This window comes from Falco cherrug, chromosome 4 (genome assembly GCF_023634085.1).
Source record: "Falco cherrug isolate bFalChe1 chromosome 4, bFalChe1.pri, whole genome shotgun sequence".
Taxonomy (NCBI): Eukaryota; Metazoa; Chordata; class Aves; order Falconiformes; family Falconidae; genus Falco; species Falco cherrug.
The window spans coordinates 76,636,921-76,781,099 of NC_073700.1; the positions used below are offsets into that span (position 1 = coordinate 76,636,921).

The 144,179-nt window shown below is 41.1% G+C and overlaps 1 protein-coding gene across 1 annotated transcript; it reads right to left on the reverse strand.

Moving 5' to 3' along the window:
* Positions 1 to 22,465: 22,465 nt before the first annotated feature.
* CALCR (calcitonin receptor) lies at positions 22,466 to 100,377 on the reverse strand. The gene is made up of 12 exons (XM_005432175.3): positions 100,330 to 100,377; positions 91,670 to 91,823; positions 87,628 to 87,738; positions 79,065 to 79,177; positions 74,748 to 74,839; positions 68,234 to 68,360; positions 49,426 to 49,579; positions 43,762 to 43,822; positions 43,590 to 43,656; positions 40,806 to 41,024; positions 32,110 to 32,151; positions 22,466 to 25,604 (listed from the first exon to the last, which is right to left on the reverse strand). Exons 1-12 carry the CDS (start codon positions 100,375 to 100,377, stop codon positions 25,383 to 25,385), a joined length of 1,410 nt encoding a protein of 469 aa, XP_005432232.1. The 3' UTR covers positions 22,466 to 25,382.
* Between the last annotated feature and the right edge of the window lie 43,802 nt (positions 100,378 to 144,179).

Below are 144,179 nucleotides of genomic sequence, written 5' to 3' on the forward strand. Positions count from 1 at the left end.
TAATATTTTATAATTGATGCTTTTTTCTTACTCATAGTAATAATATTAATATATCCTGTACTTATTCCATATTTTATTATGCCTGAAGAAATGCTAATGTAGTGTCATTTTAGGACTTACAAGATGTGTTTACTTAGAACACTACATTGCTCACAGTTTTGCAGATACTGAGATTGTAAATACAAATGCTTCTGTCTTTGCATCAAAATTATTAAATGTAAATTTAATTAAATTTAATATATTAATTAATTTAATTTAATTTTAAAAAAAAATTAATATAATAATTAAAAATAAATTTAAATTAAATACAATAAAAATAATTGACAATTTTTATGAGTCATAAGATTCATAGTTTCTGTAAATGTTAATGAAAGAATAGAATGAAGAAAGTGCATGAGTGATAGAAGTCATAGTTTATACCAGACTTAATTTATGTATTCACTATAAACTCAGTCTTTTATGGATCCACAGGTTTTGCCTGCTCTGTTCTGTCACGCTTTTTCACATGTTAGCAATGTTGCAGCACTGCTGCTCCAAACACTACTGTCATTGTGGGCCCATTCTCTGTGGACATAAATTATTTTGGCTCAGATCTGAAGCCATTAGCAACTGATAAGCAAACTTAGAAGTCTAAGGGCTCATGCTGTCAGAGCTGAGGCTTCCCGTGAAATGAAAGCTGCATGGAGATTTGGTTTGTGTTGACACATTTGTGTGTCTTTTGAAGACTGTCTCATGCTATGAATATGGAACATGAAACAGTGAGGGCTTCAAGAAACATCTTGACAATGCAGCCAAATTTTGAATCAAATAACTGTCAAAAGCTCTTTGAGAGCACTGGCAGACTCGAATCTTTCTCATCATGGAGCTGAGAAGGACAGAGAAAATGAATGGGCCGTCTGGGTGAACTGACTAAAGGTGTGTCTGCTGTTCTCCAGGACACTTCCAGAGAAATTTTGCAGTTGCTGTCCATGTCCAGAAGCTGATAAAAGGAAAAATGTCCCCAGATCAAGAAAAAATGTTGTGGTGTCTGAAGTGAAATGGAAACATGGACATAATTTTCCTGTTGTGGAATGAAGGTTATTAACACAGACCCATACAGTACAATTCACGCATACCCTGTTTCTGACAGGAGTGAGTGCCACATCCTCACGTGGAGGAAGTGTCCCTGTGTGTATGTGAAGTAATGTTCACAGATTTGGTTTATTTTTCTTTGAAAATTACTTAACATTAACTACTGAAATTTGATATTGTATTATCTCTGTAAATGCACAAATGATTATTTTTTTCTTTTTTCCTAATTGCTGGCATCAGTGTAGCAAGGACTCCCAAAGTTTTGGTTAAGTACATACAAAAAAGTATTCTTTTGAATAAATTTGAATATGCTGCCTTTTGGTGCTCTTGCATCCTCAGCCAAGAATGGAAGCTCTGATTAAGTTTTTCTGTTGCTTAACCTCTTAAATATTTTCATTAGACATCATTTTAATGATCCCCTTTGAAACACCAGCATTTACAGAGTGTCTGTTGTTCTCAGAAGGGGGAATTAATTCTTGTTCTCTCAATTCCAGTGAGAAAGCTCAGGTCTTTAGGGTATTTCTTGCAAAAAGCAGAGCCAGGCTCAACTTCAGGACAGCCAGCCTACTCGGGTCAGGTCTACCTTCAGAAGGGATCCCACTATGAAGTTCCTTATGTGCCAAGACTAGTGTCTGTCATGGTGAGCAGCACTATTTCTCTGGTTTCCTGAACTCCACAGCTGCCTGTTCTTGTCTTTCTGCAGTGCCGAGAATGACAACTTCTCATACACAGAAGCATAACAGAAACAAATAACAGTATCTCTTATAAAATAATGGACCAGCAGTTAAAATAAAAGCATCTATCAAGGAAGCTGAGAGGAAAAAATGGAAGAGCTTGGCTGTTTGGCTTGATTCAGTAGCAACTGGACAGCACAGAGCAGAGGACAGACGTAACTTGGGAGTATTTATGGAAGGATGACTGTATGATGCACAGTTCAGAGATCTGTGCTTTGATGAGAGGATTGGCATCCCTCAGATTTTTCTGGGGGAAGGCAGGTTCCTAGGAATGTTGGGAGCCTTGTTGACTAAGTTCACTCTTTGTATACAGTCCTTTTGCTACTGCCTAGTCACCATTTCTGACTATAGACCTCACACTTGCACCTTGTGCAAGCATTTTTGTATGTAAACACTGCTGCAAGGCCACCTCTGCACCATGAGCAGAATTGTGCCCTACGGTCCCTTCACCATAGGTTCAGCGTAGAGGGAAAAAATGGGAGTGCTCCATGTCAAGCAGTGCGCTATAAGGCTGAGCTCAATCTGCATCATAGAATGGGAACTGCACATAGAAAAGAAAGATGTATGACTGAAAAGACGTGAATCAGATGTCTCATCACAGGGCTTTGTGTTACCCCAGAGACCCAACCTGTCTGAGATATCTGACTGGTACTGGCGGAGGGGACATGGAATGTGCAGAAAATCTATACCTTTCTGGAGGGGCAGCAGCCGGCCAGGGTATACCAGGGCATCTAACTTCGTGGAGATATCACTTGTGCAATGAACAACAGACTTGCTTTCTTTTTCTAGACCTCGGATCTGGGCTTTGAGCAAACAGGAGGTTTTACAAAGAATACAGTTCCTTCTGTGAAATTGCTTTAGCAATGAGGTTTTTAATCCATCAGTATCTGTAAATTGTTGTCATCTTTGATGACAGCTGTTTTCATGTGCCAATCACCAAAAGTCAATTTCAGTAGTATGTTCAGATTTTTAGCTGAATAAAATTTGTACAATACCGAACATAACATTCTATGTTTGTATGCCCAGCTAAAATGTAACATATGTTCACTATCACTTTTTGAGTCCCTCTATATCCTTCTGTATTTTGTTCAGAAACATTTTTTCTAAAACACTATTTTACTGTGGGATAATAATATAAACCACTTTCCTGAAGCTGCTGGATGTGACAAATGACTTCCAGGACAAACGATGGGACCATTAAATACCTCTTGGTTTAGCAATAGCTGTAGAAATGGGAAGCTTAGCTTCATGCAGGTTTAAGCAGGGGCTCAGGCAGCTGAGTGATTCCTCTAGGGACCTGACCGTGAATGTGAAGGTAGTTTGTATTTTGGTTTATTTTACTCTGTGTGTATCAGTGTGTTTACAGAAGTGACAGAAGCAGCAGGGAAAGGGCAAGAACGTCAAGATGACATCCAGAGCAGGTGCAATGATGGCAATCTGGAAGCAGATGAAAGACTGAGCGGTGTGAGTTGCTGTAACTATCTGGGATAAGATGTGGCTGAAGGACAGATAGAATTAGGAGGAAAGGATCTGCCTTGCTGTGACCATGGAAAGACAGGTAGGTGCATAGTCAGTAACCTTGCTTTATTAAAATCGAGTTATTTGAGAAACTAAAGGTCTGTGTACTATGATGAGATTGAGTAAAGTTCTTCTTAAACCACAGGACATAAATGGAGGCTGGTGTTTTTTAAAGGGAATGAGAGAATGAATGCTGATCTCCCCATAAATTTAGGAAAAAAAATTAAATATAAGAGCAAAGACGATATCCTCGAACTTAGCCATGTGAATTCAGGGGCCATGACTAACCTCTAGAAATATCTCTTCTCTCTCTTTCTTCACTTACCGTGAATGAAATTCAGACAGTTAACTTAGACTAGATACAAAATAAACATGATGCTAAAGTGAGGTGAAGATAAATCTCACATATGCCTTTTGCATATCTAGAAGGATGTAAATTGGTAAGATCCTCTGAGTGGAGGAGTTTTCTTGGCTCCAGCAAGGACCGATGGATTACTGTTCTGGGTAAAGGATCATCACTTTGAATTTTTTTTTTAAAATTTCACTGTTGTGTTTGAAATGTAATACATATAAATAAATCTATCAGACTAGACCCTGTCTGCTCTGCATTGACACACTTCATTTGGTTTTTGAGGGGCAAGCATTAGGGAAAAATGAGTAATGATGGTAAATCTGCAGGCTCTCTTCAACATTTTGAAAACATGCTTAGGAAAATGAATTTTTAAGAGCTGGTGGCCATCAGACTATATACACCACAAAAAGATGAGGGCAAAATTAAGCAATGACTTTCTGCTATCTATATGCTGTCCATGATGCTCTGACAGCTGTGGTAAATGCAACTACAAAAAAGCGAGCGTGGTGCTTGCCTGGGAGCTGTGGGGTACTGGCTGAGTGGGACGAGTGATAAGCCCTGAGTGCCACCTTCTCTGCCACGAAAGACTTCCCTGGATCACACATCGGTGAAAGGAGGACTGGCTTTGGGGAATTTTCAAGCCAGCATTTTTATTTGAATATGCTTTAAAACTGATAAAATGCTCAGCCACGTGGCCACGTGCAAGGCCATAGTTGCTGTGAGACTGCGACAGCCGCTTTGCGTACCAAGGGGTGACCCACAACCGGTGCCTTGGCAGTGCTGTGCATTTCCCAGGTCTTACAGTTACGTGCTTGGCAACCTGTCGACCTGTGCCCTGGAATGTGCTGCTTAATGTACAAAAGTAGGTGGCCAAATAAATGTCAGAGCAGGGGCAGCTGCTGGCAAGGAGTCTGCAGCACCTGAGCGATCAGGTGGAGTCACCCTTTGGTCGCAAACCCTTGCTGCCTTCACAAACAGGACTGCTGCTGAGTCAGGGGAGGCTCATTGGGAATAAGGGCACAAAATTTAACTTCATAGCTGAGGCAGGCACACGGGAAAGGCATCCTCTGTCAGCCCTGATAGGTAAGGAACAGGCCTAGACAGCTTCTTACTTTCTTCTGCCCACGTGCACGCACCGAAATGAGCTCGCTGCATTAGAGCAGTCCAGCCTAGAGTGGGTCTCCTGTTGAACGGCAACCTTCAGGAAGAAAGAGTTATAAACAAGTAATTATCATCTTTGGCATGTTCCCAGTTTAAGTGATGAAACTGATGAGAGGAAGTGAGACCTAACAGAGAAGCAGAAAATGCATTAGTTGGTCCTGACATAGAGGAAACAGTGAAAGATTTCTTCTAACAAATTAGAACCACCTGAGATTTCTTTTCCCCTCTTTTAAAATCAATTATTCCTCCCAAACCTTTCAAAATATGGTGAGAAAATGAAATTAGTAGATATTGCTTTTTACATCAAATTTCAACCTTTCAGCATATTTTTGTAAGAAAAATACTTGCTAGAGCAAGCAGTTCCGGAAGACAGTTGCATGGTTTATTTTTCCTTATTGTTATATAGCATTTCTGCTTTGCAGGTATGAGCTAGATTAAGTAAAATTGTCTCTCATTTCACTAAACAGCTTGTGACAACAGGATGATGAGAAAAAATACTTCACGAGGTTAAGATCACTATAAAAATGCTCTGTATTTTTAGCAGTCCCTCAAGATTTCCCAGAGGAGTTTTTGGACAATGCCAGAGGTCTTTCCTCTACCTGTTTATTAAATCTTTCTTCTGTTAACTGTAGGGAACATTTTGTGTGACCCGTAAGGACGACAGCCCGCGCCCAAAGGCCACACAACAGGCCACATCCTAAAAGTCCTGCTACAGGTGTCCTGAATGTAGTGTCACTGCTGAAGTCAGGGAGAACTTAGTCCCTCCTTGGATTAAGTAAAAACTTCAGGAGATGAACAGTGTCAGTTTCTTTCATTTGCCTCTAGGCAGGGAAAATAAGTACATGTTACAGTACAACCACTGGTTTTTAAGAAATAATAATTAGGGCCTCATCTCCTTGAAATGCTTGGGGAAGTGCTTAGCTAAACTTTAAACAGGAAAAAGAGTTTTTAATGTTTAATGGCCACTAAATTCTTTATCTGAACATAAGTTTTATTTTAATTCTTTTCAAATCAGCACCTTCTTTCAATGGCCAGATCAGTTTTCAATCCTGTGACTTCAGGTATATCGGACAAAGAACCGAATGGGGTGGGTGTTCAAAGGAGGAATTCAGGGTATTGGAGTCTTTTTCATCAGCTACCTTTTCTTGAGGTAAGTAAAATAAGTGTTATTTACCTTCGAGATTGTAGCTGTCATTTTCCCTTACAGTCCTGCTGCACCAAGGGAACAGCCTTCACAGGGTTTAACAGCTCAGGAAGCTGGAAGGTGTCCACTCGTGCTGTTTGTTGCTAGAGCCATCAATCTTGATCAGAGCTGGCAAACATACCAGGCTTTTGTACCACTGTCTGAAGTAATATTCTTTACTGATTGAGTAACAGAGCCATTTGGGAAAATTTCTCGGAGACAAAATCGTCAGCTTTTTCTCCTCGCCCCATTAATTAAAATTTCCACATTCTGCCTGTCAATATGTTCTTTGAAGGTGGTGGAAAAACAGAGAGCTGAGTTTTGCCTAAGGATGTATTAGTTCCAAAGGCAACGTCCTTCTGCACTCAGAGTGTTTCAGTCCTAAGGGTCTGTCCACTTGGCTGACTGAGGAGTCAGGAAACTGAAACATTTTTCCTGCACCTTGTCATCGAGTTTATCTATAAAAGATCCAGAGACAGTAAACTTTCCCTACTCTTGGTAACTCTTGTGAAGCATATCAAAATTGCGAAGCTTCAGGGAAAATCATAACTTGTCCTTAAAATGCCCCTCTGTTTTCATTTATCCTGTTGGTTACAGAATAGCTATTAAGGCTGCTTGTCCTGGTGTGGTGTGCTTCTCACATCGGCACCAGAAGATATGTTATTCTCTGCTGTAAGCTACAAAATTGTAAGAACGAAATAGGCAATTGAATATGAAGCTGAAGTAAAAAGGAATTTTATCCCCTTTCGCCAGGGTCCTCCCCACTTGGACCCTTCGTCCCACCCTACCCTGGTGCTCCTGCTCCTGCATCCCTTTTCTTATAGCAAAATCTGTAGTCCTGACTGTAACTGAGGGTGAAAATGGCCATATTCTATGCAAGCAGATCACAGGCCAGAAGAAAACAGCAGGGGATGCTGCCACCGAAGCAGCCAGACCAGGGACCACACTGCTTGTGTGTGCCTCGTGGTGTCTGGTGTTTTAGTAACAGTCACCGCTCTGGGAATGAAACAGCAAAGCAAGAGCTTCATTGAACCGGTTAGAGACCTCTCATTATCCTTGTTTTTTCTAACACTAAGTAACATTAATATCTGGTTACCCTATATATATATACTAGCTGAACCCAGTGGATTTTTGAAGGTTAAGGGTGTTGCAAGCAGAGAGTAATTCTACTTTGTGAGATACCTGCATTTGCACCACTCTTAAGTCCCCTCGGTGTCTGGCCAAATCAAACCTCCAAAAGTGTATCCTTCTCTTTGCCTAGCCATCCGCTTTTATTCTGTCATTCTTGAGGGATTACTTGTCCATTTGTCTTAAAGGCAGGTGAAAACCTGTCAAAATAATCTCAGAAGATTTTTTTACTGGTGCAGAGGTGCTGCTTCTCTTTGAAGAAAAAAAAGAAAATTAGATTATTATAAAAGTAGATTTAAACCGGTTCTGCTAAAGACAGGGTACCATATAATCTGCGGTGGCATTCACACATGGGTGTTCTTGTCGTGTTTGCAACAGAAGCCCATGCCGACAATTTGATCATCTCATCCATCTGGTTTTCTACTCACACAGTTGCACCAAATGCCCTCTGTGTCGCTGGCTCAAAAAACCCTGTCAGGTTCATGAGGAGATATTTGTCCAAGGTGTATCTGGGAGATCTCTGGAGATTTCATGAAAAAACACTGGGATCCTGTGAGGATGTTACACCTCACAGATGTCTCTTATCTACCCTCAGACAACAGATGGTATGTGTTTCTCATCTTAAATAAAGCTACAAAGAGCTGTGACAGCAGGATGAGATCTGAAGTATTAAGTATTGTTTTAGTGAATCCAGAGAGCTCATTACTTTTATTACTTGCTCCCTGAAACCTTAGATTTAATTACCTTTGCTGAGCTGATACAATGGGCTTCTAGACCTCACTAACTCTCTGGCAGAGACCTCCTTGTTCTGGACAGCTTCACAAGCCACAAGGTAAAAGATCAAATGGTTTCCTCCTTCTCTTCTGTCAGTCCCATCTCTGGAGCAGGAGATACCAGGGCCAAGGGAGAGGGTGCCAGGCTCTGCCTCCCTGCTCGTCTCAGCAGCAGCCACCAAAGTGCCATAGGCTGCAGGTGAGCTGGAGCCAAGGGCTGGGGGCTACCACCTTTATGTGCCCGTGTGGCGCAGTGCAGCTCCACTGCGGGAGTCAGGGCTCTACGTCTGAGCAAAGATGACTTAACTCGCTTTTCCTGCCCCTTCCTATCTGTCCCACTGAATTTTAGAGGTCCCCACTTCTGCCATGGGGACTAGCTGGAACTACACATGTATGTATGGGTCGGCGGGATGGGAACAGCTGCTGTCTTTCAAACTTTTTTTTGTAAATCACGAGCTGATCTGAGTTACCTTTGAGCCCAGAAGGCAGTTTTGATGGGTTGTGCAGCACTGTATGCAAACTGCTTTACCATGTGCCCCGATGGGATGTGTTTCCAGCTCTCAACCAGATCCTGCCAGATGTCTGTGCTCTACTATCTTTGGTGGTGTACATTAGTCCAGCCATCCTCCAGCTGATGGTGCTCCCTGCTTGCTCTAACATGTCAGGAATCGGCTCACTCTGCTTAGTTTTAATGACACTTTGAGTTCCTGTAAGATGTAACTTTCACCTTAGGTGCAGTGCTGTTACCCAAGCCTCTTCCCGCCCCCCACCCCCCCCCACCCCCCCCCCCCGCCTGTACTCAACATGTTGCAGTACAGCCGTGGAGCCTGGATCCTAATCTAACCATCTCCGGTAGTAGAATATGCACTTACCATATCCTTGATTGGATCATTGGGAACAGGAGTCCAGGTAAGGAAATTAATCTCCGAAGGCCCAGGTGGGTACAGGCAAAGGGAAGGCAGCTTGGATGCAATGCTCCTCTACATGTGTTTGAAGTAGATTTCTTTCCTATGAGCAATTTATCCCAGATTGTTTTACAATGTCTGCTTCCTGTTCTGCCAACTCATCACTTCGAGGCTATGCCCATGAAAAAAAACTTTTAAAAGACCTTAATTTTTGTGTGTATTGCATAATATGTGTATTTGTAATTTTTGTAATTACAAAAAAAAAATGTGTAATTTTTATATGTATTGCAAAAACTGCCATACAGATTTTCCCACCCCCAGCCCCCCCACCCCCAGCCCCTTTACTTTATCCTATCTCGCTCTCTCTTTGAGTATCTGTCTCCAAAGTGAAATACTTTCTGGAATTTGAAGGGCATTTTTTTCACTCCATTTGCAAAATGTTTGTCCAAAATCATATTATATATTATGCTATTATAATATACAATAACAGTTTATTAATATATAGTATTTGGCATGATACATTATATTATATTATATGGCTTCCTTGAGAGACCCTTTAGAGCAGATGTAAGCAACCCAGACACTGTTGACAATTTAAGCTGTGAAAACCGTATCTTCTTCAAAGGTAAATCCAAGTCTATGAATCCAATTTGTAGTAATTTAAAGCCACTAATAACTTATGGGGAAAAAAACCCTCCTGTTCTTTCCTTTATAAGACCTACACAAATATTTTTTCTTTATTTACACAAGGCAATCATACAAGAATTTTCATTTGGTTTTTGTTTGCATGCTAAGCACATATTTGTGATGGATATTGTGTGTTTTGTAAGCAGAGGTAAAATACTGTTTATTGGCTTCCTTTAAAAGATTTCTGAATAAAAATAGTTGCTACTGTTTATTTTCATGAAATGATGACATTTTTTTCCCCCCTTTGCAATTCTAGAGATTTGGAGCAGATAACCAAAATTATTATTGTATTAACCTTCTGGCATTGAATTAAGAGTTTTCCGGTTTGGTAAATAGATTGAAAAAAATGTTGACAGAATATGATTTTCTCTTACTATATACCAAGCGAAGTATATAAGTAGAAGTAGACTTTTGCTTCTAGACTTGCTTATTTTGTTCTATGTTATTGGCACTTCTGCCAAAATGACTCAAGGAAAAGCAGTTATACATCGCTTTGGTTTCTTTGAACCTCATTCGACAACAAATTCATAGAATATTATTTCATCCTCAGTATCACTTAAAACATTGGCAATTATTTTGGGGCCTGAAGGGTACTGTCCCTAAATCAAAGGCAGCAAAAGTCTTGCAGCTTAGCCTGAGACCTGAAATAGTGGTTTGTTTCAATGCTGACCAAAAAAAGGACATATTGCTGAATCAGCTGTGGGGGCAGCAACATGTGTGGCAGAATGAGGGCAGGCAACGTGGGAACAGTAATAATTGTTAGAGCCCTTCCACCAATCTCCTTGGTTTCAGTGTTTGAAGTGTTTCAGAAGAAGTCTGGCCTAAGAGGAAGGTGGGGTACATTGACACTCATCAGAATTAAATATCCAATATACCTGGAGCCCTAAGACAAAAACACTACGTTGTTCACTTCATTAAAGACTATACTCCCCTGGCTGAGGCACTGTGAAAAAAAAAATGATAGTGGAATTAATTAGAAAGCAAGAGATCTTAGAAAGTAAAAAAATAATACTTCCTTAAAGAAGAAGTGGAATTTGTTAATGAAGTGTTAAACTCTGCTGGCACTTTCATAAAACATATCATGTCAGGTGGAAAAACACTGAGCTGCGGGGTGGGGTAGAGAGTGGCTGTGAGCAAGGCTCTCCTCCTGCACACCGCAGGGGCTAAGATAATTAAGAACAGCCCCAAACACAACAACAACAACAAAGCCTTCCTAAGACAGTTATTTTCAGTTGAAAAGAGCTTCATTTCATCAAAATATAATTTTAGCCAATCCAAGCCACTTTGTTTATTCAGAGGGTACTTGGCTATGTGGCAGCCTAACTTGCCTCCTGGTTACTTTGCCTGCTCCAAACCAGGCAGGTCCCTGACATCCACTGCTGTTTGGGTGCATGTAGACAATAGCATACATGGGGCATCAATGAAGTTTGTCGAGGCGTTAAGAGGCACACGAACAGCTATATGTAAGTATATGCATATTTGTAAGAAAACATACTCTATTTTTTGACTTGCATTGCTCCTGCACTTTGCAGACTCTATTCCCAGTGTCCTTCCTCCCAGTATGAAGTGCTCTATGCCCAGGCATCAGCACTTCACTCACCTGCCCTGTGTAATTTCAGCATTGCTGTGTAGTGTGGTGAGTGAAAACAAGAGCCTCTGTGGGCAGACTCCTGAAGTCTTCATGGAGCAATCGCTCCTGTTGGCTTTGCCTTGATGCACCCAGCTAACAGCGCTCCTAGCCATTGCATAGGATCTTTTGGCAATGAGAATACTTAAATAAGAAATAATAATAACAGAGATTATAATTGCCTCAGTCATAGCTTAGACAGAGCCTGAAGGATAGCTATGAGCCATGAAGAACACTGATCCTCATGTTTGGGAGGAGTACAGCAAATTTCCTAATTTTCTGTTCTTACTGACCACCAGTAGAAAGACCAGAAACCAAGTAGTTAAATTGGGAGGCAATGTGAATAACCCTGCTAAAGAAGTTTGGATGCATAAAAGTGTTTTCTGGATTCTTCAGAGATACTCAAACAAAATAAAAACAGATCAACACAAGCTTTGTCAATGTATTTTCATACAGCCAAATTGTCTCCAGACAGCAGTGATGCTAGTGGGATTTGAAAGCTCTCAAGCCTGGCTTTTCGAATAGGAAACTGGCTCCATTTGGATCCCATGTGTTTTTAAAGGTAAATAAATTCAAAAGCGTTAACTCTATGTCCACTTACAGTTGGATTATCACAAAAAATTATGACCTTCCAAATCCCTCTATATCTGACTAGGTCAGTGAGACTTTCTCAGTTTTAAGCAAATTGCTTATGACTTCTGCATGGGTTGTACATAATTTAGTAAAGCGGTGTTGGTGCTCCTTTTATGAGTCCCTGCCAAGCCTAAAAAATGAAGTAACCTTGTAACATACAGTACATTGCCCCATTAGAGCTAGAAAAGCTAGAAAAATTATTTGTAGTAAGTTGTTTGAGTTTCATTCTTGTTTTGTGATGCTGTAATTAAAGGAGTGAACGCTATCTTCAGTGAGAAGAAGGTATGCTCATGTAACTCACATCTGGAGCTTTAACCATTGGCAGAAAACCTCCTCACAGCTCACAGGAATTTAACATACATCCCCAGCTTCCCTCCCCAGCCCACCTTTTTTTTCCCCATAATCACTCTAATCTATGTTCAGGCTTTGAGGGAACTGTTTTCCCCCTCTCATTGTGCCCCATGTTTGTGTAAGAGCAGAACCATCACCAGGGAAGAAATAACAAAAAAAACCCCAAACAAACCAACCCTCCCAAACCTCCCCTGAGGGCTGTGAGGACCTGGAACCAGAACTGAGTCACCAGGAAGACACAGTTCCTTCACTATCAATGCCTTCTTTCAATGTCAGTAAAAAAAAAATGAAGCTAATAAGAACATGCTCTTGGCAAGGAGTCCAAGAAGTGAGGTGACCCTACTCGTGTGCATAGTCCCAGGAAATGCTGACACTTCCAAAGCACATTTTGACAGAGTCAGTTGTAGCAGAGAATTAGGAAGACAATAACCATTTCCTGAGAGAGAGAGATGAAGAAAGGAAAAATTATGCTGTAAGAAAGGATGCCCAAAGTGTGATTCTAGTAGGAATTTTGCATTTTGAGTTCTATGCCCAAAAGCAACTAGAACACCTGTATTCTACCACCGTGGTCCATCATAGTCCACCATGGCTCCTCTTTAATCCCAGTTTCTTAGTACCAGTTGTAACATTGTATTTTGCTCAATGTAGTTTGTCTTGGAAATTAGGGTTTAATATTTCAGCTGATTCTAATTTGACCACACTGAAACTTGGCTTCACAATTTACTCAAACAGATAGGTTTCCCAAAGAATCCAATGAGCTGTTTTCTGAAGTGCAATAAAAATAGAAAAACTCTGTTGATTTCAGATATATTTTCCAAGGTGTTACATCCAACACAGCCTGGTTTTAAGAAAATAGAGATGTGCAAAAAAATTGCTTTTGGTCCTTGTCTATTCTGGATCACTCACAGCTGACACACCAATGGTGGAGACCAATTCCAAACGCAAAGCAAGCTGATGGAGATTAAGCAGGACTTTTACCTCTGTAGCTCTTGCCAGCGAAGGACTTTTAATCAGAAGAATGTCCTCAGTGAAATGAGCCTGAGAAAGGCAAAAAGGATGGAGCCTTTCCAGCATGAAGCATTTGGAATAATGCAAGGCTTTTGTGACAGGGAAGAGTTCGGGCTTTGAGGAGATACAAAGTGGCTGTTTGGGGGCAGTGGGCAATGGCTGTAGTCACAGTAGATGTATGGATCTATTAGGAATCCATCCTGTTATGGCAGATTATTTGAGGGGTGTTTTTAAGCTTAGACTTGCAGAGGTGTTCACTGCTTTGCTCCTACACTGTTAAGGATCAGTCTTGCTTTGGACATTATTACTCTGACGTAACGTTGATAATCTCTTTCATGCTGTGCCACATGGCATTGTGAAAATGTGAGATAATTTTCAGGATGAATAAGGATACAGGTATTTGACCTACCAGAGCCAGTGGGATAATTTTCTAAGCACACCATGACCCCATCCTCAAACGAATTTGGGAAATTCATGATACCAAAATAGCTCTGAAGAGCTAGGTTTTCTGTGTTGCTGTAGCACGTAGAAGACTTCATGGCCATCCTACACAGCTCTGCCACACAGTTTGAACAGAAACCACCCCTCTCCTATGATCTTGAAATCCATATGAGCAAAAATGTTTAGTGGTTTTTTGTTTTGGCATTACAGGATCCATTCACATTCAAAAGCCCTTTGTGAAAGTCATTAGTGTCTCATAATAGAGAAGAACCTCAGAGCAATGTCTGAAAACAGTGGAGAAACTTACACAACTCTGTGAGAAGCAGAATGGTTTTCAATCTGGAAATGTAAGAATCATCTCTGGTCCTTGCTTTTAAACTGCGTTGACACACACAATTATTCTGCATTTCAAATCAGAACTACTAGCAACTTTATGGACAAGTATCGGTAAGAACAAAGTCTATTTTGATGGGCAATGTTATAAATGCTTTGCTACCTACAACCCTCCAAAAGTCAAGTAAGTGTTTGAGGCTTGGAGGGGAGTTCCCCACTGAAAATGGGCTGTTGTTAACAAGCATTTATTTGTTATCACAATATTATCAAAGACAACTCTTTAGTCCATCTCTATCAGCTCTGAGTTTGTCTAACATCATTAAAATACCTTCCAAGATAGACAGTCAGGACTCTCTGGGGCCATCTGCTCCCCAAATGAGGAAAGACTTTCTGATTCTAAGACAGATAATGTGTAACAGCTAAATGAAACGCATTAGTCTTGTAATTTGTCCAAAGAATATGAAAAAAAGCTTTTCCCCCTTTTTCTTTGCAGATACTGTTTAGGCACGGAAGGCTTCATTAAATGAGAACAAGACATACTTGATGCCAAAAAAAACATTTATCTGTGCAGTACATTTGCCAGCCCAAGGAACCTGATGGGCAGCAATGCTCCTTCATCTCCTGAGCAGCTTTATAATTCACTGAGTAAAACAGCAAATGCAACTGTATTCAGGAAGTGCCACTGAAACATTTTGTCCCTTGGCTGAATAAAAATATTCTCATGATACATTTGAACACCACTGTGTCCCATGCATGTCTAATTGCCTGATGTTATTTGTGTATACTGCTCACTAGTGACGCTTCATCTAACGTGAAACATTTCTTAATAATATAAATTATTCTAGGCCAGAACATATTTTTCTGTTCCAATTTCTTCCTATGCTAGCTGACATCTGCAGCTCGGCTGCATTGCTTCAGAAGCAGCTCTCTTGGCAGATTGACAAACACCTCTGCCAAAACGATTTCTGCTGAAGAGCTGGTATTTTTGAATGTTAGAGAACCAGTCTGGGAAACAGCTTTTGGGCTTTGTCTTTCTGCAGACTGCTGACTTTCACACACAGGGTAGGGATGCCTTGCCTGTGTCTATCCTGCCCTTGTGCCAAGAGAGGTGTCATTCTGGTCATTGTGACACAAAGGAGATTTTAACTTTCTTGGTGACTTTGTCACTGATAGTACCCACAGTGATTTTCAGTGTTGTCTTGTTGCCCAGAAGGAGGCAATCTTATAGCAGAAGCTGAGAAAATAGATATTAAAAGGTTGCTAGCAAAGCATGCAGATAATACTGTATATATTGCATGCATTTGATGTGCTCATTGTTTGGTTTTTGTTTATATTTATATATATATAGATGGGCCTAGGTCATGGAGAAGGGTTCAGGTCTCTCAACCACAGGAGGCATCTAAAACACATGTGCCATTTAAACACGCCTTTCTGCACACCAGCCATGCTGCAGCCTTGTAGCTCTCTTTCAGCAAACCAGTTGCTGGAGCGCTACATACAGTGCAGGAGCCAAATCCCCCCCCCTGCCTGGCAACACTTGAAATTGCATCACTTGAACCCCAGCTGGATGGTTGGGACTATAGGTGTGGGGTCTACGTAGGTATTTTGATTACATATATATGTTTAAATATATATGTGTGTGTGTAGTCTCTACATCACAGCACACCAGAGGGCTCCCTGAGACAGGGGGTCTCTCAAACATTTTTCCTTCTAATACTTCAAAATGTTTTAAATGTTTTGGAAAATTCACTAACCAGAGGGAAGAAATTAGCTTATGGCTGAGCACTGTTGCAAAGAAAGAGATTTTGGTACAAAATTCCCCATCAGAGAGCAGCAAGCCAGGTCAATCAAGCAGGAATACATGGATTTGGGGGAAGGAAGAGACAGCTTTTCCCCACTGACTTTTGTGGAAACTTTGGTCAGGACTTGAAAGACTGTTTAGATGTGTCTACAATAAAATGGTCTGAAAGGTTGGGAGTTTTTACCAATGAAAACATGCTTGGAGGAAAAGTCTAAGTTTTGAGTGCAAGAGCCTAAATCTGTCGGTGGTAGTTTCACTGGATTCACTTTGCAATCATTTTCTCAGGACCACACAGTAACTCTGTGGCAGGGACATGACCCAAACATAGGTCTGCTGAGTCCAGGCAGTCCAGTGTCTTAACCGCAGGTTTTAGCTTGATTTTAATAGATACTTCTGTGACCTTTAATGTTACTGTGCTACTTGCTCATAGGTGGGCTTGTCAGAGACTTTAAGAAAGCTCTTGGTAGCGTGAGGGTTATTCAACTGCTTAAGAACCAGTGGTTTGGTATTCACTTATATCCAATTACTTTAAGAGAAGAAGACATTCCAACAGTTTAAAATTAGTCTGACTTTTGTTTAATTGCAAAAATAGAAGCCTGTCACAAAGCCAAACTTTCCCAAATGCTCAGGTCTACACCAAAGAAATTGCATATAAACCACTCCTGGGCAACACATAAAATAAAGAAAGGGCAACTGAGTGGCCCCCAGCTCAACATGGAACCCACCAGGCATTGCCTGATCCAAGGGCTAGAGCAGACCCAGGTTTCCAGGGTCTGCGAACCCCCTCTCCAGGGCTCTATCTTCCTCCGTCTGCTGCAATAGGAAATGCCAGAAAAAGCCTGAACTTCTGCATTGTCTCCTCCAACATTGCTCTCTGAGCAGCCTCCCCAGTCCCTTGGGAGAGTGACCTGAAAAGGTGACAGTAGCCCCCACGTTTGCAGCCCCTGTGTGGGACATGGATGTTGCAGGGGCAGTACCAAGCATCCACTCCCTGATCCTCCGTAGCCACTAACGTTGGTGAAACAGGAGCTGTAAAGGGTGAAATCCTGGTTCCCACAGAACTCAAGTTGCTGATGCTTTTGATTTCAGTAAGGTCGAGATTTCACTCACATTTTTAGTCAGTATTTCTTTGAGAAGGTTCTCTACATGTGGTGAATTATTTACAGCAAGGTTCAGCCTACATACAGCACACAATGCAACAGAACAATTGGTTTACAATCAGAAATATACATCTTCTGGTGTAAAAAACCATCAGGGTATTCTTATGGCATAAAAACACATTATGCAGTAAATGCTAAAGTAGAAAATTAATTTCCTGGCTTATATAAAACCAAAGGGATAATTCAATTAGAACTGTTTTCATTTATCAGTCATAAACAATGAATCTGAGACTTAGGACTGTCCTTCAGATCTGACAACAAGGGAAGTCTTCCTACATTTTCAAGCCTTTTCAATTTTGTGAACCATGCATTTCAAGCATAATCCAATAAAACTTGATTGCATACAACTTTCCTGTCATGAACATGCAGTAATATTTTATCTAGATATGAATTAAAAAAACCCAAGCAACTTTTTATATACATAGGGAATTGTTTAAAATATGTCCAGAATTTGTTGTATATGTTTTCATTCCTGACAGTCCATTGTTAATTCACAAAGATGGTATATCCTAAGCATAAAATATTTTTATTGTGTTTCTTTGTCCTGATAGCATTAATTTCTTTTGCTGAAGTGCATTGTTGGTAACTGATGCATCATTCTGCACTCAAGAGTGTTAGTACATGTATAATGTAATACAAATGGCTGAAAAGCAGAGACCATTATTCACAATATCCTGATCATAAGAAAAATCGATACCAAGTTACTCCTACATGGATGATAGCTAGAAAGGAAAACCATCCTCTGTTTCTTTTTTGGCATTTTCCTGAACTTGGCAAGTCATGACAAACTGTTAATCGCATATGTAGCAGTACCCGTATAGGTGGCAGCACATCTGGAGTGTCCTGTTTCCACATCCTCACTGACTCTGGCTTCCCAAGGAGTCTGCCATAAGGAAGAAATTTTACAGCAGAGTAATAAAATGAAAAATCCTTGTACTCTCCCCTTTTGAAAATGAAGGCTGCAGCATGGGTTGAATCTACCTTGTGTTATATATATATACACTTGCACTATAATTCTGGTGAAGGGTCTGAATTGCTGCCAGTCCAAAGCTACAGCGCCTGCCAGAGTGACACCTCCCTCCTGCTGCTGGAGAGCCAGCTGTGAGCAGGGTGGCTAAGTCCTTGGGAGCTAAATGTGTGCTATGTACCCAAAGACAATAAAAGAGCTCATAAAATAAAAAAGCCTGTAGTATAATATAATTCAATAAGCAACCCCTTTTCCCCCCACTATTTCCTGTTCATTTGTGGTGGGCCTGAACTTGATAAACCTGCCTACGCAATCTGTGGCAAGCAGATTTATAGAGCAACACTCACTATAGAGAGCTATTCTATACAACTCTCTTCCCTGTGGAAGCCTGCACTGGTGATACCATCTCTGAGCCAGAGGTATGGCCTCTTTTTTCATGGCTCTTACTTCAGATTATTTAAATTGCACAGAACTCTCTCCCAGCCTCTTCTTAGAGGAGATGTTCATTGTGATGGTATTTGTCCATAAAGGGCCTATTAATTAAAAACCTGCACACACACTGGGAGAAGTTCATCCCCTTGCAGTGGTTAGTGGGAAGATCTGTACATTCCTTTGTGTGCCAGTCACCTCCCAGACGCACCCATCTGTGTGACACACTGGTGATGAGCCCTGTGCCACCATGTACATTGAGATAGATTGACCTTGTTTGTTCAGAACTGAAGAAATACCTCACAGATAAGGGGGGATAGTACGGTACAAAGGGTTTCCACCTCTCAGGTTTTCCTGTGTGGTCAGCATGGACTGGGAGAGTCTTTTTCATTCTTTTCATTTTGATTTCTGGAAGCTGTTGTGCGTTAAGCATTCAGTATCAAACAACTATTTATCTCTTATCTATAAGAATGAAAAATACATATTAATGGCCAAGTAATTTGTGAATTTTGTCAAAGACACATAACATATACATAGTACTAATAGAGATGAAATATTTCACTACAAAAACTAGAAAAATATGAAAATAGTATCTTGTCACCTTAAACAGTCTATACATAGCATAATATTGATAAAGTGGTGTTACAGCACAAACAAACTAGTAGGCTGCAGCAAGGCTCAGTCAGTCAGTCAGTCAGTCAGTCAGTCAGTCAGTCAGTCAGTCAGTCAGTCAGTCAGTCAGTCAGTCAGTCAGTCAGTCAGTCAGTCAGTCAGTCAGTCAGTCAGTCAGTCAGTCAGTCAGTCAGTCAGTCAGTCAGTCAGTCAGTCAGTCAGTCAGTCAGTCAGTCAGTCAGTCAGTCAGTCAGTCAGTCAGTCAGTCAGTCAGTCAGTCAGTCAGTCAGTCAGTCAGTCAGTCAGTCAGTCAGTCAGTCAGTCAGTCAGTCAGTCAGTCAGTCAGTCAGTCAGTCAGTCAGTCAGTCAGTCAGTCAGTCAGTCAGTCAGTCAGTCAGTCAGTCAGTCAGTCAGTCAGTCAGTCAGTCAGTCAGTCAGTCAGTCAGTCAGTCAGTCAGTCAGTCAGTCAGTCAGTCAGTCAGTCAGTCAGTCAGTCAGTCAGTCAGTCAGTCAGTCAGTCAGTCAGTCAGTCAGTCAGTCAGTCAGTCAGTCAGTCAGTCAGTCAGTCAGTCAGTCAGTCAGTCAGTCCACACTGCTCCTCCCCCTGAGCTTCCTACACTCCTCAGGGCTATTTAACCACTTAGCAGGATGAGCTACAGCTGCACATCATCCATGTCAACCAACCCCCTGCCTCTCAGGCAAGGCCACAGCTGCATGTTATCAATGCTAATCAACCCACTGCCTCCATTCCTCTACAAAGTGGGATCTTTTATTTTAAATATGAAGATGAGACTGTATTTCACAACTGTTTTCAATGTTTCCTAGATATTTTAGATAACTTCTAAAATTCGAGAGGGGGAGATCCTGTCCTTAGCCATGCTGCTGAAGTCAGTGAGAATTGCTGCTGCGTTACACAGGCTACAGGGAGAGGAAAAGTTTTCCATACCAAGGAGTTGCCTGGTCTCAGGTCAGTCTTCTCCACAACACTGGGTCTTATGCTGGTGATACAAATGAGAATACCTGTTGGAGACCAGACATGCAACTGGGAAAGTGATTATTTTTGCTCACTTCCCAATCAGCCCCTTTCATCAGCGCAGTGTTGTTTTAGCAAGCTGAGAAACGCAGTGTAGCCAAAGTCTCTTGGCCTAGTCGTTGCCATTGTGAACCCATCTGGTGTGGGAGCAAGGAGGTGGGTCACTCTGGTTGTGTGTGCCCTATATGGGGTCCCCAGGAAGAATAAAGGTAGTTTAGGGAGGCTACAAGCCTCTCTGCCCCATAGTCCCTCCCACCCATGCTTTGTGCATTTTGGGAGGACTATGGGTCACTCTCTACCTGAACACCATTCTCAACATAATTCACTGTATATATATTTATATATATAATTTATATGTATGCGTGTATGTATGCTAGCTGGGATTTCCAGATATTTACTTTTTTTGTGCCTTTTAGCTAACATTCAACTTCTCAAGAGCTTTTTAGATGTGTTTTTTTGATGACAGGATTGCATTCTGTCAAAAAGAGAAAGGTAAAGTTATTCTGCTTCTAAATGTGTTTGATCTGTGTGCTCAGACTTTTATCCCTAATTTAGTTTTAATTCTGCACCTACCATTTCCATAATTCCAGTGTGTTTTGTTGTGGGTTTTTTTTTTAATGTGGGCCAGGCACCTGAATTCTATGAACCAGTCTGGATTAAAATGCACACTTTCCATTCCGACTTGTGGCAAGTACATCCTGGATCAACAGCAAGTCAACGTAAGGTGCAAACTGTAAAGGAGAAACATTACTCCTGAAAAATGTGTAGGATGGTCAGACTGGGGAGTAAACACTTCTTGTGGTGGCAATACATAAGTGGAGAGAAATGTAGGGCAGATGAGGGAAGGAGCTCCGTCTGCTTGACGATATTTTGCAAACTAACATCACCAGGACCTGGGAATGGAGGGGCTGCATCTGATCACAGCGCTGCACATGACACGTTACATGAAGCAACCTCCTGCGGTGACTTCTCAAAGTTGCATTTGCTTGCAGTGAGAGAAAAGGAACCAGATTCTTAAAATCAATGCAGAACTCTCAAGTCCTTTAAAAATTGACTAAAGATAGTTGTTTGTGTTGGTGGTTTTTTGGGTTTTTTGTGGTTTTTTAATTTATTTTTTTTTCTTTTTAAGACAGGCTTCTGAGATCCTGAAATTAGATTATGAAGAAAATCTCAGATGTCATATAATGCCAGTGCCCATCTCTGCTGCTATAAAATCATAGGAAATAAGCCTTGACAGGAGTTTGACAGGTCATCTAAATGGTGCCTCTGGCAAGGCAGATGAGCGAGGCCTAAATCATCATTAACACTGTCTGTGCCAACTTGTGTTTCATGATACCCACATACAACACCCTGGTGAATTATCTTACCGTGATGCTTTCTTTTCCTGCAGCAGTATGACATGCTCAGTAATGATAACCGCCTCATCAATCAGTTTTACTGGTTAAACCAGCTGTCCTTTATTAGGCTGAGAAGAACTTACTGATCTATACTTGAGCCACTGAGAAATTTTATTTTTTTTTATTTTCTTGATAATGCTCTGAGTACTGAATAAAGGGGTGCTTAAATCTAGATCTGTGATTCATCTGGAAGTACCTGCAAAATTCTGTGCTGCACAGAAACACCTGCAGGTCATGAAAAGGATAATTTGAACTTAAACCTTACAGGTACCTTACTTACTACAGTTGCCACAGAACTACAGGTGTCACAGCAGCACAATCCTGGCACCACCCTAAATCTTGGGGCTAGCTAGGATCTTAAATTTCACTAGAGAGTTGACTAAGAAGCTGATCGTGTTCTTCCTCCTGAGGTGGTATTTCAGGCTGGAGGTCTGACTTTCTTTCACTGCTGGCCAATGACGTTTGCCAGGTAGGACTCACCATTTCATTTTGTTAAGTCCTTCTGAAGTGGGTGTTCCTGAAGCAAGTATATTGCAATGACCCAACCACACCAGGAACTCAAAATTCCCAGTTTGCTACTATCACTACCTGCCCAGTTGTCCCCCCACCTTTTTTTCCCCCCTCCATGTGGTTAGCTCCAGGTCCAAACTGCACATGGTTGGGCTCAGGTCTCCTGTGCTGCCAGAGGGCAGAGAGGGCATGCTCACACACTGCAGAGTCTGTGTGACTTGGGATTTGCCTTGACCGGCTTGGGATAAACTATTGTTTAAATGCAAATGACTTCTGGGTTACAAATGCTCGTATTTTGGAGCAGAACTATGCATATTTAGCTTCATAAAACCACATCTGACTCTTAGAATTCCAAGCACTGGAAATGCAGATACCTTCACATTGTTAGTGTTTAGGATTTGCATCTTTGAAAAATGGCTCAGATTTTCTTTATTAAGGTTGGCAAAGGATGGGGGAGGATTTGGGAAAAGAGGACAGAAATTCACCACGTTTGCATGGTTGATTTTATCCCAAAGCAAAGTTATTTTGCTACATTATAAACACATGAGCACTCTGTAATGGCAATACTGGCAGATGTTTAATTAAGATAGCATTATTGCTAAGAATTTTAATACAGAGAAAATTGTCTGTTCTACCTTTGTTGCAATTTTTTTACAGCTAACACATATTTATTAAGTAAATAAAATAAAAAGCAAATCTTACTTTCGGCATCCCATGCCACAACAAGTCTTTTAATTTGCGCTGTGTTTCTGTACCTAGTAAAGAATAACAACCAGCATCTTCCTGATAGATTTAGTTGCTCAGACAAAGCAACTACACAAACCTGCTGCCAGAGTAAATGTTCGCTAAACTGGGTTTTCATGTGTTGGGTACGGTTTTTGAGAGGGAACAGATACTGCAGAGGTGATTAATGGAAGGTTGGTTTCCTCTTAAAATACACCTGGTATCCACTGATTCAAGTGTCAGCTGCTTTCCTGCTTTTTGTTACGTGGATACATTAATTATGCATTTCTGCTGTTCCTGTGAAATGTGTTAGACACAGAACACCATACTGCCAAGACATTGTAATTACTGAGGTCATATCGGCATTCCCAATATTACTATCACTAGTGTATGGTACTATTTATAAAGCAGAGAAGTGAAATATACCTACATTTCAAAACATCTTGAGATGAAGAAAAAGCATTTTCCATCAGGAAATATTTTGATCAGAAATTACTCAGTAAGTACCTCTAAAACACAGCCTTTCCTGACAACCCTAAACTCACTATGTATGTTAGATCCAATTTTCAGTGCCTTCAAATCATCATCCCTCCACTGAAACCAAAACTGCCACAAAGACTGACGTAACCACACAGTGTTTCCACCACCTGAAGCTCAAACTGAGATCCTAAACCCCAGATCCCAAATTGGCTTTCCAGAGCATTCTACCAAACGGAGCAAGAAAATATCATTAGTGAAGAAAACAACCACTATAATGGCAAAGCGTTTCCATTTTGTACATCCACATGAACACAAAAGACTGTGAAACGACTGGCACTTACATGTTGTAAACATGTACATTATTAAAACCAACATGTTCATTATTAAACTCTCCATATATATCATGCATGCTTCTTTTACAATCAGCTTATTTGTGCCTTTAGAAACTAGGAATGCCTTCAGGAGCACTCCTGGGAAGTGCAGCGTGCCCCAAAGCTATTCAGAAATACAGCATTCATAACAGAGCCACTTTATTGTCTCTAATAACTAAATCCTCAATTTCCCGTTGTTCATCAGTAAAAGTAGAAATAGCAATACACGAAATACTGTTGTCTGAAAAAATAACCACATTTGTATTCCTTGAAGTCTGAAAAATAGGTATTGTGGCTTGAACAAATGCACATGATCATATTTTCTTGTAAACATCCCGCTGGATTAACCATGTGATGATCTCCACCGTTGGTTGGTGGACAGTTTGTTCTTGTTCCCCAGCTCCTCTCTCGTTCCATGGCCGCAGCGCCAGCAGCTCGCCTCTCACATCGGAGAGGAAGCTTTGGAGGAGCACAGCGGCTGTATGCGCGTGCTGGTGGCACAAACGGAGCAAACCCCTTCCCTGCAAGGCATTGCCTCACACCTGGATACTGAGAATTCAGTCCCTTCCCTAGTGCTGTGGGTTTATGCCTATCCCTCACAAACTCACTCCTGGAAGGGGCTTTTCCAGTGAGGTGTTGACTCACGTAGGTGGACACGTACAGCAGCCTTTCGTTTAAAATTTACAAACGAAGGGTAAAGCTTAGGGTCTGGATATGTCAGGAAGGAAAAACTGAGCCTGGCCGAACACCGTATTTTAAAATGGTTTCAAATCGCTAAGGATGAAATTGTCTCCTGTTTCCAAAGTCTACACCAAACTGTATTGTGTAAGTCATCTCTGAACACTGAACAGTTGTTCACTGTTCATCTAAGTCAACATTGATTTGTCTGCTAATTTCAATAGAATCTGAAATAGATTATCACAGATTAAGGCAAGACTAATTTATGATTAGGGACTCAGAACAGCAACCAGATTCTATAAATATATACTTCCTGTGCTATGACATTAGTTTCTCATTCCTTAGCTGGGATCCTTTACTGATGTGGTCATAATTTCATAAGAGACAAGCATTCATCTAGCATTCATCTCAGAATGGCTATTAAAAAAAATAATAATTTCCAAAAAAATTTCACAGTTTATTCAGAGTGAAAGAATTGTGTCTCTGTGGTGAATTTCTGGGCAGAGTAATAGGGTGACAATTTTTCTTATAAATAAATATTCCTGAACTATGAGTATTGTTAAAAAAAACCAACCTATTTGAGATGGCTTCAGGACTTGTGTGATGTAGCCTAAAGAAGTGATCTGTTTCTCTGATGGTGTTTGAGATCTTGGTATGCGATGACTATTTCATCTTCATTTGCTTTATGCACCTGCTAATGGGATGATATTATTTTGGGGTATTCTTTGGGGACAGCAATATTCGGGGTGTCCTTGGGAGATCATCAAGATTTGAATATTTTGGAGTGACTTTTTATGTTCATCTGATTTGTCTCGCAATGTGCAAAATCTTTTAAGCAGTCATCCTGCTCATTGGAAGGGGAAGAATAAAGGACTCCAAGCTAGTTACATCTTGTGGAAGCTGATAGTTCAAAATCTGGTGTTAAAGAAAAGTACCAAAATCAAAAAGTGCTGAAAGTTTCCAATTGCCACATATTCATTCTTTCTTTCCTATTTGCTATGGGCTACCTGGCACTGTTACAACTGTCAGATGGTCACTTCATAGGGCTGGTATCAGGAGGTGTGGAGATTACATAGCCTGGCAGGCAGGTCCATGTTCACTCCCTGCTGCAGCACACAGGAAGAAATGCTATTCCCAGTCTGCGTCAGACCCCTCTGTGCCACTGCTGTCAGAGGCTGATGCGGTTTGAATATGATGTGTCCTTTCACCTGGTCTTGCTCTCTGACAGAGGCTTGGGTTTCCCCAAATCCATCCCTCTCCCCACTTTGTTCACAAGCAGAATGTGAAATTATGTGTTTGCGATGGCTGGTGCTGGGCTAGGTAGATGTCTCTCCAGATTTTAATGCGACGAGTTCAGAGTCCTCTATGTATCTTCCATTTAACTGTTCATTGTTGGAATCATGATGGTACAGGTAAACCGGGACCTCTGTGATTGATGTTGCAGTGTAGGAGGTAGATCGCATGGAACAGTGGTCTCGACGCCTTTGGCCCCACTGGGTTTTGTACTGTGTCCATTGCCTCTTCAGAGCTCCTTGCACCTGTTAAAGAAACACAGGGCAAGGGTGAGGCATAATCTAAACCCCTATAATTGTAGACATTTCAAAATATGCTGAAGAAAAGGAGAGGAGAGCGAAAAAGAGAAAGAGAGGGAGAGAAAGGTCCAGGACGAATTCTATCAGGTTCAATTTACCTCTCTCCCTGGCTCTGCTCCCAGCTCCAGAAGCACAAGCAGTTGCTCAGCTCTCAGCCTTGACTCCCTCCCTGCCTACCCTATGGCAGCAATTAGAGCTTCTGCAGTTGTTGCTGCTTGGGAAGAGAGGGTATAGGTTAGCTGTTCCCATAAGAGGTAAATGTGGAGCAGACCGCTGCACGGGAACGCAGTAGGGTGCTATGGCAGAAGAGGGAAGAGGATGGAGGGATGGGGATTAAAACCCATCTGATGCTGCTGCTGGATCCTTGCCCCTGAAATGGCTAATGCACTGTGATCCCTGAAGAAACTTAAAGATGAGAAAAACTGGCCACGAATAGCAAAGTGTAAGTAAAATTCAAGAGCTTGCCAGGGCTAATTTTATAGAGAGAAATAGTTAGAGGATTAGTACAGCTAAACAGATATTTTGTTCTGGTAATTTAAGAACAGTTTCTGTGCTGGCAAAAAACCAGTGTTGGTCATAGCCTTTTGCATAGCAGAGAATTTCAACCTTTGGACATTCACCTTCTAGGAATGAAACATTTTACTCAAAATTTACATTGAGTGATGTTATATATCACACTAGGATATGACTTAAGCTATTGACTCCTGCCAGGGAATAAGCAGCCCTTCTCCAGCTGCATGTTCAGGCATGCTGGCACTTGCTAGCTGCTTCCCAAAGGAAGCATTGAGACATGAGCAGGGAATGGGCAAACCCTAGCTCTGTTCATTTAGATCAGTGATTCCAGCCAGAAAAATGTGAGAATAGGAGCAGTTTGCCATAATTATCTGCTGTAAATGACCCCCTCTCTAGAGGAAGGCAGGTGCAGGTGAGGCACTGTGATGACAGGAGTGTCCCGGTGTTTCTGTGCTCCTACTGAGGTGGATGCTGCTTGTCATTTGGAGAATGTATTGCTATTCACCTTCTCCTAACACATAAAGCAAAGAAAACAAATGGCTGAGTTAGCTTAATTAGACGTCAAGCATGGAAATGGCATATGGTTACAATGGAACTTTACTGGGGCTGTGAGCAAAGCTTACTGTGCCAATATTGAGATTTAAAGTGGAATGGCTGTATGCAAGGATGTTTCATATCACACTGTTGAAAAAGGTTATTAGTGAGCAAGAATTACTGCATGAAAGAGTACTGCAGTTACAGCATGTGATACAGAAATATTACATGAGGTAAACCCTGTAAAGATGTCAGTCACTTTAAAATTACCTTTTGATGTAACTGTGAATATTATAGCTTAGTAAACCTAGAAGCTATGGGGAGGGAATGGAAGAAGAAATCTTCAGAAGGACTAAGTCAGTGTCTTTTCCCAATATCACACCGGGGCCACAGCTCCTGTAACCTAAGCCCAGACACAATGAGGACAATGCAGAAATCTTGGGTGTGCACAGCAGCTCTGCCCACTCACAGCCATCTCTCCAAAACCACCATCACGGTCACTAACACCTCTGGTGATTGCACATCTCTGGCCCTTGCCGCTTCCCCTAAATCTTGAGTGTTCGTTCCTTCAGGTTAATCGCAGTGTCTTTAGTGAAGGTGGCAAGAACATGCTCCTGCAGCCTTCCTGCTGCTCTCCTGTTGCCCCTCCCCTGCCCCCCTTGCATAGACTTCAAGGCTTTGATTGCTTTCGAACAGAGAGAGGAACTTGTGTTGAGCACCACCTTGCTGTGAAAGTGATGAGCTCCTGCTTGAGCAATTCAACTGCTCTCAGTTGAACTGGAGTCTGACAGGCCAACAGGGCAACCATAGGTCTAGAGATGATAACACGGTCAACTGAAGAGGGAAGAACAATGTTATGGAATCTTACAAAGCCTGCTGTGAGCAGCTTATGGTTTTCTTCTCAGAGAGGAGTGACACTTAAGTTGTTTGTATGGTCATAGAGAGAACAGACATATCCCTTCCAGTTCAGCCCATGGTTAGAAGTGCCATTATACAGGTTTAAAAGGCTCCACAGGGCGGTAACAGCATGAGGGCAAAGCAGCTATTTTTTTGTTCTCCGCTGAACTGCTGGCCTGTACAAGAATCTGGCCGCAAACGGATAATGGATAGTACAAACTGCTGCACTTGAGCAAAACAATATGTTGATCTAGATTTCTGCTCTGATTCCAAGGACCTCAGATGATCATAATTCAGCAACAACTAAAACTGTTCATGCATGGATTTTAAATGTGTAAGTGGAATTACTGAAAGTCACATGCATTGCCAGAACTTATTCACGACCAAGGAGGTTCCTGTGGACCAGGAGGGGCAGGGTGCCACCTGCCATGCTTTCTGCTGTGACAGCAGACTAAAGGAAGTGCTCTAAAGAAATGAAGAGCCTGAGTTTATTTACTTTGCTCTTCAAGACTTGAAAGATTTTTCTGTTCTCTATTCGCCATTCCTGACACTTTGGCCTAAGTTATATGGCTGATTTTTTTCCAAATAGACTTTCCATTTTGTTGGCCAGCCTTACAGTCTAGAAACAATCTCAAGCCTGGAAATACGGTCTGTTAAGCAGACTATTGCAGAGACCTTGTATCATCTGTACAACACTGTTGTTGTTGGACAGAGAAACTACAGTGCTGCTGGACACTGAGATTTTATATGAAAATGCACAAGAAGATCTATAATTTTAAAAGTCCAAAACAAATCCATTGTTTACATGTTCTTCCACATGAATGCAGCCATTGGTACAGCTTCTTATTACTATTTTTACATTTCTTTCTATAGACGGGTTTATGGTACTAAAGTGAGGTTGGGGAGGTAGTAGGTGGTGAATGTAATATAAAACACTGTCAGGTGGTACTGAGTTTAGCATTGTTTGTCCTGGCTAAACTTCATGTATTTCAGCCTTGAAGTTAAATATTCCAGTAGGAAAAAGTAAATCCCAGAGTATCCAGGCTCCTGTGATACTAAAATTAATCTCTTTGCCCCACACTGAATTTTCTCATGAGAAATAATTTTGAGCTCTATGATAGGAGATGTATATAGCAGCTTGGAAACAATCTCCTACCATGACTGAGGACCAGACTGTGGCTTTGGTCTATGTCCTACTGCGCACAGCAAGACTGGGGAAAGTTATCTTAGCTTAATTCTCTTGGGCAGCCAAACTCAGACCAGCATTCCCTTTGGAAGGACCTAATACCATCTTGGCATTAGTCTGTTGCTGCTCCTTTGTAAGTTTTGTGCCTTATATATCTATACCTTGTGTAACTGCAGGAATAACTGGGACTTGGAGGAAAGGGATTGCAATCCTTTCATCCTCTCTTCTGGCACAGCCCAACACAGCTACTCTAGTACATAAACTTGCCTGAGGTTGTCGGTAATGTGCTGATGCAAGTAGCACTAGACTGCCTCGAGCCTGTATTAAGAGAGGTGTCATCTTTGACTCTGCCCACCTTAATGGTAAATTCTAAAAACCCCTTTCTCTTATTGTCTAGTAAATAAAATTTCCTGTAAGAAAATAACAAGCAGGTTTCTCAGCATCCCTGCTATTGACCACTTTAGACAGTCTGCAAGTCAGAAGCAGCTACAATGATTTTGAAAATGGGTATAATGGTGAAAAGTACCCAAGCACAAACAAAAAACACTCTCAACACGCCTGGGAAACCTGAATCCCCACAGCTGTTTTTTCTTACTGAGTGACACCAGTGAATGTTTCTCATCAGCTGCTCCACCAAGGAGTCATTAATCCTACACTCAGTCTGGAGCTACCTGGACGTAGGTAAGCCATCCATGTGATTACTTGTGGGAGCAATAGAGTACAAACCTGGAAGCCACATTTCAATATCACATTCATTTTTATCTCATTTTGGGCATCAGCCCTTCCAGATGTGCCCCCTCAGTGACAGCTTGCTGACAATTCAAGTATCAAAGTGGGTATCCAGATAAGGGCCTTTCCCAAGGATGAGATCATTTTACTGCAGGCTGCCAGATGTTAAAAAAGGCTTTCAGAGGCAAATAGGGGTTTAGTGACTATTGTTGTTGTTCAGAATTTGGATCTAAATTGTGCATCTCCAGTCCATGACTGATTGCTATTGCTGCTTCTGAACAGCAGCTCAGTCAATGCAGAAGTCCACCAAGTGCAGCATGTCTCTGTGGTTGGACACCTGAATATCATGTATGAATACAGGGCATGTATTCTGAAATTAAATATAATTAAATTAAATATAATACAATACTTGATGAACAAAAAAGAGCTGTGTATTTATTTTAGATTTATTTTCATTCCTGGAATGTGGCTTTCAGTTTTCTGCCTTGCACACTATAGGTTAGTTCATATGACAGGTAAACTCAGCACTCTACAACCTAATTTTGAATTAAATTATATGTATGGTCTATCACAATGTTGGCAGGCAGATGCTCCAGATATATTCATTATTGCTAACTTGAAAATTGTATTCCTGGAATTTTAAAGGTGGATATGCTTTTCTGACACTGTGGCATTGACAAAAGTACTTTGGAATTTGAGCTCTCTGACAAAACATATCTAAGAAACAAACAGCCTTTAAGATACTTGATGTTTTCAGTGCATTTTCTTGCTGACTTTCCTCATTTTTAGCATTGCTACAGCCTTTAATCCAGGCACAAATCCATATGCTCTCAGTGGAGTTGGGGAATTACAGAGAAATCGACCTTTTACACTAAAGCTCTAAGACATTAAGCAAACTTGTTTTGCAAAATCTAATCTGAAAAAAATGGAAGGTGACACTGGAGATAATGAAGGAGGAAGGGGCAATGTTAAGATCAGGATTTTGGGGTAACACATTGTTTGGAAGCAAGTGAGGACACGCTGGAGCCCTGCCTCTACATAGCTATGCAGCCATTCCCCTGGGGAGAGGGTATTTCAGAAACTGCCTGGCTCATCTCTTCTTTCTCCACGCCAGGTCCTCCCTACCAGGGAGAATCGGGTCTTTCCGTGTTTTGAGTGCTTGGAGAATGGACTGTGCCAGAAAGCGATGACAGTAAGGGAGAAGGAGAGAGGTGGTTGTAGCCTGCAGATCCTGGGGACAGAAATGTGATGGGAAAAGACAGCTGTATGTGTCTCCAACTTTGTTTAATTGAACCATAAATGTGAAACCATAATCTTCTATAGCGTGATCTTTACAGCTACCACTTCATGTTGGGTTCTGGCCTCATCAGTTGCTCGCGTTTTGCCATTCTCTTTTATGTCTCCTGAGAAGCCATGCTACAGAATTACAGCGGGAGGCCTCTGATCTTTTCTGCTGTTGCATTTCTCTGTACATTTATGCCAGGAGCCAGCCAGAAGCAAACATATAACGATGTTGACAAGTGGTGGCAGAATTTAATATTCTCCACCACCCTGAAAGTAAGCAAAGCAGCCAATAGCCCCTTATTAATAACATAACTTGTTTCAAATCACTATCAAAACATCAGCGTGGTCACATCATTGCCTGTAATTTGCTACTTTCTAACAATCTACAGGGATAAACACAAGCAGGGATATCTCTTTAGGTTGACATAATGAGTGTTAGTATCACAAAGCTTGCTTTGCATCTAATGCAGCTACTCTGGATTCAAAATTAACTTTTTAAAGGACTTCCTAGCTTTGCTATGAGGCAGTTCATTTCACTACAGCTGAATGCTCCTGATGTATTTCAAAAGTGTTTTTCTGCTAACCGTCTTTGGAAAATGACTTACTGTAGGAATTTAAATGGTTCTTGGCATATTTTAACCTGCCATCTTTCTGTAAAAGAACAAGTAGCGAAGTGGACTTAAACCCAACTGTGGGTATATGAAATATTGATCCAGCTGTAAGAGAAAGGGAGACATCTTTGCCTCAAACATTTTTATTTCTCTGCATGCAAAATACTGACCTTAAAGAGCCCAGTGTCAATCCTCAAAGGACTGAAAGTAATTGCACCCCTCCAGGCTTCTCCGCTCTGACAGTGCTACCAGGGACGGCATCTGCCGCAGCTCCGGGGCTGAACACAGCACAGGGCTCTCCAGGACTGGCTGCCAAAGATCCCCACTGCTGCTTATGGGACACTGTGGTCGTGGTCCTTCCCACTATTGTAGGGCAGGAAGGGAAGTAAGGCAGTTTTCTCTTTTACTTAGACCTCTGTCTCAAAATTGCACACGGTAAGGGGAGAGTCTCGTGCCTGTACCTCAGCTGGTGCCATCTGCTTTGTAACGGTAACACTCCTGATTCATCTGCTCATAGATATTTAAGTCACGCTCCGCACAGAGCTTTCCGAAATGCACACTGCTGCTTGTACATGGAGAATAAAAAGCAACTTTGTGTGGTTTCAGAGTTTGCAGAGTGACATATTTAATTTTTGCATTCATGAACAACACTGATATTTTCCAATTTCTGTTCATTTGCTGTATTTCACGTGCTTACCTCACCATTGAAGAAGCAGAATATAGTTGCCACAAGTAAGCCCTAAGAGAAAGGAAAAGAAAAGAGTTTAGAGATCAAAATATAACTTCTTTAGACATTTTTTTGAAATTTGGACTCAATGGATACAAGTTAAAAACATTAGTCCACTTGCTTTTCATCACAGACACTTCACCTAACCTCCCCCTCTTTCACAGTTGTTTTATTGCATTGATTTTTGTCTTTTCAACATGTTTTATTATTTTCTTCTACATTACTAGCATTTATAGATTACCTATTTTGGCTCTGAAGTTACTTCTGTACGAGAGGTCTAGAGAAGGAAAATTAAATGGTATGTAAGGTAGATAGATACTCTGCTTACAGTGGAGTACCACAGTGCCGCTGACTTTGCTGAAGAGATGGCAGAGGAATTGTGTCCTGCATGGTGCCACTTGTCTGTCAGAGTGCAGTCACCCAATTACAAGTGTTGGCCAAGGGGAATCCAGCTGACCCAGGAAGGCTTTAAATTGCACCGTACGTCAGGATAAGTGAACTTGTATGTAGGGCGCCACGATGGATGGAAAGGGTGTGAAAAGAGTTGTAAGTGGTCAGAAAGAAAACAAATCAAACCCCCACAACAGGTGAGTGAGAAGGTAGAGGAGCAAAAAAAGCAGAGAAATTGCAGATCATAGCTTGGTCCTAAATGGCTTGAAATCAATTTAATTATTGCCACAGTTGTTCAGATAATATTTCACTACTGCTGAAAAATTAAACAGGGTCAAGGCAGGAACATGAGGTGAGAAAGAGGGAAATTATTAAGAAAGAAAATTCTTGCACACAGAGCCTGCCATTCAGAATCACGTAGTTCCACAGGTCCATGTCCTAACTGCACTCGCCCTTATTAAAATAGCAATACACAGCATCACTGGAAGCCAAATGCCTTGATTTTAAATTACCTAAAGTAGTTATTATAAACTAAACACATGGCAGTTTGTGAAACTGAGGGGAAAACTGCAACACAACAGCTTGTTTTCCCAAGGGCTGCTTTGAAGAGCTTTTTAGATGTATGTTTTTTATAAATCCTCATTTAACTGATTGAGTTAAATTGTAGCTAATGCTTTGTAAAATGTCTTGGACTCTCCAGTGTATATTTTGGACCACAAATGTAAGGTAAGAAATAACTGTTTTAACAAAACGCTTATATATTAGAGATACACAGGCTGGTTTGAAGAGGTGCTGACCACCTCAATTTTGGCAATTACTTTACTCCAATAAAGCTTCTTTAACACAGAATTTGTAAATTCACATGACTTCAAGTAGCAACACAGAAAAGCATGTATGAGGAGGAGGAAGGGTACCCATAATGAGAAAAGTAAAGTTTCTTTTGTGTTTTGGAAAAACGGTAAATTTTGTCAAAAAACTCAAATCCCAGTCCACAATATGCAATGCACAATAGTTTGTCCATAAGCTCTGGTTTGAGAAACACCACAAAGTCAACCAAAACTTTGCACCTCTAAAGCAGGACTTTGTCAGACCACAAATTCCTAAATCCAAAATTTATGCAAGGGGAGCAAATGTGTTACTTCCTAGCGGCCTGTATTGATTTTCTCCCATGCTGTGCACACTATGTTAGTTTGCAGTGTCTTGCAAAAATTTGCTATTGAACTACATGGTATGGGGTTGCAGCAGGGGTCTTGCTATCTTGCTAAAGTGTGTTTTTATTAACAGCCATCAGCCACGATGGCAAATGAGATGGATTTTGATCTCCTCTGGGAGTAGGGGAGCTCAATGGACAGTCCCCGAGGACAGCAGATACAAAGCTCAGCGGAAGGAGAGAAAGAAGCAGAGAAATTCCAAGTCTGTCCTTTGGTGAGAATGTTTAGAGGAAATTTGGGAACTGCGGTTCACCTAAAGGCAGAAATTGAACCTGAACAATTGAAGTAAAGCCATTTTTTCATTTCAGTTCCTATAGTATTAGAATTTCTCTATGTCCTGTAATTGCTCTGCTTTTCTTCTGTTGGAGAGTGTAGTTCCCTTAACTAGTGTTTTCTCCAGACAACTTCTGACAGAAAAGTGAAAGAGGAAGCTGTGGTGGTGCCTTGTATCCCCTGCAGTTGCTCTTCTGGTCTGGAAAGAGCTGAGAGCACATCTGGCTCCTTGTTATTTTGACACCATGTGTGTTGTACATCTGGCTGAAGAAATTATTTTTGCTAGTTTGTCCCATATGTGTCTAATTGCTCTTCTTCCACCTGCAACAGCCCTCTGGGCTCTGCCATCTATATTTCTATTTCTTCCATTTTATATGTAAAGTTTTGCCCACAGTTCAGAGTACTATTGTTATCTTCAGCTGTAAAGCTACAGAGATATCCACAGCAGACACCAGCTTTGACCCTTCAGAACCAGGAGGGCTTGAGATGATGATAATTCTACAGTGGATCTATTAAAACATGTGACAGACTGGATGTAAGTTAAATATTTCATGTAAGGCCCACAGGTTATTTCTCGTATCTCTTTGACATACATCTTCTATATTCTCTCTAACTGCTGCTGGTTTTTGCTCAGGGTGCAATTCTTGCTGAGGAAGAGATCTGTAGGTCAATGGTATCTCTCTGCCACTGTGTGGAGTTGTTTAACTGACCTGTGATATACTACCTGCTGCCAGCAGAATAACGTTGGCTGTGGTATTGAGGGCAGAAATGAAGAATACATTTATTTTGAAATTAAGGCCTTTAATGACTTATTCTGAAAATTCTTTATTTCTGGAACCGTGGGAAGACAGATGAATGTGGCTTTCAGCTGATTCACACCTTACGGATTGCCCAGAGTCAGCAGCTCTCAGATCTCAGTACCCGATTGATGCTGTACAGAGTCTCTCCCTGTGTCCAAGTGCCTATATTGGTCCAAGGACGTTCTTTGCTTGACAGGTATTTAATATGTATTTCACTCTCCTAGAAGATGTGAGTCTCTTGAAGATAAGTTTTGGTAATTTGCTCAAGTTAAAAAAGAAACAAACAAAAAATACCTATGCAGATACTGCAAATTTACATGGGTTTCTGATACCTCATTTTTTTATCTTCAGGTTTATGTCTCCATACAACCAGGAAAGCATATCTAGATATGCTTATTCCTCTTATTCCTAGCATGTCCATGGCCTTTGTTTCTGTCCTAATTACACACTGTGCTGCTGTTTAGGCTTTAGTGGGATGATATATTCATTATGGATGGTAGAAGATGATGGCACACGTAATTGTACAGATAGCCATAATACAGAAAATCAGTTTGTGATTCTTTGCATGGGCTTTGGGCCATGTCCATTCACTTCTCACTTCTGGATCCGAATGGACAGCCAAAAAAAAAAAAAAAAAGCAGCATGGCTAAGGTTCTTCATAGAAGTACTTCCCATTCCTACCTCTCTCATTTCAGCTAAGATAAAGAGCTTTGAGAAAAACAATACTGTGCTTCTCATCATCTTAATCCACAGCACATTCATACAGCATCTCTGAGGTAAATGACTGCATTATAAAGTATTCATTTGTGTTAGGTTAACAAAAAATAAGCAAAACAAAGAATGTGTCTGTGCTGTTTCTGCTGCTACTGGGGTGGGGAGATTTGTCACGAGAGGGCTGAAGACAGCAGACCACCTGCTGCAAAATGATGGAGGCATCCTATCAGACAAAGCTCACACTTCGCTGCTTCTCCTGCTCTCTGCTGGATGTTTCATTACTGTCATTTTGTACATGAATTTTTCATATAAAAATGGCACTTTACAATATCCAGCTTTCAAAAAAACATTTTTCCCAACTTTCATTGGCTCAAAATACTAGAAAGTTTTGAAATTGCTAATAATGCAAAGAAAAAAAAACAACCAGGAAATAAAAATCCACTTATGTTGTCAAAAGCAGTCCTATGACCTTAACTTTGCACAGAAGGACAAAATATTTCTGTCTGGTTTGGCATCATTTGTGATCACAGAGGATATTTATTTCCCTTTAAATAGAGAAACAGATGGAATGAATACCACCTTAAATACATTGAAATATCTCACTGTTTTTAAAAGGCTACTTTTGAATGGGCTAATTTTGTTCTGTGTAAAGCTGCGAAGATTTGAATTTAAAACTTGGAGGCAGGGTAGATATGTATGTGGCTCAAACCCATGCCTAAAGATACAAAATACCCTTTACACAAATGAGGCCCCTATGAGCTACATCCTCCTCCCTGGCAGGGTGGGGGCTGCTGTCCAGAGGATGCTGCTTGGAAGCTGCTGTGTGATACGTTAAGTAATCTCACTTGTGGAGAAAGAAACCTTTAATTATTCTACATTTAATAGAAAAAAAACTTTTTATGTGCCAATAGAAACCAAGGCCCTTGTGCTGAATAGCATTTGAATTTCTCATTAGAGGCGGACTTGCACGTTTGGGGCCACAGTCTGCAAGGTATTGAGGAGAAGAGTATCTTCAAGTGCTTGTATATGGCTTCATATGTATATGATTCAGGGGCTGTTTCTCCATTGTGCCAAGCAGAGCTCCATGGCTGTCGCCTAGTGACAGTGCCATGTTAGGCAACATGACAACCTCTACAAAGCCAGCTACAAGATGCTGGAGAGACAATTCGGTGAGAGGGGACAGTTGGTGTAGGAGCTTGCAAGCAGGAGTGTGTTTATCTCTGGTTTTGTTTGAGAGTACGGGGTTACTGCATATTTCTACACCTCCTTTTTTCTTGTGAGGTCTCTACTATGGACCAACAACTGAGATCAGAAGCTGGGATAACGGCTGCTGGTAGCAGACCGTCTGACAGGATCCTGCTCAGCACCCTGATCTCTTTGCAGCTTGGGATCCCTCAAACGATGCTGAGTGGTTCCCAGGGTGGGGGAAGTGGCAGCAGAAGCCTTAGGGCCAGTGGAGGTGCAGATGGCCCCACCAGCATGTGAGGCACAAGTCACATCTCTCCTGTCCTCTCTCAGTATGGAGACCTGCAGGACACAGGTCTGTTGCTGCTCCACCCCTTCGCAGGAGGCACTCTCTTTGCCCAGGTATACCATTTCATCTTCACTGGGCAGCATGATGGGACTTTTTAGGCTTTTAAGTGACAGAGGTGGTTTCATGACAGAGGTCTGCAAGGAGCCAGCGCATTCTGTACCATAATGCTTTACACCCTGAGGAAGTCTGCATCTTTCCTGTGCTTTCAGCATTATCTAACAGGCTTTTGAAAGTCAGGTCCTCTAGGAAAAGTCTGCAACTCATTGACTCCTGGAGTGCAAATGTTTGCTTTGTGGTGCCTACTTTAGGAGCTCTGCTTAATAAGCTATTGCATGTTCAGCAACGCACCTACAGCATCCCACTCCGTGCAGAAGTTATTCCACTTAAGGTGTGCTGGTTTTGGCTGGGACAGTTAATTTTCTCCATAGTAGCTAGTATGGGGACATGTTTTGGATTTGTGCTGGAAACCGGGTTGATAATTCAGGGATGTTTCAGTCCCTGCTGAGCAGCGCTCACACAGAGCTGGGGGCTTCTCTGCTCCTCACCCCACCCCACCAGCGGGTGGGCTGGGGGGGCACAGGGGCTGGGAGGGGACACGGCCGGGACAGGTGACCCCAGCTGAGCAAAGGGATATCCCATACCGTATGGCGTCTGCTCGGCATGTGAAGCTGGGGGAAGAAGAAGGAAGGGCGGGATGTTCGGAGTGGTGGTGTCTGTCTCCCCAGGTCCCCACTACACGTGACGGAGCCCGGCTTTCCTGGGGATGGCTGAACCCCTGCCTGCCCACGGGAAGTGGAGAATTAATTCCTTGCTTTGCTTTGCTTGTGCAGCTTTTGGTTTACCTATTAAACTGTCCTCAACTCAACCCACAAATTTTCTCACTCTTACTCTTCTAGTGGAGGGGAATGAGTGAGCAGCTGTGTTGGGCTTAGCTGCCAGCTGGGGTTAAGCCACAACATAAGGGTAGAAATATCTTTCTTTTCCCTGGTGCAATCTTCATTTCAGCAAAGTCTGGAGACTGAAAAGCTGATATTGGTGATGATGAGGGGAGATAGTAATCTCGACTTTTATAGGATCCATGGGAGGCTGGGTGGCTGGGCTAGAAAAGTACAATCATTCATATCTGCAACACAAAAACAGTCTTCAAATTTTTTTGTCATTTACACATCTACTTTACCAATCTGTTACGAAGAATCTGGCCTGTGTAGTGAAACAGACACAAGCTGATACAGGGGAAGCAGGCATGCAGTGCTTTTGAATTGTTCATATAGTTGTATTTGAAAAAACACTTCTGCTTAAAATGGTGAGCATTGATGGCAGTATTACAAAAAGTGCAGGACAATTCAAAACCAGACTGGCTTCTGTTATTCAAAAATGATTTCAGCAGAGGAAACCTAGCACACAACATCTTGATGTGTTGTTTTTCAACAGGGAAAACTGAAATAAATACAATTACACAGCTTCTTGTGGGAACAAAATCTTTCTCATTCATCATCTTCAGTCCTCTGATTTTTACAATAGACTGCAGTGCTTGTTTGCACCATTTCTGTGTACGTGGATGATGTAACTAATATAGCAAATCATTGCGCTCACTTAGAGCAGTGCTGTGCTGTTGAAAAACTGTTTCTCTGTTCTAGAAAAGGCATAAAAAATAATAATTTAACCAGTGCAGAAATGGAGAATGTACTGTATTTTCCATCAAAAAAAATCATAATTGCTCCCATACTGCCTGCTTGTATATGCCTGACATGCCACAGGATGCAAAAACTAACAGACTGCTGCTAGTTTACGGAGAGCAGGCTGCGCTGCGGTTTATGGGAGCGCAATAGCCAGCAGGGAAGCACAGGCATTACACAAGCTAATACACTATCTGCTAACTCCATAATCAGTCCTAGAAGAAAACAAGCACCAGAGGAGCGATTATATGCAGTTGGCAATCTTAAATATGCATACAAGAAATGTTTTAGAAACGATTAAGAAAGCTTATTTCAGAATACAATTAAAAATCCACTCTAGGTACAGGAGGGAGCATCACATTCAGCTGAAGTTAGAGGACAACTGCATAGCGCTCTTGAAAGGCCAAATTTTACATGCTGGTGTGAAGCACACTGAGATTATATTGCAAAGGTGTCAAGAGCTCTTCTGTGAGGACTGCATTGCTGCCCTGGCTCAGGGACGGCCCTGGGTGGGCTGTCACCCCCCAGTATGCCCGGTGGCCTCTCTGGGCACAGCAGCAGCAGGGCACAGGAAACCCTCACAATGTGTCCCCACCTGCATCCCCAGCACCATCTCCACTGTTGAAATGGAATAAAATGTATTGGCAGGCAGTGATCGGGGTCACCGAGCCACGCAGAGACACCCATTCCCAGTGCCTGGGACATGGGCAGAAGGAACCCATCAGAGATGAAACTCTCCCTCCATGGATCCCTCCCTCATCTAATCTCATCCATCAGTACAACAGTTTCACGAGAGTTTGGTTTTGTTTCTGGTTCCATTTTGACTTTGCTTTGGTGACTTTCTATTGCATAATGGCCATAATTAGGATTGTTAATTAATATAACATTATTTTTTTAATTCTCCTACAACCTCACAGGATTTGAAAGATGTTTTAGGAGTAAAATGATTATTGTAACACACTATCTTATCCTAACTTGCTAAAACTGTAAGCAACTTGTCACCAGAAAGCTTATTTGGAGATACTCCTTCATCACTCTTAAGAGCAATGAAGTGACAATACAGGTAACAATAGAAGAAACAGACTCTCATTCATTTTAAGCAGAACTGTACTATAAGATTGCACACACTGCAAAAACAGACCTATAACTTCAGTCATTCTATGTATGCAGCAGCATGCTCACCCACAGTTTTGAAGGGATAAGGACAATAAACAGAAAATGTAAACTAAGGTGACAGGACACATAGATTTTGGTAGCATGATTTATCACTCCATTTAAGGAAAAAGCACCATTGATTTTTTTTTAAAAGCTTTTTTCTTACTACAACATTAAATAATTCTGCATTTAGCCTCTGTATGAAAGGAAACAAGAAGTGGGTTACTGTACTCATCCATGTTGACCACTATTCACAAATGCATTAGAAATCCGCCTTTCCTAGTCAATACAGGGCTGGCTATATTACAGTCATTAAACCAGATAACAAAGCATTTAAAGTCACTTAGGTTTGTTTTGTTTTTAAAAGAAAAGAAACCAGACTTACTGAATGATGCTGTATTTTCAAAGCATTTATGAAATCAAAATGTCAGTCACATATTTTTATTTCAACTGCCTAATAATGGAATTTTAACTCCTAAGTGAAGCTTCATTGTCGCAGTCTTTTCCTCTGTGTGTTGGCATTCCCTCTGTGTAACAGTTTGCATACACACCTAATTTTAATGTTAAACTCACAGCACCAGTTTTCAGGCAATTTGAACACTTCAACAGAAATCGTGTTGGAACTTGAAAGCCCTCTGTGATCTCAGTTTTCTCTCCCTAGTTTAGAAATGGTGCCAACTGATCATTTTTTGCTACACTTTTCATTGTTTCCCCTATCTTGTGGTTGTTCTTTATGCAGTGGTGCTACTTGTGCAAAAGCAGATAATCCAATAACATGAAAATGGTTGTAAAAGAACTGCAAAACCATGGTCATTCTCAGTTTCGGGTCAAAACAACTGGCAACAGCATTTTCGGCTAAATTAACTTAACAGCAACACCTCACCTAAGCTGAAGTTGCTATTATGTAACGTACCTGGTAATGCATTAATATATGCATGATGTAATCATATATTTCTCCAGCAAGTCGGTTTTCTGGTCTCCAGGGAATAATAACAAACTGAATTCCTAGTAAGGGCACCAGGATTAAAGTGGCTCTGACAGCTTTCATGTACATGTTGGACTCAGCACGGTGGGTATCTCTCAGCTTTGTCACCAAAACTCGGACAATGTTAAGCAAAAAGAAAAAATTGACCTGCAAAATCAAAGCCATTGTAGGAGAAAGCATTCACATTAAAAAAACATTCAAAATAAAAATACAATAAAAATGCACATAAATGGCAGTAAAATGTAACTTTCTAGCTTTATTGTGGCTCATAACAGGCAGTTCCTTGGGAATCAGGCCTTGGAAAGTACCTTGAATGCCTTCAGAAAAGAGATATTAAGCTGCTCTACACACTTCCCTTGGGGAGCCTGCATGGATGTTTCAGGCAGGCAGGCAGGATCAGTTCTAGGAAGCACTGGCTGTTTTGACACTGATGTGGGCAAATTCAGGATTTCCAGGGAACAATTAATCTCATTTTTATGTTTAAAGCTTAAATGGGATGGATGAATTGTCCCCTAGGAGTAACCATGTCTCTCTTCTGAATCTGAAGATCACCCGGGTATCTTGCTTCAGTCCACACTGAAGATGTCTGCAGCCCGGTGAGACAAACCCCAGTGTGTCCCTGGGCACACGGGACCTTTGGGGGCACACAATTTCTCTGGGAATGTGGTCCAGCTTACACAGGCCAATCCATCAGGCTGGTGTATAAGCAGGGGAACCAAGGCTGCCCTTGAGATAAACCTAGGCTGCCCCTTGCTTCCACCAGACTGCACGGACCCCGTGGCACATTTTTACCCACAGGTAAAAGGTAACACTTGCTGGCTTAGGGCTAAAATACCAGACACTTCAGAGAGTTTTGCCCCTGGCCCTTACAGTCAGCAATATGCAGTATTTCAGCATCTCATCTCCTCAGTCATTTCTGAAAATCTGAGTCCAGCTGTGGGTGCTCAGCATACAGAACCTGCTCGTGACCCTGGCTCCACAGAGAGCTCCTTGCGGGATGTGCTGAGAGCCTGTGAAGGCACAGGGAAGGCAGACCCAGGTTGACAACGAGCCCAGTGAGGACCTTGGGGACATCCTAGGCACCACAGACATTCTCTCTCCAGTGTACCCTATCACTCTTTTCCACATTGTTATAGTAATATCAGGCACCTAAGCTTCAGAAATTTAATGGACTTTTTTTTTCAGATGATTTTTTTTAAATAAGTATGTAGGCTACATAACTCACGTAGATATTTTCGTAGTCCAAATTCCTTAGATATATGAGAAATTTCAGTTGAAACTTTCAGAACAATAAAATGTGAATCAGTAAGCTTTGATATAGCATTTCATCACTTCTTAACTACTGAAAGACCTTTCAACTGTTTTACATTTGTGTTCTACTGGAAAAAAAGGAATAAATGACTCCTGAGGTACCATTCAGTGTAAAATCTAAACCTTATTCTCCACCTTGCTCTGACTTCACTCACTCTGCTTAACAGTCACTTTTAGAATTTCTGGAAGTAACTGTGAAAAGTGGAAAGACAACTTTATGAAGGTAAAAATCCTCAGCTTTCCTGAGTCATCTGTCACTATAGGATTTTTGTAGCAAATCATGCAGGATCTTCTGTAGACGTTGCCATCTTCATAAGAAAAATAAGACTGTGAATGGCATAAGCACAAGACATATTATAATGCCTTATTTTGAAAAGTGTTAAAGATTGGCCTTTTTCCATAAAAAACAGTCACTGCTTTATTTCTTTGTAACTAAGATGAGACTTGGAGCATGGTGATAAAAATAAAGGTTGAATGGCCTCTCCCAGAAGTGAGGTAGCATTACAACAGCAGAAGCAATCAAGATTGAACCAGTAAACCTATAACAGATGTGCTTCTAAACAGCATACGATATGGCAGGGAGGAATGGACTTCCTCACATTGCTGATGTGCAAGACTCTTCTCAGGAAAGGGTAGAATGATTTTCAGGTTTTCCAGCCATTAGATGGAAAGTTGTTTCTTTATTCAAAGATGTTCCCAGTATTCACCACCTTACTGTTTGATCTCCGAGGTAGTTACTGCAGGTACGTCCATGCAGATGTCTGCAAGCAAGAGGCAGCTCAAAAGCTGCAAGTGCAGCTTGGGCGACACATTGAGGTGAGCTTGGGTCTAATAAAACCCCTTCTGTACCTTTCAGGAAGGTCAGCGTTACTGTGCAAAAGAGCACCACTGGCATACAAGATGCTCTATGTATATATATTGCTGAGCTGCACTTCAGATCTTGCCCTCCTACTCAGACTGCCCAGCTCGGTCCCTTCCTGGGACTAGTTTAGCTCCCTACCTTGGGACCACATCAGTTCAATGACCAGTAAAACTCATGCTGAGCGACCAGGCTGCACTCAGCTCACACCAGCTAAGGCATAGCTAAATGCCTCATTGATGTCACATAAATGTAGTAAATTGGTCACAAATAAGTTACACTGGGAGAGAATGACCTCCCTGATTTTCAAAAACAGTTAGTGATTCTCTACCTCAAAATCTGATTCTTTACTGGGAGGTCCCTTTACAGGACTTGTTTTTGAGAACTGTTGAGAACCTGTCCTTGTAACTCTGAGTAGAGAAAACCTCTAGTTACTTCTGAGTTTTGACCAAAATATTAAAGTACAGAAACTTCTATTCTGTACAGGTTAACAGCATTCGTAAACTAATTATTAAACTGTTGACAGCAAATAATATTCTTACCAATAAAGCTGCCATTACAGGTCCGTGAACAATATAGAGCAAGTGTGTGTCAACACTCATCCAGCAGCTGGAGGGGAAATATACCATTAAAATTTATTATTAACTCAAAATGTGTTACACAGTTAAATAGAACACAGAACTTTGTTCCTTTAAAAACAGACATGTTACTCACTTGTCATTGAAGTATCTGGCTCTTGCAACAGCATGAATAGATGCTGGCACTAAAGGGAACCCTGAAATGATTAAAGTTATAGATCAGTCTTGGTATTTTTTTGTTTTGAATTTCATGTGTCAAACACACTAGGAAGTTTCTTGTCCACAACACATGTATGCAAAATCACAGCTTTCAGGGAAGAACCGCAATCCCATCACACTCAGGGCCCTAGCATAACCTTGATGGTGAGATGCAACAAGGGAATAATGTTCAAAGCAGGTCAAAAGAAGCCGCAAAGCCCAGCTGCTGCCCCCCCGCCGTGCTGCTGCAGGGTGTGCAGGGAAGGGTGTGAGCACACAGTGTGGGAAAGGTGCCAGGATCATTCAGTTCTCAGCAGAGTATTCCCTCGGGACACTTGTGAAAACCATGTAAATCACTGTTAGGCAAGAGAGACACATTAACTCACACGACAGATACAAAGCAATAAACAACAGAGCAAGGAGCTGCTCTTTTGGAGCCTATGGCAAGAGAAAATGTTTGGAGTCAGGAGGTCTTCTGGAGGATGGGGATTTGTGATATTTTCTGAAGGTTCTCAGCCTCTGTGCTGCCAAGCCCATCCCATCTCAGCTGGGAGTGAAGCTGTGGATACCATAAATCCACATCTCCTGACTTACCTGTGCAGCCTCAGGGGAGGCCACTGCTCTGACGGGGAACTGACAGGAGCAAATTTGCACTGGGCCAAAGGCTTGGTAACATGCCATGTTTAACAAACTGCAAGCCTCAAATTCTTATTTCCAGTCTGATATTAAGAGTGACAATCTGGTTCATTCCTGTCCATCTTCCTTCAGCTTGCTTGTATGTTGTGTCCCTCTCCAACAGGCTAGAAACCTGGAACTGGGCAGTCTGCGCTGTACTGACCCCAGTTTGCACAACCTTGCACATGCAGACAGAGGCCGGTGCGGAGATGACCTACTGCTTCATCTGGTCTGTGCAGAGAGCTCTGTGGACACCTTTGGTGTTACTGCTGTGTCTTCCCTATAAACCATGGTCGTTTCTTCTGAGCTTTGGATATTTTATAATTATAAATCAAAATGTGTGAAAACGTCCTGCTGATACCATGATTAGTCACAGCGGGAAGAACATGGTTCCTCGTTTCTTTGGGTGTTAGTATTTTCATAAACCGTTTTAGACAGAGACTCCCCAGCCAAATTCTGGGGAAATCTCACCCCAGAGCACAGGCCAGCCAATGCTGGAGTGAGAATAAGGTCAAAAAAGTATCTAAATAGGACACTGATGTCTCCAGGTATCTTTAAGCAACAGCTACTTTACTGCCAAAAAAAGTTCTTGCTGCAGTTTACCTTGGGAGGACAACATGGCTGTGGGAGAACAAAATGGATTGCCCTCTCCTTTATGTATCGTTAGAAAATCATTACTTGGCCTCTGGCTTCAGTATGCCTTTTTTTGGGTGATGATGCACGATAAAACAACAAAAAGCTCAGAACTGAAAGAAAGGAGCTTCTAACCTCAGGGTGAGCTTATGGGATTGACAGCATGAGAAAATCCTTTTGATTTGGAAATGGAGCAAGCCCGGGCCAGTTTTGTTGACAGACAGATTGAAGTGCAATTTTTAAGGGGCCTTTCTGTAATAGCAAAAATTATTCATCTGAAGGCTCTGGCCTGGAATAGTGCAAGTACAGGACTCCACGTGACGCCAAAGGTCCTTTTTTCTTCTGCTAAACACATTAGCCTAGAATACCTGGCTCAACAAATTCACAAGCAAATCTTAAGAACACGATGGAAAGTTACAGGGTAAGAAGCTCATGACTTTTTATGGCTCAAATTCCCATCTGCAGGCTGGATGGGCTCTTCTAGGGCTAGATGTTGCTCTTCTCTTGTAAAGGGCCAAAAGGCAGAGAGTTAATGAGAAGTGGAGCATCAAAGTCAGTTGGGTCCTGGTGGCACAACATGTATCGCTCCAGGGGCCTGACAACACGTGGTGAGCAGTGAGTAACCTAGAAAAGGCTTTACCCCAGCCATCCCAGGAAAAGATATGACGTATCCCTTTAGGTCATGCCAGGTCCTTCATGGCACAAACTGACAATTAATTGTATTTCCAGCTGAATTTGGAAGGCACCTTGTTTTAGCACTGTCCAAATAAATCATTCCCTTTTCACTTCTACGTGGATGAAGCTGCCTGAAGCAGCCCGCAGAGTGGACTGGCACTATGATGGGCACATTTGTTGCTGTTTTCTTGCCCTGCATAAGGGTGATTTCCTGACCCAGTGAAACAGTAAATGAGAAATGACATCCCCAGAGAAGGGGTTTCCTGAAGGCATCAACCTTGAAACACACCTGTCCATGAGAGATTCCATCCGATCACCTTAAACCTTTCATAAAGTGTTTTATATTTGCTCAGATTTTTATTTTTCTTATAAAGCTATTTTACAAATGTCATTAGTGGTTCTTCCAAATAAAATAATCTAGGTGTCCTCACATAGGGATTAGTTATAACAATGAATAATGAGTCACTTCACCTTGCATTGTACATTTACCTTGATCTTTTGAATTGTAATTCAGAGCACAGCCTGCTCTGCTTGCTCTGCATTGCCCTTTGGAGAAGTGTATCTCCATTGATTAACATAGCTGCATGTTTAATGTAACTACTGCTTCTGGAATCAGTGAAATTAGACTGATTTATGCAAACTTAAGGGCTGGCCAGATAGTCCTGATTAGATAATTTTGCTATTAATGATTACTACCTTAGTTAGGAGGTGCTAATGACTATTACTTGTTTTGTAGAAGTATTCATCTAGTTTCATTAAAAAAGGCTGCAGGCTTCATAGTGAAGAGTTGAGTCCATTTTTTATTAACCTTTTCCTTCTCAAGATATTATCATCCTATTACCACAGCCACCACCCTATTTATTTTTCAGGCAATGCTGCAGATACTGATGAGTATCTTATCAGATAACTTCACTGAATTACTCACCATGATGCTAGTGCCTTTCTCAGCAACAGTACAGCTAGCTCACAAGCTTTCACTGCAGGCTACCTGTCTCAGTTGCATTAAATTGCACTGCCTAAATTGAATGTCACCTGAAAAAAATACGTTTCTGACCATTGTCCTCTTGTATGATTGGATATGGAATGACACTATTTTGGGAGGGCTTATGCTGCAAGACATGAAAAGGGAACAAGTTCTATCTGGAAGGAAATGTTTAAAATGACTCTTTATATAGGGCTGCCATTTCAAAAGCACAGCCCTATCAGACTTTGTATATTCAAATATTCTGAACAATGAAAACTGTGATAGCACAGTTGCTTGCTCCATGAGGGCTCAGTGATTTAGACTGACAAAGTCCAGAAACCTTGGCTCAGTTTTGGGTTCTTCAGGGAAGTTTTCTTCATTTAAGAGCTAATGGTGTTCCACATAGTTTTAATTCTAAGAGCATAACAGGTCACTCTCTTCTCAGAAAAGATATGATTCTCATAAGAAAAAAAGAGTGATTATATTATCATTAAAAAAAAAAAAAAAAGGGAGAAAAGGAGTTCTTACGCGTGGAAACTTCTCTGGCCCTGTAATCCATATAAACTAGAAAATCATGATAATTTTCTAGGTATCTAATGTAGGTATCCAGGCAGCACTAAGCCTTATACCATGAGAAGAAAGTTAGTTACCAGTCTTTTAAATGAAAATACAAACAGTGGAAGAACAACTTTCCACTTTGCTATTACTGCCTATGTAGGACCTGATATTGAATGCCTAACTAGTGGTTGAAGTCAGAGTTTTAAAGTTCTTCAGAACACTCAGAACTGGGTCATTTTTCTGTGATCTAATTAATTCCTAATTTTTCTCTGTTTAATCAGTAGGGCTGTTTCTTATCTTCCTGCTGTAAATGAAATAATGTTAAACAAGTATAACATCTCCAAAGAGAGGCAAAATATAGAGTTGTCCTGGTTTTGGCTGGGACAGTTAATTTCCTTCTTAGCAGCTGGTGCAGTGCTGTGTTTTGGATTTGGTGTGAGAACAATGTTGACAGCACACTGATGGGTTTGGTTGTTGCTGGGTGATGTTTATACCAAGTCAAGGACTTTTCAGTTTCTCAGGCCCTACCAGCAAGTGGGCTGGAGGGGCACAAGGAATTGGGAGGGGACACAGCCGGGACAGCTGATATGAACTATCCAAAGGGATATTCCATATCATAGAACGTCATGCTGAGTATATATAAACTGGGGGAGAAAGAAGAAAGGGGGGACATTCAGCATTATGGCATTTTCTTCCCAAGTCACCATTATGCGTGATGGAGCCCGGCCTTCCTGGAAATGGCTGAACCCCTGCCTGCCCATGGGGAGCTGTTAATGAATTCCTTGTTTTGCTTTGATAGCATGCATGGCTTTTGCTTTACCTATTAAACTGTCTTTATCTCAGCCCACGAGTTTTCTCACTTTTACTCTTCTGATCCTCTCCCCCACCCCACCGTGGGGGGAGCGAGCAAGCAGCTGTGCGGTGCTTGGCTGCTGGCGGGGGTTAAACCGCGACAAGCATAAATTCTGCCTGCTTCAGACTGGGATTGCAAGAGATGAATACAAGCGACCATCCCTAAGTGCAGTGGGACAATGGATAAAGGTCCACCATTTACTGCACAGCTGCACCAGTGGTTTCAAGATATGGGGACTGGCTTGTAAGAAACTGGAATAAGGCCAGAGATTCATGGTTCCCAAACTGGGAAAAAGCTCTTGATAATGATTTTCTATCAACACTGATGTGGACTGGATATACAATAGTGATTGAAATATGAAAGAGACTGCACTCCATTGTAATATAATGGCTGTATTTATATGGCCTTTTATTGGAACAGATAGTCCAAAGGATAAATATATGTTATTGCTACTAATTAAAAGGCAAGGGATCCCTTAATGAAAACAGAAGAGATATGCTTATTTGGAGATGAAGGACTGACCTAGGCATGGTTCCTTGAGCAATATGCATGCAACTACATGCAGTTTGCATTCACAGTGTATGGGTTTGTAACATCTCTTATGGTATATAATTGAGATTTGCTTATTGACACCTGACATTTTCAGAGAAATATATTTCTCTGAAATGCTCTAGAGATCACTGTTGGACAAAATGAGCCCTGGCAGCAGAGTCATTACCTACTCCTGTGTAGGTAAAATTGCATCTTTAAAACAATGTCTGCCAGAATATATCTGATACTGGATTCACTTCCAGAGAAATTCTGGTTTCTCTTTCTGTATGCTGTGTTTTTTCACTTTGGGAAACATAGATACTGATCTTCCCTCTTCTCCATTCCAAAAAAAATATACTTTTAAAAGTACTGTTACAGATTAATATTTTTTATATAAAGTGACAAAAATAGACCACTTTTGTTGAGAAAAGAGATGTGTTTGGATAGAAATCTGTTTTTCTCCCAAAGTTTTGCTTAACAAAACATAAGCATTTCTTCCAACAAATCCCAAGATGCAACAAATAATGGATACTGACTCCTGCTGATTTTTGTAAGTCTCTAGGCCCACCCAAACAAATGCATTCGAATGTAGGACACAAGAACTCAATCTTAAGCTATGATCAGCAGTATAAATATAATAATTCAGATATATAAGCGCTAGCAGAATTTAAACATCTAAAAGAACTGACCACCTTGCTACAAATTATACATACCCCAGCCCAAGAGGTAATACCAGTGCAAACGCTGCTCTTCAGCAAACACTGCCACCACAATCAATGTGTGAAGATAAATGCCTTCGCAGAGCATCCAGAAGTAGTTGCAGCCCAACATGTACTGATGGAAGAACTGCAGCACTTTGCAGCTTACCTGTTAGACAAACGAGATAATGTCACACACCTGACCAGCATTTTGCATTTAAGCAGGCAAAGACAAATATTACTGATAGGCTGTAAGCAGCAGTGCGGAACAAAAATCCCCAGCTCTTCCTGGGTTTGTTCAGTACCTATCAGTGACAGGGATTTAAAACTCTTAGAAATGAGATGAATGGAATAAATGGCCCTCCCACAATAGAAAAAAAGAATGATAATAGTACTCCAAAAAGTACCACTTAACAAAAAAAATCTTCAAAAGTTGGTACTCTGATGTTTTTTAAACAAGCAACTTGTTCTAGAAGCACAAGAAAGGCTTTGAAGATAACAGCAACTGAGAGCTCTGGTTTGTGTGTTTTCTTTTATTTTTCATCAAACTTTTCTAAGGTTTGTTCAGTTCTCACATCTGAGCCAGAGTCACTTACTCTTTAAACTGCACCCAGCTCTGAACTCAGGAAGAGCAAGTGCTGTTGGCAGTGGAGATTTTTTTTGGTAGGGTACCAGGGACATTAGCTTCACCTCTTTGCAAGAAGACAGCTTTACGTTGTTTTGTCCAAATGACAAAGCAACACATGGAGCTAAACAGAGCCAGTGAAGCTGGGAAGTGGTTCCTGCCTGAGGTTCAGATAAGGTTGCAGACATAGACCTTGACAAGAGACTGTGGCTTCAAGATGCTGGGAAGCGGGCAGATAGTGGAGTGAAGCATGTTGTGTCCACTTCTGGAGAGCCAGCTGGTGTGGGACAATGCTGTTCCTCTTCTGAGAGGATCTCATGTCCATCCGTCTCCTCAGAGAGGGCAATGAAGTCTTCCATGTGGGCTTCCATGCCACCAGCACACAGGAGGGCCAGGAGGAGTGGGAAAGTGTTGCTGTGCTGGCAGAGACCCACTGCTCCTGGGGGAGCACCACATGCTACTTGGAAATCTGAGGTCACAGCAGTGATGGCAAAATGACAGTCATCATCTGTGGCCGCAGGAAAATATTCCTTCCCCATAACTTCTGCGGATGTTTTCCAAACTGATGACCTGGGCTGTAAGAGATGTCTTCAGGATTTACTTGTCTCTTTGAAGAGACATTTTGGCAGTTCAGCAGGTAGAGGACTGCATGTTCTGCACCTGTCTGGACTGCCCCTCTAGAGCAGAAAAGCTGGTTAGCCATCCAGTGCACCACCTTCTGTTGCTGAAAAGCATTCCCAAAGCAATTGCCTGAACGCGTGCATTTAGTTCTGTTTCAATATTTGCAGTGCATCTTGCTACTTGTGAAAATATAGGATTATTGATAGGTTAGGATATAGGATTCTGACAGGATTGACTTGAAGGACTGATTTTTATTTTTGGTGATTCATTTTTTCTGCTCATAACACAAAGCAAAGCAGACAGTCACATCTTTGTTGACACCACACATCAACAGGTTTTACAAAGTATGCCCACAAAGGGTTGTACAGTGGTTTGAAAAGGTTAAAAAAACCAAAAGAAAAAAAAAGAAAAAGGAAGAAGTTTTTGCTACTTTTTCTGTTGATGAATGTGTTCACTAAGGTTCTTAAATAATCCTTGGACTGCTTTTCACAGGTCTGGGTCAATATGTTTCCTGCCCTGTTCCCTCAAACGTGCCCAACGCCCCCTCCCAGCTGGTGGCTGGCCTTTCTCACTTCTCTCCTTATCAATCAACCACCCCCAAGGGGCTGCCTTGAGTGACAGGTGCTTCCCAAGGGCTGCACACACATTCAGGTGGCACCTTCCCCAGCCTCTAAAAAGTCAGCAAACTTTCTGAGCCATCACAGCAGCTTTCCAGACAGGTTTGATAAAATCCACCACATCCCACGTTTGGTCTGGGCCAGCCCCATGCTCCCCTGCAGGGATCTCCTTGGAGGAGCTGCAGGTCAGGGGTTGACCGGAGAGCTCAAGGCATCATTTTCCCAGTAGCTCTGGCAGGAGTGACTCGGGGTGCTGGCACCTTGTGCACAGGCTGGTTCTGCTCCTGCCAGTGCCAAGGTTGCCCCAGTTTTCCATCCAGGCACTGAGGCTCTGGGAACGGTCTTGTGCTGCGACTGGCAGCTGGAGGGGAGCAGAGCATGGCCAGTGAGTTCTGCAACAAAATCCACAGTACGTTCTCAAGCCTGTCATTTTAACTTAATGCTTTCACCATTTCATATTGCCGAACTAAAAGGGAGACGACTACGGAGTGCCCTTGCTTCTCCCTGGCAGCTGTTTGCAGGGTTCACTGGCTCACTGAGCAGACAGGGTGAACCCTGCTTCAGTTGTTTGAACTAAGTCAGTCTTTGCTGGAACTTTCACCTGTAGCTCAAACAAATGCACACACAGAAAGCACACTGCCTGAGTACTACATACCTAAACTCATTTACTTCATTTCCTCAACATTTCTTCCTCTCCTGTACCCTCCTGTGAACTGTCACTTGTGGCTTTAAAAATGAAATCATATACTTGTCTTCTAGAGTAATGGCCAAACAGACAGCTCACAACTCTTTAGAGGAATCTACTCACTTCCTACGCAGTAAGTTAAAGTAGTAAGAATACCATTGGCAAAACATTAAGGATGGGTGTGGTAAGTACTCAGATCTGTATCACGTTACTTTGAGAATGAATCTGAAAAAGGTAGCATAAAGAGTTTAAGCATAATGCGCTGAGATAGGTAATGATAAATTCAACTAATCAAACTACAGCAAAAATCAACCTTTGCTTTGGATGAGCTAAGAAACGCAGCATGTTTCATCTGTGGCTAAGTGATGCTATGAAAATATTTTTGTACAATCAAAAGAGAGTGGTTTTCTTAGGTCAGAGCAGGTAAAAGAGAAGAACCTGTTCCTGGTGAGAACTGGATTCACGCATGATACAAATAAAACATGACAAATGTAACCAACATCTCAGTGTACATTAGTCTTCGCTGGGAAAACTGCAGAACTAGTAAGTTTTAGGAAGTGTTTATTCTTACAGAAACAAGTAAAACAAAACTGCAAGATGATCCAAAGCAAATCTTCCACCTTTTCCATTCTTGGTAACTGACTAATTGCTAACTTTGAGATAAAAAACCACATCTGGGGGTTCAGTCTTCTGCTGAAAGCAAAATGTTTTCTTGCATGTTCTTTGAGGCAGAGGCTCTGTCCTTGTTGTGTCTTGTACAATATGCAGCACGGTCCAACCCAGGGCTAGACTGCTTCCCGCCTGCTGGAAATACCACACAGCGGAGAGGAAACTGTGTGGGAGGTCCCTGCAGCATGTGGAAGATACCTGCCTGACACAGCCGGCCAGTGAGCCAGCCAGGGGAGATGCCCCACTGGACCTGCTGTTTACAAACAGGGAAGGTTTGGTGGGTGATGTGGAGGTCAGAGGAAATCTTGGGCATAGCGATCATGAGTTGATAGAGTTTCCAATTCTGAGAGAAGCGAGGCAGCAGAATCACTACCTTGGCCTTCCCAAGGGCTGAGTTTGGCCTGTTGGGGGCCTGGTTGACGGAGTCCCTTGGGAGGCAGTCCTGAAGGGCAAGGGGTCCAGGAAGGCTGGGCATTCCTCAAGAAGGAAATCTTAAAGGTGCAGGAGCAGGTTGTCCCCATGTGCCGAAAGGTGAGCCAGTGGGGAAGGTGACTGGCCTGGCTGAACAGAGCTTCGGCTGGAACTCAGGGGGAAAAAATTGTTTACCACTCTTAGAAGAAGGGGCAGGCAACTCTGGAGGACCACAAGGATGTCACAAGGTTATGCAGGGCACAGATTAGAGAGGCGAAAGCCCAGATGGAACATGGGCTGGCTACTGCCATAAAAAGATAACAAAAAAAGTTGTTACAAATTCATTAGAAACAGGAGGGCCAAGGAGAATGTGCCCTTTATTGGACACGGCAGGGGACATTGCCATAAGAGATGAGGAAAAGGCTGAGGTACTTAACGCTTTCTTTGCCTCAGTCTTTAATAAAAAGATGAGCTTCCCTCTGGGTACTCAGCCCCCTGAGCTGGAAGACAGGGACAGGGAGGAGCAGAATGAAGTCCCCACAGTCCAGGAGGAAGAGGTCAGTGACCTGCTGCTCCGCTTAGACACACACAGGTCTATGGTGCCGGATGGGATCCACCAGAGGGTACCTAGGGAGCTGACAGAGGAGCTCACCAAGCCACTCTCCATAATTCATCAACAGTCCCGGCAAACTGGCGAGGTCCCAGACACCTGGATGTTAGTCAATGTGATGTCCATCTACCAGAAGGGCTGCAAGGAGAATCTGGGGAACTACAGGCCTGTCAGCCTGACCTCAGTGCTGGGGAAGGTTATGGAACAGATTATCCCAAGTGCCACCACACAGCATATGCAGGGCAACCAGGGGATCAGGCCCAGCCAGCACAGGGTTATAAAAGGCAGGTCCTGCTTGATGAACCTGATCTCCTTCCATGACAAGGTGACCTGCCTAGTGGATGAGGGAAAGGCTGTGGATGTTGTCTACATGGACCTTAGTAAAGCCTTTGATCAATGGGCCGAGGCCAGTTGTATGAGGTTCAGCAAGGAGAAGTGCTGGGTCCTGCACTGGGGTCACAACAGCCCCACACAACACTACGGGCTTGGGGAAAATGGCTGGAAAGCTGCCTGGTGGGAAAGGACGTGGGGGTGCTGGTTGACAGCCGGTTGAACATGAGCCAGCAGTGTGCCCAGGTGGCCAAGAAGGCCAACAGCATCCTGGCTTGTATCTGAAACAGTGTGGCCAGCAGGACTAAGGCAGTTATCATCCCCCTGCACTCAGCACTGGTGAGACCGCACCTCAAACACTGTGTTCAGCTTTGGGCCCCTCACACCAAGAGGGACATTGAGGTGCTGCAGCGTGTCCAGAGAAGGGCAAAGAAGCTGGTGAAGGGTCTGGAGCACAAGGCTTATGAGGAGCGGCTGAGGGAACTGGGGGTGTTTAGTCTGGAGAGGAGGAGGCTCAGCAGGGATCTTATCGCTCTCTACAGCTGCCTGGAAGGAGGCTGTAGGCAGGTGGAGGTTGGTCTCTTCTCCCCAGATAACAAGCAGCAGGACAAAATAAAATGGCCTCAAATTGCACCAGGGGAGGTTTAGCTTGGATATTAGGAAAAATTTCTTCACTGAAAGGATCGTCAAGCATTGGAACAGGCTGCCCAGGGAGGTGGAGGAATCACCATCCCCAGAGGCATTTGAAAAACATGTAGGTGCAGGCTTGGCAACATGGTTCAGTGATGGACTTGGCAGTCCTGGGTTAATTGTTGGAGCTGATGATCTCAAATGTCTTTTCCAACCTAAATGAGTCTATAATTCAAAGGATTATCCCAGCACCTTCATGCTATGAGAGTAAATTGTCATGAGCACCCAGTCTATGGGTGTGCAGGTGACTGAAGCTAGTGGATTTTAATTCATGAGTAGACAGGCTGAGAGGAAATAGCTGGTTCTTTCTAGCGCAGCCCAGTAACTGTTGCTCAGGCTGGTGTGCCTGTCTCCTAAACAGAGGAATAAACAAATGCTCCTGTTTTCAAGAGCCTGGAGACAGCATTGCAGTGCACAGCTTGGTGGCTATGTAGCAGGGAAAATGTGATACAATTATCATAGAAGCCCCCAAAGGCAGGTAACCACATAAGAAAGCAGCTCCTGTGTGGCTCTGGGAGGATGGCTAAGAATGAACCCTTTTTTGGCAAAATGCAGCCTGGCAAGAAACTCAATCTGCAAGCAAGGAGGCTGCCTCCTCCTACTTTGTCTCACTGCACTGTTGAACACAAAAGCTGAGCAAAGTTCTTTTAAAGATTTGCAGGAGAGCACCCAAGGAAAAATCTCCTTTATTAATTTTCCTTCCTCATGAAAGCAACTGGCAATGGCCTTAAATTCTGGCCGCTGAGAGGCAAAAGGGGTCAATAGGAATACAGCCAGTCATATTCCTCTCCCTTGCAAATCTTGCTAAGAGTCATGTAACTCTTGTGTACACCTTAGCTTCAAAAAAAAACACTTCAGAAAGATGCTGGAACCATTCAAAGAGAAGAAATAAAATAATTTATTCTCCTTTTAGAAGAAGGAGCTAGAACTGGTGTCTATGATGTTTTGCAGGATATACTGGCATATTATTAATACTGTTCATGTTCAAGTCCTGTTGAAGGAGTCCCAAAGGTCCATCTGCCTACGCAGGCCCCTGCAATTGCCCAGTAATGTAATTGGCATGCCAGTCTCCTCTGCTAATCCAGCAATCTCTCATCACATGCAATTGTCATTTCTCTGTTACGGCTTTCCTTGGTTATTGGTTAATAGCTTATGGAAAGAAAGCTGCAGCATTAATTACCATCACTACCCATTAGGGCAAATCAAAGCAAAACACTCAAGACTACATAAAACCCAGAATACCATCTTCACCAATAATAGCAATTTATATATATAACAATAATAATGTGAAATAAGCTGCTAATTGTTTTTGAGCAGGTCTTCCTAGTAATTCAGTCAAAGGACTGACTCAGTTTTGGCATTGGAAAGTTGTACAGATTCCTGCGCGCCCTCATTCCTGTGATGCTCTCCTGGGTGAACCAACTTAGGCTGGCAAGTTAGGAGGTCTGTTTTTCACCAGTCCTTACCAACTCCAGAGAGGCTGACCTGTGGAAAGTGAGGGTGGGATAGCCTTTTGGTCTGCAAAACAAAACCCCTCTCAAATGCTCACCATCCATTGAAATGCCCCCAACTGACATTTCAAATAAATTGTTAAAAATAAGCCAACCAAGGTTATCGATTCTAAACCAAGACAGCTATATGGACCATCACGACAGCTGTGCACTTCTTTGTTTAAAAGTAAATAAACCTATTTGACCATATTAGTCTGGTTCCTTTTCACCTTTGTAAACCTCCCCAGTGCACAGCAGTGAGGGACCCTCCTTGAGGAGAGTTTGTACTGCTTGCTACAGAGGCCAGACATGATTTGCTCAAATTCAGTTTGAAGGCAGTGCAATAACAATATATTCTCAGACATACTTAATTGTTGCGACGGAGAATAGACACAGTCACTCAATATGAGGGATCAGCAGACTTCGTTTATTGTCTCTTACAGTCACCTTTTATGCCTTCTTATAATTAGCTCATACATATTACAAAAGTTAAGCTCATTATTGGTTAGTTGCCTAAATACCAAGCCCGCCCCTAGTTTCTCTTCTGTAGTTATCTGTTCCCACCTGTAACATTCTTTTCCCACCGCGATCTTCCTGTTATTGTGTAACAAGAACAGCCAAAGACAGTGTATTTTGCTTTACTTCAGATAAGCTGAGAGCGATGTGCATTTTTGTTCAGCCAGCTGGACTATGTCTATGTGACCCTTTTCAGCTAGCCAGTTATCCACACTTAGCATTTTAAAGGAGCAACTTGAAGTTTGGTTACTGCCCTGCCTTACACTTTTTTTTTTTCTGGCTATTAGAACGCTATTCTATGAAAATATTCTTAAATTCCAAGTATCCACATGTTACAGAAATAAGCAATAAAAAGACTTTCCAAAGCAAGACAGTGCTAAGTATTGTAGCTGTAAATCACTGGCCATCAGAACGTCATACCATTATACAAGACATCTACTGTGAGTCATCCATTAAATTGTGTTCCAGTCAGAAACCTGGCACAGAGGGGCTCAGGCTAAGATTAATGTTTTAATATACTTTTAAACCACTTACAGAACAAAATGTACACAGTTGCTCAGAGGGATCCTAGGTTTTGTGTTACAAGAAAGCAAAATATGAAATTAAACAAGTGGGATATTTTTAACAGCATCTGTGTCCATGCCTACACTATAGCAAAGCTGCCAGCCCAGAATTAGGCATTCTGGACAAGAATTAATATGGCTACTTCTGCACATCCTTCAGCCTTGGCTGTGGTAGTGACTGCTCTCCCTGGGCTACAGCTTTGAACTCTGCAGGGTGCTGTGCTGAGCTCCCATGGGGCTCCTGTGGCACATCCAGCACCACCAGTGCCTGGTGGCCACCAGCTCCTCGCTCGCAAGGTGCGAGGCAGAGCAAAATGCAGCCTCATCATGCCCGATGGGTTTTATTAGCTTGGTTTCTGAGCTGGGGTTGCCAGGAGGAGGCACCTTTTCAGGCAGGCATTGTAAGTATGAGCCCAACTGATCGAGGAGGGCAGAGAGGCCACTCTTGTCTGAAGAGGGGCCCCGAGAAGGAGAGAACAGGGGCAGTCAGGGTAGTCTGAAAAAATAGTACAGGAACTACTGAATCTGCTGTTCATTTGAACTGGAAATGGAGTCAGAGTGCTCACAACGTGTGCTGCCATCTTCTCCCAGTGGTGGGAGGTAATCCTCAAATAAAAAGGGGTAAGAGCTTCAGTTATTCCAGGCACCTCTCCGCCACCATCACACATTCATGCAATGCTCTGGCTGATTTTGCAGCCACACCTGAGCTCTGGGCATGCTGTGGTGCCCTGAGCCAGGCTAGTTTAAGCCTACATGGAGTATACCTAACAGCCAACTGTACTTAAGTTTACACGTGAGGTGTAAGATCTAGACCTGCAAAGCCATTTCCCAGGGACTAGGTACTCGCATAGCTTTAATGAAATGAATACAACTACTCCATGATTCAGTGAAATGCTCCAGGGATTTTATAATGGTACGACTGGGATTTATGAGACTAAATGTAGACACCTAAGCTGTCTCTCCTGCAGTTGAAAGATGACAAGTGAAGAGAGGTGATGGAGATTACAGCAAAAATATCCTCATCCTAAAGGAGATATCTAAAATAAGTCAGATGGATAGCGCCCTGAATGTGATGGTCTTTAGCTATAAGAGCAGCATGGGGCAATTAGCTCAGCTGTATCTACAAAAGGTGTCCAAATGTAAGATGTACCTGACCTTAAATGCCTGTGTGCGTTTCAGCTCTCTGGATGCACTCAGACTCTGTTCCAGTGCCTTTCCTGGGGTGACCTGCTGGCCAGGGGGAGCCCCTAACCCTTTGAAGGATCTTAGGCCAAGGGAACACCAAGGAATTCAGAAAAGTTGGCTGTATGCAACTATAAGCTATTCAGAAGTCAAATGGTGAGGAAAGGATCTTAATCATCCAAATAACTGACCTGTTACTGCCAACTAAAGCTGAAAGCCATGCAGGTAAGTAGCTCAAGCCTCTTGCTTTTTTCTGCTTCCTGAAAGTCATTACTGTTTCTCCCATACTCTTACCCCATGTGCTTGGCTGTTATCTGTAAAGACATTTTGATGCCCTTTCATTTATTTCTTTTCTATTTCAGTCTGCTTCTGTTTGATCTTAAATACCTTCCAGAGGAGCAATAATACAGGTCTGCACAGCAGTCACTGAAGGGGAATCAAATAGCATGGATGGAATTCATCTCACTTAACCTGGATGTCTGACTTCATGGTATAGGTGTGTAGACTGAAGTAGTACCTGGAGAGGAATGAGTACTCTGCATTTAATTCACCTGACCTGTTTCATCCACCTGCGAGGTCTCTTGGACTCAGACACAGCTGCTTGCACTGGCAGTGCTGCCATTTAATCAGACAAATCCCAGTGAGGAAAACAGCTGTGGCAGCACAGTATCAGGGAGAATATTGTGTTTAGGAATTGCCCTTCTGTTTTGGAGTGAGTTACGGTACTGTCCTGAGGGGAATTAAATTTGAAAATTCTTTTGAGGTCTTTTGAAAAAAAATCTGCTTTCTGGCTAATTCAGATTCAAATTTCTCACATTTTAGATACTCCCTTTTAAAGGCATATGGTAAGGAAAACTTGGAGAGGAACCACAAGTTTAAATTTAATTATATTGAATTAGTAGTTGCTTCTACAACAGTCAGGTTTCTATACATAACTGATGTATATTCCCAGAGAAATATCAAAACCCAACCTGCTTAAATGCTCTATTCACATTGGAGCCCTTGTGTACAAAGCACAGGAGCAGGAGTTCATTAGAGGATGCCATGTCCATACGGTGTAGCACAGAATCCACCGAAAAGGCAACCGTTAGCATTTTCACTTGTTGATCTGACATTTAAGAAGGAATTGCTACTTGACATTTTTCCATGCCTGTGTTTTTAGGGGTTAATAACATATCATTTGTTTACCTCTCAGGCTCTTAGATGCATACGCAGGAGTCACTGCAATTGATAGAAAACTATGGCTACCCAGGTCCCACCCTATATTTTCAGGTCATCTTCACTTTGTAATTAGAACCCTCTCCCATTTCTTGAGAAAAACCAAAGGGAAAAATGATAAAAAGCCTCAGTAAAGCACAGAGAATTGAATTTGTGTCAGAACTCAGTCAAGCACAACTCCACACCATGAAAGACTAACAGCCTTTCAGGGACCGCTACAGCTCAGTTCTGAGGGTGAAATAAATACCGCTTGAGCAGCAGTTCTGGAGGCATGTCATGAATTTGAGGAAATATGGAAGGGATTAATTCATTTTGCACATACAGCCAGAGTGTGCTTTGCTATGATAACACCTCATATAAAAACCCCAAACAGGAGAATTACAGTCGATGACAGCGAGACCAGGGATGTTGAGCCCTTCTGATTTTGAAAAGAGCTGTCCTGGGAGTGCTCACTTCTCAGTGCCACAACGGCAGAGCTTCAGGGTCCAGGGGTGGTGCAGGTTCACAATGATTAGGCAGAATGACAGGTTAAATCAGACTTTTCACAGAGACATTTAAATCTGCAGTTTAGTCTGTGCGCGCAGTATTCCACCTCCATCCTTGCTGGAGCTAAGAGCACAGGTCTTTCTCACTTGTGCAGAAAATATGCAGTCTAAAAACCTGGGAACAAGCCCTAGGACCTGATGACTTCAGCTTTGGGACAGCAATGCATTTTGCAGTACAAAGTCCTTTCTGGAATCACATTTCTGGAGAAAACAGCACTCCGACTCCTAAATACGAGGCTGTGTGTAGGGATCACACTGCTGAAATACCATCCACAGGATCTGACACAGCCTGGGTCATTTTGACACGAAATACCTTGGGACTGGGCTTACATGAAAGCTGTCATCCCTCCCTTCATGATTCTGCAACAGTTTTGAGAAACCAGAGTCTATACTAATAGATACAGCTTTAAAAGAAGAGCAAGCAACTGAAATGTAGACAGAATAATTCCTGAGGAAAGTAAGATGAGGAAATCTGTCCCAAAATAAACACTTATTTTTAGACTCTTAAACCTTTTTCCCCTCCTGATTGCAACTGTTAACTTGATGGTGCCTTCCCACTGAGAAAGCATCCATAATAACGTTGTTGAGAAAGCTCAGATCTTTCTCAGAGATAGTGACTGACTGACTTCTTTACAGTCCAGATTCAGTTGTTCCATATAAACCACAAATACTCTTCACAGAAATGTCATTTATGAATGCTGTGAATGTCCTTTACTCATTCATACTTCATATTCTGGGCATGGCACACTACATTATTACATTACAGATCACACTACAGTGAATCTGACACCACCGGGATTTCATGGTGCTTTGTTTCTCCATTACTCTGAGAGTTTTGAGAATACAAACAAGAATATAAAGACCTTGGGAAAAATGATGGGAATTACTGCTCCGTTTCATGCCATTTAGACCCTGACAGATCTGTCTTAAAATGAATGCAGGTATTAATCCAGCCTGAAAATTTGTGAGAATTCTTTGAATATGGCTGGTTCTGAATTCACAGCATTCCTTAGTCTGCATTAATGTCACTGAATCTTGTGGGCGGGGGAAGACTTGATCTTTCCTAGCATAGATGAAGAGATTCTGATTTACATCTGAATTACTGCAGTGTTATACCAGTGCAACCCAGTGATTTCAGGGAGAGTAAAACTGGTGCATCAGAGTCCTGGCACTACCCACTGCCCACCTGGCACTACTACTACTGCTGGCAGAACCTTCACTTGCAAATGATACACCAGCATCATACAAACTCATCCTCCTCAAAGTGAACACATGTTCTTGAACCAGTTGCAGACATTCCCTGCCTCCAAGGAAGGTTACACTTCCCTTTGCTCACAGGCACAGGACACCGTCAGTGATCCCTCGCTGGCCGTGCCTGTGTGCCAGAGCTGGAGAGCCGGCGATCCTGTCCCTGTGCAACCTGCACAGTACTGTTCCACCTTCCTTGTCCCTGCAGCTTTGCAGGGCTGGACAGGACTCATGAGGAGTCTAGACAGCAAATGCTGTCAGGAAGCAAAGAATTATACCCTGAGAAGTGCCGTTCTGCTGATACTAGAGAAATGCAATGGCACCAGGAACAACTGTCCTCTCCACGTATCAGTGCTGCTTTGTGGATGAGGGCATAGGCAGATAGAGCAGGAATTTCCTTCCCCGGTCACCTCCTGAGGTGACTCCCCTGTAGACACATGCTCATCAGGGACTGTGCTTGCTTGTACCTCTCAGGCTCAGCCATTGCAGCTATGAACCTCAGAAATGTGATATGATGCTTTGTAGTCCAATTCAGAAATGCTCCTTAGTTGGGACAGCTTCTTTCTAAACCCGAGCATTAGAGCCAAGCCTTCCTGTTCTCCCTCTCTTTTTATTGATTTCCCAATTACCAGCAGCATCCTTTTTTGTTTGTTTGGGTTGTTTTTTTTTTTTTGGGCGGGGGGGAGTGTTAGCGACTACACTGGTTCCTGTTTCAAAAGATAGCTTGTGACTCTTCTGTCCTGGTATAGCATCTGATATATCAGGAAAGAACTTGTGCCACTTAAACACCTACTTTTCTTCTCTGCTTTACTGATAAAAGCCAATGACAAGACAAGCAGCTGTCACAGAGGAGATGGGAGGGATGAGAGATGCGAGCTCAGCTTCATGTACCTGCTCAGGCAAGGAAAAACTTATAGGATTTGCATATATATTTGTAGTTGTCAAATTATTCTGGGGCACCTGCAAAGTCTAAAGCACAGCCTTAGTCCTCTGCTTGTAAGTGATGAATTAAAAGGTTTGGTTCACTCACCCACAACAGGCATTTTGCTCACTGCTCTACTTTGGAGCTGAACAAAAAAAATGCCACGGTTTCATCACTGAACATGGTATGGTGAGGCACAAAACTGGTGGAAAAACTTTGACTTCCATAAAGCTTAGCATTTTATTCTCTCCTGGCCAATCTTGTTGAGCCAGTTTGTCCTAGTGAAGTCAATGCACAAACATAATCTGCAAATGCACAGAACTTGCACAATTTGTAAATTCAGAAATACATACTGGGCCCAGGCTCACCAAGCCTCATTCCTACACCTGAGGCAGCAGAAGGGCAATATTTTAAACAGCCATTTAGACACTTATCAGACAAAGGGCTCCCAGGCAAGATGATACAGTTTTCACAACAAACCAACCCTCTCCTACCATACTCAAGAAGACTTAGGAGACACAACCACCAGGCATTGGCCAGTAATTCTCTGTTAGAAGTTTGATCTTTGATTACTTTTGCATCTAGATAGTATTCTAAAATAGCTTTAGGTCATCTCTTTGGGGCTAAACTGGCTGCAGAGCCCCCTATGAGTAGTCTAGTAGAAGCAGGATGGAAGAACAGATGTACTAAGATGAATGAAAGAATTTGGAGATGCTTTGAGAGTGACAGGGAAACTCTAGAAATATTTACATTAATAAAGAATCAAATCATTTAACAAGAACAGAGTCTCATGAAGCTCCACCCCAAGCATAATACATAGAACAACTCACCAGATCACAACACCCTTCTGCTCTGCAGAACTCCACCTTTGCTGCTTCTGTGGGGAGCTGCACTATGGGGACTGCTTGGACTATTAAGGCAAACACAAGTCACATGGGGCAGCAGTTTTGCAATTTAACTTCATCGGTATGAGCTATGAGCCTCTTATTTGGGAAAAATATGTTTTACAATCCCCCAGCCTCTGCTTGGCTACATCAGAAGGAACTGAAAGCAACAAGAGATGAGATGGTAACATTTATATTATATAATAAAAGTCCTAAAACTGACACTGTTTCTGAAATGCTGTGAATCTTCTTTGGTTTTCTGGCTCTTTCCCTCTCTATTCCTTTAGGAAAAGGGGAAGTCACCAGTCCCCATAAATCACAGTAGCTACCCTTTATACACTACATCTGTCTATACAGCTCAACACTTTATTTCTGCTGTTTTACTGTGATAGGGAGGAAAACCTAATACTCTTGGGTAGTCATGGCTTTCACTTGAATCTGTCAATGGTGAGATTATTTATAGTGTTCTAGTATCCATGAAGATACTAGATTTTTTTTTTAATATTACTACTGCCATGGCCTTCCTTTACAGACTATAATGCTAGTGGGCACCAGCTTTTGTGGTCTCCTCACTTTGTCTTGGTCTCACTAATAATGCTGAGTGGGAAGCAGCTTAGTGGTTTCTCCTGAAGGCTTGCTTCCTACTAGGAGATGGGGTTTGGGCAGTACAGATAAAGCAAGTGCCCTTTGTCACCCTACCTCATGACCACAGTGATAGCAACTTCAGTGAAATGCCTGGGGAGGGGAAGGGACTACGTGCTCCTTTCAGAGACAGAGTGTACATGTTGCACCATCAGCTAGAGTGGTAAACTAGCTCAGGATCTTTAAAGTGTATCTACATCTACACAAAGGGGCAAGAACAGACTTCAGCCTGTCACAACCTGTGTCCAAGGGGCGAGTGAGTTACAGACACTGCCAGCGGAAAGGACTGTGCCAGGCTCAGCCCTAGCCCATGCCCAACCTGTCCTTGCTGAGAAAATGAAATCACAGTGTTTGTAATGAAACATGGATTGCTTTGCGTTCTTCCTTACCAGCTCTGCTGCTGTACCCACGTAAGAGTGAATACAGGTTATTTATATATTGAGGCACAGATAAGCTGTGTGGCAGAGAGCTGGGACTTGACAGTGAGATTGGAGCGTGCCTGAATGGATGCTGGATCTGATACACCATGGCCAAGCATGAGACCCCACACAAACGTGGAGCACTGGCCCTTGCTATGGACTCTATAACTGCAACTGAAATGGAAACTCACATTATACAATGCCAGAAGCACGGGTGAAACTACTGCATGAAAGGTGAAGAGGCTACAGAAGAGCCTGGAGAAAGAGAACAGATATATCTACTGGGACAGGAAAGTGATAAAAATGCAGTAAGATTCCCAAAGCTTTTCTGGATGAGTTTCTAATGACTGAGGCATTACTGATCTGTGACCAGCCTTAGTCCCATCTACAAACATATTCATATTGGTGCCCATGGAGCCGATCAATTGTTCAGTTTCTCATTAGCAGAGCTATCCCTCCAGTCATTAGCTGTATCCTTCTCTACCCCATCAGTACTAAGTATTAAAATTACTGGTCTTGTGGAGATCAAAAAAAGAAAAATGCAGATCTGATGTGCAATGCAGGAGCGGGCTGGAAACTAGGACCATGCGTGGCTATCAGTTAGCTGACAATTAGTGGGGGACGGATGGCGCCAAGGAAAGGTAACACCTTGCGGTTAATTGATGGTAGTTAACCACCAATTGGGGATTGCCTAGGATGCAATGCTTAGCTTCAAGAACCAATCTGTTTAAAACGCGCAGCTTCTGAAAGTGTATATAAACTCGTGCTTCTGTACAATAAATTGACATTTGCTTGCATCAAGCTGCAAATGTCTCTTCATTCGCTGCAGTGCAAGGCTATATTAATAGATTAGGCAGCAAGAGTTTTATTTATATTTCCAGGGTTTTTAATGAAGAACATAATGTGCTGTTCACAGATCACCCTTCTTCTGTGAGTCAGTCTCATTTAAGAAGGTGATACAAGATAGCCCTTCCTATAAAATCTGTTCCAGTAATAGCATAATTAATGCAGTTGCAACTTTAGATACAACATGCAAAAAAAAATCTCACATAACATTTTTCAGTATGTGTAAATAAGTGTTCATATCTGTGACTTGTTTACTTTTGTTCAAGTGTCCCTGGACCTTTTTCATTGCTTCTTCATTTGTTGTACAGCCACCTGGGCTCACATCTTTCTCTTCCATCATTTCAAATCCAGATAAATCCAAAAGAAAGAGAGAGGAAAAAAAAAATTACATAACCAGAAAGCAGTAAAAAATGAGGTAAAAAAGCAAATTAAGATATATAAAGTAACTTGACTTACCACTTTACATGAGCAGAATCATCATCAAAGGGTTTAACTCTGTACAGCAAACTGTGAGTAAGGATGCAGTACAGCCTCTCATGTAAACGATGCTTTGGATTGTCTCACATCTTTTCTGTCTGGATCACAAGGAGAATGTGGGTGTCTTGGTGTTAGGGATGAATTTCCTCTCTTGCTTTTCCTGCCTTTTCTCGTTGTTGTTTAACAGAACATTTTTCTTTCAAAATTATATGGATTTGTTGATATCCTTATAAGACTGTAAGTATTTTCCCATGGTATTGCATATTTAAAGTCTATTATAAAACTTTAGGAAGGAAAAAAAGGTGGGAGCTATTGGGATGGAAACACATTTATTATTTTGCAGAATAAATACCAGCTTCATCTCTGTATATGGCCATCACATAAGGGCTATCTGTGACTCTTTGAAATTCTTTCTACACAACTCAGTATTTCTGTATTTATTGAAGGCAGGAGCCACATACACATGAGCCTGTCAAGCTCAGAAGATGCACAGGTGGGAAGTGGATAAATGCAGCAAACTACAAGAAGCCAGAAGTAGTTGTCTTAAAATGGACTTAATAAAACAGAGGGTGCAGTAGGGGTAGAAAAAACCAAGTTATGAAGCCTTTACTTGCTCTGTTAATAAGCATTAAAATAAAAATATTATGGGAATCTACTTGGTAGAATAAGTAAATTTTTAACACAAATCCTTTAATTCTTCATATGCTCATATGAAGACTATACGTAATGTCATCATGTGTTAAATATGTGCCCCTGGCTGTTAATTTTCTTTTCCCAAACATGTATTTACAAGTTTATTATGTTACTAAAATAACAGAATACACTTTCCAGTAATGCTGGGAGACTTTGAACATGTTAACAGGTCACATCACCTTCTTTTTTTCTGAAGGTGAAATCTAGAATGTTAGGCAAGATCAAGCGGTGAGTGTACCCTCATCCTGCACTTGACTGCAGAAAAAAAATGGGAGACCCCAAGTATTCTGGCCCCAAGTTTTTTACCTCTCCTCTAGACAGCAGTTCACTGCTGAGTCAAAGACATGCAAATTTCATTTGGAAGAAGTGCAAAACAAGGGCTTTGTTCACCAAAGCATGCGCTTAGCTAACTAGCTGCAGCCAGGTTTGCTAGCACAGCTATGTTCGGTAACATCAGAGGAAGGACAGTGCCTGGGCAATTTCCATGACTGTATTTAGCGCTAAGGGTCCTCTTCATATTCCAGCCGGAGACCTAAAAGCTGACTGCAGACAGGAACCACTGCTCTGGGGCTCCATGGCCTCCCAAGGTAGCCACTTATGTCACTTCTATACTCTCTGTTGCCATAGCAACAGAGGCTGTCATATTCACTGGGTGATGCTCAGCATGCTGGTACCTGTCCTGGGGCTACCTGGCTCTACAGAATCTTCTGTGAGCTTTGTCACTGGCCTCACTGGGGTCAAGATTTCATTCCAAATAAAGATCCAGCTCAAAGGCAGGAGATACATTTTTTTTAATGAAATCTTTGAGCGTAAGAGTCCTTGCCACAGCCTCAACTTTTAGTTTAAAGCACTTCAGATAATTTACTTCTGCTGTCAGGAAATATCATTCTTAATCCTGAGGGAATGATCTTGCTTCAATTTAGGTGCCTGATATAACCTGCCAGCTTTTTATCTTCAAATACCAAGTGCATTTTCATTGCATCTTTTGCACAGGCTACATAAGTATGATGCTATGTGGTAAGGAGAAACAAAATGTGTGATTTTTCAATTATTATTCTGCTTTTCTATTTTTTAATCCCCAGATGGTCTCTGGGACTGCTGATGTTTTCTTTAGTCTATATATTTCCTGCTTTAATCAGCTTACTTAACCAGCACACGTTTGAGACACACATGTGATCAGGTAATAATACCAGGTGCTAATGTTAATTGCTTTCACAAAATTAGAAGCAGATAAATGGTTGAACCATAATTGAACGACCTTATTAGAAGACAAGCTGATCAGTGTTGTGACATAACTTGAGAGATTCCCAAGCTTACATTAATTTCCCATCAGCTGGGGCTGCTGTAACGACAGTGAGCACAATGTGATTGCTCTGTTCGAGAGCAAGATCGGAGCTGGGTGGCTGAGATCTGCCATACATATTTATCAGCTGAGGGGCTGGCACAATTTGTAGCACTAAGAGCAGTGAAGCAAGCTATTGCTTTGATTTACTACCTCCCAAGAAAAAAAATCCAGCAAACTGATCTGAAAAAAGTTGTCTCTCTCTCAATACCTGCCCCTCCCCAGCATGTGTGCTTGTGTCAAAGGGCAGGCAGCCACCAAGGGCATCTGTCCCTTCAGGAGTTTTGTTGGGAAGTGTCAGGTAGGTAGTTCTGAGAACACCGGGGATCTGACACGTGTTTGTATGGATGGGCTGGCTGAAGCAAGTCTGAGGCTTCTCCTTCTTGTATCAGGTTCAGAGATTTTTGTTGCTTGGTGAATGATCTGAGCAAATTGAGTGAAACTCCCAGAATCTGCACTTTCCATGCACATTGTACCAGATGGCTATCATGAACTGATGAATGGGAATGTCTGGTTTTGACATGGCTGTTGTAATTTTACTTGGGTGTTAAGATGGAGAGGAGTCATGCAGTACTTACAGGATCTTTTTTTACAAGGCTCGGGTTAGGCACGACAGCAATGAGGTGGGCAATTGTAAACACGGAGTTCAGCACGTAAGAAAAAAACAAATTCTTATGCAGTGTTATCCTTTGACAGCTGAGGCTCCTGAAAAATATGTAGCACACGTTGTAAAGTAGTATTTTTCTTCTGATGTCACTTTAACAAGCTTTTTCTGGCAACAGTCTCTCAAGAATGCCTTTTGGCCAGGCGTAATCGGAAAATACATGCCTTGCATTGTGGCCATAACCTCTGACAAATTTTTGGGTTTGTTTTTACACCTGTTTAGCACCACATGCTTTTTAGGCCATGTTGTAAAGAGCCATCCATCTACATTCTCAGCCCTTGCTGCCTTTCTTCATTTCATGGTAATTGAGATAATAAGTGGTGAAGCAGAACCCTGAGAATCATTAGATGAGCATGATGCAAGTAATGAACATCAGGAATACTGCTTTATAAGTAACTGTTCCCTGGAGACTCAATTTCCCAAATACTCAGATGAAAATTATTTGCTACTTTAGGAATTAGTGGTGAGACAGGATGGGAACTTTGCACAGGAATCTCCTTAAATTACAGGGGGATTTGGGTTGGTATCCTGCATGTTTCCAACTCCAGCTGAGATCCCAGACCAGAAGAGGTTGTTTTCCTGCTCAGAAGGAGCAGTAATTTTTTCTGAATGACTGATTTTGGGGAGAGGAGGATTTCTGCTATTGTGGGTAGCAGAAGTTCACAGAATTCTTGTGAAACCCAATCGCGACTGCAGTTTCAGACCTGAACTGTCTCCCCTTCCTAACTCACGCCCAAACCCTTATGCCACCTCCTGGGCTACCCCTGAAGAAAAGAGCAATTCCCCTGCAGTGCTCCATGCCCCGAGCACAGCCCAGGACTGGCAGGAGGTGATTGCAGGAAGGTAATCATGGAGTTGTTAGATAATGCTGTGATGTCTGTATTCATTGGTCACTGAGAGCAAGCAGGCAAAACTGCCAGGTAAAAAAGAGCCAAGAAGAGCAAGTATCACTGTCTCACTGAGGTAAGCTTCCCTCTTGGCACTAGGAGTCTCTTGCAGTCTGCAACGGAGCACAGGCTGTGACTTTCTGATGCCCTGCATGTAGAGGTCAACACAAAATGCACTTTCTTTAAAAACAGAGTTCATCTAACAAAATGAACTCTTTTCTGCTTATTTTCCTTGTTTATTTATTTTCCTTTTTTAGGCTCCTGTCTTCCTCTTAGTTTTACTCCTGCATTGCTCTCTTCCTCTCCTCTCAGTATTCCTCACCTTTTTCCCTTGACTCCAGCTTTCATGTTAAAGACCTGTATGGGTCATTAAGCAAATACTTCCATACCCACAGTTTTGCCATCAAAATGGTACCAGCACCTGCCTGACTTGGTCCACACCAAGAGGAGAATATTTTGGCAAAACCAAACCCCTTGATTCATCCTCTGCTGGTTTTTACAATCATCTGTAATCTACTCCTTCTCTGACCTTTCTTAGCATTCTTCCCAGCCCTCTTCCTAACTTTTTCATCATTCCTTCGTGGTGTTTTTGAAGGCTCCTTGTTACCCCCCACCCATCTTTCTGTATGCTCCCTGCTCTGCTTCATTAAACAGTACGCAAGAAGGCCTCACAAAGCCAGTTATCCCCGTCTAAAACTTGTGAAGTTTTTTGTGTCCCTATGCCTCTATCAATTGTGTCTTAAGAGTTTCAGAGTCTCCTACGTTTCTTGTGGTTCCCCTGTGTTTCACATTTATTCTTCATCTACATTTCCTTTGACAGAGATAGGTTCTCCTATCTACTCACAGTCACTCTTACCTTTGAGTTCCTGTCTCCACTCCTTTATTGCATCTAGGATATTTTGACTTCCAAGAAGCTTTTAGCATTATTTTCTTCAGAGATCTGCACTGTGAATCTGTGATCTGTGATTTCTTCTCATTCACAAACACCAAGAATACTAATTTTCACCCCCAGCCAGTTATTTTCTATCTTTACCCACTTACTTAGTTTTAAATTATCCTCATGCTTTCTACCACGCCCTCCCTTGCCCCTGGGGAAAACTCCCTACAAACTTCCATAAATTATCCTTCTACCCATCATCCTTCTTCAACTCCCTTTAAAAGCCTTGGCAACAATTAAACTGCAGGTGCATTCACAGCACACCATCTATTATTCTGGCAAATCTAGACTTATTGTACTACCCATCTGTCTTTATACAAATGTTTTTGCTTTAATAATTCAATTGGAAATGGTTTGGAGTTGAGTCCCTTTTTTCTTTTGTGTTTTATCATATAAGATAATGGGGCTTCAGTTTGCAATTATAAAAATATTGCAATAATGTGATGAGTTATGTAACTGTGACACTCTATGAATACCCTGTCTCCTGTTATGAATTAGTATTTGCTTAGTGATGTTCATTGCTACTGATTCAGTATTCCCTTCTGAAAGTACTGCAACATCTGTGATGCCATATCATTATGAATCTTGATACTCCAAACTGAAAGGAAAATAAATCTCTGCCAGGAAAGACTTGTATGTGGAAAACAGCAACTTCTGCAAGCTGTTGCTGCCCCTACAGTCAAAGGCTATTACATAGTACTGAAAGACCTCTTGCCATCCAATTGACAGCTTGCCTTCTGTTGAAGGTCAAATAATCCATTGCTGTCATAGCCAGGTGATAGAACACAACTGAACGTAACATGAACTCTGCTCCCATACAGCTTTATTCTGACTTTCTTATGATCCTAGTTTGGTTTCTTCTTTGTCTTCCCATTTTGTAGCACTTGTTTTAATTCCTTTCTCTACTTCTGCCTGTAACCTTTGTCTCATGGATTAGTCATGGAAGGGGAAGGAGAAGTGGAGGAGGAAAGAGAGGAGGAGGTGTGTTACTGTCTGGAAGGCTGGTGCAGATGAGTGTTTCAGGGTAGCCTGGGATCGGTCAGGATTGTGTGTCGTCCATGACTCAGAGCTAAGAGTGAGTCAGCCTCATCCTGCCTCGCTCGCTGCAAGGAATCATATTCCTGGTCCATTTTGGGCAGCTAATTTAACCAGATCCTGTCTTTGCTGTCCCAAAGAACTCAGAAGCTGGGGTATAAGATTCCAAATCAGATTAAACTGTGCCCTTTCCAGTTTTCTTAAAGCATTACTGTGGCTATGGTTTGGTGCTCTTTATCTTTACTTAGACAGGGAGGAAATTTATCAGTTCATTGGGCAGAGATTCTATCTATCTCTGTATCTGATTACTGCATGTTATCACAGTCACTTATCGAATTGCCTCTCCAGAAATCAGCGGAATTCACAACCAGTACTTTGGATCCACCTATTCTGAGCCTGTAGTCTTACAGATTCTTACAGTCTATGCAAAGTCCAACCATTTCATTTTCCTATGTTTCCTAGACTCACTCTTGGTCGTGGTGATGTTGAGGGCTGCTTCTTGTACTACCCTTCCTGTCTGACAGTTGAGGCACAGACATCTCCTCGTACAGCTCTAAGGTCTGTGCTAGCTTATTCTGCCTTCTCAACTTACTAAGCATATCCTTTTCCAGCCTACATGGATACCCTCATCCATGGCGTACTTTTCCAGGGACCAGCAGCAGATGATGTAACCAGGCGGGAAGCTTTGCGTAACGTTACTAAGAAAATCACTATTAGAAGGCACACAACCTAAAGATATCCATAGATATGTAGTACATATAGATCAAAACCGGGACCAGAAATTGGCTAAGGTGCCTCATGTAAGATTCCCATTAAATAATACAGGGACTCTGAGGCTAGGACTGATGTAAGCACTGGCACAAGGTATCTGGGCTTTTGTAGAGCACCTTTAAATGCAGATTTTTAGAGCAAGGCAACCATCCCTTGTGCTCTAGAGGTGGGGGTTCCGCAAAGGGTTCTTTTTATCCCCAAATTTATACAGTTACTATGCACATGTAAGCTGGAATTTTGTTTGCTATGTGCTGATGGATTCTACAAATCTTCAAATGTGTATTTCTGGCCAAAAAAACAGATTTCAGAAACTCAGATAATTTAGTTGATGGTATCTCACAAACCAGCATGTATAGTTTGTCATATTGCATGTAAGTTTTTCACCTGTGCTGCAGAACATTACATCTATCAATTCCAAGACACTTAACAAATGCCAGTTAATTTAGACACGTAAAAACTCTGTACTAAAAGATTCATAGTAAATGTTTAAAACTAAATGATCATGATAGAAAATGCACTGGGTATATTTCATTAGGATTCCATGGCCTTACAGGTGACAAAAAGGAATAGCTGGATGTTTACAGAAATACTTCTGTTTGAGTTAAGCCTGCAAGATAAATGAATGGGAAAAATGACCAATTTTTCCCTTCTCAGACTTGGAAATCTCAGTGTGAAAAACTGCTTTGGAAAATAAAGGTTCTATGGAGAATGAATCCTGGTCTTTTTGAAAATAAGGCAGATAATACATTCGTGATTTGATATATACTTCATGAGTGGAAATGGATTAATTTAGAACCTGCTCATAATTCACAGTTACTCTTTTGGTAACTAAGATCTGAAAAAAATGCATCTGATGTATTTTTTAAATTTGAGTTGGGAGATTTGAGGGCTTATTTTTGGCTTCCATTTTTCTGGAAACATCTACCAAATAAAAACAAATGATAAATTCTGACTGTATACAAAAGTCATGCTCTTGATCTGTCTGCTGGAAAGATAATTAATCCCTAGAAGTATCCTGTGCTTCTGGATTGCAAATATGTCTTTGAGCTTCTGAAATAGACTGATGAATACGCAAAAGAATATAATGTATCTTTCTATGAGGATGATGATAAAGAAACAAAAAAGTGTATTTTGGATGCTCACCAAGGGCTCAAATCTGTTGACATTCATGTAGAAAGAAGCTTACTAATGCTCCCACACAGGCCTATTTGTGTTCTGGAATAATTTTACCTTGAAATACTTTCTTGTAAGCTAAATTACAATCTTGAAACAGTATGCTTTTACAATGACAACAGTGATGGACTTCTAATTATTACAAGTTGCCATTATTGTGCAACTGTTCTTTCTTAAACTCTGTAAAGAAGCTTGTGAAGAAAAAAAAATATTTTTGAGTCCCCTTTCCTTTGTATTCTTGATTCCTCAAATAATACTGCATTCTTTGAAGACCTGGGTCTTTTTTTCTGTATTCTCAAATAAGGTAAGGCTTTTGGCAATAAAAGTCCATCAGGTTACAACCAAGTGTGCTACTTATTCAGAAGCGGTTGTCATTGTTTCTTATACTACTCTATTTCCCAGCATGCAGTGTAGGGAATACTTGTTTGTATCCTTGGAAGTCTTTATCCACATAAAGTCAGAAAACTTTACTTGGCCTTTTAGACTACCTTGCAGTTATGTCCAGACATACTCTATTGACGGTGAGCATTTCCCTGTCTCTGTTCACGAACTGATGGTCTGGCTATCTGATTACAAGTAACGGATGCAGCCTGGCTGAAAATTAGCAAGGTACCGTCCCATTTGGGTCATTATACTGGATGTACCATTCTGTTTCATCAAAGTACCTGTGAATGTACATTACAACCCTGATTTCTGAGTGTGCTATCAGTCTGGGAAGTTTGCAGGCTATAGTAATGTTGTGAAGGTGAAATACCTTAAAAAGATTGCTTAAGAGCTAGAAGAATATAGCTTATGCAAGTCGTCATAGCTCTGGATGTACAATAGCTCAGGATCTTGTCCATTGTTTATTCTTGAGTATTTTCCCCAGTGCCTTTGATGTCTTCTAGTGCTTACCATTTTCCTGAGCTGAAAACTGAAGGCTGTTCCCAGACAGCGCTTCACTACTGATTGTAACTGAAGTTGTGACTACATGTCTGACAGCAAATCTGAGCTCCCTCTGCTCCTTCACTGCAGACAGGTTCACTAAAGGACAAGATTTAAATGCTGTAGTTAAGTTTCCATATATTAGCTGCAATGCTTTCAGTGAATATTAATTTAGCCGCCTTTAAAGTTCTGATACAGCACATCAGTGGTTTTCCTTTTATGACGACAGGCTATATGCTAATGTCAGATTCACTCAGTGCTGAGCCCTGTGAACACCTACTCAAGTCAATAGATCAGTCCTTGTGCATCAAATGGATGTATCCCTGTTCTTCAGGAGCCGGGGGCTCCAAGCCACTGCCCGGTGCAGTCACTGCATCTGCCAGGGGCTGGACATGCCCTTCAAGAAACAACAGGCAACTGGTAAATGAAGGGCCTTACGACATCCTCAGCTACACCATTTCCCTATGGGTTGCACTTTTACACCAGTCTTGACAAATATAACAGCATGATCTTGACTACACACCACTGGGAGACATCCCATGGGCATGAGGACCCTGTGCTGAGACTTTTTTACCAGAATTATAGAAAAAAAAACCCTCAGAAGAGCTGCTTCTCACTGCCATGTCCCCTTCCAAGCTTTTCTTTGGTTACCACTTGAGATCCCTCAGGGAAAGAAGAGAGTGTCTGTTAGAAACACTTACTTGAAATAGAAGAAAATTGCCAAGGAAATCAACAGGGATGTTATAGACAAAGCATGGCCAACGATCGCCATATAATAAAGTATGAACGCCATCTGCAATTTAACAAAAAGAAAAGGCAGACATGAACAATTTGCAGGCACTTGGGGTTTTTTTCTCATCAAAGAAGTGTCTACAAAATCAATCTCCTATTTTGTATTTCTTTTAAAGGTTCTTTTTCAATATACTGTTAATATCAGCTCTCTATTAAATAGCATGACTCATGGTCTGAAGATAAGTGTTTCTTACAATGAGTTGATCTGTTTCTGCTGCGCTGAAGTAACTGGTGAGGTCCCAGCTCACACTATGCGTCACTAACTTTCCCAAGCTCTAGGGGAGTGCAGCAGACATAACACATTCAGATTTTCAAAAAGCCCATGACAAGTTCCCACGCAAAAAAAAAAAAAAAAAAAAAAGGAAAATAGGTTGCCACAGGATTTGGAGAAAGCTTTTATGGTTTGAAAGCAGCTTAAACAACGGGAAGCAAAAACTTAATGGTCACTTTTGGAGATGAGTCAGTGGTTAGGTGCCCTCAGGACTGGTATCAGGGCTGTTTTTTTGCTCAATGTATTCATCAGTGACCTGACGCAGAGAAATCTCTAAGTTTCCAGGTGACACTTAGGTCTTCCAGATAATAGTGAGGGACTCCAGAAGGCTCAGATGACAGAGGGAACAAGAAGATGTCATATGAGCTTTAATACAGAAAAAAGTGGGGTGATACACCTAGGGACAAACGCCCTAAACCCTGCCTACACAATGCTTAACTCCAAACTGGAAACAAAACTCAGGAAAAAATCTTGGAGTTATCCTGGCCAGTTCTCCGAATCATTGGTTTACTGTGTAACGACAGGCAAAAAGTCAACAAAATGCTGGATATGATCAGGCAAGATACTGAGGGTAGAATAGCATTGTGCTTCTATTTAAAAATTACATTGTACATCTTAAATAGATGTTTCCACACCTTATGGACATGGCAGAGCTAGGAAAGTTGGAAAGAAGACAACTAAAATAATTGAGGTAGAGTAGCTGTGTTATGACAAGTGGGTACAAATGCTGAGATTCTCCCACCTGGAGAGAAGTCATAGGGGGCTTATGATTAAGGCCTATAGAGTCACAAAAGCAGTAATTGAGGTGAAAATTATCCTCAACTCCTACCACACTAAGCACACCCTGAGACAAATTCTGGTTCACACTGGTATGAGCCTTGCTATTGGGCAACTAGATGGTCTTACAGATAACTGGGCTTTCACTTTGACCAGTATCAGTGAAACGATAGGCTTATACTCTGAGTAGTAAATAGGCCTAATAGTTTGACCAGTATTGGTGAAAAGATAGGCCTACCCATATTTTCTATGCCAACAGTGAAACAAAATTGTAGGACAGCACCTGGGCTTCAGAACGCTGTGGCATTTAAATGTCATACTTGGTCTCAGCCAAGCTCTTAAGCATTACCCAGCTGTTAGAAGACTGCGGGAGGCTAAACGGCATGCCAGGCTTCACCATCACCTTCTTTTCTGAAAGTGCTTACATAGCACCAGCCTGTCCCCCCCAAAAAAAAAGACTAAGTAGGAGTTATTTTAATAACTATAAGAAATAATCTTAATTCCTCTGCTGGGTTTATTTTATTTTCAGCTCTACCTCACTGATTTTTCTTTTGTTATGCAATTTTCCTTTTTTTCAATTATTAGATGAATTGCTTTCTGTAGCCCTAAGTTTTGCAGCTCATGTATTTTTTTTTTTGTGTGTGTGTGTGCTTCCAAGTAATTTTAAACATTCATTTGGAAATAAATAAGAATAAAATTCAGAAAACAAAGCCATTTCTCTTAGGAAATGTGTACCTCTTCTTATCTAGTTTGTTCTTCAGTCATTTTACAACTTTGGAATCAGTTCCTGCTTTCATTAGCCTAGGTGGCAGTGGCCTGATTCAGATTTAAACCAAAGCCACATTTACACTGTCCTGACCATGTAGAACCGCCATGATCTGAGTGTAAATATCATTCACCAGGTTACGGAAATCTATGCGTATTAACTGCAAATACCCTAGGTCTCCTAGTTTTCCTTTGCAAATGCTAACCACTACATCGCTAGTGAGCGCAAATGCTTAACAACTTGTTCTGAGAGCACCAGCAACCCCAGAGAGGGCAGAGATGAGACAACTTTCTGAAACAGAGGAGTGAGAGAGGTTTATACCTATGTGCATATGACATTTCGTCTACTCTATACTAAGGGGTGGCTATGCTTTTAAATTATATTAGATCGATATAATTTTTAAGCCTGAATTTAATTTACAGATGAAGTGTTCAAAACTATGTTGTTTTGCTGCCTGTCGTTATAGAACCCTTAGCCTGAAACAGCTGGAAGCAGGAAAGGCTTCCAGACGGCTACACGCAAGTCTACGTGCACCCCGAGGACTCTTGGTTATTCAAACTATCCAACTTTCAGCACACAACTCTTAAATCAGTTTAACTGTATATCTGGGACTGGGCAAAAGCATTTTTGATTACTCCATGTAAACTTTACTATGGTAACTCCTGAAAAAAAGCTTTCCAAATATAACAGTGAAGATAGTTCAGAATGGACCGACCTGTCAGCTAACAAAGCATATGGTCCATCACCACCTTTTCAAGAAGCGGCTGCAATATTATTTTTCTTTGAGTGATCTGTCTCAAAAGTATAGCATGTTGGTATTTTCAGTTAACTTCAAACAAATAATGAATTATTTTGTTAATTACTGCACTCCTTGAACTGGCCACCTATCATGCTCCTTCTGGTGTACAGGTTTTGCAACATGCTGACCAAATTTACAGTTTATGCAGATTTTGTCATCCTGGGCTTACAAAACTTCTAAAAGAAACACTTAACTGTTCTTATTTGTTCTCCTAGAATTCTTCATTTGAGGAAAGAGAATTCTCTAATAGGAATACATCCTACTCAGTTAATTATATTAGCCATAGGTACATGGAAATAGTCTGCAAATGAAGAATACTCCTGTTTTTGAAGACTTGGATTAATGGTCATAAACTAACTTGGCATTTCTGTAAAGGCAGATTCTTTCTGCGTTTCCCATCTTTCTTCCCCCCCCCCCCGAAGAATCTCAATGTACGCATACTTTTCCTTTGTGTTCTATCTACACTTTGCTTGAATTATGTTCAAAATCATTATTCTGGAAGGCACAGATAATAGGTAATAGAACTATATTTTTTGCCTCCCTACATGCGCCAACATCTGGAAAATTGTATTTTTATGGTGCTTCTATTTAATGCCTCTGTGAGCTCAGATTGTTACTATTATTCTCTCTTTGTCACATAGGTGAGTCTCGTTTTACCATGATGGCTCCTCATGCTGCAAAAACTTTTAGAATTTACCTCCTGCCAGTGCAGCAGACTTTTCCAAGGCCCTTTGGGCTGGATCATTACTAAATATAATCATATACTGCTTTTTGGCTGCATTAAAAATGATCCTCCAACACAAACGTAAAATCAAATCACTTTTTGACTCTTTTCCTTCCACAATTCTGAATAGCCACAAATTATTCTGTCACAAATCTGTACTCAGATTTTCCTGGAGCTCCACTCACATTTGAGAAATATATTTATTTTCATGAGCTTCCCTAACAATTTTTTTAAGCTTTTCTCAGATTTCTCTCTCCTTGTTTCTTTTGGTGCTCTTATATTTAGATCTCCTCTTCCAGCTTAGCAATTTGATTTTGGAAATACTGAGACAAATACTTAATTTGTTACCGTAAATAGTCTCAATGACTTCAGTCAAACTGTTAAATGCGTTCAGGCTTGTTGGATTTTCTGGATTAATAGCACCTTCATAAATATTACTTCTTAAAGGGAGTGAGTACAGAGTGATATTCTTTGCTTAAGAAAAATGATTTAAACTTATTTTAATATTTCTAGCCCTGCAGATAAGACATCAACACCTTGGAAGATCCTTGTTACAGAAAGAAAAATTGATATTCTAAAGGATCATTTTATAACTATTGGATAATCAGGGAAAATAATAGGAATTTTAAAATGCATTTGAAAAATACTGCAAAACTTGTCATATGAATTGCTACTAAATTATCCACCCCGCAGCAAACATACACTTAGGTTTGAACACTCATCAAATACTTTTAATAAGCTAAAATCATGAGGACAATGCTATTAAATTATTGTGCAACAAATAAAACTGAAAGATGAGGACTATTCTGATCTCTTTCATAGGTGCCTTACTACTAGCCCAGCCCAAACGCATTCCCAGCCAACCACTGCCTTTGTAACTGTAGCATACCTTCAGTTTTTCAGAGGTGAAAGAGTTGCACAGGGTATAGTTGGACCACGTTCGGTTGCTCTCAGGATGGCGGAACCAGTTTCCAGTTTCATCACAGTATTTTGAAGCCCTCTCTGATGATAAATTGCAATAATAGTTATTTTACCATGTGCATGTTACACATTGAAAAATCCATTTGAAAGAATTTATGTGTTTGGAAATAAAATCTGCGTAACAAAACCCAAAGGATTTTCAACTTGGGCAAATAATATATATTTTGCTGAGTTTTGTTTTGTTGTCTTTTTTCCTCAGAGATTTATCTGGTGGTATACTTGTTGTTCATTTGCCTCCTTTTGCCTTGAATGAATGCAGTAGAGTATATATACCCAGCCTTCATTCAGATGCAATTATTTATATGATAATAATCCCATTAAAGAGGCTGTTGAAAGCTGTTTACAGGAGAGAAAGTAAATTCAGGCCCTGATGCTGAACTTGAAAGAAGTGTGCAGGGTTTCAGGTATCAAGGGAAATAATTAATTAAAAATACTATTTAATACAGAGCCTGTGTACTGGAGATGCTGACAGCCCTGCCACCCATGCTGCGTATATGCAGAGGGATGGAAGAGTCCTGCCCAGCCTCCGTGCCAGCTAAATCCCACCAGGAGCGAGCAGCAGCACTGCTCAATTTCCTCCAAGGTTACAAAGCGTGCAGGCATAGGAAGAAGCAGCCTCGCAAACATTTTGGCACAGGTGCCAAGTGTCCAGTTTAATTGAAATGGCTGCCGAGTTCTCTAAATAATTTGATGTGTGTTTGGCTTCTCCCTGTGTCTCCAGTGCCTGCTCCTGCGCCACAGGTGGCTCTGGCATCCTTCCCAAAAGCCCTGCCGTATGGATAACCCTTCTGGCTTGTGCTCTTTCCCATGTGCCCTTTCCCTGTGGCAGGGGATGGTTGCAGCTTCAGCACCGCATGGCTCTGAGGGATGCCTGGAGCCACACATTTCTGCCTGGAAAACCCTGGAGGCTGAGGCGCAGACAGTCACTCCTCATCGTCTGTCAAGTCTGGGACTAGTTCCTTCAGCCTTCCCTCCAGCGTTAGCCACGCGGGCGTCACTGATACTGCCTGAGCAACAGCAGCAGGGTAAGATCATAAACTTAAATTATCTGATATTTTCTTAGTGACACAGCTGTTTATTTATGAAAACCACAGTTTTTCAAGTCTGACTTTTAAAGTAGTCTCAAAATTCTACCCTGACTTTCCTTTGCCTATTCTAGCTTTATAATTTTGCTGGTTTTACTCATAGGTTATCGGCATTAGCAGCATACACTTCTGCAGTGTCAATTACCATTTGAACATACACATTTTCATTTTTTGTGGTCAACATTTGCATTTATTTTTCTTAATCAGCTCTGATCATTAATAATTCTATTAATTTGGAAGATACATATTCCCTCTATACACCTAAAGGAAGCAATTGACCATATTGGCAGGTAAGGATTGCATAGATTGAGCTATCTTCCTCTGACCAGAAATACACTTTATGCAGTGTCATTGCCAAAAAAAAAAAAAAAAAAAAGACAAAAAAAGACAATGCTCCAGAACACAGCATACTTTTGAAATTACCGCAAGTTTCAAATGATTGTTTTAGGGGACTTGTTGAGAACCAATATGTGCATCAACACCAAGAGGAACAGTACATGTTATCTCAGCCTTTCATCACTGCAGCTTGGAGATAAACTCAGACTGCCTGTGTAGCAACGTTCCCATTGTACTCATTGCCAGATATTATCTAAAGCTGGAAAAGTTTTCAGTCATAGATAAAAGATTGATGGTTACGCTACCATGGAACACAGTGTACAAACATCATACCTACTATCCCATGCACTCTGCAAAGTACACAGCTTTTGTTAATATGCTATAGAGTATAATGGTAGTATCATCTATCATCTCAGTACTTCAGTGCCTAGGTAGGCACTCTGCTGAAGTTTAACGCGGCCTCTGTAAGTTGGAGACAAAGCTGTTGCCTCATACTTTTCCTTGAAGCCAGACACACACAACTGATCCTAGTTTGGAAGCAGCCATGGCCCATGGATTCCTTGCTGTGGCATTGTCAGAATACGGGACTGGGGGATAAGCCTCCCTAATGTTCATCCCAGTGACTCAAACAGGTCAAACATTTCTCGTAAATCTAAGAATCTATACAAAAATAAAGCTGTCGGTTTGTAACCCAACCACTGTTGTACTGTGGCCCAGTAGCAGGTGTGGGATTGTGCATGTGGGCATGTGTTGGTTTTTAGGCTAACCAGAAGAATCCAGTAAACTTTGAAGAAATACACAACGTGTAAGGATGGGTAAGGCAACACTAGGAAGGCAAAATAGAAGTGTGGGCTTTAAGATTATTAAAATATTATGTAAACATGATCTTTTAGGCTCTGTCTGCACCTTAGCAGCTTGGACAGGGCACCACTTGGGCATCGCATTATTCAAAGTGGAGAACAGTGACACTGAGCAAGATCCATCTCACCTGACTTTAGCAACCTTAAACTAATGCAGTTTAGTAATGTAGTTAGCTTAGAGAAAGACAGACACTTCAAGAGTTGTCTGGGAAAGATGGGCGAGAGAAACCTCATCCACAACAGCAGTTTCATGGGACTAGTGAAGTGTCTAAAAAGATTAACCAGTAGCAATAGTTTTGCATGTGGTGTTGTTTGTGCTACCAATAGTGCTTTTATGAATCATATTTTCATTAAGACAACTCAGTCATATATATATATGTAACAAGTATCTTAACCCCATAACTCTGGAACAACATGACAGCTCTATCAGTCAGGTTTTTTACAATTAGACCAACTCTATAGCTAGCACGTGTTAAAAGAGTCAACAACATTTTTTTTATTTATTGTTGAGTTATAAGCTGGAAGTAGAAAGAAATTTTCCCCTGTTGCAGTGTGTGCTCACAGGATTCTTTGCCATGGTTTGGATAGACCTGTGTAGTGCTTAGTTTTGCAGATGAGGGAATAGCTGACACATCTGATTCACTTACATCCTCACTAAAATAATCTAGAAGAAGATTTTCCAAAATGGAAAAATCATCTGATATAATACAATTGAGACCCTAGAAACTTCAGTTCCAGTGTCCTAGTAAGTGAGGAATTACCACTATCGTCAGAATACCTTGGGCAGCAGAACTGGAATGTGTATAATAGAGTCATATTGTGCACTGTGGGGATAAAAACTATTTTTTAAAATACAGCTGTCAAGCTTGCTAAGAAGCATGACATAAATGCACAGAAGGGTAGGGGGGAAAGAAGTAGCTGAACAAAGCATTCAGATTTGTTTTATTTATCACTGTCTAAATAACATCACTTCAAGACAGGAAAACAGGACCAGCAGAAATCCAGAGCTGGCTTTTTTAGCCAGAGTCAGGAAATCTTTATTTTGTGGCAGCAAAAGAAGGGTTCTCCCAGGCCCAGCCCCCCCGTACAGCTCAGGGTGCTTCAGCAGGTCCCTGGGGCGCCTGCCCACTGAGGATGCTGCTCGTGCCCACAGCCCACTGTGGGTGCAGGCAGGTCAAGGCACAGTGCCAGGTGGGAAGCAGCATGTGATGGATGGGGTACGCGGGAGGGGAGACCATGGTTGGGAAGGTGCTTGAATTAGGGGATGCCTGAGGAAGTGGCCTCTCTGCCTGCCAGGAGCCAGGGCAGTGGAAGGATCTGCAGCTGCTGCTATGACCCAGAGAGTCTCTCTCTCTCTCTCTGGTTTGTGGAAGACCATTTCTCATCTGCAACGACTGCTCATCAGCTTGGAAACCTGCATGGCCGAACACTGTGTATTTTGCCAGCTGTGAGAAGGGTTTCTGTTCCCTCAAATCCAGTCCCTTGTGGTCACAGGCATCACAGCTGGTAAATCCAAAAGGGTCTGCAAGAGCTATTCAACCTGTTCTGTTCTCCCTTCTCCTGCATGGCGCGTTTATCCTTATTTCTCTAAAGGTATTTTGTAAGAAAGACAAAGCAATTCAGAGCCCACAGTACGACACAGGAAGAGCTGCAGAGAACGCAAATACCACAGTGCCCCTGTCCCCTCCACTGCTGCGATCCACGCTCCAGAGCAAGGGGACCTCAGTCTCTCTCGTGTCCAAGCAGGAAGACAAGGCCGTACGTCCATGTTCCTCAGCTGTGAGAGGTAACACCACACCAACAACCATCTGAGGTGACTGCTTATGGATACATATGGGTCTGTCTCCAAACTGCACTTCTAGAAACTTTGCTCTTGGAGTCACATGAACAGTTATGAGTAACCGGTTTACAAAACAGAACCAGAGACAGAAACCCAACAAAGTGGAAAACTGAGTGGAGCTTTGCTAAGTGCAGCCTTGGATCACAAAGTTGGGCTGGGTTTGCTCCCTGCTGGGGTGGCTACTGCTCTTAACCACTGCTCTTTGCCAAAGAGGAAAGGGAGCAGAAGTTAAATGAAAAGGTATGGCTGTCACAGCCCAGCTTGCACATTCAGCTCCATTGCTATGTGACTGCTCCAAATTAATCCTGACCAAATTCACCACGCAGGGAGAGTGAGTGGGGTACTAGAATACTCCCCTGCCACAAACACAACAGCCTATGGATGGCACAGGGCAATGCTCTGCTCCTGCTGCCCGCAGTAAATCTGCCATGCTAGAAGGCCATTACATTTTCCTTTTTTTCATTAGCAAGATATTACCAGCATGAATTGCATACTATATTCCTATCAGATTCAGTTCCTAGCAATTTCAGCATGACCTGGAACCATTTCAAAGGGATTACACCAAAGATTAACCTGGGTAAAATATGAATATAAAATACAATTAAAGAGAAACTGTGCGTGTTGTCTGAATAGGGGTGTATAAAACCATCCTGCTTGGAGCTTCACAGCCAGGAGTGGATGACAGAATTAATTTCCCACTGTCACTGGTGTTAAAGCAGTAGGTCTCGGTATGTTTTCCAGACAAATTGACTTGGTTTTACGCATTGTCACATTGCGTGTGATGGTCATTATGAGGAAGATTGCTACAAGAGGCAACAGTTGTTTATTGAAAAGGACAAAGTTGCCACAGCTTACAGAGAGGGGGTTCTGTTTGTCTGCTAGCTTTAAGATACTAATTTCTTTTCACAGGATAGGGCTTCCTCACATGAAGAAAGAAGTGTGGGAAGCCCTAGCTCACCAAACAGACTAGATTATCCTTTCAGAACACAGATTCCTAGCTAGTAAGAACTGATCTAAGTTCAGCGAAATAAGTGCGACTACATCTGGCAGGTAGTTGTGAAGCTGTCAGAAACAAAATGAATGGAGCACTAAACACGTTCTTCATTATTTTATCTCTGGGTCCTTTTCTCCAGAACATTATCTCACCTTGTTTACTTCCTAAAATACTCTAGCAACTGCTAGCAATGCTGAATGTTGTTGGGGGTTCAGATATAGACAGCTGGTATACAGCACCCACAGGTGCAGATGGGAGGAGGATCAGATCCTATGCTGCCAGATGTTTCACTTTTCCAGTTACAAATGACCTAAGTATCAAAGCACAAAAAGAAAGCTGACCACCACCATTTTATTCCAAGACTCAGAGCTATGCATCACTTCAAACAGAAGTAACTTAAGCCATCAGTGGGCTTATACACAGTGATTCTGCAGATCTCAGTGCAGCCCAAAGCAGCACAGCATGAAATACTTGTTTCAGAATTCCATGGGGTTACTTGCATGCCTAAAATATATGCTGAGGTGGTGTGATATCACGACGACTTGATGGGAAGGAAATCTGACAGGCACTTCAGTTTTCATCAAGTGAAATGATTGCTCTTTAGGATGAATTTTCTGTTTCTCAGCAGACAATCTAGCTGTATTTTGCTTAACAGGGATAAGTTACCACAGGAAATAATAACCTGTGACACAAAACCTGACAAGACTTCTCCAGGATAGCTGAACCCGTGCTTTTGGCCACCTGTAAGTGGCAGCCACTTCCATTAGCAGTTGAATATACTGGTCACCCCCACTATTTCTTGTCTCCCTCTTACTTTATTAAGTCCCCATGTAACAATCAGCCACCTGTAAAGCAAAGGCTGGCTACCCACTGGTTTGATGCCGTAGCTTTAATACATGCTCGGTTACTCAACAGCTACTCTAGGAAAGTGGCTCTGGCCCAACCATGAGCTGCTGAGGAGCCAGGGAAATACAGTGCTGACTGACCAGGATCCAGGCAAAGAGGCTACAGAGGTGCTGACACGGAGAAAAGAGATGTGCCAGGTGAAAATAATGAGTCCAGAAGACCACAGGTATTATTCCTAAACAGGACAGCAGAGAGAATAGTAGAAAATTAATTACGGGAGGAGGCTTTTACAGAGAACAGATACTAAAAAATTCTCAAACCTGCAAGTTTTAAAGCATGGCAGAAAGAGTACCCACAGCATGCACACAGTGTGGGCCAGCCTCTGCAGCACTCATCTGTACATTAAGAAGTGATTTGCAATCAGTCGTATGAGCCACCGATCTTGGTGTTAATAAGCATTAATGATTAGAGGTGTTTCTCCATGGATGGCTTCAAGTGTTACATTGAAGAGTGCTTTTGTAGCTGAGCAATTTGTTCAGAACAAGCCGCTGGAGACAAATGGGCAAGTGGAAAAGCTGCAAATAAGTGGCTTGGGAGCAAGCAGGAGAGTGGCTCTGTAATCACCTCCATGCACTGAGGGATGAGCACCTCCAGTGGTGGGGAAAATTCTGTGATTGCAGGTCTGCCCGGCACTCACTTATGCAGGTAAAAGCTGAACTGTGCATGGAGTATACATAAACTAGGATTGTTAGGGCCACAGTGAAAGCAGAAGCCTTGTAGTAAATTTTTTTATTCATCAGTGGGGCTGTTGCCACATGGGGAGGATATCTTGAACACAATGGGGGCCAAAGCAGAAGGTACAGACCCCATCCAAAAAGCACCTCTAACATGCATGTAGGAAAAGGCTTGTGCAACCTTAGGATCCAGAGCCTCAAGCTCTCTCCTGAACATGGGCACTTTTGTCTGGGAACTGAACCAAGTTTGGCCAATTCTTTTAAAATGCTCTTCTGGCATCTTTTTTGCAGATAGTCTAATGGTCAAAGTACTTGTCCACAGAGAGGGAGATCTAAGTCAAAGGCACCCCTCCAGCTGAGGGTCTCAGCTCCTCGGCCTGTTTCCCCTTAGGTGCTCCAAGGATTTGCCATGAGCAGCCCTGCTGCAAGACTCCTCCTTGAAAACTGTACAGAAAAGAGATCAAAACTAAGTGTGTCAGAATGCAAAAAAAGGTCACAAAAGACAAGACTTTGTGATTCTGTGCCTGTTGTCTGTCTCAGAAATGTAAACTGCTGTAAAGATTTGTGGGGTAAGCCTCAGGGCATTCCCACAAGAGGTGGATATTCACACTGCCAGGGAGCTCACTTTCCAGGCATGCAAATCCTTTGATCCAACCTGTCCAACACCTACTTCCACTGGAAAGGGGGAGGTCCCTGAAGCTGGGATGCGGGTTTGAATCCTCTCAGACTGGGGCTGACACTGAAAGTTTCCCACTTTCTGGGTGAAATCTCTAATTGTGGATAGCTTGATTTATAAAGAAGAGAAATATCGATCAATCAGGCTGCTACTGCAAGTGGAATTTAGCAAAATGCATACTGGGTCTGATCCAACCCGGAAACTGTTTCTAAATAGGCAACAAGCTGAACAAAATCAACAGTTTTAGCTAATGGTACTGGGTAATTAATTAACAGCTATGCAATAGCCATGTTTCCTTACTTTCCATTTGGGCACATACATTTTGGTTTAACCTTGTTGTAAATTTTTGGGTTTATATATCCTCCTCCACAAATACTTAGTTTCACAGTTTTTAACTGCAATTGCTACACTGTGTCTATGTCGTATTTAGCACGCTGTGGCATCAAGCACCACCTGTAAGCAGCATGTCCTGAGCACCTAACGCACAACTGTATCTTTCTTCAAACAATACTTTTTGCGGAGTTACAGTTGTGTCTAATACTTCCTTGTACCCATTTAGCAATACTTCTGTCCTTGATTTTTCCTTTCATTTGTCCTTTTAAATGTTGTTGAATTACTTCTCTTGGTCTGCATGGTTGCTAGTATTCGTATGAAGAATTCAACAAACAACTGAAACTTGGAGACTGAAAGAACATTATGTCTGCTCATCTTCTCCCATAAAATGGTATTTTCCAATAAAAACCAGACAAAGAACATGCTGATACATATTTCATGCACATAAGCATTTTCTCTTAATTATAAAAACTTAGAATGAGGTGCTAAAAATGTTTTGAAATTATAACTAAGTAGTTAATATTTTTATAAACTAAGTTCCATAAATCCACGGGTTATGTTTACATAAATATAAAGACATAAAAATATTTTACAAATTAAAATATATAAATTAGGATACCTGAAAGCTTGATATATTTTAATTTCAGCCAGACTCTTGAGATTTCACAACGTTGCAAAAATGCCACTGGAAACATGCTTCCACTCAATGGCATGAATGTTCTGAAGACCTCCTTCAAAAGATAAGATGATAAAAAGAAATACTGTACCAGTTGGATCAAAGTCTGGAAAATAATCTGGACAATTCTGAGCAGTGATTCTTCCAGCAGGTGTGTCGTCCCAGCACAACCAGCCGTCCCATGTTCGGTTGCAGAACAGACCTGTATATTCAAGAGGAAAGCAGTACTTAATTCAACACGCAATCACTTCTGATCCTGCTCTGTTCCAGCCTCTCAAGCAATATTGCCTTCTGCAGACAATCATGTTTTCTTTTGGCAATAAAACCCCCTGTTAATGCTACACTTTGAGTGGCATTCAGGTGCTACAAGGTACTTGTTTTTTGCTGACCTGATGTTAGTGGTGTTCATTTTACTGGCAAGTAATGCTTTAAAGCCTGTCAAACTGAATTTTGAATTCTGATTCTACAAATTCCTCTTTGTGATCCCCTTCTGTCCTTAGCTACAGAGCACGTACACTGGTGGTACCCAAAGACCTTATAGACATCCACTTTTCATTTCACCTTCTGCTGTTCAGCAGCTCTGAAAATCAAGTCTTTGAAATAGAAAGGTAGGAAGGGCTTGCAGGAATATCCCAGCTAAAAGCAACATTTGCAGAGACAGGTCCCTGTAAAGTTGTTGCCTTGTTCAAGACTACAGGTCGGTGACGTAACTAGAGATCCAGTGAGGCAGGTGCAAGACTGATCTGTAAGAGGTGAACTCTGCCTGGTGATGCCTGGGTAGGCATGCTGTGATCCTGTCCTCATCATGCCCCTTCCGGGAAGGTAGCACTGTCGAGGCTGTGTCCTGTACAAGGACTGTTCCCAGCCCTAGAAAAAACAGCCATACTAGGGAGGCAGAACACAGCTTATTCTCAATTCCTGTTACAGAAGTGTTACATACTGTGGTCCACAGAAAATGTGCTACAAGACTGCTTGCTGTAACAATTCCCTGACTCACTGTGGATTTATTCAAGTAACACATTAAAAAAACCCCACCCTTTACTTCTTATTTTCCATTTAAAATCAGTTTGTGTTGGGGAAAAGGTATTTATCATCATGACCATCACGTTAAAAAGAAATACAGCGAGAAGATACATCTTGCCTTTTTTGCTCTAGTCCCAGGGGAGTTGCAGCATTGTTGCTATGATCATGTAGGCTGTTCCTGAATCATATGGAAGGCACCTAACAACCACTGAAAGCTAAAAAAATATGGGCATCTAATTGCTTCTGGTGCTTTTGAAATTATCCATAGTTAAGCTTTCTTGCTTCAGCAAGAAAGCTGTAAAAAGCCACCTGAATTGTTCAAATTTGCACCAATAACTGTTTTTCAAGTCAAAACAGTTGTGGATTAAAAATTGAAAGCATAAAAATTTCCAAATTATTTTTTTCCAGATTAGATGTCTAGCAAAAAAGATATTTTTATGAACACGTCTTCATTAGCTAAGATGTTATGCACATCTATTCTTCTGTTGTCAACTTAAATGTGCAACTTGTTCACTTAATTAACCATCAAAGACTTTTAGGAATCATTTTGTAATATCAAAGAAAAAGAAGAGTAAGAAATGTTTGCAACTTGAGCTTGTATCTGAAAGACAGCGCAGAATGGGGTTGGTAGGACTTTTTAGCTTTAAATCCTTTGTCTTGCATAATAAAGAAAAAAAGTTACCGATGTTGACCTATACACTGTGGAATGTGTCTTTCAAGGTAAGTAACAGGAGATATATATATGCACACATACATCCATAACTATATACACACACATATATAGATACACACATACATGTTTTTTTTAAGTGATGCAGGAAATAAAACAGCATAAATAATAAAACAGAGAAGGAAGAGTTGAACTCTTTGTTGTATTATTTTGTATTTGTTGAATTGTATCACTGGCTAAAAATATCACGTTTTGGGACGGACAGGGCGGCTGGGAGTGCTGTGCTGTCCTGGAGGGATGGTCAGGTGTTCCCATGTGCCTGAGCTCCTCATTTCATTATTTCTTCATGACTGAAGGTAATCAATTCTACCTTGAAATGGGCAAGATAAGTGTGTGTACACGGTCCATTACTTTGTCTCTGCTGACACACGCCCACTGTTCATGCCGCCACAGCTCACCTGTATGATACCATCGCTCTGGCTCCTGAGCAGGAGATACTATGCAGTTCCCTGCAGTTCATTGCCATCAGTTTTGCGCCCCAGGATTGTGAAGGACTTAAACTACCTCTGCACCAGTCTACAAGTAGGCTACATTAGGGACTGCAGAGATACCAGGGAAAAATTAGACACATCTTGGCTGGCTCAGTAAAGTTGTACCAGGCACTGGGCTTTCCTGGGACGTTCAGTGTTACACTTCACTATTGTTTCTGCTGAAAATGCACAGCTAGCATACTCCTTGAGCTCATGTGTTGGGCTTTCCCAGGAGACACCACTACAGCTGTCCTTTGCATTAAGGGAATTTAAGGGTATTTCCCATATCACCCCATCCTCCCTTTCAAATTTGCAGTCAAGAGCCTTAGAACTTGTCCCCTTCCAACCATTTAAGAAGTGTAAATGTTGAAGGGCTGGTGAAGATCCCATAATTCAGTTGAAAATGCAACTTCAGTAGTGTTGGCGTCATTCCTTAGACACCCATTATCTTCACTCTGGGCTATAAATTAATTAGGTGCATGTTGCTATGAACATAACAGTCCCCAATGGCATCACTTAAATCCAGCTGCCAGTCGAAGGAATGCAAGAACTGCTGTGCTCTGTCTGATGGCTGCAGGTCTGCCACTGCTGTCCTCCTGCGACAACACTGCCCTTGAGAACACTACTGGGAATTTATGTCATGAGACCTATGAATTTCCAGCTCATTCTGGCAAAACACTTCAGCCCTTTGCAACTAACCACACCTGCAAGGTGAAAAAGAAAAGTGAATCCAGTGGAACTATCAAGGGATGCAAAAATCACGTATTTATAGAGCTGGAGACAAAGAGTAATCTGAGCAGACAGTAAGTTATTTCCCCCTCAAGCTCAGCAATTAAAGGCTTTTTTATGTCTGAAACATGATGCTGTCTATTCCATAACCCTGTTTAAATATTTGTGGGGTTTCCCCATTATTGGTCTGAATGAAAAACTATTTGAAGGAATGGGAATCTCTACATTCATTCCAAAACATGTCTGCATCAAGTCCTGAGTATCTTAACATCTAATTATTCTTTGAGTCTTACAGAGCCCAGTAAAATCTTTGTGTTAAAGGGCTGTGGAAATGTCTTTGTTCTTATATTACAAAAAAATCCCAGACTATCTTCACCCCATCTACTAGGTTGGATTTTTTTAATAATGATTTTTTAACATAGTTTCTCTTTAAACTGTGCCTTCATTTCTCTGCTCTTTACTTGCATCCCCAGATTGTCTCAAATATTTTTTCTCTAGCCTCCTCATAACTTCCTCCATATTTTCTGTGAGAAAAGTGACCAGAATGCTCAGTCCCAGCCAGAAAAGCTGCTTCATTTATACTGTGCTACTGTAGCACCGCTATTATTTGACATTTTCCTTTCTATTAATGTTAATATATGCCTCGTATTCAGTAAAGATGCATGCTTAGTGCTTTCTAAACCTCTTTTTGCTATTGTTACTGCTGAATATAGAATTCCTGGAACACCTGCGTTGGTACAGAGCATGACAGCTATCATCCAATACACAAATGACAGAAGAACAAAACAGTAAGCAGAACAAACAGAGCAACATTTATGTTGAAGAGAGCAATGTTCACAATCAGGTCTTTGTGTAAGCTTGCTGAAAGTTTCTGGAGAATGCCATTCCCTAAGCAAGAACAGGAGAAACTCAAGCAGCGAAGCACTGAGCCATAAATGTAGATTATGGAGGTACCGTCTGCACGGGGAGGAAAGAAAAGCTGTTAATTCCCTAGGCTTGTTCCAGCCTTTTTTATTTCTTTACACTTAAGAGGATGCTAAGTGTGAATTTGATGACTGCTAACAGGAAGGAAACTGCACCCCAAGGAAGACTACACATTAGTATACAGAAGTAAATGTTTCTTTATAGCTATATAAGCAAGCATGGCAATATACAAACAGATTTTTTAAAATCTTTTTTACCTTTTTTCTTATATGGAGGAGCTCTGTTCATCCTTTCATAGCATTTGAACTGTGAATCTATTATCTTCTGCCGTATGACTGAATTTTCAGTTACTACAGGCTCTACTGTAGGATCAGTATAATTTACAGTAGAAGAAAGACTTGGAACCATTCTCTGCACAGAAAGGAAAAACCGTTAGTACAAGCGAATAAACGAGGAGGATAAAATTAAAAAAGTAAGGAACAGAAATCTCTGTTATGCATTCTTCAAAGGCCTTTTATTTGCACATATGTTTAGCATTATGATGGGCCTTATACTGCTTGCGAAGTAAATGCTGAGTTTTCACTAGTTTACCTCACTATAAACAGGATTTTAACCAAGCCCTTTTTCTTGACAAAAGAAAGGACCATTAAATACTTGATAGAGTCTTCAAAAAATCTTTTCCTTTAGTGATCTGCAAAAAAGATTTTGTATCTTCCCAAAGTTACACCCATGTATTTCTACTCACTCATGCTGATTTCTCTCCAGCTAACCAGACAAAATACCTCAGTGCCACAGCCTCAAAACTGTTCATTTCATGTTTTATGTCACCTGCTTTGAGCTTCTTCAACCGTTAAGGTCACAGAAACACAGGGCAGAGAGTTTAAACCTCACTACCTGGCCTTAGCTCCTAGTTAACTGCCTAAGCAAGGTGTCCCTAAATTTGAGAGTCTGAGTAACAAGGTCCTCTTTGATCAAGTGGCATCTTCTGACTTCTCCCACTCTGAGCTGTCTGCAGGGGAAAGGGAAGGATCATCACCTCTGGAAGAGAGGTCAGTCATAGTTTTTTTCATTCATCCACCTATCCATCCCTCTGTTGCACTGCCCAGGTCTGTGAGCCAGAGCGCAAATGAAAGCGTGGAGCTTTAGTTAATTCTGTTCTGCCTTAATCCTGTATCAGGACACTTCTGTGCATGAAGGTGATAGGAAAGGATTAGTTCCTCTGCTTCCCCAAGCAAAAGCAATGCTACTGTGGCACTTTCCTTGTATGACCGTCGATTTTTCCCTATACTAAACAATACTAATGGCATCACAAACACACACAGAGTCATTTACAGGCTCCCTCAAAACTTATGACTCACACAAACATACAATCTTGACATTTTTAGCAGCAAATACTAGTACACACATCTTTAAGCAAGCTTTTGTAGATGTTCAAACTGAAAACATGACAGTTCAAATATAAGGTTACTTCTTACACTTTTGCTTCACTTTTCCATAATTGCACATAACAAGCAAATCCATCTCATTAATACATTACGCTTTTCCCATTTGCACAACTAAAACATCTTGGTAAAATATTCAGCAAAACCACAGTATGTTTGATGTAGTTGAAACTAAAAAAAGTTGTTACTTTATCCCGATACTTCTGTGCCATGTCAGTTTAGTCATTTTATACTCTTATATCTAATCAATCATTTTTTCTTAATCTCATCTCTTTTTATACAAACATTTTCATTTTCAACTGTATACAGCTACTATCTGAAGACTAGAGGACAGTGAAGGCAGTTTATCTCGTGGCACTTAAATAGTTACTTAGGATGGGAGGAATAAGAAAGATATCTTCTGACAAACAATTTTATATAAACTTATGTGTATGTATGTACACACACAAAGATATACTTAGACAGTAAAGCCATTTGGAACATTTCAACTGGCCATCCAAGTTAAAAATTACTCATCTAGAAAGCCAGAACAGGACCCACAGAAGCACAGCCAAACATCGCAGATCCCTCACTTACAAAAAGATTAAAGGGAATAGCTGGAGTCCATGAGGACCATTTTAAAACCAACTAAGCAATATCTGAAATCCAGCATGTAGCGTAGGAAAGTGTAGATGACGTTCTTCAGATACCCTCAGGCCTGTCTTAGACCTTCGTGTCCATGTATTGCCACAGGCTTTGGCACTTCTCTGAAGTGATTCACAGACACTCCATGCTTTCCCCTCCCGTTTCTTATTTTGAATAATACCTCAGTTCCAAGATGTTTTTATTCAAGACAGGAATAATGGCATCATCAAAGAAACCTAGTGGGCCTTCCCTGGCATTGCCTCTGTTCCTGGTGATTCCTCTGTTACTCTGGGCCAATTTGGGAACACACCCGCATTTTTAAAGAATAACCATCTGAGTATGCCTGGAAAACATCACCAATTTTCCTTGCCCTGAAACAATGCTTTTATTTCAAGTGGTTTTTTTCTTTTAAGAAGGAGATGATCTGTTTTTTACATCTGTTTGACGAAACAAGATCAAAATCATTTCACACTGACAGAGACCAGAAAGACTGGTGTCACAGGTCATAAATACTGATGCAGTTTCATTTGCTTTATCTGTACAGAATAAAGCACACCACAGATATGCAAGAATTAGCAAATGCCAGCTACAAAGATAGAAACTGTAGAAATTGTTCAGTTCTTCAGAACATCTTTCCCCTATTCTAACTTTTTTTGGAGACTCTTTTATACACCATTTTTAAAAGGACAGACAATTCCCCAAAGATTGCATAGTACAGAAACATCAAAGCTGAAATAAAAAGATATCCCTTCAGAAAAGGAATGCTCTATTCACATCTTTTAACTGGTGAAGATGTTAACAGTTTGTAACTAGGGATGACAATTTTGGGAGTGTAAGATACAATTCAGACACCAAAGACGCCTTAAACTTAAAGGTCAGTTTCATAACTTGTTGTAAGGGATTAATCCAACTCCTGAAGTAGTCAGCTCTTGTTGGGTACAGGTTAATGAGAACATTTTAATATTGGGATGCAGAGAGCACCTGTGGTGGTGGATAGGATAAACGTCCTGGATTTAAAGTGCTCAAGCATGTTACCAGAACTGCTCATTCTACTGCCTCTGCACAAGGCAATCACTGCCCAGCTGAAATTGCCAGCAAAATTTGTGTTGCCCACATTTGGCCAGGAATTCAATCGGAGTGATTAAAAATATGGATGACACTGTCACTAAAGCTCAATGGAAATCACTTCATCAGTAGAAATCACTTAACGGCCTACAGCAAATCTGAAGCAAGTTTGGATAAAAACCTGGAATGGTAATATATTACAGCTGTCTCTTAAATTATGTAAATTTTTTTGTTTTTACCAAACACAAAGATTCAGATTTTCAAAGTTAGTTGCACAAAAATCTTTCCAGGCACTTCTGATGTAATCAAATTGCTTGTTTATGAAATCAGATTAAGGGATTATACGTAGGTGTGTTACTGGCATTACTCACCTCTTATATGTACGCTTTGAATACTCTGAATGTACTCTTCCCTTTGACAGCTATTACTCATTGCTAGTTGCCTAGATTTGAAAAAGCTAGCTATGGAAGTCTGAGCAATCTTTGCTTTCACCTTAAAATCAGATGACCATTTCAGCAACTAATGAAAAGTTTGATTTGGTGGCTTGCTGGAGGATGAGCAGTAACAGCTCTGCTTGCAATGCTGGTGTTTTCTACCATGCACAGGAGAATCACATACCCACCCCCACGCTGGGACTCAGAGCCTAACGCCTGGCCTCCCTGAAGTCAGTTCAGTGGGCTGATGATCCAGCCTGATATTCCTGGGGCTCAGTCAGACTAAAATCTTGGTACAGTTTGTGATGTCAGATATTATTTGTTTTAGTCTTGCACTTGTTACCACAGAGGTCAGGAAAGGGCAAATGGGCCAGAAAAATCTCAGCCATTATTCTTTTATCTGAAGCAGCAGGAGCTTGGGCATAGCTACACAGGATGGAAAGCTCAGTGCACACCATGCTAATGAGGGGCTGGGGGTGTCCCACGAGTCTCTGTGTCTGTCTGCTCACTATCATGAAATTAAGGATTAGGAATCATCTCTGCTACTACATTTTAATCTGATTATATTAGATTAAAATTGTTTTATATACAGTATAAAAATGATTATATCTAGTTACTTTAGGAATTAAGTTTTAAAACATGTTTTCACCATAAAAAAGCCAAGATTAAATAACTTTCACCTGGTTACTACCTATGGTATTGAAGAAATTTTGAGTGTTCAGAGTCCGTTACTGCACATTAAAAACCCTTCCCATCTATCCATCAGTTACTTCAGATGGAAATACAAATGATGTTGATACAATAAAGGAATGCCTCATTCATTTATAAACATTCTTTATTAAAGAGATAAATAATTCACAACTTAATAATCAGGATGTGTTCATAACCTGAAAATGATTGGTATGATTTCTTCAGAAGAAAACTGTTTAAGTGATGTCCCATGTAGCAGTTTAGCAGCCGTACATATGATGTCACTCCTAAAAGTCCAAGTAAATGACGTCATACATACGACCACCAAGCCACCACGTGACAAATTACTGTTATAAGAAAATGAATTATCATTACAAAGAGAAAAAACAGGCTGCTGGGAATGCTGAAGTTCACTTTATACCTAGAATTAATAAAATAATCTAGAGAAAGCAATTTGGCTTCATTATTAAACTATCAAAAGGAACAAATAGTGCCCCAGTTTCTGTAAGGAAGACACACCTGCTATTAACCTGTGAAAGATTGTGCCCATTTCCGCAAGAGAGAATCAGATAAAACAAGCACAAAATTCCTTTTTCCCACAAAATATTGGGACATGATCAACAAGCAACCCCAAATATTTTTCTTCCCCATCAAGGACCGTAAAGTACACTAACTGTTGACTATACATGACATTTAGGAATAGAAGGTATTTCGTAGCTTCCTTTGCTTTTGTTTTTTCCCCTCCTTCCACTAAACACAGTAATTTTGCAACATTTATTGTTGAGCTATTTCAGATTCTGGATGCTCCAACTGTTATTGATTTCAATAGCTCAAAAATTCATTTGGTACAATTCTTTGAAAACTGCAATGTGTAGTCACCACTTTGTGGGTCGCTAAACTCCTATTCTTCAATACATCATATCTTTGAGCAAGAGCTTAGCATGACTTACACTGGTTGCAGAGCACCTCGTACTTTGATTACATTTGAACTACTTTTCACAGCTGCTAGTGTTAGAAAAGATAACGACTGTGATCCCTTAGGAAGGTCCTTAGTGCATGGTATTCTGTTAACATGGGAATAATTTCTTATGCATCACAAATGCCCTAAGAAACAGTAGACAATTTATTTGGTGAAATACCTCAACATGACATGTTTTACTTAACCACTGAATGTTAAAATTTTCCCATACTCAATTGCTGTTGAAGCAGGATGGAAATTATCTCATAGCGAGATCCCATACAATTTATTTTGCAGATTTTGGCAGTTGTTGAATGAGATTATCAGCCACAGTAGATGAAGACAAGGCACTTGTAATGAAAAACAACTCAAAAACTTACAGTTCTGTTCCATTGCTTGCAGGATTTGCTCACACAAGGAAGCTCTACTCCCAGGGTAGCCTGATGCAAACTGCAGGCTTAAAGGAAGGCTGCAGAATTCTTCATAGATGTTTGCTTGCAGCTCTGATTATCATCTTGTGAGAGACCTCTTTAGGGCTATAAGCTGCATAGCAACATTCTTATGTCTTTAAAAAGCAAAGAGGGAGACAAAAACTCCTGATCGCCCCTGAAACTGGGTGAATAGAACAGAATACAGTATTCCTTTCCTTCTTGGGAAGCCATGAGCAGCTTGAGTCTCAAATTCTCCCACTAATTCTCACCACATTAAAACATCAGCAGCTTGCTTTCCTGAGATTTACTTGTGTGAAAAAAGCTCCAGAACTTGCAAGTCCACTTCCTTACGACTTGAAGCAACACATAGTTACAAAGGCAAATGCACACTTCAGAACAACAGCTTTCAAAGGCATGGTCTCAGGTGATGAGACCCAAGGGGATCTTATCATCCAAGGCAGGGGAAGCCCCCGGGCTCCCAGCAGCGCACGACAACGAGCAAGGCTCTGACGAAGCATGCCACAGGAGCCTGTGACAAAACTCCAGCAGCAATTCTAGCCCACCTATGGGTGGGATCTGCTTTCATTCAGATGGTGGAAGAGCCACTGTCTAAGCAGTAAAAGGCTTGTGCTTACAGTACCTGCACGGACATGAGTTTTAGAGATTTGTGATGAGAGTGGCTGAGGTGAGCAGGTGGCAGGATCCCAGGGGAGAACATGGATGCAACACCCCACTGGTCCATATTGCACTCCTGGCTGCGAGGATCAAATCTTACACCACGAGCAGTGCCCTCACCATGGTGGCAAATGTTTTACTAATTGGCTTCTGGAGACTTGAACCTACTACTGCAACTGTGTTCCAAAATGTGACAGTTTGTGCAGTTACCAAAAATTACATTTAGGTTTTCACATAAATTTACATGTTTTGTGAATAGGAATTATTCACAAGCCTTTCAGGAGCTAACACAATGTACCAGACTCTGTATAGCTTAGTGACTGAGGCTTGGTAACAATTTAACAGATTTGGACTTAATTTGTACAATTTGTTTTTTACTCAAAATGCATTTATTTTAAAATACAATCTTGGTCTAATGGACATAATTGAATAATAGTGTGGTCTTCAGCTGCAGCATTCATTTTGTCCTACTGTGCACTTTGTGGTTGGCTCAGGACAAGAAGACTGGAATACATAAGAAACACTACTCCATCAATCCTCATTTACAGGGCAAGTCCAAACTACCATCTGCAGGCACTAGATGATGATTCTTACCTGACAAAACTGTGCAGAGAGTAGAACTCCCTTTTCTTAACCTGCAAAGCTGATCAGTCACACAGGAAGGGACCCAAGCTTGTTCCCTCCTCCTCATTCTCTGCAGCCCCTGGACACACTGGGCCGACTCTCCATCTTTCTTCTGGAGAGAAATGTGCAGAGGGGGATGAACTAACTGCTCCAGTGCACAGGGGCTCATGTACTTGAGGAAACAAGTGTCAATCACATTCTGTGTCTCTCAGTAATTACCAAAAACTAGACAGCATCAGCAATAAACTAGGAAATGACACAGTTCTATTTTCCAACAGAATTCACTTTGAATTGTAGAGGACTACCTGGTGATGTATTATTGTGCATCCAAAAGCAAGGGAAGCCAAAGAGGAAGACAATAAGGAGTTTTATTTCTGAATTAGGTTTTGGAGCAACTGGTGCTTTATTTTGTTTGACATGTGAGTTATTATGGAACTGTACACAAAATAGTGAAGTGCTATTTATTCTATGCAAAAAATGACAAAGGTAAGAGATGGGTTTTTTATCAGAAGGTACTGAAACCCCTTGGTGACAAGCCTAAAGGGGACTGTGGGGAGGGGGTGTCTACGGACACCATGTAACTAGGGTCTACGACAAAATATTCAAGGAGAGATATGGGATGAATCTGGGGAAGTCTTCTGCAAAGCACTGATGACATACACAGGGAAGAGTGCACTCCAGCACTGCAAGGGAGTCACAGCTACCCCAAGAAAAGGGATTTCAGGTAAAAAGCACGCCCTTCTCAACTCAATTGAGTTGAGAACTCAAACTCAACTCAAAAAAGTTGTGACCATTGCAGGGGGATTGGAAACCACAGTGGAGCAAATGGCATAGGCAGAGAGCCTGGAGCCCAGAGGAGAAAGCAAGGACCTCAACAGGTTGTGCTGTTTTGCAACAGCTTGCAGCCACCAGTTGGAAGCACAGGACACGGACAAAAGGATGACAGTAAACCATCAGCAAAGAAATATCTGGAGATGGTTTGTGGGGTGAATAAATAACATGAATGGGATCACAAACCACTTTACTATTTCTTCCTTTACCTCCAGCAGTAGCTGACATGCAAGTCCCAGGGGCTCATGGCTCTGGGAGCCAAGGGGTGATTGGAAAAAACAACCGAGTGGAAACAGTCTTTTTGGAAGAGAAAGAAAATCACCCTTTCCTCATTACAGACCACAAATGAAATGTAAAAAAAATGAATGTTTTCTATCAGCTACAGGTGGGGAAATTTTTGGAAAAGTGCTTGATGCCAAATATTTTGTATTTGATCTAACAGCAGTGTTCTGGAAAGTGTCAAGGAAACAGCTTGTTGACTGTTCTGTAACAGAGGCTCTGGGCAGTAGTCTCATTTCTGACTACCTGTAAAGTCTACAATTTTATGATAATTGCTAATAATTGAGGTTTCACAAGTAGAGAACAGAGGAAGCATCCAACTTACATGTAAGGTATTTAGTCAGAAATGAATTTACTACATATTTAGAATATCAGCTACTCAGCCATGTCACATACATTGCAATAACTGTAATATTGGAAAATAGCATTTGAAATTACTATCTAAACTTTATACTGTTATTTTCCATTTCAGTTGCTTTGCTAATAGCAGAGTACCTATAAGTAATTGTGGATTTTTACTGTTTAAGTCATTTTAAGTCACACAACAACATTAAGGAAGTTTTAAAACACCTAAGTTTCCATATCACTGATACCTTGTAGCTTGTAAAAAGAGAAATGAAAAATCACATGCATTACCTTCTTCAGGCTTGATGTTATGTCTCACCAAGAAACAATGGTATCAAGTTCAAATTTTTATGATATATTTTACTTAGAAGCTTTATTAACCTTATTTTGAAATGTACCAGTAAGGGAACTCATTCTTCACCTGTGCAGTACAACAAATATAACTACTCATTTTTCTGAATATCACCACAAGTTTAAATTTGGTAGGTGTCATGAGTAGTTCAGTTTTCTCATACTTACAGTTAGAAGGATTATCAGTAAGAAGCAACTGTGGGTTGTTTTTCTCATTGTGGAGTCTTCCTGGAGAGACACGTTGTAGCTGACCCTTTTGGGAATTAAACAACAAAAACAAAAGCAGTGTTAGACTTTTATATCTGTTAAAATTCCTTGTCTTTGTGTATGAGCATCTTTTCAGACTTGAAGCGGACTCTGGGCGTACACAAGACTGGAGGTACACGCACATGTTAGGCTTCACTGAAGGCTTGTATGCTTTTAATTTGGTCTCCTCTATGGACCTCTGGTGGTGAGTTCAGCTGATGCAGGGTCCAGCTCCATGTTACTGTACCACCACCAGCAGATCTGGGTTAAGCTCTCTGCCTTTACCACCTGAGGCTACCTTGATTGTCCTGATTGAGCTGTTCTAACCTACACATATGGCTGCAGACCCATGAAGATTTTTGGTATTTTTAAAATAACCTAAAAACCCCAGGAAGATCCAATTTGCAGATAAACATAATGGCAGTTAAAGGTGTATTTAAGGGGCAAGAGAAAGTCAGAGGTGGGGTAACCTCCACCCAGGTGAGCAAGCATGGCAGGAAAAGAGAGAAACTGGGACTGCCACTGCAGGATCAGCCACTCCCCACTGTGGCTAGCTTGGCCAGGCTGCACATAGACACACCATGTAACCCTCAGGCCATTGAGAACAACTGCTTCAGCTGCACAAAGTAGTGGACAGGTGTTGCAGCACTCTCAAGACTAGCCAGCTACAACATGGCTTTTACCACCCCATACCAGGTTAACTTCAATAAGTAGCTCCCACGCCTTGCCCCAGCACAGCCACCAATCCCACACAAGGTTTCAACAGTTCATCTACTGACTGTGCTGTTTCTTCAGGCCATCCCACCCTGCTTCTTGCCTCTGCTGCATCTGGATTCTCCTTTCTCCGGGCTCCTCTTCCAGCCAACCTCTCCTCATCCAGGCCCCCTTCTTCTCCCAGGGCCTCTCCTATATCCAGAGGACTCACTCTACTTCCTCCAAATCTCTCTTCACCCAGAGCTCCTCTGCCATACCCTTAGAGCTATTTAACTACTTAGCAGGAACCAGCCCCAGCTGCACCTTATCCACATCAGCCAACCCACCGCCCCTGAAGCCAGCCCACAGCTGTATATTGTCAATGACAATTAACCTGACTTCATTCCTCTAGAATTCCTCTACAGAGAGGCAGAGCATGGACACCACCCCACAGGCTTGGGGGGAAGTAGTTCAGCAGCTTTTTGGTTTCCTATCTTTTTCCTAAATCAATATCCATTTGGCCTTTCTGGGAAAAGTAAGCAGGGGCCGCCACGTATCGTCATATTGCTTCATAGTTGTGGGAGTTAAAAGCAAGAAAAGCTCTTTGCATTAAGCCATCATTTTTAATTTTATAAAAATGGGACTTGTGCACTAGAGTGAGAAACATGGCTTTTGTCAATGACAGTGCCTTTTGATATCTCAGGGACCACTAGTGGTGCATGGGCTGAGCACCACCACGCCTACAGATCACCTTCAGCCATGGTAAGACAGTAGGCACTCACACACCTTTCTTTTTCATACAGCTTAAAACCTAAGAGTGAGGTGTTTTCTACCCGGGCAAACAATCCTGTGAACACCCTACATATATGAAACCCAGAAATTTAATGGGAAAAAGGCACACAGACTTGGATGCTTAGTCTGCTTGACATGTAGTGAGCAACACAATCACTTGTGTAACGTTTATCTCTGCAACAGCACTGTGACAGCTTTCCTCATCTTTAAATGGTCTGGAAGGTCACCTGTTTTCAGAGGGGAAGGAAAATATGAAATCAGTTGTAACTGTCCTCATCCAAAGCAGAAATAGGTAATCTCGAAATGTGTGTGACACTTCCACTTCAATGTAACACGTGGATGTAATCTCCTACCAAATCCAAATGGGAGTGTTGCAGTCAAGTGTCACAGAGATTACATAAAACCCAAACTGAGAGAAAACAGGGCTCAGAGGATTTGCCTCTAATAAGAAGCCTTATCACTATCTGAACTTTGCCAGAACCATTCTGGTGTGCCAGAGGTAAGGAGACAGGCAAATGGCACACAGACAATATGTAAATTATGCTGTTGGCCACAGATTTGTATTTGATCAGCAGTGGTAGACAACTCAATTGAAACAAAAACTGGAGACAGATAGATCAGAGGAAAATGCGTGAAATTGTATCTTCTCCAGACTATTCACTGCATTACCAAAATGATTAATGAATATATAAACAATGAGTCTTAGTCAGCTGTGCAATGAGCAGACACACAAGCGAGAATATGGTGTTCACACAGTTACACACCAAACTGTAAAGCATCCTGCAGTGTGCTGCACAGCCAGCCTGGCGGGTGCCTCCGTCCTTCTTGCTAGCCTCATCGCTTCTGCCATGTCTACAGGGATCAGGTAAAAAGCAGGCAAAGGACAGACTTTGCCTTATAAACTGTCAACAGTTTTAAGGTACACGTTACTTTCCAGAAATGGCACAGAGGTCAACACAATAAAGTGACCTAGAAAGCATAAGTAAAATCAATAGCAATTGAAGTTTCCTGTGATACAGCTACTTTTTTGGTACTTTGTGCTGGGAGTGCTTGCAGCACTACGTTGGGTTATAGCTGTAGCTGCAGGTAAATCTCACCCTTGTGAGATTTTTTGAACATTTGTTATTATGTACTGAAAGAGCTATTTAAAATGTTTCTTGCTCCCATCTCTCCTAATTTTAAAAAAAGCCATCTGTAAAATATTTAATGCATTATTTTCCCTTCTGTTAACTGTGATGACTGTGCCATACGATACCACATACAATTAAATGCCTAAGAACTATCTCCCATACTAAATCTTATATAGTCTTGGTATTTCTAGTCTTTCTTTTTCTAGTCAGCTCTAACCACAGGAATAGCTGACATGCTACATAAAATTCAGCATCTCTTTTTTTCTTCCCTTTCACAGGAGTCTTTTCCAATGACAACGTCAACAGTTGCTGAACAACAATATTTTAACAATCCAAGTATTGTTAAATCCAAGCTCTTGACTAAGATTTGGCTTTTCTCTACTTTAACCATAAGAATGGTCCATAGCACTACAGCATACTTGCGTTAGCATCAGTATTGGATCAAGGGTGATGATCACATTGAAATGAGAAAGTTCATGCAGGTAAAAAAGTGTGGATCAGTGGGCTGGGCAGAAACAACACGGAGCCAGAAAGACTCACATAACAGGGAGCCTCAAGAGATGGACCCTGTCAGCCTCCAGATGGAAGAACAGATCAGCATCTGCACAGCTCTGTCCCCATCTCCAGCAATTCCAGGTGCAGGTGTGACATGACAGGCAAGCTGGGATGTACAACACAGTATACTGAAGTGTCCTGGGTTTTGGGTCTTTTGTCCTAGAACTTTTTTTACACCAGCTGATGCTACTGCCCATGGACAGCTTGCTTGCAGCTGAAGGGAGGCTGGACAGCCCAAAGCAGCCTCATGGAGAGTGCAGTTGCACTGGAGCAGTGGTACCAGGAACACAGGGGGAGAAATCAGAAATGAGCCGGCTCCCAAGCACGTACGCCATGACTCAACCACCCATCAGCTTTCATGACAGTACCTGTGAAAGGTGTTACTCCTCACCTCCTTCTGGGTACTTATTACCTACCACCTGACTTGTGCCACCTCCGCAGCCACTCTGTAGGGCCACAGTATGAAGCAGGTCAGCAAATTAGTGTTCAGCTACACACTTCTAAAGTAGAATTCATGTTTTTTACCACTGCAGATGGAGGAACAATAAATTCCAATCTTTCCAAATGTTTTATGTGTAGGTATTTTAGACGGCTTTTCATTGCAGATGTTTCAAGGTATGCATGAAGTTTTCTGTAGGGGAATGAAGCTGGGTTAATTAGCATTGCTAATATACAGCTGCGGGCTGGCTTCAGGGACGGTGGGTTGGCCGATGTAGATAAGGTGCAGCTGTGGCTGGTTCTGTTAAGGGGTTGGGCAGCCAGGGAAGAGGGAGCAGCCAAGGAACAAGCGGTGAGGAAAAAAGCGAGAGAGAGCGTGCACCTGGATGAGGAGTGACTAGGAAAAGGCAGTAGAGGGACTGGCATGAAGGGTGTGCTGGTATGAGATGGTAAAAGACCTTGTTGTAGCCAGCTAGTTTGGAGGGTGCTGTGACAGTTTTCCTGAGAGGATGCTTATTACAATAAACAAGAACTATAGATAACATACTGATAGTTCTTGGGATCACTGAAGCTTAAGAATGATCATTATGGGGATTTAATACAGTTTACAATGATCCCAAATTTTGTTTCATTTGCTGAAGTTCCCAAGCAGGTTTTAGGTGCTGCCCTGATTCCTGTTTCTATATTTATCTTTTTTCCATAAATCCAACAACATCCTTGCTTGATGTTAAGATAATATAATGTGCTTTGTGCATTTCAATTTCAGAACACCTGTTATGTAGTGATTAATCATAAGCACATTGCTAAAGCCCAGTATTTTTCCATGACTGTAGTTATTCTTCACCCTCTGTTGCTTATAATACTTACATATGACATCTCTGTCTTTTTAAAAACTAGAATATTGTTCTTTTTTCATAAATGTAGCATAGCTCATTACATGCTAAGATATTCCTCCTGCTTCAGCTATCATAGTAATACCACTGACACCTTGGGATTAGTTCTGAAGATCATTTGAGGATGAGCACAGTATCCTACTTTGTAATGACATCTCTTTGGCGCTCTCCCAATTTCTACAGCTGTAACACTAAGCCGAACAGAGCTTCAATTAAAATTTCCATCAGGTTACCCAGAAGGTGGGACAACCTTCCCTGCACAGCCATTTGCAACATGCCAACAAGGGGTCAAATTTAGTCAGAAAGGAGGGTGTCAGGGGCAAGATTCAAAAAAGGGCAGCAGAGCAACACTTCTTTGTGGAGGTCTGAAGAAACTATAAAAAAGGCAGGCTCTCAGCACCCTTGAAAGTATCATAGAATGGTTTGGGTTGGAAGGGACCTTTAAAGATCATCTAGTCCAAGCCCCTTGCATTAGTAGGGACACCTTTCACCAGATCAGGTTGCTTAAAGTCCCATCCAACCTGACCTTGACGACTTCCAATGATGGGGCATCCACAGCTTCTGGACAACCTGTTCCAGGGTCTCACCTCTCTCGTAAAGAACTTCTTCATTATATTTAATATAAATCTACCCTCTTTCAGTTTAAAATGTTGTTCCTTGTCCTGTCACTACGGGCCCTGGTAAAAAAGTCTTTCTCCATCTTTCTTACAAGCCCTCTTTGAGTACTGAAAGGCCACAATAACATCTACCCCAAGCCTTCTCTTCTCCAGGGTGAACAAACCAGAATTTCTCAGCCTTTCTTCATAGCAGAGGCATTCCAGCCCTTCAATCATCTTTGTGGCCCTTCTCTGTACCCTCTCCAACAAGTCCATGTCTTCTTGTACTGTGGACCCAGACCTGGACACAGCACTCCAGGTGGGGTCTCACAAGAGCAGAGTTAGAGGGGGAGAATCATCTCCCTTGACCTGCTGGCCACGCTTCCTTTTATGCTGCCCAGGATACAACTGGCTTATCATATTGCTGATACCTGATGCCAAAGGCTTTATTTTTGTTTGGTTTTACAACCAGATTTTTAAAGTTAAATACAAACCTACATTTCTGAAGTATCACTCACTATTTGATTAGCTCTGCTTTCAGTGATGGTAACAAAATAAAATCAGCAATATTTTTTTAAAATGTACCAAATACCAGCAAAATTTATTATGCTAAAGACAGATATTTTCAAGGTATGGAACAAAGAAGCAGAAAACTGTGTAACAAAGCAGAGGAGTAAAATCTTCAGCACAGCATTTCTGCTATTCTAAGAGTGCTTGAATGATGGGATTAAATGAAGCAGCTTTGGCTAGTGGTCTACCACGTGATAGATGAAAGCAACCACACTGCAGGAATGCCAAGTTCATCACTGAACATTCCTCAAAGCAGAACACTTCCATGCCATTTTGCTACACTGTGAAGCTGTGTTTAGCATCTCACATAGTAGCACAGTATAATTTTAGGCTTTTAGGCACAGCTGTGAAAGGTCTTTTCGAAAATATTTGCAATTTTTGGAGGGCTTTGCAGCAGTGCTTGTGAAATGAGCAAGTATGCAATTAATCTAAACTTGGTGACGCTACAGCCTGAACACACCCAGAAGTTTGGGATGAATACTACCCTGCTGTAGAGCAAAGACTTCAAAGGAGTTGCACACATTTATGTCAGATTACAATCTTTTGCATAGCCCCCAAAATTAAAGCAGACCTTTGGCATGAGTCTGTATCTATAATTCTCTTTTTTTCAGAGAAAAAAGTTTTCACAGTCCTCATCACCTGCAAAATAATCTTTGTGGCTAACATCAACAACATTAGTACAATTTACAATGATAATAGTGAGGAGTAGAGCTAATAATCATTGCTAAATAAATTGACATCTATTACACAGCTTCAGTCAAACCCCTGTGAGATAAGGAGAAAAACACCTCCATGATTTGCCTTATGACTTTAACTGGACCGGCATCCTGGCTGGACTGTACATACAGCCTAGGTCTTAAGTGCAGTACCTGCCCATCAATACATTTAAAAATAGCCTAACAAGTATTTGAGTTCAGTGGAACAAGAGTATAATGACAAGGCAGATGTGGATGGACTTAGGAAGCGCACATGCAGAGTCAGGGAGAAACGAGAAAAACAGGATACAGGTTGAATGTAAGGGTATTCCAATTCCCAAATTCCTTCTGTATCACATTGGAAGATTCTTCATCTAACTGGATGAATGCAACCTCGTATGTGACACTCTTCCCTCTTGGATCAATATTTTTTTGATCAATACTTTTTTGATTCCACATACTGATATTTTTGTGAGTATTTTTCTTTTGGTTGCACCATATACTGGAAAGAAAAATAGTTATTTAATATTTATTTGTGGCCAATTTCCTCTCAATTTTCCATTCAATCCTTCCCCAAGCAAACTCCCACTGGTCCTTTTTTTATAACCATAAATTCCTATAGATTATTTGAAGCAAGTGAGTATTTTATGGGGTAGGCAAAAAATCCCAAGAAAAATATTATACTTTCTTATTATGTCACTGCTTTTATGTAAATCATATAAAGTGTGAAAAATCCTGTGAGTGGATTGTTATAAATCAAATGCACATGAGACATATTTAAAGCATTTTGTTCCCATTTGGCAGCAGAACAGCCCATGCTACAGCTGGATGCAGATTTCATTTCTGCCCTGACATAAATGAGCTTGTGTCAAAACACTAATACTTTTTTCTTGAGTCTGGTTCTAATTTTATTGCAGCTCTGTTAATAATGAATAGAAACCCTGATTGTAATTTGAAGTCAGAATATGTCACCTTTGATCTGGAACTATTGTATCTAACAAGGCATTTTAAATGCCCTAATAAAGAGAGATGGGGTATGCAAGCCTTCTTGCGACAGTCTCTGAAGAAGGCTCTGGGTGTCTGAGGTCTTGTCTGACTTGTACAGATACACCAGCCAGTCTACTTAAAGAGTTATTACCTCTGCTGCTAAATCTTGCTTTACCTATGCTCTTAAACTATCCTATCTACTGTAACACTGATGTTTCTGTTACTACATTTATGCTACAATAAATAGAAAAGTGACCCGAAGCTGTCACTGCATTTTAGACTATTTTTACACCTTACTTAAGGATGAATGAAGATATAACGATGATGCAGATATAAGGAAACACAGATAAATCAGTAAAATCAGCCTGTCATTACTCGCTACCAACACTAGCTTTGACCTTTCAGGGAAATCAGCTGCCAACCCTCACGCCATGCAAACAGCAGCTCTGGTGACCTCTTCCTCTGCTCATAAATATTAATAAGCAGAAGAATTACCATAACCACTTGTGGGATTCAGAGTCTCAGAAAGGACCTCACACGGATCCTACACACACGTGACTATCAATGGCCAACCACCTGTCACAGAAGTTTTATTGGCACCCAAATATTCAGGTCCATGAAAGAAGGCTTTCTTTCAGAGCAGAGATGGATGTAATACACCCAAAAAAAGAAAAAACGCGTAGCAGGAGGAACCCATTACAACAGAGAAACAAGCCCTTTCACCACAAACTTGCCAGCCTGGAAGAGCAGAGCACAGGCTTTGGATCTGTAGGTCTTTGCATCTTCCTGCTAAGCTAAGCTACTATGAATAAGTTCTTGAGGAGTTAGTGGAGCTCTGCTTGTATTACACTGCATTTACTGAAGATCTCTTCCTGTCCTGCAATCTGAGGATAACAGTGAGAATTTGGGCTGTCTCTCACATGTTGCAGACCGACACTTTGCTTTTGCCACCCACTATGTCGGGGGAAATCTCAGTGCCAGATCCTCCATTCTCATTGCCTTCAGGAAAACCTGCACGATAGACACAAAGCAGCACATCTGCCCTTCTGCGAGCCCTGGGTTTTCCTCCTTCCATTACACGTTAAGTGGAGCTCTGAGGCAGTGCTGGGAAGCTAACCTATACACCTTACACGGAAAATGGCACGGAAATGGGAGTGATTTCTCACCAATGTTGGCTCCTCAGAACCTGTTAAGTGCAATACAGATTTTTTTATTGGCCTTTTGGCATTGTCACCATCCCATTTGCTATTACTGTGATTATTTCAAATTCATTTATCTGATTTTGCTCTCCTTTCATGTGTTATTTTGTATGTGAGATTCTAGTCAGACAGACAATGTGTAGCCTAATTTTGTGCTGCACAGGATACTGGCAGGGAGCAGGGCCCGCTCTGAAGCATCTTGTTAGCCAGGGCCACTGAGACATGCTGTGGGTAAAGCATCACATGGTCTGGTGCCCACCTGCTCCGTTGTTAGGACCAAAAGCCTCTGGGGCCATTGCAATTCTCCAGCAAGTCATTCAAAGCCCATTTATGATCACTTATAACATAATGTATTCCTTACAGATGCCAAAACTAACTCTGAATGCTGCCTTAAGCCAAGGTTTGCTTTTGGTAAAATCTTAATATACACGGGCTAAAGCCTGTCTGTAGCAGGGTTTTATTTGCTGGTGCTGCTGAACTGAATTTCTGGCTCCATTACCCAAGGAATTCAGAATCAAATCCAAAATGACATCTGAAGTCACTAATGAGGACAAGCCTCCAAGTGCTGAGTCAGCTGAAAATACAGTGTCAGTTTTGCTTTTCTGAGCACAGCCCAGACCCATGCAGGTGCCATGGGGCTGTTCTTCAGTTTAGTCTGTACAGCTAAAACTTGGACACTTCTGCAAAAGCTAGGCTGAGGGTTGCCCCAAATCTTCCTACCAAATGCAGCTGCAGAGACAAAGGATAATTTGGACCACAAACAATAAAGGTAAACAGGAAAAGAAATGCCTCCAATAAAGCAGCCTATTTGTAAGGCTTTTCAAAATAAAACCCTGGAAATAGTCTGTAATTCTCAGCAAGATTTTTCCTGTTACACCATAAGTTTCCAACTTTAGTATTGATTTCACTGGCAAGGAGTAAAAAGACCTGAAACTTTAGCCTCTGTGCTGTTAATAACTCACATATCCATCTGTGATCAAAAGTTTCATGTGGAAAAATAATGGTCTATTCCATAAATTATGTTGCCAAAGTGCCTTCATATGGAAAGTACTTTATATAGCAGATAGAGGACAAAAGGGAAACCTATTTGGATGAGCAATGAAAGTCAGAAAAAATTCCTAATGGCTTTGGAAATAAGTCAGCAGAGTTTATTCAACAGCAGCTAGGGCTGACCTTGCTTGACATGCTGCCTTGCTGAATGCAAGTGTGTGTGTGTAAGCTTCTGCAGAGCCATATAAAATCTCAGGATTTAGGGAATTTAAGACTGCCTACCTAGCTCTTATGGGATCAGTTGAGGCTGTCTTGAGGCTTTTTGCCCTTCTTCTGGTGTAGATTTGGCCTGGTGATGCAGAGTTCAGGTTTTTATTTGCTTATAAGGAACTTGTAACTTTTGCCAAAAGTTTGCCAAGTATTCATCCTTATGAAGCATTTGACCATTCTGTGAACTATGTTTAGCTGGCACCACCAAATTAAAACACATCTAAAGATATTTTTCTCAAACAATCTAAGCATTTCTTATTATGGCTGCCTTTTGAACCTTCTGCACTGTACTTAGATAGCTGCCTTCACCAAGGTAGTGAGAGGCCCATCTCTGGTTTCTTGGAGCAAGATCTAGTTTGGCTTGTCATATAGTTCACATAATGTGCATACACAAGCAAAAATGCAGCATAAAAGCCATGTATTTTATTTGTGGACTGCAAACAGCATCTGAATATTTTTTTCTTTATTAAGAGAAAAATGTTGTTCATATTTTGATTGTTGGGTTTTTTATTAACTCATTTGATATCAGCACGTGCAAGATAATACCACTTTTGTAGCCTCATTCATTGATCCCACTTAAGCAGGTAGGTGTTTCACAGAGCTACAAGGAAAAGAAAAAGCAATGCTTTATTAGAGGAAGACATCGCTAATGCAACAAATGAGCTCAGGAGCAGGACTGGCAGTGGAAAACAAAATTGTTTGCATAACTCTGTAGCTTGGATCTTAGGGGTAGTCTTGTTTGGGACAGAAGGAAGAAGCAACCTTTTTGTAGAATGAGTCTTACCATATAAGATGATATATCAGCTGTGGAAAAACATCTTGACTATTCCTATTTAAGAGTACAGCTCAGAGCAAAGAAGTGAGTAGCAGAACTTTTCCATGGCTGTATGTCCTAAAACCTCTTCTTCCAGACCTTGTAGTCATAGTTCCCTATATTTAGCATTTTCCCACTATCCTTTATCTCCTTTTGCAGCTGTATTTTTTTCCAGAAGATACTATTCCGACCTTTTTTAAATGGGTTCATAGTGCAGTCCTATACTGACAGCATATAGCTACAGAGCATATAAGAATGGATGCAACATTAATTTAGTTTACTGTCAGTGAATATTGTGCTAATTGGTTTCCATATTGGTTCAGTAAAATACTCATGTGGAATTTATCTCAGAAGTTTACAGCATATCTAGCTGGCTGTATTATGTCTGCAAAATGCCCAGGGCTTTGCTACGGAATTAGGCTAGGCTTACTGAGCTCTGGTTTCTACTCCAGGGACCACATCATGCCTAAATCCTTCAATTTTACTTCCCCTCTTAATGAATGGAGTCAGTAATCCAGGTTCAGTTGCAAACGATGAGGAATCCCACAATCCATTTGAAAACAGTTAAAAAGAAACAGCAAAATAAAAAAAAAAACAGAACCAAAAAACAAACCAGACCCCCAAACAACAACAACAACAAAAAACCCCCCCCAAAACCCCACCAAAAACCCCAAAAGCAAAACCCAAGCAAATGAATAATTCCCCAACCCTACTTTGGAAAGTGAGTTCTGAAAGAACCACTATAAAAAGGATTAAAAGCATTCACATTGTACAGTTCTAACAGCTGCTATGCAAGAAATGACAGGACACACATGCTTCTTGGGCAGTCTAGTTTAGCTACAGCTCCCTCAGAAATGCCCCTCTCAGCAGGCTGCATTCAGCCGCTGCTGTATCGCCATCCCCAACATGCAATTACACATTGCAATATGGACAGAACAGCTACTGGACATGGGAAAGGTACATATTGCAGAATTATGCATTTTTTAGATTTACCACACTGGTATAAAGTAACAACCTTTACTTTTTGGTGCTTCCTGGACAGTCCCGAATGCCTGAAACTCCACTTTTACTCCAATGTCATCATAATATGAGCAGTGCTCAGAGACACTTGGGCAAATTTATGGCTTTTGCTGTTTCGGAGTGTTTTAACTTTGACAATTGTTACTTCATTGTTCTGCTGTTACCACATTGATAGTAATTGGACAGTATCCAAAAAATCATATTCCTTCCATGATGTAACAACAGTTACTCCTTGAATTTTTAGTAGAACTCTTGCCCAACCATTCATCTATATTGAGTAATTCTACTAGATTAGCTCGCTTACTTGAATTTGAGTTAAAACAACGGTCCAAAATCAAATAATGACCTAGTTTTCTAACTAGCATAATGCAGTCTCATACCATTTCCTTCCTGTGTGACCTGATCTATGCCCAGTAAAACTGTCTTCTGGTACAACACTGCCAATGCCACTCTAGCTAATGGACAGATCTCAAATCCTGCTCTGTTCTTGGTGTTGCTTTGCCCAGCAGAAACCAGATGTGTGCTCACAAGTTTCGACAGCTATGAATAAATTGTTAACTTGGTCTTTGATCATTAGCAGCACAAATTATTTTCATGAATTCTGCCAGGAAATGTAGAAGATGCATGGGAAAAAAATCCATACATGAAACAAACTACAAAGATTACCTTTGACAATAAAGGCAGCATAAAGCACCGTAAGACAATACACTTCTTCTGTTAATATAGTTTATTGTAATAGTACAGATTTTAGGGGGTTGGTATTTGGTAGAAATTACAAGGAAAAGGACAAATTGTCTCCTGTGACACTTGTCCATTGTGACCTACTTTCAAACCCAGCTTATGACAAATATAAAAATCAAGTGTCTACGACATCTTTAGGTTAGGTCATTAGCTTCCATTCACAGCAACAAGCATAATATCATTGCATAAGAACACCATCACAGAGAAGACTTACTTCAAGCTTCAAGCCACGGTATAAAAAAAAAAAAAAAAAAAAAAAAAGGTGCATCACTGAGCACTAGAAAATCTGTACTGTAAGTATTTGAGATTGTTTTCCACCGATATAGCTTGCAGGTAGTGAGAATGCACATTGTTCTCTCTTGTGCTGTACTCAGGTCTTGTTTGCAGGAAACACTCTCATTTAGTCTCATTGGATTTCACCTGAGCAAAGTCACTTTCCCTTCAAGCTACACTCCCTTTTAAACCACAAAACAGAACAGGAACACTGCTGAAAATGTATGCAGGATATTTTTGCAATACTACAAGGGACAGCGTACACGCATACTCTGCGCTTTGAACACAGTTCAATAGAGGTCTGAAATACTTACATCTCTTTGACATGCACTGTACTCAGTTCCTGTTTAGCACAGTATCTAAGTACAAGCCGCACTTTAGATACCATTTTTAAATGCTATTTAACTGATTTACTGGAATGAGGCTCTGGTGTCCAACAGCTAAAGTCATTCAGATGATGCAGTGAGCTTATTTATTGGAGGTTGTGCTGTTAACCATGCAAGCAGCAGTACGGGTGTGTTTGATGGACTCTGCGTTTTTAACAGGATGCACTGCAAAATGAGATCACTTCCAAGCAGACATTTTGGAAATCTCACTGGGCAAATGCCAAGACCACTTCAGGCTGATAGCAATGCCTCTAATTTCACATTTGATTAACAACTGTGTACCTTTTTGCAGAAGGAGGAGAGATGACAGTTCAGTTACCTTCAATTTTACCAAGTCCTAGCAAAAATGCCCCATCAATTTCTGCCTTGGTGAAGCAAGGTGAAACTTGTATGCCATAGGACCTTAGGCACAACTTCTAAAGAACTATCTTAGGTTACTGAACATCTAAATAGAAAAAAAATGCACTGCTTAAAAAAACCCTCAAAAAGTTCACTTACGATCTGGTAGGGCCTAGTGCATGGTCTGCAACATAAAATTACTGTGTACTAGAGCTCTTGGTTATAGGTCTGGGTGGAAGATGAAAAATGTCACAGTTCTGTTGTACACCTGAGAAGCCCTTCAGTCAGTTCCTCATCCAGAATGAGGTTCTGTCCTGCCAGGTACTGAGGAACCACCCAAGAAACAGGCAATCTTGAATAATCAAGATTTTAAGATACCTTTTGTTAATCAATTATGTATTTTGGCTCCCAGCTGAAGCAGCTGCTAGCTGATGGTCACTGGCTGGAGAATGAGGGGAGGAATGAGATGATTTTTTTTTTCAGGAACCAAATGCTCATTTTCTTTACTAGTAACTACATAACAATGTAACTATCAGGTTTTACTGGGTTTCCAAGTCAACGGGTATGTACAGAAGATGCAACTGTCAAAGAATAAAATTATCAATGAAATGTATAAATATGACACAAATAGCGACTGCAGTGGCTCAAACTTGTAATCTGTCTTCAGGCAATATTTCTTCAGAGACCAGTGAACCACATCTGTTCCCTTTTCCAATACATATCAGAATTAGTTCCACTAAATGCAATCAAACTTTTCCATAGTTCCTTTGGTAGAAATGAGGGGCTAAATTTAAGCACTCTGGAAAAATATGGGGTATGTCCCTATTAGACTTTTAACTGAATCAGATAAAAAGCACGTCACTTCATCTAGAACATGCTCTGTAAGCTTCACAGCAAATCAAAATATCCTCAAGTTGCGGTAAGAGACAGAACCTCCTGTGTTTCACTTTATGTTCATTTCTCACTGGACACCCCTGAGAAAAGCCTGGCTCCATCTTCTTTACTCTGTCCATCAGGTATTTATACACACTGAAAAAACCCCCTCAGGCCTTCTCCAGGACGAACAGTTCCAGATGTCTCACTCTCATATGAGAGATGCTCCAGTCTTTTAATCATCTTCATGGTCCTCTGCTGAACCCGTGCCAGTACATCCATGTAATTAAGTTGTAGGGTATTTTCTTCCCCCTCTACAAACATCTCATGGGGTGAGGTTGAAATACATATTTGTGAAGGCACCTCTGTCATGTTTGTACTCCACACTGATCGGTACTCTGCAGTGATCAGCAGTGTGTTCTGGCTGACAAACTGTGAAAGTCAGGAGGGGGTTTTCACACATAAATGAGAATCCTTGGCAAAAGCTGCTTTTGCTTAATCAGAAAGATTGGGTTAAAGCCAAATAACAGCACACTGGACTTTCACAGGGAAATTCAGGTGCATAAGTGATGGAAGATGGTGATAGGAAGACAGATGTTTGGAACTCTTGACACTAGGTCCCAGCCACTACCAGGGCTTCTGGTAACTGAACCAACTCCTTAAGCTGGTGACTCAGCCAAAAAGATGTCATGCAGACTGGCATCCTGATACCGCCAATGTTCCTGTCTTCAAGAGGAATCTATAAAGCATTAACCTGGTTTACAATGGTCATATTTCAGGAGATGTAGGCATAGTACACAGGGCTGCTGTATCCCGTTAGCTTACTGAAGTGACTGAACCCTAGTCTACCAGACCCCCATTATGAGTGCTATCCCTTCCTATCTATGTGGCCATGGACCTTCTGGGGGCAGCAGCAGCACATCAGTAGCTGAAGGCCATGTACACCCCGAACAGTTAGGAAGGCTCCATCACATGAAGGTGCTGTGGCTTCTGGTGACAACTGATGTCTCTTACCTAAGGTCAACGAATGTGTACATCGCATGCTGTTCACTATTACTGGATGGGACACGTCTCTGCTTAAATTCTTTGCCCACAAAGGGATCAAAGGTGGGTTGACAGGGGTCACTTGTCTGTGTACCAGGATGGTAGAGTTTCAGTACTATTCTGCAGAACATTTAATTAAAGGTGCTCTGTTGCATGTGAAATAAATCCTCTGTGATTTGTCTTGGCATAGAAAGTGAGGTGGTTTGATCAGTGGTCCTGCCTTTTCAAAAGATCCTCTAGTGAAAGGCCCAAGTGCATCAGAATGGTGCCAAAGCCCTGAACATCAACCCTATGCAATCATATTTCAGTCCCTGAGTTGTGAGGAGAGTATTAGTCCTCAACCAGGTATCGTAGCAAAAATAACAGTTTGATTTTATTTAAAAATTACCCAGTTTTACATTTCCTTTTTCATTTTATATCCTTTAGGCTATCATTTAAGCTACAAACACCATGTATACCAAATAAATCTTGACTAATCTCCCAGCTGAAAGGCTAGACAGGGTTTACTTCTATGTAATCAAACACTGTTTATTACAACAAAAGAGATGAAGCAAAGCTTAGATGAAAATAAAGGTTCAGCCTGGAAGACTAGGACTTTTTCACATCTCTTTTGAAACAGAGTAATGATACCATTCTTTATTTTTATTTTCTGTGAAGTACAGAGGAAAATAAACACTTAGCTTTGTTCAGCTGAGATTATTACACTCTGAACTTCTAGGCTTTGAAATACAATTTGGCCCTAGGAGTTGATGAAAATGATTGTGTGAAATCTTTTAGATATATGTCTGTCATGAAAATATCCAGATCTTACAGATTTAAATAAATCCTAAGCACAAAAATGTGAAAGAAAATTTAGAGACAGTTAAAGGCTTCCATTAAGGACTAACTTCTACATTTTTGTCTTGTGCTTGTACTGTAACTTGTGCAATGTTCAATAATTTTTAAGTAATGCATGAATGAACCTATTTATTTTTCAGATAAAAGTAGCTGAACTTCATCCCTTTGAAATGAGAGGAATAATTTCCCTTTGATTTCAGTAAGTACAGGTATTACACCTTACAGAATAGTATCCCTCATAACCAAGGCTTATTTCTTTAGTTAGGTAGTTATGACTGCATATAATATTAGTCTAGATGTGACCAAGCAGTCCTGCATTATACCCTTGAGCAGAGACATCGTGAGCAAAGTATTTCATTAATAGACTTGTTTAAATGTTTGTTTTGATCCAACCACACACTTAAAAAATGCTTCAGTTAAATGTTGCTGGTTTTATTTGGACTTTGTATGTTTCCTTCTCCATTTCGGTTAATTCTGAAATTAATGACTGTAAAGGTATGAGACTGGTGGTCAGACTGCGTATGAACTGGTGTTACCTTGAGGCATTTGCCATGCTTGCATGCTGCTGTGCTGGTCAGCTGAGAGCTCTAAGTCTTGTAGTCCTGCAGTGCCTGCAGTTGTAAGACCTGACTTTTGTAGTATTTCCAGATAAGTAATTAATTCTAAAGGTATTATTTTCCTATCAGCAATCTCATTGTATTTTGATATCTTAGTAACATAATAGACTGCTAAACATAGTGAAGAAACAGGTTAGTAGCAGATGTTAATCTCTATTAACCTGACCTATTTTAAGATCTAATTTGATCAGCCTTTTCCTTTCTGTGAATATAGTTACTTAAAGGGCCTGATTATTGTTTCTTTCTACAAGGTGCATCTTATTTTAATTTCTTTCTACAGCTATTGATCAGAAAGCCATCAAATTCCTCTGCTCTGGTAAGACAGTTAAGGAGTTACCAGCAGATACACAAAAGTCACTAAAAAAACATTAGCCTATTAAGGGATCTCAAAATTTTTCTAGGAAATTTCTGTTTGGATGTGTTGAAAATCTACGATGTATATTTAGTGCTGTAATTTTCACTCCCATTACACCGCATTTGCATTTCAGCTTTTCTTTTTGAAGGAAAGACAATGAGGTGATGATATTATTTTGGAGCTACGCTAGATGCTGGATACTCAGCAATGCAGAACTCCCCAGTGCTACGTCTTTATTAAACTTTATGAAATGCAGGCCTTTTTCAAATAGTTGCAGTGACAGATCTTTGGAAAAAAACTCCACTTATTTGGTAGGACTCATTTTTTGGAAGAGCAGGACTGTAATCTTTTTGGCAGCAAGTCCATATCTTTCTGTTTAAAAAGGAGTTACCAACCATTGCAATGTAAGCGATACTGTCAGTACTGCATACAATAGGCTCTCACTGGGAGCTCCTCTGCCAGGATAGCGGTCAGTGGTTCAAGCAGATGTTTACAGCTAAGTAACTATCTCATATGACATTTTAATTATAGAAGTAACAGTTTTCCGCAAGATTGTTTGGCAACTTCATGTTTACCATCAGGTTCTCCAAGCTGATCTCAGTTCGAGATTTTGAACATTGCATGGCACGCTGCCAATACCACTGGCTGCTGAACTTCTGACTAAATTTGTGAAGGTGGAATAAAGACTGACAGACATGGAAAATACCTGAAAATATGGACAATTTTCTGTGAGAAATTATTGTTCTATTTATTTCCATATGAATCAACATGTGCACTTAAATAAACTGATTTTTAACTGAAAAATATTTTTACATAGATTAATTTTTGGGTGCTATTTCAGGATTTAATTCCAGGTCTCAGTCATTAATAATACTACATACATACATAGGAATAAATACCTGGCCCATAAATCGTAAAATAAATGTAACGATTGTTTAATTACTATCAATTTTGATGTTGTAAGAAATGTTTTTTTCTGAATTAACTTTGGCCTTACTTTGGGCCAATGGTGCCATTCAAACCAAGTCAACATTTGGTATTGATTTTGATGAGAAGAAATTTGGAGCAGAGAGAGAAAAAGAATGCTGCTGCAAAGAGAAGGGAAGGCTTCTGCAGTGAGCAAAGCTGACAAGAAGACAAACACTTTTACTTGTCACAGATTTCTTACTAAAACATTCTCCCTGGTAACTGCAATTCTGAGCTGGGGCACACATCACTGTTCACACAACCAACCAGCTTGAATTAAATTTAATAATGAGGGCTTGGGAGAAATCTATCTACCCTGTTTAATTAAAAGTTTTACAGACTTCAACAAAATCTCCGTACAGACTTGCTACCACCACGCTCTGCCAGAAGTTTGTTTTTCTCCTCCAAATTCCTTCCACAGGTTGCATAAACTGAAGTTCCAGCAAAGCCCAACAGAGTCTTCAAAGCCAAAACAGAGTTTAGTTCCCAGTTTGCTAAAATCATAAGCTCTCTCTGGTGATGCAAGTTTCTCATACAGTCAGCTGAGCCTATGTGAATCTTTGTATTGGGCTGCTGCTTGAAATTTTGTTTCAGAAGACAAATTAATGTATTTGCAGCTCGCCAAAGTTTGCTGTCAGACATGGAAATAACCTTTTTTATTCAAAGGGACAGGATGAAAACCCCTATGGATTGTGACAGTGTAAAATAAAAAAGAACAGTTATGATTTCTAATGCCAACACAGAAGATAAACTGTTTCTTTCTGACTTCCTGGATACAACTTGAGAACTTTTTTTTTCACTTTACTGCCTATGACGTTGCACCTTACTTCAAGGTGTTAGTGAAAAATAATGTAAAAACTTCCCAATCAGCCTTGAGATTGAAAAAAAATCTAAAATGGGAATGAGGTAATGCTATGAAAATTAATGCAATTCTCTACTGATGCAGTTCCATCAAATAAGAACATTAAACACACTTTATAGTACTGGTAGTTAAAGTAAATTCATGTGAGCTTATAGAACTGCTTTCTAAATTTGTATGTACAGACTGTCATTTCTGACTTCAGGGTTTTTTTTTAAATTAAACTATGCAAAATTCTTAGTTTCCCTTGCAAAGAAAAGGATTATTGTCATATTTGAAGTAATCCTAACAACAACTGCACTTTTAAAAAACAGCCTAGCAGAGATGGTCAGACCGAGATCTGTATCTTGCTTATATATATGGTAGCCTGCCTAGAGATTCTGGTCATTAAAATCATTTGAGGAACTAGATCATTGGAATTAGCATCATTATAACACTTCAAGGACTTCCAGAGGGATGCATGAAAATACATCAGGCAGGTTGCGTAATTATTTAAAAAAAAATGCATTCTTGCAAGAAATACATAGGACTCAAGAACACGGTATGTTCTTTGAAGTTATGAATGCTGACAGGAGAACGCCCTCTCCACCTACGGTGATGGGTATTTCACAACAAAGGATATAATATTCTCTCTTTCTCCACATACCAATCCACACATACCTTCTTTTTAAAAAAGTTTTTAAAATAGGCTACTCCAGTAGTATGCCATACTGGTATCACAAACACGTACACCCAAGGAGGGTAAAGAGTAGGAACAGAAGTTATAACAGGATCTGTGAACATACTTTTTAATTTCATGTTACCCTATACTGTTTTCCCACCCTTCTTGTTGTCTGTCAGTGTCATATAAAACCCATATATCTTACCATCCTTGATATGTTAGAGACACCTAAGGTATGAAGAGGGAACTAGAGTCTAGCTGGGTGTGCTGCTTTCCGTACTTGGGACAGAGCTCTGTGGGATAACTTTATGCCTCTTGAAGTGCAGCAGTCCTTGACTAGCACTGCCGTAGAATTACCAGTCAAACATTTAATTCCCATTTGTTTTATGTCAGAATGAGGGGAAATGGTTCAGGTCTGCAGTGACATCTACAGATTTAGAAATTACTGTCAAGAAAAGTGTAAGTCCTTTTTCAAGTGTGCAGGGAACTGAAGCAAGGTAAAACTTTGAAAGCTGGAGACCTGAACTGCAGCTTTCTGTACTCTGTGGAGAAGTCTTAATGCATTTTCCATATAAAAACAAGAATTGTATCTCCTTCATTACTTGGAACCACAAAGAAAGAAAAGAGGAATTTGCAGGGTTGGGACTGAGGGTGCAAATCATATGTTACCTTCACATTCCACGGGCCTTAAAGTTTTCACAATTCTCTCTACACAAGGAAAGCAATAGGCTGCTTTAGGACAGGAGTGATATTGGAGCACAGTGCTAGCTAGAGATTTTGACTGAGGAAGGAACAATGATGCGAAAGGTGGTATTTTTCTAATCCGTTTTTTGTAAACTTACAAAGACACTTGTTCAGAATGGGAAAAATAGAGGACAGGATACAAAATAGCTGTGAATTTTAACAACAAACCTAAAACTAAGACCAAAGCATGTTGCCATTATTTTTAAATTATCAGCCTTTACTTAACTAAACATATGGTACAAATAGCATTGCTAAATTCTGCACAATGTAAGAAATTATTGTAAAATCTGGTTTCTATCCATCCTTGGAAAAATATTCCAGCATACTCTTCAGAAGCCATTTATTTCACTAAAAAATGTACTAGAAAGACAGCTGAGACAAAAAAGTTAAATAGTCAAACAAGCATAAACCAAGTGAGAGACACAGAAGGCTCACTTTGTTTACTCTGAGCAGAACAAATCCAAGTTTTTTAACAGTCAAATGTAGTGAGTTTTTGTAGTGCAGCTGACACGCAATTTTTTTTTAAGTTAATTTAGTCAAATTAACCAAAGCAATTTAAATTGCATAGAAAAACAATCCTTACTCTACCCCTTGAAAGCATACCCAGAAGGAAAAAAATGCAAACAGGGTACTCTTGAAGAGCCAGAACTAATGAAGTTTTCGTTCTTAAGGACTTCATGTCCTAAGACTGATCTCAAAACATGGACAGAGATATTCTGGATGCACAGACATTTATTATAACCCATGCAGACAGTCTGTCATCTAACAAAGAACTCACCCTGGCAGTTTTGTTCGTAGTCAAGAGACTCACAAGACACCCATACTGGGTTTCCATCATCTACACGTCCACCTATTTGTCAGGAAATCTGTTGACCCTTGAGACTTGTCCAGTTTTGCAAAAGCAGACAAAAGGATTAAAAAGTTATCAACAGAGGACAGGGGGGTGCATACATGTATACCCAGGCAGTACCATCAGAGGAGCCTTAGTTCCCAATTTCACATATTGGGAATGTATTCACATTTTGTAAACAGATTCCTTTTTGTTTTAGATCAATTTTTCTATTGACTTATAAAAATACAGTCGGAAGTGCTCATACTTCTACCTGCAAACTATTGGGTGTTCACAATGGTACACATATAGCTATCTATGCTTTTAGATATCACTTTGTACGTAACGTGGAACCACCAGAGGGATTGAGATACACTCACAAATGTGCTTGCAAGTCACAGGGACATTTATTAAGGAGGCTAATCAAAACTTCCTCCTGCTGTACTACTCAGATGATATGGATGGGTTTTAGTTAGGTGACTGATAAATCTCCTGGTCTCATTTGATTGAATCTTCTCACACTATGCAAAACCTTGTTTTTGTTTGGTGAGGCTGGAAAAGGCACAAAGAAAGGCTGTGAAAAGAGATTGGTTTGGGGCTAACCTGAGAGGAAAGGATCAAGTTTACATTCTGCATACAGAAGTTGTGGTACAAGTTGCAGGGCAAGGCATGGGCGTTAGCAAGACTCCTGCCCTTCTGGACACCGTATGAACAAAACCAACACAAGTTTTTCTGTGTCTCCGGTACACATTTAACTGTTTTCCTGGAGAGTGGCAACATTGCTTCCTCTGCAATGTCTACTGCTGGTAAAAGCTGCAGACAAGCCGCCAGACTAGGAGAAACGTGGACCTGAGCCACTGCAGCAAATTCTAAATTACTAATCTTGACTACAAATCATTTTGTCTCATTTGGGTGGACTACATGAGAATGACTTGATTTCTAATGTCCAGTCATTCCTACTGCTGGCAAAAGAAATAGCAGTCCAGATCATCTACGTCGCTTTACACATGGAGGAGAATGGGATGCACATCATGAAGGGCCTCATGGCCAAGATGATAACCGAGTTCTTTTGGGGACTAGCTGACTAACTTCTCCTTCTCCTTGTCTAGAAAATTTGCCTCCTGATCTGGTTTCTTCCTGCATTATAAGATGGAGAAGACTAGGGCCAGCATCCCAGGACTGTGCATCTGTGTATGTATAAATTCATACCTATATGGAAGCAGCTGACCAGTGCTTCTTCCCATATCAAGTAGTCTCAAAAAAGAGCTGTATAAGGATAGTAAAGGTGCACTGCCCGTGCCATGGAAGCGAATGGAAACAGCGAGACCACCCCAGGCTGCCCATCATATGGAGTGGTACCACTGCAGCTGCAGTGGCATGAAGAGACTCTGGCAGCAGATCTGAAGAGAGCTGAAGAGCGTTCTCAAAGCATTAACTTCTTATTAAGTTGTTAAACAAATTTACGCTCTTTCTCACTAACATTTCTTTCTAATTCATCTGTCAGAGCCCTCAAAATCAGTTTGTTTATAAATGTAGTTATACTGCTATAAATTGGAGAACTATATTTTCTGTACATCCAGGCAAAAGTGAATCCCCAGCACACAAATCTTGCTTCAGTGGGTTTATGAAATACACTGACGTGCTTTATTCAATTTCCTGCCGGTGTATCTGTCCAAACTGCACTGTCACGGTTCAATGCCAAAGCCTTTTTAAACAAATCAATGCTACAACCTTTAATAAAGCAACAGCCCTGCAGTCCCACACAGACTCTTTGCCTTGGAGAGACAGGTTATGAACAATTTTAAATACAACAGGACACATCCTCATCCTTTATCACAGGTAAGTGAGAGTTAATCCCATACATGGCAGTACTACCACTGCACATAGACATTCACTTCTTAATCTCCAGAGAAAACCAGCTAGGCTAACAGACACAATTTAAAGAGTGCTTGGTCCCTTAATTAAATCCTCACTATATCTAAAAACATACGCGTCCATTCTGGTGAAAGTATGATGAACAGTCATAAAAAATCTTCCTTGGGGTTTAATTACAAACTTTGAAATTAATTTCTACGTGGAGACTGTTGTTTCACAGCCTAATTTCTGCATTCCCTCTGAAATGTTAAGCATGTTGTGATCCATTCATTAAACACCGGAGGATTTTCCTGGCCAAGAAGAGGAAATGGCTTAAGTAAGTTTTTCTCCAGAATAAAAATGTAAACTGTGCTAGTTCATCATCTTGGTTACTGCATCACAGCTATGGTATGTATCCTGTCCTAAATCCTTTTCATGCCAAATGCCTGGGAATTCACCCATTCATAAAATAACGGTGACTTTATATTGTCCATCCTTTATTGCTACGTTGCACAGGAGACAAGAGATGTAGCTGGCACAGGAAGTCAGTGAATTGGTTTCATAATAAGCAAAATCTACGTAAATGGAATAGCCCTAGCAATTAAATGCAAATTAGTGTAAAAAGTCAGCTATCACAGCAGGCTCTGTTATCTCAGCAGTTGGGAGAACATCTGTGGCAACAATTGATTTTTTCAGAAACATGAGGGTCTACTAAGATTTTATATCCCTTGCTCATCTAAATTTATTTTCATTTGCTTTAATTTTTAATTCTACCTTCTGAAATGCTAGACCTCTACCTTTTGTAATACTGGTAGCTGGTACATCGCTGCTTGGACATAAGCTTTAAAGATACATCCCAAACCTTTCCTTCTTAAAGGAGCTGAACGTGAAACTTGAAGATGTGGCTTCAGCACATCAGTGGACCAGTAGCAGTGTCCTGGCCAAGATGGGGGGGGGGGCGGGGTAAGAAGGATACTCCCATGCAGGGGTGCAACAAATTTGTTCTCAGGATCAAACAAAACAGGCACAGGCTCGCAGGTACGGTTAGTCTGAATCACTGTTTCAACCCAAAGGTTCTCCTATTGTGAGACAACTGTGAAGGTGTCTTTATCCAGAGATAAGTGTGCAGGTTTAAACTAATGCATAATGAAGATGATCAACATAATAAACCCAAACCACAGCCTGAATTGTGGCACTGTGACTAATGCTGAAGAGCCTTTACTTCCCAAGCAGACACATTCATTTCAGTGTCACCATTCAAGGGATAAAGATCAGCTCAGCACAAGCAAAAGTAGTGGGATCTGGCCAGCATTTTGTTATGGTACTTCAGACACACCCAGAGTAATCATGTATCTGAAAGAGCACAATTCCCTTCAACAAAACCCATTCCTAAACCTGGCCTGACATCACTACTGATAAAAATAACAGTAGTAAGTAAATAAAGCAAGTTGCTGCTTTATACTTTGCCAAAAGTACAGGTGGGAAAACTTCCATTTCTCTCCGAGCAAAAGCAGAGCATCATATGAAAAAGAAATGATGCTTCTCTTTTTGTAGCTGTATTTTTCTAGTATGTAACACTTCTAAACAATTTAATTAATTGTACAAAGCAAGTATGCTCAAATAATTTTGCTAGTAAGTTTTTGCCTGATATCTTATGAATATTGTAAGAGCATGTTCTGTCCCACTTGGCATCTTCCTTCCCTTCTCTCTGCAAAGACACTCTCAAAGGATGCCTGATGATAAGAGACAGACCCAGGAATACTTAATGCCATTCTCTGAATGATACTTGCAAAATCTGGTCCTTTCATGTTAATGTTCTTTTAAAAATGGGAGTGATAGAAACACTACCACTTCCAGGTAAGAGTCAGCTGCCATGGAGATGGCTACAGCTAAGCTATACAACAGACTTTCCTTTCATACTCAGTTGAGGCAAACAGGCACCTGTAGGACATAATTGATTCACATTTTGTTTTAAATGTTTATTTTAGAGTGATACAAAACAGTACTTTTAAACATCTGCTTCTACATAATCTATTAATTTCTCCTTTGGTTACATGAACACCATCTCATGGTTTTGATGAAACTGCAAAAGAGCATCTACTGGGGAACAACAGGAACAATCACTGCCAGCACTGCCCTTGTTTGATACTTCAGGGTGCTTTAGTACATTCCAAAGCAGTACTTGCAATCAAATGATCCTGACCACATCAAACTAGAGTTTGTCCAAGTCAAAGACACAGTTCAAAAGAACAGCCCCAAAACCTGTCAACTGTATGGTTAGAGATAGCCATGTAAGGCTGTATACAATTCCCCTATTAGGGCAACAAAGACCAGTCAAGCACATCACAACAGTGGTGTTTAATTCCTACCACCTGCTATCCAAAACCGCTGACTGCCTGGGCTGTGATACCATTAGTTGAATCAGAAAGAGGAAATCCTTAAAACAGGTAACCCAGGAAGGCAAGGCACTTGACTACTGGATGTTTCTTTCTCTTAATCTGAATCACTTGTTCTCTTGAATTTGAATGCTGCAGCTGATAACTACATTGAGTATGAGCTTCAGAATGAGAAACCTAGCTACAGCCCATTGTTCCCCACTGCACAGCAGGGCAGCCCAACTTTCATGCTAGACAGAAGGATCATGTGTCATAGAAATGTTAAGATCACTTGAATGGAAAATTATTTGGAATATCCGGTTTTGGAAGCACTGAAAGGAACAACTCCCAGGAGAAGGAATATGGGAATGGCATTGCTGATGGCACATCTATTGTCAGGTCACCAAGATACCAGCTCGTTTATGCGCATCTTCTTAGGGCACCCAGCGCCAAGGCAACAAAGGGCAGACTGAAAGAAGAGACATACTAAAACAAAGGCAGTCTACAAGCACACTAAAGCAAAGACGCAGTGCACTTAAGAGGGAATGGTGGGAAGATACTGCACAGAGTATGAGACATAAGAGGCCCATATAAGCCGACAAAAAGCAGTATACAAATCCTGAGGATTCACAGAGATGGGACAGGATAGAGATGAAAACCCACAATCACTATCCCCTTCTAAAAGGTACAAACAGGCCAACCCAATATCGGCAAGGGTTTACAGGCTAAGAAACACCCAGGAGAAGGGAGGAGGATTCAACGGCTTCCATCCCTTGTCCTCCAAGTGACTGCCTGGACAGACCACCTGGGTACAACGTGGTGTCTTGCATGCTGAACTGTGGACTCAGGCACACACCTCTTGTGGCTTGTGAATTATTTGGTACAAGAGTGTGACTGAGCAAACTGGTTTTGTTTGAAAATAAAACCATTTTTCCTCACTTGAGGTATCACATCGGGCTTTGCTATGCTAGTGCTGCATCTTTACTTCCTACAATCATAAGAATCAATCTCTCTCAACTGGTTCAATTAATATTTCATAACTCATACAAATGGTGACAGCTCCAGCACTGAGGACTAGCTATGACTGGCTAAGACCTATGTATTTAGCACATGCTCAATAAAGTGTAGGTGACTTATTTCCATTCTGCCCTGTCTGACTTGGATTAGACCCTTACAATCTCCTGTGTCCCAGTCTTAGCAAACACATACAGTCTTTCTACCTTTTTCTGTTTGTTTGCAAATGGTCTGTCCTGAACTTGATAAACTTTTCCATAGAAGAAAATTATTGAAATTTCTATGTTCCTGCAGGTTTTCTATTTCAACAAATTGGCATTGTTCACCAAAATAATGAGGCAGAAAAAAACATTTTGATACAAACAACCAAAGCAACATCAGAAATAACAGAATGGCTCTATCAATTATGCCTGATTCAGACTACAAATACATTTACATTCTCATGTATACATAGTTATTTAGGATACACAAATTATAGCAATTTACTATAATGCAGTTTTATGAGATTAAATCCTTTGAATGGGCTACCTGTAGATCACACATGAAAGAAATGACTGTATTGCGTCACCAGACTCTGTTGTCAAAGGGTCCAGCAATAATTTGTTTGTTGGCTACAATAAAAATGCTAATTTCATTTTTTAAAAAGACTTTAAACCACGGAAGTTGGATTTCTATCAAAGATTTCCAATACCCTTTTGAGTTATTTTGAACTGAGCTTTTATTTATTCCTTTCACCTGGCCTATTATGTTCCTAGTGGAAACAATTTCTATTACAATTACGTTTTTAGGAGTGTTGCAGGAAGGAAGCTCTAATAAGCAAACAGCAGTCCAAATCTCTCAGTATTCATTTACAAGGTCTATTATTTCAGTATTCTACAGATAATTCAAATAAATACAACATTCTTATTTATTCTTTGCCATTTAATATTGTATGCTTCCTGACAAGAGTTTACCCTTCTGTTTCACAAGTATATCTATTTTCAGCTACAGTGCATTAGTGGAAGTAGTGGGATATGCAACATTGAAAACAGACACAGTGGCAATGATGGCATTAAGTTTCTCAGGAAGGCCAAAATGTTCAAAAGGGTGAAAATGACAGGATCAAAGACAAGTTCAAAGGCATGTCTGCATTCCTCTGGGATAAATGCAGTTGGATATTGCATTGGTACGGGGAACAATTTGCAAATCTCTGTTTATGACAAACTTCTGGGGCCACTGGGCTGGATTTGGGGTCTCTCCACTCATTCCAAGGGTGGAAAAGGCAGTTGAAGGAGTTCCTGCAGGGGACCTATGGCACTAGCTTTCCCACAGCATGCAGAAGCTGCTACGTTGACATGGGGGCAAGGTGTGTACCGTAACTCCAGGAAGAAAGTTTAGTCCCACCTATCTAGGCATGATTCATATTTTAGTTCATTGATCTCAATAAACACTGTGGAAAATGCAGCAAAGCTTACTACATTTATTTTTCAGGTGTGGAAGCTAAGGTCCAACAAAAGAGCAACATTATGTACTAAACTGGCATCAAATTCAGGACAGAACTGCTGGCAAGACCGACTCCAGAACTGGTGTTTGGTTCCCATACTTATGGCCTTCTCACAACACTCTTTATTGGGGCAGCAATAGTCTGGAAATGTTTGCTAGCAGTTTTTGAGGGAACAGTTTATTACAGAGTGCTCCACTTACAGAAATATGGCCTCTGGATGTGATTCTGTTTCTGGAATGTGGCACTTGAATACCAGAAACATGTTGGTATCTAGATTTTCAAGGACCGAAAAGCAAAGTTTGACAGAGAGCATTTTCTTGAAAAAAAATAATAAAAAAAATAATGAAAAATCATCCTTTCTTATGAAACTTTCTTGCTGTTGTTCCTTTCTTGAACAAGCAATGCCTTGTCAGAATGGATCCTCTGAAAAGCGTAATAATAATGCTGAAGTTAAACAGACAACAGACTGGCTGGAAACTCCTGAACAAATAAATTGGCATTGCCTCCTGTTGATTTTTAACTTCACCTCAGTCAGTCAGCTGAGATCTCAGTTGATGAAATATAAAAAATAAGTAAGCTATTTCTGTTTATATTTCATGCCATTTGGAAGCCAAAATAGCAAAGAAAAAATTTCTAAGACATAAATCACCTTTTAATATTGCTATTTTTACTTTAGATTCAAGTGGTCCCCAACAAACTCACGCTTCAGCCAGCCTGCATGAGTAGGCAGCTTTTTCTGGATGCTCTGTTTTTATGACAACAGTGGTTTCAAGTTCTATTTGCGGCAGATGAAGAAGATACAAGACAGCAGAACAACATGTCACAGTGGCTGGGCAAATAGTTGTACATAAAGATATCAACAGCCTTCAGGTTTGCTTTCATTTCATGGTTGACAGGTGCAAGTGCATGGCATTGGGTATTGCACATTCTTTCAAGTACACTTACGAGACGTACTTGTGAGTATCAGAATGCTCTGTGAACAGCTCTTTTCACTCTGTCAGATTAGATCAAGAGCAGAGGTAAAGACGGTGCTGCTAACTTGTGGTAAAATAACACTGTAATAGAACTGTAGTATCCATGTATTGTTTCCAAAGTATATGTATTGTTTTGCAGCACATTGCTTATCCCTGTACTTATATACCTATACAACTGAGTCAGTCAAAACTATAGATATGCAAATATACAGACAAGCAGTGTTCCACAAAAGGCCACAAATGCATGGCAAACCTCATATTCTGTCTGGGTTTAGATACTATAACTGATGCTTGTCCTCACTGCCAAAGATGTACAAACAGAGGTTTGGGCAGCTCTAACTTCAGTGCAATTGCAAGGATGCCATCTTTACCTGCGTATTTCCCCAGAAGACACATAACTCACCTCAGTATGCTTCAGTGAAATTTCGTTTTGCATTCCCAGTTTTCCCCACAGATGCATGGGGAGCCATGCATGACACAGGACAACATAATGTTCTTTAGGGGAGCACCTGTAAATCTCTCAAGGTGTGTCTGGAGAAGGACTATCCCAAACCTGGCTTACAATTAATGCCTTTCTTGCTCATTTGAATTTCTGTCATCTAGAGAATATTTGTGAAACATTTGCTCTACATAGGTAATTGACTTGACTTCAAATTATCTAATTCTGTCAATCAGTCTTTCCTTTTTGCCAAGCTTGGGACAGTGAAGGTTATGCAAGACAGGTGAGACAATTATTTGATCATAGAGATAGGAAAGGCTTCTTGAATATCCAGAGAGAAGACAGCTTTATCAGAACTTCTACCCAGTTACTTCAAGCCTTGTCTTAAGAGTCAGCAGTGCATAGTATACATGGGTATTAGAAATAGGACCCACCCTTATCTCTAGGGAGCAGTGCTTTTCTTTTATCCTGCTAGCATTTAATTAGGTGAAACACTAGATTAGAATCCTCTAGCATATAAACTCAGCAATACAGTTTCATTTCTAATTGGCTCCACCTCAGGAGAATTACAGGAGCCCAATAAGATAAAGCAGTTCTTTTCTTGCTTGCTAATAAGCGTGCATAAAGCTGAAGTACCATACCAAGAATTAGTAAGCACTTCTAACTTTCTTGCATCTTTCTTAGTCTTTGTTTTTCTCTCCAAGTCCAACCTCTGCCTTTCAGAAATGTACATTGTGTCAAGAAGTTGTGAAGAGTGAAAGGCAAACACAGCTAAGTGACAGCTGTACTCCAGAGAACTGCAACATCCGTTCTGGAGTCAGCCTCTGCATTTCATGAATCAGTCGAGTGTTCTCCTAGGAGCCACCAGTTCAGTCTAGCTTGGGTATATTTATTTTGAAGTAAACAATAGAACATATGTTATGATACTAAAGAGCAGCACTTCCTGGTTGAGCAGGCAGTAATAAAGAACACTTGCATTTTACGTGTACTTGCACATGGGACTGGGCTGTGGCATGAAGCTACAGTCTCTGCTCAGGATGCTGCAAGACCAGGCTACCTTGAACTTACATCAGCAGGGTGGTTGGCTTAGACCAAGCACACCCAGCATCAGATCTTTGTTCTGTTACCAGGGAAAATGAGAAATTAGAAATAAAGGTCAGTTCATTTTAATTACGGTTTGCCTGAAAAATAATAATCCCAAGAAACATAAAAATACTGCATAATTAATTCCTTGTTGATAATGTCAATATGAGTTTCATTCATTAACACTATCTCTATTCTGAGTCCTTGAAATCACAGACTAATGCGTGCCTGAACTGAGAGCCTGGAAGGTAAAACCTCTAGTTGTATCAGTTCTGTAGCAATACGCTCAGCTTCTCCTTTTAAGAGAACAAATGCTATAATGAAGTCCTATTCTAGCTTTCACATTCTGATTATTCGCAAGTAGTCATTCTAATGCCACTTTGTATTCTGACAAAGAAGATAGTATGACAAGGGCCAGATCCTAATGTCTTTACTCAGTACTCAAGCAAATCTCAGCAGGAGTTCAGTGAAATATGTAAAGGCTGAATAGAATTTAGCCAAGAGCATTTTTAGGCCTCAAATCTTCAAGTATTTAATATTATGAACATGAATAATTGTGAGGATTGCAAAAGTTAGTTGCAGTGGGGGTTTTGGTGGGGTTTGGTGGGTTTTTTTACTTTTTTCCTTGCTTATAAATTTAACCTCTCATTTTTAACTGAAAAAGCCTTGAGCTACTAGGAGTACAGAAAAATAGAATGCTGCCAAGTATGGTAAGAATTCAGAACAAACCAGAAGCAGCACATAGGCTTTCTTTGATGATTTTTCTAACACAATACATGGACTATGTTCCCTTTTTACAGGAAGTATTCAGAAAGGTGGCTTTCTCTCGGTTACAGAAGAACTGAAATACTTTCAAAAGTGTAGTGTTCTGCACAGTAGAAAGAAATATTCTGTATTACTATTCCTAAAGCACAGCTCAGATCCTACACATTTTTAAAAGTTCATCTGAGTGGTTAAACATGGCCTATATTCAGAAATTAATTTTATTCTTACTAACATTACAGTATTTGAACTGTGTTTTCTGACTCATTTCAGTGATTCCTCATATAGTTCCCAGACAAAAATCAATTTAGCAGAACTAATTTATATTTCCCTGAAAGAAACAATATTAGTGATTGCAGCAATAGTGAAGAAGAATAGTTCTGCGGTGGGCATTTATCACAACTTGGACTTTAATTTTTTTTATTAGTGAAAAAACTGGTTTGCTTTAATTTGACCAAAAGACACGGCAAGTGGTCTTTCTTTTTCATTTACTACATTTAATCTATTTCCTAGTACAAGTATCAGCTATTTCTGAACTACGGTTAATAATACTATTTAGTTTAAATCTTTGTCACTATGATTTGGTCATTTTCAATTACTACTGGTAAACTTTAATTAAAAAAGAACATGTTTTCATTTCTTTTTTTACAATATTTTCAATACAGAATTATTTTCATCCTTAACAAAGCAACAGCAAAATTTTATGTTGGTGCAAACTCCTGCAGTTTCTCACTAATCCATGCCATCTGAGAACTTGAAACAATAAATTAATTAAAATTACCATTTAACCAAATTACATCTTTTATAAAAACAGATACAAAATGCAGATTGCTGCACCATCATACTGATTACTGACTTCCCAGGTTTTTTTATAACTGTACGTAGTTTAATAACTATATTGAAATACTGTAACAGCTTACTTGATATCAATACTAATGCTACTTTTCTAATTAAATATGGCATTTGTAATGTAGTACTCTGATTAAATCATTAGAGATAAGGGACCCTCTCCAATCGGTTGGAAGCATAAAGAAAATCAATTAAAAATTAGGAAATTAATCTTCATTGAACAAAGTCACTCAAATATGCAGCTAATCTCCTGCTACTTTTTGGAGCCAATTTCAATAATCAAATCCATAAGCAAAAACTAAAAATGCAAAACATGAGAAATAAGGGGTCCCAAAGAAGTACAAGCTTTTGCATATTGTTGTCCACAATACCCCTAAGAATACCAATGTAGTATTTTTGTGTTGCTTTGGTAGGGAATAATTAGTCTGTTGTTGGACTAATCATGTGAGACTGATAAGTACTAGCTATGGTGACGCAAGTCGAGACAGACTGAAGAACACCATATCAGTGTGGCTGGGTTCAGACAAAATGGCTCTTTATTGTTTTGTCATATTGCTTATATATCTTTAGATAGTACATGTGTCAGACGCTGATAGGCTTTCTGTCTTCTTGCTTGCTCTTTGCTGTTGCTGTATGTGCCCCTATGCTGTGGTTTTACGTTCCGGGTTTCCACATCCTGGTTTACATGCTTGACATTTTTGTGGCCGTCTCAAGGGTACACGACTAAGTCTTCAAGGACAACTAAGTAGTCTGCAGACCCCTACAACTAGCAATCCCACAAAATATTAAAAGAAAAAGCCTAAGCACTTCCAGAATAACTGATGCTGTATTCTGGTTCATAAACCACATGATCACACACACATCAGCTGCATGTTGCACACACCCTTGGCTACTAATCATCTAATCAGGAAAATATTGGATTTGTGCGTGATGTGTCCATGTGTATACCCATCTTTGAAAAATGGGGTTGTTTAATTCCTAGAGGTACAGCCCAAAGGGATAAAACCGGCTAGTGAAATACTTGTATCTCATTATGTGGGAAGGTCATTTTGTATGAACTCTTCTCCAGTCAAATAGCTCTTTGCCTGACTCTTTGCTAGACTATGACCAGCAGGACTGCCTGCATCCTTCATCCCTGCCCCTGGGCTCTCCCAGGGGTTGTGGGGTGGTTCCTCCCTGGGGAAGAGCGAGGACTTGCCCATCAGGATAAGGTAGATCAGTGAAGGGAAGGAAGCATTCAAATATTTAGCTGCCTCTAAGGCTCACTTTGCCTCCCCAATGTTCTTACAGTACACTCAGAGGGATACTCAATAAGAATATGAACAGGAATCGCTAAAGAACCTCTGAATATTTGAAAAGAAAGCAAAAGGAAACACAGTCCACCTTATTCCCAAAGACAGACTCCACACTCCAGCATCACTTTCACCAGCCCAATGTACTCATAGATCTGAAAAATAATCAAAAAGCATATATTAATTGCTTTATTTCTCAAAATAGCTTAATTCTATTAAATTGCCAATTTGTTATCTGTCCAAATGATAAAGACATTTAACTCATGACTGCTTCTGCTTCAAGAAGGAAAGCAATGGCAGCAGGACATGAGTACTACTGGGCTATTAATTTTCACTGCTGTAATGACATGGGGTCTCAAAATGAGGTCCACAGCCCCATCACAATAACTACAATGCAAACTAGTATAGCACCTTGTTCAAGAGAGTGCCAAATCACACACCAAACTCATGTTACACAGTAAGTCAAGCGGAAAAAATGAAGGAAGAAAAGAGCATGATAAATCATAACAACCACAGCTCACAGCCCACCAGATGTTTACAACTACATCTTATTTAACAGTAATATTCAGTTCTGGTTGTTTGCATTGTTTAGTGTTATACACAGTGGACTTGTTTCACAGTTGCTTGAAACAGTGTTATTCACAGCACCTTTGTATTTACTATGCTGCTCAGGAGGCTTGAAGCGTGGAGAGGCTACATGGAACTAAATCAAATGTTTAATTAAAACTTTTAGGTCTCTGGATGTGTAAAGCTTCAAGCTACAAAACTGCCAAAGTTGCTTAGAGTATTTTCCTGAACGTCCCCTAATTTGTAATCAAAAGGTACACAGGAAAGGGAAGTGTGGCAGATCTCACTGAAAAAGAAATCATAGCCTTCCTAGAGGAATCCATACTGAGATCCAGTATCAAAGTAAGTTTAGTTAGCTGATACACATTTGCTGCATCCAACACACAAAGAACACTTTTCCAAAACCTCAGAGAAAGGCAGAATGGTTTACACAGAGAGGAAGCCCTGCCTCACGGGCTTTGTGGGGCACAAAGACTCTGTGAAGACAGTTAAAGGAACTTGCTGACTTCTGGAAGACCAGCACCTGAGTGTGAGTCTAAGTGTGTGTATTGCCCTACCAGAGCCTTCTTGTGTTCATGAATTCAGGTTACTTCATAAAAAAAAAATAATTAATGTCTTGTCCCAAAACTACAGCCAATGCAAGGTCTGAGTCACCTGTTCCAGGGGAAAATCTCATAAGTAATCACTAACAGCATTACAACTTGTGCCAGACCTGCAACTCTTCTTTGAGGTCAGTTTCAAAAAAAGTCCAGGATAACATCACTTAGCCTGCTCCTTAAAGGAACACTGGAGCAGATGGAATGAGGTAAAAGAATTAAAATCAGATTTGCTTAGTACCTTACCCTCCTTTTGACACTTTTGGGAGCTTTGACAGAACCAGTGGAGAGGGATAGTATTAGCAAAATAGGGCACTGAGTTTTCAACAGCTATTCATCTGTGTCTCAAGAGTTCAGCACTAAGGTTTCTATTTTGAAAACATCTTGCTTTAAGGTCTTTTTCCCAGCACCTGACCTGAACACCCCTGCAAAAAGGAGAAGAGAGTGTCTCAGCAGCAGGTTAAGTTAAGGTTTCAAGGGAAAAGGGATGGATGGGAGTGCTCAGAATGGGTACAAATAGGTGAAATAGGAGCAATGAATTTGGCTGCTTGTGCTTAAAATGCTTAAAACTTTTTTCCAGAACTACCCCTTCTAACTTAGCCCAATGAAGTCAATGGTATTTTACATTTACTTGTCTCAGTTCACACTTGTAAACTAGCAGTGCAGGGAAATATGTGTTCATCCTTGCAGGTCAGAACAACCCCTCAGATACAAGACTATCTTTCACCATACACTGATAAAACCTCCATCCTTTCCCTACGCCCATCACAGCCTGAATTCAGTCCTGTTGCAACAGGCACATTTAAAGAATTGGATCACTGGAATATATTGCAGCTCAGTATATTTGGATTGTTATCTTATAAGTCCAGCACCCTGTTATTTTTGAATGGTGTAAAATTACATTGCTCTACCACTTAGTATATAATTTTAGTACTAAATATGACAGTGGTAATTCTAAGAATTAGAAAGGTATTTACTATAAATAAATACAAAGAATAATAAAACAGAGCACCCTCTGGAATCCCTTTTTCTATCAGTTATACACATATAGATATTATATATAAAATATGTATAGTATTATCAGAAGCTATGAAGTGTGTACTATTTAGAGATGGAAGCAACAGAAGCGAAACCTCTGGCAAGTCAAAGTCCTACAGCAGGATTCAGCTACTCAAAGCAGATGCACCCATCCACATCCCCAGCTCCAGGGAGAGCCCAGGGTCTCCCTGAGCCTGGGGCTGGAGGAATGGTGGCCTCAACAGTGGGATGTAAGTGCTACTTGAGCTGCTGAGCTGCCAGAGAAAGATGCTGAGGCAGGTGAGTAGACTGCGCAGCACCAGTGAGTTTGCGCTAGAGCCTGAAGGTTCCACGGGGAGCAGAGCCCCAGCCCCACACTGCACAGGAGTAGGTTTGACCATTAGCTAGCAAACAGGGACTTCTCATGCAGTTGGAGCTGAAAGTCTGTGACTTCTGGAAGCAAGGATGCTCCCTCTCCAGCTGCACATGTTTATTGCAAAACTGTTGAAGCCCATAGGAAAACTTTATTAAAGGGGAGAAGTTGGATGGAAGGGGAAGGGAACACGCCTGTAACTTCTGAACTGGAAGAGATGACCGTTAGATACTAAAATCATAAGAGAACTAGGAAGAAAGCCCAGGGAAAAGGGTTGTGGGAAGTAACATAGCCAAACAGTACAAAACCCAGGACATACTGGGGACTAACATCAAAACAATGACCGCTGTGGCCTAACTAAAGGAGCAGTCACAACACCTGAGGGTCTGCAGCAACCAACAGAGCCCCCAGAGCCTTCTGCCATCCTCCCACAGTGACCTGTGAGGTAGGTAAGGGCCTGGTGTGGGCCCACAGAGCTGCCACCAGAGCTTGCTGCCGTTCCCCTCAGCACCGGGACAAGCTTCTTTCTCTCTGAAACCTCTCATCACTGTCCCAACACCAAGGCCAAAGGGCCATCCACAGAAAGTTGCCATTTCTGCCACCCCTGAAGATCCTGCTGTTCCTGAGGCTCTGTCAGCCTGGATTGAGGTAGACTGAGGACTGCTGCCAGCTGTGTTTGGGTGCCTTTCAACCACAGCTTCCATGCCCGCCCCCTCTCTTCTCTTCCCTCTACAGTGCACCCTCAGCTGTGAGGCTCCAGCACGGCCTCCCGGTGCACACCCGCTGACTGCCTACAGCAGCATGGAAATAGCATGCTGAAGTAAGGAAATGGGAAAGTGCAGCTTCTCTGGCCCTACTCTTCATCAGAGGGACCTGCAGAGGAGAGAATCTGTCCTTGAGCGCCTGAGAGACTACACAGCATCCCTCTACCGTTTGTGGCCATTGCTGGACAGCCCCCAGGCTTTCAAGACCCCAGTTCGGGCAGGGTGGGGGACATTGCTTCTGCCATGGCCAGCTCATGTGAGGGGCAGATGGAGATGGGCTCTGAACAGGGCGACACTCTCTTCTCAGTCCCCACAGTGGGAAACTGTGTACCCTGTGATCTGTTGTCCTCTGCAGCAAGCGAGAAGGGAAGAGGAGGCCTCAGGCATGAGGGTGGTGGTGAACAGCAGGGTAAAAAGTTCATGCTAAGCAGTGAGAGTGGAAGGAGGCTCCTAGAGGGATATCACTCCCTCATGTTGATTTATATCGTGCACAGAATGGAGAGTGTGCCAGAGCCTCCTGCTGCTCCAAGAGCCCTGGGGCAGCCGCTGAGGCCTGAGCACAGCAGAGATGTCCCTGTAGGTATCTGCTGTGACACTGCTCCCACCCTTGACTACCTTTCCAAACTGAGGAACAATCAAACTCCTGCACTACACAGACCATGCACAACATTGGGGTGGTCCTCCATTGCCACCATGCAACCAGCTGGACAGCCTGGTGGGTACTCCTGCCCATGCAACAGTTTGCCTTCATCCCCGCCTCTGCTGGGGGAAAATGAGAAGTGCCCTCCCATGAAACCCCAGCACTACTACCATGCCTATTCAGTGCCAGGCAAGATCCCTGGAGGAATGGGAATGGGTGAGGAAGCCTCAGGAGGAGGACTGCACCATTTCTGCACACACTCAGCCACAGACTAAAGGCGGGTGACCCTGGTACTTTCTGTCGGCTTGTGCTTGTTGGGGAGGAAAGGCCATTACCACAACAGAGTGCTGTTTGTGCCCCTCCATCCGCTCAGCACTCTGGAATAGGAGACACCCCCCCAAAACTACTCGTTCTCTGGGTGTTTGTGGGACAGGATGGGGTTTGCAATTTTACCACGTCACGTCATCAGCCCTTAACCTGCTGTGCTAAGAGAGGGAAGGAGCCACAACACAGGATCTTTGGAAAGGTGGGAGATTTATATTCTCAAAAGATACTGCAGGTGCCAGGGCTAAGCTGGGCAGCCACCAAGAGCAGGTAGTTTCTAATATAGTTACATTAAGATTGCTCTCACAGGGCACATCCCTGGGGGAATTTTATGGTTCTAAATGCATATTTTTATGCTGCAAAAAAACCCACAGCAACTCTGTTAAGCAAAACAAATTACAAACAGCTTTTTCACCACAGCTCTGAGCCCAAACCCCAGACTCCATTAGAAGCCTTGTGCACTGCGTGTCCTTAAAACCCAAAGATGTGCATAAAACAGTAATTCACTTACCTGGTTCAGACTCTGGTTTGTGGGCTTGTTGAAGGTGGCTGTGGTGGGAGTAGGTGAAAGAAGTATCCCTACATGTACCTTTGCAGCGGTACTGAGATAGAGCCAGGAAGAGAGGGTGGAGTGGCACTGAAGCGGCCACTGGAGAATATGCTCTCATCCAGACTGACCTGCATGGCGATCCTGGTGCCCAGGCATACAATGGGAGGCTTTGTGCTATGCTACCATCCAAAGGTATCTTCAATCTCTCCGTAACAGGCATGTCTGCTGTTTCAGCCCAAAACTATGGTGCAAAGTTGCATCTTCAAGAATGTAGCCTCCATTTTCTTGTCCATAACATTGCACTGCTCACCAGTCCTATATTATCTCCTGGTGCTCAGGTGGAGCAACCTCCTCACACTGCCACAGAGTTAGACTGTTTATGGAGACACTTCTGGCTCTCTCACTGCACAAATTTCTGAGACATACCATTTCGCTGAAGACCCAGGTTATACTCTATTAGTTTTCTGAGACACTGGAGGGGCCATAGATGTCACCAGTGCAAGAAAGAGAAGTAGGCAAAGAGGGATAATTCTACAAGGTAGTAAAAGAAATAAGGGTTTCAGCATGTTGTTCAGTACAGAAGGTAATGGGTTGAAGATTTCAAACCAGAAGGATGGATAGAGGAGGCTGGAGCAGCAGAGTCTCAAAGGCCTGAGGGCTTGATGCCAAGGGATAACAGGAAGGCATATGTGCTCTTTATCCTGCTATGGAGGACAAAAAGCATGTCAGGATATCTTAGGAGCTGTTGATGGTTAAGAATCGTTTGTGAACACATGCACATTAGGTATGCCCTGGGGGACCTTGTGGGTATACAGGCTCCTCAGCTCAGGCCCTAATGTTCCCTCAAGCACTGGAGCACAGCTCCAGTGTGTAGGATGCATTGTTCACACACACCAAAACTACATCTCAGAACCAAACCTGAGAGTAGAACAGGGCACAAGCAGTGCAGGGGAAGGAGTTGCTTTAAAACGGCCTGATTGTTCAAATGAAATCACCAGAGCAGGTACAGCGTGGAGCAGAAGAAACCATGCATCAATGGACAGACTGTCCTAAAGTCCTAGAGCTTAGCCTTTTTGCATGCATGGTCATTCTCCATATCCAATGAAGTCAATGAAAGCCTGCAATTAGTGGCAGCAGGCCCCAGGTTTCATGCTCAGTAAAAATACTCCTTTTGAGTAGCATCTACCCATGCATAACTGATTCAAAGCAGCTGTGCCACAGATGAAATACTAGTTTGGGGAAGCAGACATGTCTTCACAGTATGCCAACAGCCATGAGTACAGATATAGCACCTTGTTGACTAAACACTGATTAATGTAAAAGCAGATTTATAAGGTCATTTGCATGTTCCAACAGCCAAACGACCCTTGCAAATGAAAGAGGAGCTCAACTCTCCTTCCTAATCTTGCTAATTCACAGTTCACTGGGTACAAAGAAACCCAGACGTAGACATCCCTCACTCTAGGATTAAGTCTTTTAAAAATCAGCATAATTTACAGGAAAGGATGGATCAGGATTATGGATTCTAGTATAACAAAGCCAGTTTTGCATCCTCTGACTAACACTTCCTTTCAGGAAAACCTTATTCAGAAGAAGATACAAATGCATATTTAAACCTAAGCATGCATTGAAATCTCATTGCAATTGGCATAAGCCAGAGATAATTTAAGAGAGACAGATTCAGGCCTGAATTTTCATGCCTTCCTTAATTGAAACCAACAGGAGCCAAATTTAATAGGACTACTGACCGTGAATTGGGACATTACTCTGTATTTCTGAACTCAGCATCGTCTGTTGTGTGCTTCAGGTTCTTACCACGTTTACTCTGGAGATCTTTCCTTAAGCATGCAGCATAAGGGCTTATAAGCACCAATTAATAGATAAGTACAGGAAATGACAGATGGCTTAATTTAGAAATAGGAAGTATTTAACATCCACAGACAGCAGCGCTCAGGTTCTGTTCAGCTGTCACTCGACATCATTGCTTTCTGCATTCATACTGTCTCACAGCTACCTATACCTGCATGTCTTAACTAGGTGACTTGCATATTGTTCATATTTATTTAACCTAAGGCAACTTTTAAACTAGTGGCAACTCAGGACGCTAATTGCGACTCAGATTTCTGCACCATGTCTCACCGAGTTTCCAATCCCTGTCAGCGCTTTGCCATTCAAGGCAGGATTTTTCCGTGTTACATAGTAACTCAAAATCAAGTGGGAGCAAGCACAGCTTCAAGACAGTCCTTTCATATTGATCCTTAGTCACTTCCTCAGAGGAATACTGGCAATCATTTTGTTTCAGGTCACCATAAACCCTTATTTGCTAGATAAAAGGACTTTGTGCACAAAGCAATGGCTCGCCTGTGAGGACGTTAATTGAAGCTTTGGAAACACAGGCATCCCCAGGCATTCTCAAAATGCCTCTCTCTAGTCCTTATAACAGTTTACAACATGACATTTGCGGAAAATTGCTAAATGACTCCAGACAAAAATAATCCTTTTCAAAAACTAGCATATGAGCATTAATAAAAGGTCAGAATTTGATGCTCAAAGTGTAGCAGGTTTCTGCTGAAATTAAAACCAAGACATGCAAATTCTAATTTGCTTTCAAGTATGAATCATGGCATTTGACGGGCATTTCACCTTTCTCTTCCATATGTTACAAGTCTCAAAATAAATATCTGCATTTTCAAATTGTGATAAATTAAAAAACCGCAACCAACTCAAGATAAGTATAGACCTCGATCCAGGTTTTTTGTATCCCTGTATTATGGAGAGGCAGGATCTGGGTTTCAGTTTGTAAAGCAATTCAATTACACAGTAGCATCTAGTCCTCCTCCTTCCAAGAAAACAACCAACTCATTTTAAGATTTATTCCTTTTATCAGCCTTCTAAAGGCAATATTTTGGTATTCTGTACACTACTTCACCTTAGAGGTTTCCTCAAGATTTGATGGAGAGTTGGTTATGAGACAGACAGTGAACTAGGAACAGTGTTCAGTGAATGACACATGCTATAGGATATTTTTCTGTTTCTGTTTTCATATTGCTTTCTTTTTATTTCTCTTACCAAATGGTAAAGCTGTGAACAGAGGGACTTGTATTTGCAAATACATATTTACAGGCAAAGGAATATATATTAGAAAGGCAACAGACAGTTTTCAGGTCACTTTAGCTTGGATATGCCTAGAAACAAATTTACTGCTAAAGCTAACTCATGAAGAAAACTTCCTTTCAACTAGATTCCTGATACCAGTTTTCTTAAAAGTTTGATATAATCACTGCCCATAGCGCTGTAATAGATAAACTTAGAAATGGTTAAAACATTTCAGGAGGCTGAATTAATGGTTGTTGACAAAGCACTTGCATAGACTTGCATGATTCTGTCATAGCCGAGAGCACTCAAACTACAAGGAGTGCCATGAAGTCCATTAAAAACTTCAAACTGACTTAATCTGAAGCAAATATTGATAGTAAATGACATTACTGAGAGTCCACATGGAAGAAGGAACAAACGTGAAGGAAATGGATTTAGTATCTTCTACTTGTCACCTTGCAAATCGGAAGGGTGACTCAATTCTCAAGGAAAAAACTGTCATTTTCATCACATGGAGAAGGAGTAGGAGCACAGATGATTACCCTGCTGCCTGCTCCTAGCTCTTTTTAGCCAAATGACCTCCTCAGCTTGCTTCACTGACATGCTAGGTTTGCAAGACTTGCACCTCCCCAGATGCCGGTTCACCCACAGTCCTGGGGTGGGACGGGAGGAATTCCTGGTGGGGTAGGGTCAGCTGTGGCACACATGGCTGCATGACAGCTCCAACAATGGACAGTCTGTCATTGCTCATACAGTCAAAGAGAACAACAAACTTGCCCCATACACTTGCTTTTTATGCATTCAGCGATACCTTCCTATTAAAATTGTAACATTCCTGCAAATTTTCCTGCTTGTTAGAAAAAGATGCCCATGCTGGAATTGTTACAACAGATTACTGGAGACACTAAGACCTTGTCACTGTTTCCCAAGCAAGCCAAAGGACTTCCAAAACATGGGTACTATTTTCAATAGAAGAGCATGGATAAAATTAATGTGAATTTTTAACTTTTCATTTTAGTCTGGTAAGCTGAGACCGCAATGGTGTTCAACAGTGTGACATTAGGGGAAACAGAGGAACGCTGCCGCGTGGACTGGTCAAAGATACTGCTAAAACAAAATATTATGAATTTTTTACCCTTCTCAAATGGATTTGGAATTGATTTGGAATTTCTTCTTTAATTATGTGCAGAAAGCACTGTGATTGACTTCTATTGTGAGAAGTACTGAGTTTTGTTGACCAAAGGACATAGGTGGAGAAAAGAAAGTCAATTGTATCTGAAAATAAAAATACTAAAATTGCACAAAATTAATCACAAATCACAAATTCACCAAAAATACAATTTTTGGTTTAGTGAAACTACATGCAAAACAGGGTTAATGATGTTGTCTGGTTTGGGCTGAAAAAAATAGGTAAATGCAAGATTTTAACCATTTATTTTAAAGTGGCATTTTTTCTTCACCATTTGCTTAAAGATTATTATAATAAGCCATGCCCCCCCCCCCAAATAAGAAATCCCCTCCCCCCCAAAAAAAAATTCAAAACTTTCATCATTCTGCAACAATGAGTTAGTGCTGTTGTGATGATTTCTTCTTTATCTTCAAGTCAACATCAAACATTTTTAAGTCTTATTTTCTAAGGAGTGTGAATTACATAATAGGATATTTTTGTGTGCCAATATTTTGGATAAAATCACATATCGCTGCATATAGCACAAGTTTTATTACACTGATAAAAGGAAAGAATTTGAAAATGACTGTCCTGTATTTCAGGGGATGGGGTAAGACCACTAAATATTACTATAAACTGAACCCCAGATCTCATCCCTCTATAACATGGAATACAAAGAGCCTGGATGAAGATCTACCTTTGAAACCTGTGTCTGGTACCCTTTTCAGCTGGGCTGGGGATGTAACAGTTCTATCGCTGCTGATAGTCTGACTCAGAAGAAAGACTGAAAAGAATGGTTCACTAAGTGAGTGCGGGCACAACTCAGTTTCCATTACCTCTGTCTGGCCTGTTACAGCAGAAACTCTTTCCACATTTCCAGTCTTTACTTTTATCAAAAGCCTCACTCATCGGAACTGTGGCTTCAGCATTTAGCATGGAGTTTTCTGAAATCCTGTATTCAACACCTCTGCTGGGAAGACAACATAAATGAAGAATCAGAACAGACTAGCATTTCACAGGGAAACCTGCAGTCAGGCAAAGGAGCTAACAAACTAGGTATGACACAACAGGAATGCAAGCATATTGAGAGCTGTTAATTTTCACTTCTGTTTCTGGTAGTCACACTGGTAAATGACTCATTTCAGCCATTCTTGATGCCTTCCATGGAACATTGACCAGGAATGAGAAGTGCTATCTTTGGCAGGCACTCCTGGGGAAGCAGAAGTGAAAATCCCAGAGTCTTTCCATGCAAAGAATTAAAACTTTGATCAGGGTATTGTAAAAGTACTTCCAATCTGGAGTGACTCAGTCTTTGGACAACATGTGTAAGCAGCTGACTAATATCAATCAGGTACGAAGAACTCAGAAACACATATTTGATTGAAA

What these genes read in the sequence shown, in the direction of transcription:
- CALCR (XM_005432175.3), bottom strand. Translation starts at nt 100,377, where the DNA reads ATGAGAAAAACAACCCACAGTTGCTTCTTACTGATAATCCTTCTAACT. An exon ending in TCCAGACTTTGATCCAACTG is followed by an intron (nt 79,178 to 87,627) that starts GTACAGTATTTC and finishes ATTTATCATCAG; the next exon opens with AGAGGGCTTCAAAATACTGT. An exon ending in GCCTTGTAAAAAAAGATCCT is followed by an intron (nt 49,580 to 68,233) that starts GTAAGTACTGCA and finishes TTTGTCTAACAG; the next exon opens with GTAAGCTGCAAAGTGCTGCA.